This window comes from Beta vulgaris, chromosome 4, assembly GCF_026745355.1.
Source record: "Beta vulgaris subsp. vulgaris cultivar EL10 chromosome 4, EL10.2, whole genome shotgun sequence".
Taxonomy (NCBI): Eukaryota; Viridiplantae; Streptophyta; class Magnoliopsida; order Caryophyllales; family Amaranthaceae; genus Beta; species Beta vulgaris.
In genome coordinates this window covers 2,201,188-2,305,220 of record NC_079205.1, presented here as the reverse complement: position 1 = coordinate 2,305,220, position 104,033 = coordinate 2,201,188, and the positions used below count along the sequence as shown (strand labels likewise).

Genomic DNA, 104,033 nt, shown 5'->3' with positions numbered 1-104,033 from the left:
ATGAATATTAATTTAATATACTCTTCTTTTTAGACAAAAAAATATTTATCAAGAAAAATACCATCAATTTTTTTCTGGATATTTTCAAATTCAATCTAATCAATGGACAAGATGAGTTCATAATGGCCAAAATATGATTTGAACAGTTATTTTGACTATAATTCTATTGTAGTAATTAGCTTTGTTTAGCAATATTATCTGAAAATAAACTGAAATTGATAAGGTAATCGATAAGTTTAACTGTTTAACAAAAATAGTTGTTTAAGTTGATAAGCTATTTTGGCAAAATTAGTTGTTTCCAAAATTTCATTCACCTAATTTTTTAAAAGGTAAAAATTTTAATCTATGATTAAGTCATTTTAACTATCTGAAAATGTGTTTCAAATACTCCCCAAACACTACTAATCATTTTAGCACATTATCATTTATGGTTACTAAAATACTTTCCGAAACATATTAAAAATCTTCCAGGTTAAACAACCCACAAAATTGTGAAATAATAGTGTCTTTTGAGTGTAAAAAAAGGAAAGGAAAACTGTGAGTTGATACAAGCTGGTAGAAAGTGGTGAATTTTATATTAAAGGTAAGATGAAGTCCCTTGCAAGGAAGGGGGAAAATTGAGAATCCCGGCCTCCTTGCAAGGGGTGAGACTCGATCCCTTGACCTTTGAGGTCGGAGGTGATGCCACTACCACTAGGCTATCACTTACTACTCCACTATTTCTAGTTGAACAAGTAAAATAATATTACTTACGTTATTTATTTTGTCATTTAGATCAAATTAATTACGTAACAAAAGCAATGCATACTTTTCCAAGATACGCTATAATAGATGTAGATCTATTAATGCGCAAATCAGGATTTTAATTAAACATCTCACCATAATCAATGAACATAATTTCCTCCTTTTTGTGCTCACTTTCTTCCTTTCAAGCTTTTCACCAATCTTTAGAAGCTACTAATTAACTACAAGTCTACAATTACAACTATATATATATGTCATTAGACTCGTAGGTTTAGTTTGTCTTGATTTGAAAAAACTACGTGAACAATGCTAGTTTTATTTATTTATCTATAACCTATTATCTAGGTCAAATTTGTCAAGAATTTTCATGAAGAAGTTTTTTCATAGATTTTAGTTTACTTGACTATATAGTGTTGTTCCCAAAGATAAATGTCTTGTTGCATTAATTTTGGAACTTTTGTCCAAGAACTAAACCAACGTGTTGATTGAGCTTAATTCTTGGACTTATGTCCAATTTCTATCAAGTTGACGATCACAAGCATTTGATTGCTTCAAGATATAGATTGATTACTAACTACTTACTCCGTTCCTATTTGTTTTTACTAATTTGACTTTCTTTCTCTTTTAAAAATATTGTAAATAGAAAGAACAAATAGAAACGAAGGGAATATAATTGAGCTACGTATAGTTGTGTTGAATTTAGAATATTCCATAGCAAATATATACTAATTGTATTTGAGTAGATCAAACAAAAATTTTACTTTTTATTACCTTTGTGTTCTTTTTTAGGATGATCCAAAATGATGCTCTTGGACCAGTGCAGGGATATATGAACATGTATCTTTCACGCGTTGGTATTTTATGGACACGAGCACGTATTGCTCAAAGTAAGATCACCATTCTAGTAGAGCTGATCAACTCAGGCTGACCCGATCCAATTTTTGGGTGGGTTTTGGGCAGAATTTATTGGCCCGCGGTCGGGTCGGGTCCGTTTACTTTTGCTTTGGGCAAGCCGAAAATGAATTTTTAGTCTATTTTTTTGGCCCGATCCGATTTTGGCCCCGCCCGACCCAATCAATAGGCAATTTTTTTAAGGCGCGACCTAGCCCATGTTCACCTCTACATTCTAGACACTTCACATATGAAATTTTTGCTTGTGCAGCCCTTATATGTGTGATAATTATTTTGATCAATCGTCTTATCTTATATATATTGGAGCATATACTTAAGAAAATGCTAAATATTACCTTATAAGCTATTGTATCCTACAAATAGAGATAATTTTCATATCAATAATTATAAGCAAACAATTTAGTTTATTCCTTTAATGTCAAGAATAAGCAATAATGACTTTTAAGTGAATCTCATAAATCTTTTTTTCTTATATATTACTAGGGGTGAAAAATAATTCTACCCACCATTTAGATTTTTATTTTTATAGCCCACTAATTTGAGCTAGTATAATTATATAATATTTATTGTTTTTAACTTTTATGCTTTATCTCAACAAGTTTTAGATCCACAATAATTTCTAAGAATAAGCTTAAGTACATTTTCAACAATAACTTTTCAACCATCCTTCAAAAAATAGAACAAGTCAACATTCTACCATATTATTCATTCTCACTTCCCCTAATGTGAAAGTGATCTCTTACACAACATTGATATAACTAGTAGTCTTCTACATGATCAATTAACTTTACCATAATCCAAATATTTTGTCAATACATTCAAATGAAAAAAGCAAAATCAAACTCATGATATGATCTACTCGACCAACAAGCCAACCATTGCAGCCTTTGAATGGTCGCTCGTCTATTATTGTATTGCATGTTCATTATATATTCTTTGGTTTGTGAATTCTTTTTTAAAGTTAAAGAAGATGAAGGACCCTACTAAACTGGTACCGCACATAGGTAAATCTAGTAAGATTTCTTGAAGGGAGGGGGATGGTAAGGAAAACCTCACCCCTAATGAGATTTGATCTCATGACCTCGAAGACTGAAATCATAAGACTAAATCTTTACCACTAGGCCAAGTCTTGCTTGATTTTGGTTTGCGACTTGTGTGAGTGAACTTTTTTAGGCTTTCAGAAAAATAAGTCTTATTTGTGCATGACTATATGTAAATTTATACATATATTAATAGTGTGCTTTATGTAGCCATGAGTATTTCTGTTTTACTATACTTTTTGAGTTTTGATTGGTCTATTTCATTAGGGTTTTATTTTTCCTTTGTTAATTATTTTTGATGTTGCCGATTCATTCTTTTTTAGGGCCCTCACTTTTTGTCTGCCACTGCCAGTCAATGAAAGATGGTATCTTCAAGATATAACCAATTTGTCCATGACAAATTAACGAATAAATTTATCATGCATGCATGTATATTATCTTCATAGATAGATTAGCCACCTCCAACCCTCTTTAATTACCATTTACATTTTTGGGTCAAAGCTTTATGTTAAACTCCATGTATGTTGTGCACATGTGAGTTGTCCCACATTGGAGAAGGAGGAGAGAAAGTACCACAATATAAGCTAGATGAGCTACTCCTACTATTGCCAATTGGTTTTAGTATGGAACCTCCTTTGGACTTGTATGTGGATTGAACTCTCATCCTCCGTATTGAGTTGCCCCATTTTCAGTCGTATCAAATTTACCACTTTATAAATTGTAACTTACACTTTTGGGCCATGAATTCTGCTTTGGTAAGTGACATTGAATCTTTCACGGAAAAGGGAGATTGCTGGGGAATTTTTTTTATTTAAAAAACCAGCGAATAGTAAAATTTTGAGCCCTGTTCTGGAGCTCCGGTTGAGCCGCCTAATAGCTAAGCCTGCCAATTAACATGACATGTGTAGTGAGTATCGGCAAAGCGCGTGGATAGGATCGACATATCCTATAATGCCGATATCATGATGATTTTTCTTAAATCTACTCATGATATCTTGGCAGAGTGATCCTGGTGGATAAGACAGTCTGATGGACCGATATGGAACTTAGAACGTCCCCCTACAATATCACTTCAATTGGATTATATCTTAATCATACAAGTCATTCAACTAGATTTTAGGTCTATTAATTTGAATCGATACACATTAGGGTTTGTTGTCAATAATATTATTATAATAAATTAGATAATTTTAACCTGTTTATTGTCAAGTCGAGTTTGGCTAATACTATCAAATATGCTAGATTTACCTTTAGGCGGATTTCAAATCGGACTTATCTTTTTTTTAGAAAAAAAAGTAATTTCGGTCTTGATTATATTAGTGTGAAATTTACTTTTTATGTAGAAAAAAAGGAATTATATTTGAAAGCCCCACTAGAAGGCTAGAATCCTTCTTCCCACTTTCCGTAGCTTCTCTCCTTAAGAGGAATCCGTTATAGTCGGCCGTTCACGTGACACTAGGCTGTTATAGTGTTATGCTTTATAACTTCTTTAACTACCAACTAACCTCCAATATTAAAGCACTAATTATATTTATATAGCTTAAACAGTTGGAACAAAATCCAATAGTCCTATTACTGTAGCCAGTATTAAAATAAAGAATCCAAAGAAGACAACTCAATTAGATTGCCTCTTAGTTTCCTTAATGATTTATCGGGTCCCATTTTTGAATCATGGGAAAAATTATAGTACTAACAGTTTCAATTATGGTCGAATTCGATTTTTTGAACTTATTTTCAGTTCAATTTATCTTAATCTAAAAGAACGGGACCTTGATTTGTTTTAAATGTCCGAACTTTTTATGATCTCATAGTGTTCACAACTTAGATATAATCTCCTATAACATTATTCAACTTAGATAATTTTCTAAAACAGTTAATTAAAATACATGACATTCATCCAATAACCCTTTATTTGAATTGATTAACTAAAATCAATAAAATATTTTAATGCATCATAATAAACCGATTTAGCAAGTTAATTAAGGCTAAGAACCATTATAGGAAGAGAACTCCCAAAGTTGGAGATGTTGTAAAATAATCAAAAGTTAAAACTATTTAAATTGAACCGGACAGAGTTGGACTCACAACGTCAATTTTTCCTAAAACGCGATTTTGAATAATATAGCCCATCTTTGATAAATTTGATAAAAGGAATTGGGCATGAGATATTCTTAAATGAGGCGAAAATGTTTAATCACGACCAATATCAGGTTCACTTTCAAAATCCATTGATAATGAGCCAGATTAGTTCCTCAAACTAATCATAAGGTTATAATCTTCACAATTCATACGTACACAACAACGAATTTAACAATTTTCATGATTTTCATCTGTTTATAAACACATACTCCAACCAATTTTTTGTTTCAATCTTTCCACGAACTTTGTAGACTACACTTACGTACTTGAAGTAATTGTTTGTACCGAAGAGCATTAAGAGAAATGTCGTTCCATAAGAGATCACTGAGTGAGATGCCACGAGACGTCGTTCCATAAGAGATCACTGAAGTAATATAAGATTTTTTCGTTATTTTAATTTGTTAGAAAAAATTGGTATTTTATACACATACTCTATAATGAAAAAAGCTACATAAAATAATAATTATATGAAAAGGAACGAGTACTTATTTATTTGGCTCAATATTATGCATTGGTGCCAAAAAGGAATTTGAAATATTGGATATGAGAAGGCGGTTATCAAATGGCTAATAAGTGGCGAGGAGTGTGGGCCTGCGTGCAAGTTCGTTGAGGGAAATATAAAAGCGGTTGATGAAGATGCTGATATGGCTTATTTTCTAGGAGAAGTCAACAACGGCTATGGAGGATATTCTTTTAGTTATATATATTTGTGCATTATTGTAACCTAATATAGACTCTAGCTACTACAGGTCATTAGTATACAATAGTTCTCTCTCTAGCTTTCTCTCTCTCCATTAATATTCTACAAAGTTCCTTTGTAACTATTGTACTCAAATACTTGTATTGACGACGACATCTTCATAGTGGATTGGTGATCAAGAGTATCACCCGCGGTTTTTCCCATTCCTTGGGTTTTTCGCGTCAACAATTGTTTGCGTTCTTAATCTTTTATTTATATTCTTGTTAATTATTTGTTATTCATTCATATCAAATAAGGAGTAATATATTGTACGTTCTTGTTGCTGCTCCCCAATACCTTTTGCATACTTGGTACAATATGGGCATAAACAATTTGGCGCCCACTGTGGGCCATCAGCAAGATCTCTATACATTGTTCATCACTTTCTTTTTGTCTACTTGTTAATTCGCTTGTGCATTCTCTTTTTTCTGTGTTTGCAATGGCAAGAGATTTGGTAACCACTCAAGAAGTCATCGACGAACTGAACCGCGTCAAGGTTGTTATGGCCACCCTGAAGGACAGCTACGTCACGTCGTGCATGGAGAATCAAAGCCTAAAATCCGCTCAGCAACAATCCAAGGGATTGGATCTGAGCGTCTCAACATTGGAGACATCTCCAAGATGCATAATCTAGACATATCCATTGAGTCACAACATCCCTATGAATGGCGACGATTCGGACAGAGATGATGACGCCGACGCTAAAGTCGACCTCCAGGGAGAGCAAACCAAACCGCAGTCGTGCTCCGTCACTAACGATCCTATCCAACAGTGCCTTCAACAGTTAGAAGACATGATCGCCAGGATCCCCGCCGTCCCACGCCCTATGAAGAAAGCGACGCTGAACAGCTATGCGGACTCACCTTTTGCTGATCCCGTTGCCATGATCAAGGTTCCAAAGCTGTTCTTCGTCCCAACCGTGAAGTTGTACGACGGGACAACGAATCCAAATGACCACGTCGCTCAATACAAAAAACGAATGATCACCATCTCAATTCCTTGTAGCATGCGCGAGGCATGCATGTGCAAAAGGCTTCGACCAGCCCTACAGTGGTTCATCCACCTTGGCAACGGCACTATCTCTTTCTTTCCTCAATTGATTAATATTTTTAATTTACAGTTTTCTAGCATTCATAAGATGGAAAAACGGGTAAATGACTTACATAAAATCGTGTAGAAATTTGATGAACCTTGAAAGAATTTGTTCACAGGTTAAACAGGAAAAAGGTGTCGATTCCAAATTACGACGTTAAGACGGCGATTGAAACCTTCCGATGGGGACTGGACTTTACAAAGATCTTACAAAATATCTCTGTCCAACGTTCGAGGATGCTCAGGCCAAAGCCTTGGCTCGGATCCTGTTGGAGGAAGACATGCAGTCAAGAAAAGAGTTCCATGATGTCGACGTTAGGAAATCGACGCCAAACAAGGAAAGTTCGTGGTGATCGTCCACATCAAGTTCATAGCTGGGAGATTTTAGATTGATCGATTAGGTAATCCACCCACTACAAACAAAGATCAAATAAAAATTCATTTATATTATTAATTTCTTATATGAGAATCTAACAAGATTAAAAGAGCAACGAATTCATAATAGTAGTTAGGGCCTATTCTCCCCAACTTATTTTCCGTTCAGTTCAGTTCAGCTCTCTTCAGTTCAGTTGAGTTCAGTTCAATTCAGCTGTTTTATGCCGAAGAGAACAGGCATTAGTAGTTAATATAGGAGAATTCTAGATTGACTCATAATCCACCCACTCGCCACTACAAAGAAAGAATAACAAATATTCATTTATTTTATCATCCATTGAGTAGTAAACATGTAGACAAGAAATTCGTACTCGTTTGACGATTATTTAGTACAATAATTAAGGAGGTGGTTAGGTAAACTGGTCAAAAAGGAGGGTAATTATGTTAACATCAAAAAAGTCATCACAAAATTCCAACATAGATCAAAGATGACTTTTGTAATCCTTGGACCTTGGGACCCTCACCTTCCCATTTGTTTAAGATTTGTAATGGACTTTTGGTAGATTTACTTGGGAAAAAGTTCACATTTTGGCAATTTTAAAAGGCATTAAACTCTTCTAAATTATAGGATGATGTTTATAAGAAATGATCCTCTTTTTCTTTAACAAAAAGGGGATGAGGGAGGGACAAAGTAAGCTTTATGGGTTTTATAATTGATGATTGTATTCAAAGCTTACACTGTATCTAAAGGTGGAAGCAATAATTACAAGGTGTCGGGTGAAACCTCAAGAGGAAAGGGGATAGGTGAAGAAGGTGTGGTAAATATTATATCTCTTCCCCTTTACCACTCCTCTTTTTTCTAAATAGATAGAGGTGATAAAAAAACAAAGAGATGAGGTAATAATGAGTCTTGTTGGCTTTTGAGTTAGTTGAGCTTAGGGGTGGTAATGAAGTAAGTCAAGTTCGAATTTAAGCTAGCTCAATTCGATTCGTTAGCATTTGGAGTTGAGTTGGAGTTGAGTCAAGCTCATTTGAGTCGAGTATTGACCGAGTTTTGATCGAGTAGATTTCGAGTAACTTGCAAGTGTCTCATGTTAAAAGCAATAATAAGGTAGAAAAATATTGAATTTAGGTATTTTGCTATTGATAATGGGGTACTGGAGCTTCTCATGAGTTTTGGGGTCAAGTATCGAGTTGCTCAACTTGACTCACCAACAATCTCAAGTTGAGCTCGAGTTCGATTCTACCTCACTCAATCGAGTTTTGACTGAGTTTCGACTGAGTTGATCTCGAGTAGCTCGTCAATTGTCTCGTTTCATTGCCAACCCCAGTTGAGCTCATCATTCTTAGATATAGATTTATAATTCAACACAGCTAAATTGAACTTGGAAAACTTATAATTTGTAAATACTATATTATCTTTATTAAGATTTAATTTTTTAATATTACTAGTAAGATTTTGAACATAACTTATGCATATTCAGAAGCATCAATAAGAACTAACACAAATTATAAAACTAGTGTTTGTGTGCCTACAATCTTTGAACTTTAAGTCGAGTTAACAAGTAAGTTGAATAATAAGTATGTGAGTTCAAAAAGGCTTGAGCTCGATTAGCTTTGATGTTAGTGTTATAGCTTATAATACTCTATCCTTTCATACTTACGTTTCAATTAAAAGGTTCAGTAGCTCAATTCAAGTTCATATATAAGCTCAGCTGAGCAAATTTCAGTAAAAAAAAAAAGAAGAAAAAGCATAAGTCGAATTGAGCAACCTAAAAAGATCGAGCTTAACTCTACTTATTGTCAAAATTTAATAAAGATTATGGTGTTTGGAACTTGGAATATATTATTTGTAACTACCACGTTATATATGATTTGACTAATATATGAACAATAGGTCACCATGCTCAATCATGCATATTAATTAGGTTATCTATTGACAATATCATTCATGCATATTAGTATACTACAAGATATGTTGACTAGATATTTCAGTGACCATAAAGAAAGGAAGGGAGATTGATACTTCCTCCGTTTCTTTTTACTCGCTACACTTTTCATTTCACGGACTCCTAGGCAATTTTTGGAGAAGAGAGAGGTAGAGAGTAAAAAGAAAAGGGACCCATGTGGGAGGAAAGAGATAGAGAGAGTTTATTGCCCAAAAAAGAAGTGTAGCAAGTAATGTAAAACTTCCCATAATAGAAAGTGTAGCGAGTAAAAAGAAACGGAGGAAGTAGATGAAACGAAATTTCAAACAAAAATTGCAAACAAATAGTATTCAATACTTTAGTATATATACTTAAGGTCTCGGGATTAAACCCTATATTATGCGATTTCTAAATTTTTTTGCAATAAATCACTGAATTATCAAAAAAAAAAAAAAAATAGTATTCAATACAATAAGAGCTTATGCTAGAAATTTAATATAACTATGCTTCCTTTTTCACAGGAAATACAAACGTATGATTTTGCTTATATAATAGAAATAAGAGCTAGATTCACTTATAAGCCCAAATGAATTCATTTCTAAAACCGACATAAATCACTTTTCAAACCTGCGACTATAATCACTCTCTTCTTCAATGGAAAAACTCATATACGCTAACAATAACATATTATTTATTCTTAGATGATTCAACTACTCATGAGTTTACCCAACATCCACAAACAACTTTTCTTTATTTTTGGAGGGAACAAACTATAAACGATTGAAAAACAATATTAATGTTAGGCAACATATCTACATCAAGTATTTCTTTAGGACCTTTAAGAGGAACATTCATGCATGCTTGACCATTATTCAGGAGTAAACTCTTGGTATTGGGTACATAAGGCAAATTCTATCACAGGTTAGGACCTATTGCTTTCAACTGAGACAAGGTGAACAAATTTTACTTTAACAGAAGACCATTACTTCATAGTTCATAAAGTCTTTAATGCTTTTTCAGATACATCAGCTGAAATATGACCTATTCTAGAACAACTTTGTGTACGAAGCATATTTTTTTCAATTTTTGGGTATCTCCTTTTTTTTGTTTGGCAACAATTTTTGACTATTTCGAAGCACCATTTGATGAAATGTCTCAAACATGCACAACCATCAAGCCCTAAATCTGGGCTCCTTGCCCATGAGATAGGGAGTGAAGTCTTATAAATAATCTTGATCAAATCAGAAGCAACCACTATAAATGCTACCAAAATTTTCTAAGATTGAAGCTACTAAGCTATTTCCCTTGTATACTCTGTTTTATAATATCTATTTAAGGTTTTTAAAATTTAACTAATATTTGAATTCGGGAGTTGTCCCGGTTGGTATTGTGTTTCTGAACTTGATAATGCATTTTTTTCCATTCTCACTACTAAGGAAAACTCAACATTTAAAAGATACAAATATAATAACATAGACACTTAAAAACATGATTAAAAGTTGGTTGAGATGGTAATTGTGTCATGTTATAATAGCAAGAGGTCACGGGTTCAAATCTTGTTGTAAGCTAATTTTACTTTTGTTAATCGGCATAGCTTAAACTATTCATTGTATTCAAAAAGTCGGTGTTCTCTTCTTAATATTGAACTTGAATAGTTTCCTAATTGAGGTTGAGGTGGTGGAGTAGTGGTATCGTTTTCCATCTGGTATCCTTGAGATATATGGATCAAACCTCATAGGACTCATTTGACTAATTTCCCATATCCCCCCCCCCCTCAAGTGAGTCCCCTTTATCTTACAAAAAAAAATGCCTAATTTTAAATTAAAATTAGATGCTCTCTTATAAGACCAACTCTTTCTGCACATAGGTCACAATTTTTTTGCTCTACCTCTTTGCTTTCTTTAATTTCACAGTCTCCATCAACATCTTACTTATTTTAGAATAGATAATGTATGGTAATATTATATGATAAAGCACTAAAGCTCCTATAACACACAAAAGTTTACATATTATAGATTCGTACATGAGACGAGGTTACAATATACTTCTTCCATTCTTTTTATATTGCAATATTTACTATTTTGGTAGTTTCACATCTATTGCAACAATTTCAATTTTGGTATAAAAAGAACTTTAATTAACAATATTACCCTAAGGAAGATTTTTCTCCCACTCTAGTTAATTAAAGAGTTACTTTTATGCTAAACTACTCATTTGTTCCAAATCCTTAAAAATTGTGTCCAAACACATTATTGTAATAGAAAAAGAACGGAGGTAGTATTAGTTCGGCTAAATTTTAATCGGATTGTGTGACCTTTAGTTTTTATTACTTATAACATTCAGTTTTGGTTGTTTTTGAGGACATTTTTGGACTTCTCCGGGTCTGGTCATATTTTCTCCCGAAACGTTCCTAGGAAGGCCGATGTGACTTGTAACGTTGCACAGGTGCTTGGCACCATTTGTGTTGCCTCGAAAAGCCTCTAAACACCACATTTGTCCAGTTCTCGTGAAACCTAAAATTGCCTCGAAATGAACGTAAATGCATCCATATATACGTTCCAAGTCATATGACTCCTTTCCAATGACCTCCCATGTCTCTAAGAGGCATCCCGTGGCGTTCGGGGGTTGTACTCTGGGAAAGTCTAAAAGCGTGTATTTATAACCACCAATTTTGGCTGTTTTTGGGATATTTTTGGACTTCTCCCGTCCCGATCATATTTTCTCCTGAAACATTCATATGAGTACCGACGTGACTTGTAACGTTGCATGAGTGCTTGGCACCATTTGCATTGCCTCGAAAAGCTTCTGAACACCCCCTTTTTTCATTTCTCGTGAAATCCAAAATTGTCTCGAAATGAACGTAAATGCATCCACATATTGGTTCTAAGCCACATGACTCCTTTTAATTACCTCTAATGTCCCTAGGAGGCATCTCGTGGTGTTCAAAGCTCAGGTCCCGGAAAAGTCCAAAATCGTGTACTATAACATTCAATTTTGGCTATTTTTGCACCATTTTTAGAATTATTCGGGCCTGGTCATATTTTCTCCCCAAATATTCATATGAAACCGACGTGACTTATAACGTTGCACGGGTGCTTGACACCATTTGCATTTGGCTCAAAAAGCTTCTGAACACCCTATTTTTCCATTTCTCGTGAAATCCAAAATTATCTCAAAATGAACGTACATGCATCCACATATTGGTTCCAAGCCACATGAATCCTTTCCAATGACCTCCCATATCCCTAGGAGGAATCATGTGGCGTTAGGAGCTCGGGGCCCGCGAAATTCCGAAATCGTGTATTATAACCTTTAATTTTAGCTGTTTTTGCGACATTTTTGAACTTCTCCGGGCCTGGTCATATTTTCTTCCGAAACATACCTAGGATTGCCCATGTGACTTGTGACGTTGTGCATGTGCTTGGCCCCATTTGTATTGCCTCGAAAAGCCTCTAACATCCCATTTGTTCATTTCTCGTGAAACCCAAATTGCTTCGAAATGAACTTAAGGACATCCACATATTCGTTCCAAAACACATGACTCCTTTCCAATGACCTACCATGTCCCTAGGAGGCATCCCGTGGTGTTTGGAGCTCGGACCCCGGGAAATTCTGGAAGCGTGTATTATAACCTTCAATTTTTTGCTGTATTTGGGACATTTTTGGACTATTGCGGTCCTGGTCTTATTTTCTCCCGAAATGTTCCTAGGAAGACCGACATGACTTGTAACTTTGCACAGGTGCTTGGCATCATTTGTGTTTAATTTCCTCGAAAAGCTTCTAAACACCCCATTTGTTCATTTCTCGTGAAACCTAGAATAACCTCGAAATGAACGTAAATGCATCCATATATATGTTCCAAGTCACATGACTCATTTTACAATGACTTCCCAGGTCCCTCGGAGGCATCCTGTGGCGTTTGGAACTCGGATTCCAAGAAAGTCCGAAAGTGTGTATTATAACCTTCAATTTTGGCTGTTTTTGGGACATTTTTCGACTTCCCCGAGCGTGGTCACATTTTCTCCCGAAACATTCATAGGAGTGCCGACATGACTTGTAACGTTGCGCGTGTGCTTCACACCATTTCAATTGCCTAGAAAAGCCTATGAACACCCCATTTGTTCAATTCTTGTGAAACCTAAAATTGTCTCGAAATGAACATAAATGCATCCATATATCCGTCCCAAACCACATGACTCCTTTCCAATGACCTCCCATGTCCCTAGGAGGCATCCCATGGCGTTCAAAGCTCGGGTCCCGGGAAAGTCCGAAATCGTGTACTATAACCTTCAATTTTGGCTGTTTTTGCGAAATTTTTGGAATTATTCGGGCATGGTCATATTTTCTCCCCAAATATTCATATGAAACCGACGTGACTTGTAACGTTGCACGGGTGTTTGGCACCATTTGCATTGGCTCGAAAAGCTTCTGAACACCCTATTTTTTCATTTCTCATGAAATCCAAAATTATCTCAAAATGAACGTACATGCATCCACATATTGGTTCCAAGCCACATGACTCCTTTCCAATGACCTCCCATAGCCCTAGGAGGAATCCTGTGGCATTTGGAGCTCGGGCCCCGCAAAATTCCGAAATCGTGTATTATAACCTTCAATTTTAGCTGTTTTTGCGACATTTTTGAACTTCTCCAGGCCTGGTCATATTTTCTTCCGAAACATTACTAGGATTGTCCATGTGACTTGTAATGTTGTGCATGTGCTTGGCCTCATTTGCAATGCCTCAAAAAGCATCTAACACCCCATTTGTTCATTTCTCGTGAAACCCAAATTGCCTCGAAATGAACGTAAGGACATCCACATATTCGTTCCAAGACACATGACTCCTTTCCAATGACCTACCATGTCCCTAAGAGGCATCCTGTGGTGTTTGGAGCTCAGACCCCGGGAAATTCCGGAAGCGTGTATTATAACCTTCAATTTTTTGCTGTTTTTGGGACATTTTTGGACTATTGCAGTCCTGGTCTTATTTTCTCCCGAAACGTTCCTAGGAAGGCCGACGTGACTTGTAACTTTGCACAGGTGCTTGGCATCATTTGTGTTTCCTCGAAAAGCTTCTAAACACCCCATTTGTTCATTTCTCGTGAAACCTAGAATCGCCTCGAAATGAACGTAAATGCATCAATATATATGGTCCAAGTCACATGACTCATTTTCCAATGATTTCCCATGTCCCTTGGAGGCATCCCGTGGCGTTTGAAGCTCGGATCCCGAAAAAGTCCGAAAGTGTGTATTATAACCTTTAATTTTGGTTGTTTTTGTGACATTTTTTGACTTATCCGGGCGTGGTCACATTTTCTCCCGAAGCATTATAGGAGTTCCGACATGACTTGTAACGTTGCGCGTGTGCTTCGCACCATTTCAATTGCCTAGAAAAGCCTATGAACACCCCATTTGTTCATTTCTCATGAAACCCAAAATTGCCTCAAAATGAACATAAATGCATCCATATATTCGTCCCAATCCACATGACTCCTTTCCAATGACCTCTCATTGCCCTAGGAGGCATCCCGTGGCGTTCAAAGCTCGGGTCTCGAGAAAGTCCGAAATCGTGTATTATAACCTTCAATTTTTAGAATTATTCCGGCCTTGTCATATTTTCTACCGAAACATTCCTATGCGAACCGACGTGGCTCGTAACGTTGCACGGGTGCTTTGCAGATTTGTGTTGCCTCAAAAAAGCCTCTGAACACCTCCATTTGTTCATTTCTCGTAAAATCCAAAATTCAGGATTAAATAACTATTTTTGTATAGAAATCTGATGTAGTTTTGTTTTATTATCGACAAATTTATATAATAGGGTATAGACTATTGAGTTAGCTAAGAGATTTTCAATTGGGAAAATATCGTTTTGTGACCGAAGATCATTGCGGCAGGAAATTCATTGGTCTTTCAATGTAATTTTGTCCTGATCTCGATCTTCGGAAACGGAAAACATGATCTTCATGAGAGTTTCCATGCTAAATAGAGTTTTAGATTTTTTTTATTGTTTATTGATTTACGCATCCTTATTACTTCCACTTCTGTAGTTCTGTAAGTGATGTTTTCTTTTTTCATAATGGAAAGTGATGGCCTCGAGGTTTATTTTTACCAAGAGGGTTGATTGTCTGGTGGCTTCTTATTGTATTATGTCTTTTAATTTCCTAGATGGTAATTTAAATTTTTATTGTGGACACTTAAAGCATGATTAAAAGTTGGTTGAGATCGTAATTGTGTCATGTTATAATAGCAAGAGGTCACGGGTTCAAATCTTGTTGCAAGCTAATTTTACTTTTGTTAATCGACATAACTCATGTACACATTGGACAATTCTAGTGGAGTAACAAAGGTGACACGTGACGTGTATATATTGTCTCACACGCCTTTTAATATATTTGTATAGATTTTGATATCTCTTTAAATATGTCAAATAAAAATTACTATATTATTAGATTTTTTTTCCTGAGAAAGATACTTTTCTAATGTCATTATATTTCTGATTGGTATTATGTTGAGTATTAACAATTGATGTTCAACCGCTATTATTATTTGTGCCTTGTACTTACTATTGAATGTAAATAGACCCAAATAAGTACATGCACTTTGATAGACCCAAATAAGTACATCTGTACATGCACCCAAGTGCATGTAGAGCATGGTGCACCCTTTTAAACTATATCGTTTTATTACTTTTAGAGTATTATTTTAAAAAATTATTGTTATTTGCTTCCTTAAATTTTGCAACTAAAGATTCCTTTTTCAAATTTAAATTTAAAAAGTATATGTTCTTTTACTTAAGTGTAGTTGTTCTTTTGCTATATGTTCTTTTCATTATAACTTTTGTTCTTTTATAAATATAAATGTACACATTCTTTAATTTTAAGTTGTGTGTTCTTTTTTAAAGTAGAAAAGTTGTTGAAAAAAATTCGTATTCTTTTATATAAATGGTATGTTCTTTTTGGGTGCACAATGAGCATTGTGCACCCTAGTGCATGATCCATGCTTTGGTAAATAAAAGCTATACACACTTTATTTTATCTTCATTCAATATAAGATGATCATAATATTATCTTCGGTTTTCTAAGTCGAAAATACTATCATTCCAAATTTTAAAGTAAATTGAGTCATTTGATAATACTAATGCAAATCATGTTAACCAACATAATATTAAATGCCTAAACACAATATTAACAAAACCAGTACTAAAAATAAAGACAATTTAGGTTAACAAAACATAGTAAGCTCGGTTTAAGTTAAATACCCTACTTATTGCATAATATCAAGACAATTTAGGTTTTCGAATTAAACCACAGCAAAGTCAAAAAAAGGAATTCTCTTTGCCGTTCCCCTCACTATAAGGATCTAAATTCATTAGATTGGACTAAAAAAACATGATGGTTGAAGTCCAAATGAGTGAATAACCCACCAAAAGAATCACAATACCAACCTGTCTCAAAGTCTTAACCAATATTAATACAAACATACAAAAATCTTATATAATATGGGAACAAATTACACATACTTCCTCCGTTCCGAATTAAATGCAACAAAATTATTTTTTTTACTATTTACACTTAACACTTTTTACTTTGACTAAGATTTGTGATTTATACATGATGAAAAATAAAGTCAAGTGGGATGTTGTTAGATTCGTCTTGTGACATACTTTCATAAAATGTAATTTTCATAATTTTTACTTATATATAATTATAGATATTTACAATCAAAATCATGCTTCGACATGCATAAAAGTGAATTTGTTGTATTTAATTCGAAACGGAGAAAATACAAAGCGAAGAAATATGGTGATTAAATCACCATCGAGTTGTAGCAACAAATATTCTGAAAATCTTACGTAAAATAAAAGGCGTCCGCGAAAAAGAAGGGACAAAAAGAACCTCTCCCTTTACATATGCTAATCTATTGAAGATTCATTAATTCATTGATTTTAGCTAACACTACAGGATACTCCATAGACAATCTCAAGATTCGTTGGGAATAGATGTGCATGAAAGTCATGGTTATGTCTTAAAAAAACAAGAATAACATTTATAATCATATTCTCATTTTAGATCTTAAATATGAATAACGTACATATTCAGCATTTACCCACATAGTCCTTAAAATTTCAGCTTCAATGACACATCAAATAGACTAATAAAGGTCCCTTAAAGAAAAAAACTAATAAAGGGAAGGGTCGAGATATGTAATTGTTTATATATATGATTGAGTTTATATATATAATTGAGGAAGGAAGTATATACAGTTTCATTCATCATTAATCACACTCGAGTATATCATGAGCATGGTAGAATTAAAATTGAATGCTCATTTAAAACTCTCCTTTTTTAGTACATTTTGCTTATTTGAATTATTTCCAATGAGAAATAAACAAAAAAAAAAAAGCCTTAGGTACACCCGAATGGATGATAAAATTTGCAGTATATATTACCTCTATTTCTTTTTGGTACTACGTTGACCGGTAACTTGAGATCAGCAATTACAACAATAAATAAATTAGTATGAAAGATGACAATTTATATTTTCAATATAATCGATCTTTGTTAAATATAAAAGAGGACTTTAATAGTCAGAGACATCTAAATGTGGAAATTCCATAATTAAATCAGCAAATATTATTTTAAAAAAAGGCTAAGATATTATTAAGCATTATATATGTTTGGGCACCCAAAAATGAAGGGTAAACCCTGTACAAATTCTATCTAAACAACTACATAAGAAATGTTTTTACAAGGGATACTAACTCACTAATGCTGCATTTGTACAAGAGAGGGGGAGGTGAAGGACTATCTAGAGGCTCCGAACTTCATTTGCTTAACGCCATCGGCTATATAATACCTGAAGAAGGAGACAACTATCATGAGAAAGCCTAACATAACAACATACATACATGTAAGAGAAACGAGAACAATAGAAAGCGCGATAACAACCTTGTTTGCACGTTTCTATAGTACATCTCATGCATCCTAACCTAAAATTTTGATTTCATAACATTTCATTGAGGTCGTGGAAAACAAACCCTACTAAAGACACTTTGGAGTGAGGATTTCCTTACCCGTTTCCCCTACTTTGATGGGACCTGGTCCACTTAAACCTGAGCTGAGGCCCAGTGACGGGCCAAGTCCAACTGGGTCATCATCTGACTACCTCCCCAAAAATTATCTTCATTTAACACAAAATTTCTTGACCGTGGCATCCCACATAGCAGACAACAGGACAGGCCGGGCCTCAAGCAGGCTCGGCCCAGCCCATGCCACCTCTGCAGTCCTACCCCTCTGCACCTGGTCTGGATGATAAACAACTTTGCATTTCTCCAGACTCCGTGAAATGTCCAGCCAGAAACATATGATTAAGCCCTTAACATGTGAAAAACACCAACTTTCGAAGATGCCTAATGTCGATTCAGTTATCTTTGGTGTGAGTATATACGATTTGATTATAATAGATTCAATGCTGCTAGTTGCATATTACACATTATCTGCTATAATCAATGTATCTCCCCTTAATGATTTAACAATATCCATCAATTCAGAATTCAAAGTTGTTGAATGGTTTTTTTTTCCCAAACTTATGATGCTATTTCATGATTATAAACAAACAATAATTTGTTGGTTCTGTAACGTCTCTAACAACATTGCAAAGTAAAAATTACAACTTAGTGCATAGGGGATATTATTTTGACACAAAGCAAAACCAAGGGGAACAAAACTAATGGAACACAAAGACAATAGCGGTTTCAGACACAAAATTGTTTCTCCCCTCCCAGAAATATAACATTAGAAAGATTATAGGCCCTAACTTATAAAAGCTTTAGACATTCTTTCCTCTCTCTCCCTCTCTTCCTGTGCAAAACCCTTAAGCCATCTCTACCACTCCAGACTTTACCTGTCGGGTCACATCTCCCACTGGAAAGCAGTGCCACTACATCTCTGGTTATAGATTAAAAGTCGTACACTCGTACTACCTTAAAAGAGCTTCAGTGGCATGCCAGCAAGGTAAGTGTAAAGAGCAGCTAGATGACTGTTTTGGCCAGATTTTCCCATTGCGCATTGGGAAATAAATGCATTGGGCTTGTTTTTGTGAATTGCAGTGATTCAGTGTTTTATGTCAATTAGTTATTGGCCTCCTGGACTTATAATGCCTTCTTTTCAGTAATTAATAAACGTGTTCTTTATAAGAACAAACGTAGTGATAAAAAATAGAAAAACAATTTATTTAAGTTCTTTTATTTTCGCAACATCCTTTTTTGCATTGCCAACACTTAAAATTTACATTTCCCTACATTCGTGTTTCCATTTCCAATTTTCGTGCAACATAGAAAATAGCATCTCTAACTACATCAATCATATACATCCACAGCCAAAAAGGAACCTCCAAAAAACATACCTATAAACCTGAAGGCATATGAGCTGTAGGCCACAAAAAGGTATGGAAAGCATCATCAATTACAACAATTATCCACATCCCAGATCAGCTAGCATTGGGGCAGAAAGCCCGTCTTGTTTCATCATAAAACCAACTGCAAAGCGTAGTCACGTAATTACATATATAGCTTAGCACTCCAAAATCTCAAATAAACAAATCATCATAAACGGGAAAAAAAATAACAGTTAAACTAGTTTTTTGGGCTTTCTCAAGCTCGGTGGGAACTAGAGAGGCTTAATTGATGCTTTTATCTACTTTTTTTTACTTGTTCTCAGTATTCTTTATACCTTTCTCTTCCTTCTGCATAACTCCTATTTCTTCCCATCAATTTTTTTCCCAGTCTGCCATGGGTAATATGTATGATGCATAAAACTATCATGATAAATTTGATAAGTGTAATCCATGTAGCTCCATACCAACACACTAGGTAAAAACCTGGTTTCATAAGGTTATGTTAATTCTTCGCACCTACTCTTTTTGCCTGATTATAAACTCTCATTCGCAAATTTCTCAGGTGAAGAAAAGACAAATCATTATGCTCATAAATATTAGGGAAAGTTAGATGTCTTGAACCAGAAAGGGTAGCAGCATATTACATGCATCTGACAGCATCATCCAAAAGATGGGTCAAACAAAATCGGTTACAACCAATCTTGGGGCCATTAAATCACATCTAACAAAAACAAGGCATCCCGTGTGATCTCTATCAACCTCTCCCCCTATCTCCTTGTCCCTCATCCTAAGCCCCCAAGCATCATGAAAGTAAAATGTACAAAATCAGACAAAGATTCATCATTTTGTTAAGATACATAGATATAACAAGTTATGCAAGACTAACGTCAAACAGACAGAACACACGTCCAGTATTCTGTCTAAGATTGAATATAGTAGCTAATAAAGAAGAGACACATACTTTCTTATAAAAATTGGCTGTCTTGTCTCTTTCTCTAGAGAGCCTTGATCGCTTCCCTCAGATTCTTCCCCAAATTTCCTGAATGGAAGGACTTCACACCGGCCTTGAACAAAACCCGCCAACACGTTGCTATCATGAGTAGACTCATAGACCTACAGAAATCAACAGGACTAATCCCCAGTCACAATCCAGTACTTCACTTAACATACAATGGCTAGCATCATATATTTGTTGTATAATATTTGTATCCACATCTATTCTATAACTAAGAATGTTAATGTGCCAGGTTGGGCTCGAACATATCTCGACTTACACCAACTCAAACTTGAGCTCGAGCTGAGCTCAAGCTCCCTAAGCTGATAATTTCGGCTCAGCTCGTTACTCAATTTGAACTTGAGACAAGCTTAAGTATGTTGAGCCTGAGTAGCAAGCTCATATTAAGAAGTTACAAGTTATGCGTTTGATATTAATAAAATTGATTTTTGCTCATTTTTACAGAGATTAACAAGTACAATAGTTTAAATTTCTAATCATAAACCATTATTAATTATTATATTTGCCTCTTTGGTTTATAAAGTCAAGCTTCCTCATGAGCCTTACAAGTTGGTCTCTTGTCTTCTTGCCTCAACTCGTTTAAGTCTCAAGACCAGCACACTCGAGCTGAGCTTCGACTGAGCCAAGCTTGAGTAGTTTGGAAGCAAGTTACCAGGCAAGTTAGGCTTGCCTCGACTAAAGTATCAAGTTGGGTTCAAAATTCAGTCGAGCTCACTCACACCAAGCTTGAGTAGCTCGTAAGCAAGTTAGGCTTGTTGGCACCCTAAGTCTAACCATCATCCAATAAACAGTAAAGAAAGAAACATGATGACAACAAAAGTTTATAGCTTAAATGTGTGAAAAAGCACCTCGTTGCTTTGAGGAGCACCTGGTCGTCCAACCTCCTCTGGCAAGTCATCAGGAAAATAACACTTGTGGACAATAAGCCATTTCAAATTAGTTTCACTATCCTCCCACATGGCCTGAAGCATAGAAGAAAAACATGATATCATAAGGCAGATCAAGAATACACATCGCTGAAACATAGAGATAGTTATAGACGTGTACAAAATTTGTCTATTCACATATAAACAGTTATTCATAAGATATGTGACATTCTACAAGAATTTAGGAAAAGATTAATATATTATCTGGAAGGACAGTTACCTGGAGCTTTGAAGGTATTAATTTGCCACTTTTCAATCGGAGAAGGGCATAATCCTGCACTTCGTATACCATTCCATTGATGCGACAAGACCGGAAAAAATTCTTTTTGTCCACAACTCTATCTAAATCACCAATCCAATCAACATTATACAAGTCACTATGTGAAGCCTCAGCAAGCTCCCCGGCCTGGTCATGGACTCTCTCACTCTCAACTATATTTTCCTGCACAGAATTTTTTTCATCATTTTCATCATTGTGACATTGATTAGATTCCATCACTCCATTGCTATCACTGTGTTGATGCACTGGAATTATAGCACCATCTACCGCCTTCTGGTCAACATCGGTTTGATTGCTTGATGCCGACAAGTCACCAAGTTTGTCATTTGCTTGAGATAGAACTGCAGTTCTTGGCGCTGTCTCAGATATCAACCTATCTTCAGAAGGAAGATTTTCACATTTTACTTGCTGAACAGGTTTATCACAAGGTTCAGTTGGTGTTGATAAAGAGACTGCAGTTTCTGTTGCATTGTTTGGGATTTGTTCCAACTTAGGTCCATCTTCCTTCACACCTATGGATATGTCATTTCTATATATATCACTTCCATGTCGAGGGAATGACTCAGACGATGGTTCAGCAACTTTAACAGCCTGAGAATGTGTTCTGGAATCTTGGCTTCCATTTGTTGTTGCATTTGGCTGATTCACCTGAAAGTGTGTTTTATAATCTTGGATTCTATCTATTGTTGCATTTGACTGATTCACCTTCTCATCCATGATTCCCCCCTTTCTGTCTGAAGGCATCTGAACTCCAGTTGTAATGGAAAGGACTTTTGGAATATTCATATTTCTTGTAACACGACCATACTTTGGAGGAAATGGTTTCCCGTGGCTCATTGTCACACACCTAGGACAATGCCACTCACCTCTCGGAATGCTTTTTGCATTGTGTGACTGAAGACATCCTAAATGAAAAGCCTTCTCACAAGCATCACAAATAACCATATTTTCCACCTCACTAATAATGAGCTTGCAGAACTGACATGGTAGTGCTCTATTCATATAATCCCTTGAAGGAGGAGTCCACGCAGAACGCGGAGGAAGCTTTGGGGTTAACAGCTTCTGCACTAACCTAGATACCTCAAGATGGTGATTGACAGCTGGAGTGTGGACAAATGGCATACCCTGAACAGGATGATGCATATTAGGCAGAGCTCCAGGAGCGGTTTGACTGGCAACAAGCCCTGGCATTTGAGCAACTGCTGATTGTGATTTCATTTGTGGAGCAGTTAAACTAACATTACTGTCAGTTTTCATTGGAAGTTGATCTGATAACATATTATTTGTTCTGACATTAGCCTGAATTGGAGCTTGAGGTCGTAGGTGTACAGGAGTAGTCCTCACAGTATGTTGATTTGCTGCAGAGCTAACTGAAAAACAGAAGGAAAATTTTTGTAGCTCTTCAACGAGTAAGGTACCAAAATGAAATTGATGAGATTCAAATAATTTACAACCATGCTATTTGAACAATGAGAAGACTAATGAGAGCCCAGAGAAAGTAGAACTAAGAAGATGTCTGTAATGCAAGCTTTAAACACCGCATTATTTAATTTACACTACGATGGTGTTCTCCCTCATGTCCAGAATCAAAACACTTTCAAACAGTAGTTCATCGTACATGCACATAACAGCAAAGCAACCACAAGCCACTCACAAGGTTTCAACTTAAATGGCAGTTGGTACTCAAAAAGATGTACACCTCATTACTGCAATAGGAAGAGGAAAATGCACATTTCCTTTACTTTCACACTAATTTTCAAGATTTAGATGTCCTTTTGATTCATCATAAGCTCTTCTGAACTATAAAATATGGAATACAAACTCTGTTTCCCCTCAAAAAAAAATTGGAATACAAACTCTGAAGTGGTTCGGAACTCTGGTATATCCTGAAAATTATAAGCCCAAAACTATTGCAACACCCACGAGTCATGAAGCATGCAATGCCTTAATGTATAGCTCACGTTCATCGAGTACCGAACAAAGAGCAGCTTCATATCTTGAAAAGTTGGCCTTATTTGTATAATCAATACTATGACTAATAGCAAAACAGACGAATTATGAAGGTTAGAGATATATTCACAACATATAACTATAACATCACTCACCCAGAAAAATGGAACTTAAGCTAAAATGGGCACTCCACCTCTATATGATTTCTTCTTGTGAACTCAACTTTATCAAGTTCAAACCCTAAGCCCACCCTATTTCCCAATTCTTATGGATTTCTATTTGGTTGACAATTATCACTCAACTTTCCTGTGCACTTCTGCTCTAGTTATTGTTTCGCGTCTCAGCACTTTGATTATATTCTTGTATTGTACCTGTACCATAAGCTTTTGAAACATTCTTGGGCTCTGATCAGATCAGCCAAAGTACAAGGAAGAGCCTCGGCAGAGAATGATTGAGCAAGAGAAGTAAAACAGAGCACTTGGAGTGAGATAGCTCTCAGCACGTTCATGCACAATTCTGCATGCTCATGCGCACCCTTGCACTGTTGTGAGGAACCACCATGTTCCGACAAACACATCGAATATGATCACGTCATATGTATTCATAAACTATATGAGCACTTAATATATAATGAGAACATGTGACTGATGCTTCAGGCAAAATTAATTGTTAATTACATTATACATTCCAATAACTATGCATTAAGATTCATATATGCAATTTCCAGAAAAGGAATAATTTAAAATATATTCAAAAACATCAGTATGACCAGCTCATCATGTCCTCAACAAAATGAACGAAACAGGAAACATGCTAACTATGGCTAAATGCATCTTGATAATTTGCATACAAGATATACAAACCTGGAACATGTGGCAAGGATTGCCCATTCAGTCTTCCATCAGGTCTTATATGTGCTCTATCAAGTCTAGGAGGTACCACGGAGGTAGAATCCCTTCCTGTATTAGTAAGTGCAACAGGAGAAACAACTGGTGCGCGGACTTCAGTGCCAGGAGTTTGAAACCGAATAGGTGTAGAAGTTGCTGAAGAAACATTAGCAACAGGAGTTGGAGGTTGAAACGTTCCTACACTTACAGGCACATGACCCACTTTATCAGATGACACGCGGACAGTGGGAGGTGTCCCACGGTTCTCACCAGCAGTTTGCACTTTCTGAGATGGATATGAAGCAGGCTGCACAGCAAACACCTTGGATTCTTCCATCTACAATACGTATCATCAAAGAAATAGAAGGTAGTTCACATCAAAATTGATGAGTTTGATCCTAAAATTCTTGCAATTTGAATTTATATATACTTCAATGAGGAGTCCAAAGACCAAGCCAACCAAACAAACAAGTAAAGACCTCTCTAGACTAACAAGAACTAGCTCTCAAAGCCAAATGCTCAGCAGCCCTTAATCCAAACGAAACATAGTAATCTGAATGTAACTTAGATCAACCAACTACTCCAAACATGCATGGATGCCTTTAAAATAATCAATAATTCCCACACATCATCTCTTAATGAGTATCCACTGGTGGCCCAATAAGTACAGCCATACCAGTGACAACCATGAGTTGTGTGTAACTTCGCAACGAAATGCATTCTAAATTCAATCTATTCTTAAAAAATAATAATCATTTGCATTGATCAACAATGTCCACTAGAAACCTACCAGCTCAAATCAAGCACAAAACAGCAATCAACAAACACAACTTCAATTGCTAACCCAACTAAAACTCTAGCAACTAAGAACACAACGAATGAAACTGAATTCAAACAAATTACCATAAAAACACTAATGGCCAAATACATGGAGGTTAAAACCATGAGTTGAGTGTAATTTTGCAATTGCAAATTCGATTTTCTAAACCAAAGAATCATAATCACTTGCATTGATCAACAACATAAGTAGAAACCTCCAAGCTCATATTAAGCATACAAACAGCAATTAACATACACAATTCAATGTCAAACTCAACTAAAAATCTACCAACTAAGAACAAATCGAAAATAACTAATTTCAAACAAATGACAATAAAAACACTAATGGCCAAATAAATAAACATAACAACCATGAGTTGAGTGTAATTTTGCAATTGCAAATTCAATTTTCTAAAACAAATAATCATAATCACTTGCATTGATCAACAACATACTATAAACCTCCAAGCTCAAATTAAGCATAAAAAACAGCAATTAAATTCAAACAAATGAAAATAAGAACACTTATAGCCAAACAAATAAACGTAACAACAATGAGTTGAGTGTAATTTCGCAATCGCAAGTTTGATTTTCTAAAACAAAGAATCATAATCACTTGAATTAATCAACAACAACGTAAGTATAAACCTCCAAGCCCAAATTAATCATGAAAAGCAGCAACTAAATTCAAAAAAATGACAATAAAAACACTAATGACCAGATAAATAAACGTAAACATCCATGAGTTGAGTGTAATTTCGCAACCGCATATTCAATTTTCTAAAATAAAGAATCATAATCACTTGAATTAATCAACAACAATGTAAGTATAAACCTTCAAGCTCAAATTAAGCATAAAAAACAGCAATTAAATTCAAACAATTGACAATAAAAACACTAATGGCCAGATAAATAAACGTAACAACCATGAGTTGAGTGTAATTTCGCAACCGTATATTCAATTATCTAAAACAAAGAATCATAATCACTTGAATTAATCAACAATGTAAGTATAAACCTTTAAACTCAAATTAAGCCTAAAAAACAACAATTAACACACAAATTCAACGTCAAACTCAACTAAATCTCTAAAAACCGAAAAATTTGAATTCAAACAAACAAAAAACAACAAAAAAAAACTTCACCTGACGTTTAGCGAGAGCAATCTTCTCCGAAATCGAATTCTTAATAGGTCGAAACCCTACACGATCCTTCAAACGATTAAGCCCTAAATCTTCAATCACAACATCAAATGATTCCGTCGGAAGTATATCTTTCGGAGCCAATTCTTCACATAACGCCACAACTTTTGCCCTTGCTTCCGCCATCATCGTCTTCTCCGCAACAGTTGGATCTCTTCCAGCTCTCATCTTTCCCATGGCTGACAAAACTAGCACAATTTCTGCAATTCTTTTCATCTCATCTTCTTCATTCTCTCTCCTCTTTACCTCCGTCTTCCTCCTCTTCACCATCGTCATATCAGCACTGTCAATTTCCATTGGAGAGAGAAAACCAAGCTTCTTTTTTTGTTGTGTTTTTTTCCTCTTAATTTCTTCGATTTTTTTTACCCCTTTCTTTTTTTTCGTCTTTCGTGGATTTGATGGCTTTAAGTTTTTTCTCTTTTATGTTTTTGGTCCGTTATGTCAACCCAACTTTGAAAGCCCATTTAGTCTTTGGGGATGGTTTATGTTGGTCTCTATGTTACACGTAAGCGTGCGTGACAATGTATATATGTCATGTATTACCTCTGTTATTCTACTAAAATTGTTCAATGTGTACATAAATTATGTCAATTAACAAAAGTAAAAATATTATTCTTGAAATTTTCAACAACTAACAATGTATATAAGTCATGTACTCATATGGGACCTTTTATTGGGAGTTTTTCAAAAAGTACTTGATAAGATAAATTTTAGTGGCTTATCAAATGTTAGTAGCTAAAAATATTATTCTTGAAATTTTCAATATCAATTTTATTTAGTTGGCTTTTTGTAATAATTATAGCTAACTTATTATGTATAGTTTCTTTTGTTCACCATTATCATATTACAAAATACTTATTTTAATCTCTATATATTTCAACCATTTTAAAAATTAAAATTTCCAAATAACTTGATATGTTCAGTTTAGCAATTTTAATTTTAGATAGCCTTTTGAATTTCAACCTTAATTCAGATTTAAATAATTGTTAAGAAACTAAATTTGAAACAAAAACAGTTCTTCATTTACTCAAAAAGCATCTTATAAAATCACTTATTGCCAAAAATTGCCTTTTACAAAAAAAAAAAACAAGGCCGAACTATTTTTGAATTTTTTTTAAAAAAAGAAAGATAGTACTCTATGCCAAATTCCGACTTTTGCCACATTTTTTTAAAGGATTATTTTTGGCACATTGACCATCAAGGATGCTTTCTCTTCAACTTATTGGCCCTGAACTTATCTGAACTGAACTTATTGAACCTGAACTGAACTTATTAAAACTTATTAAACATGATTGGACCCGATTCAACTTATCTCTATTATATAAGGGAAGGGGGGAGCAATGGCGTCCTCTTTTGAAACGCCTATTTTGCCCCCTTTCCCTTTCTAAATTACAAAAGGAATGTCAAAATCAAAATCGACACTCAAAGAAAACTACCGAAAATAAATTTACAACACTCACTCACAAATCACTTAAAAGAAGAAACTTTACAAATCACCCATACAATTGAGAAAATCACGTTATAAAAATCATGCAAATCACGCAAATAATCAGAAAACTTTACACAAATTATTATAATAGACGGTCTAATTTTAATATAAAATTAGACAATGCAAACTTACGTTCTCCTAAGAAGCTCATTCAATTTCTCTCTAACCTAACACTATTTTTAGGTATCTTGCACCATCCTAGTCGTCCATTCTCTTCTCCTTCTTTTATTTCCCTTCTAAATTTCGAATCAGAACAAACAATTTTTAAAAATAGTCCGTCAGTCTTACAAAATGGATTAAGCTAGTCACTAAATGGATTAAATCAGTCACTAAATGAATTAAAGAATGTTATTAATTAATAGATTAAACTGGTCACTAAATAGATTAAAATGGTCACTAAATAGATTAAAGTAGTCACTATATTAAGAAATATGATCTATTCTCTTCTTAATATTGGGCTTGGGCCGCGCCTACTTTTAAATTAAAAGTAGACGGTCTCTTACAAGACCAACTGAAAACTTTATTAAAACTTAAAATTGACATACAAACTAAAACTAGCTAATAACCTAGAACGTCAATACATACAAAAACATTTAAAAAAATTTACTTACAAATCACTATTCTCAAGAACCATTCACAATTAATGGTGGGTCATGATAAAAAAAAAATAGAGGTGTATTTGTAGTGAAATCAGAATTTAGAAGTTAGACAAGGAAAAAAATTATTTACTTTCAATTTTTATAGTGTTTCTATATATAATGAAACTTTTACATATATTTGGATTTATTTTTTTCTATTATATATAATAGCGATTAATTATCAAGGTAAAAAGGTTTATGTAAAATATCATTCAAGAATTAAAGTATAACATATCTCTATTATATAATGGAAGGGGGGAGCTATGGTATCCCCGAATGAAGAGACTATGTTACCCCCTTCCCATTCTAAATTACAAATTCACTTACAAATCAAAGGGGGCTTCAAACAAAAATATCAAAAATATAATTATAACAATCACTCACAAGTCAACTAAAATCATAAAATTGCATAATTTATGTTATGCAAATCACTAAAATGAGGAAACTTTACAAAAACTTAAAAATTCACTTACAAACTACAACCTATGAAAAAATTGACTTGAAATCAAAGTGTCTAATTTCTTTACAATTTATGAAGTATTGTACTTAATACAAAAATCAACTAAAAAATTATAATATTAGAAATTATAAATAAATTCAATAAAATTTCTATTTTGTTCATAGAATTTAACTTTGAAAAGTAAAAAAAAATAAAACAAGAAGAATGGTGAGAGACTTAAGTAACAGAAACTAAACCAATCAAATTTCCAACTAAAAATAATTATACTTCGCATGTCTAATATTCAAATTTTGACTCTTATGTCGAGTAAAATCGAGTTTTTGTTTCGAAAAAAAATTCAAGCACGCATCGCGTGCAAAAAATTCTAGTTTGACCTAATTGAACCTGATTGGAACTTATTAGACCTTATTGGCCCTGATTGAAACTTATTAGACCTTATTGGACCTGATTGAAACTTATTATACCTTATTGGACCTGATTAAAACTTATTTGACCTTATTAGACAAAAAAATTGACCATTAGTAACATAAATATTACCCCTAACGTAAATACTACCCCTCAAAATTTATTATGAAGTAATAATTATTAAAATTCGTCCTTTAAAAAATAATAATTATTAATTATCTCTTATAATAATTAATTTAACAAAAAAAATTACTATTTATATCTTTCACCACTAATATAGCTAATAGCCTTGTTCTGATTTTATAAAGCACTAGTAGAAAATCAAAAGTTGATTAACATTTATTGCTAACAAGTTAAAATTGGCACATATGAAAAATTCTCACTCCACTTTCATTTACTTGAAGGTAGTAGAATGCATTAACTCCTTATTTAAAGACGAATTGCAAAATATTGTAATTATAATGATTATTATTGTTAACCTTAATTACTTGACCATGATTATAATATTATTTAATAATAATATAATCAGCTAATAGTAATAAGAGACCAATAAGTTAAACAAGAGACCAAGTGAGGAAAACTTCAGTGTTTAGCTGAAAATCCAGTCCAAGTTGATATCAAAGTAGGAGATCTAATTACTATGTGGAATGTATTTTCTAAAAGACTTCACTTTATCTATACAAATTCATCCATACATTGAGGAAATAAAATAGTGGTCTTATATTACCTAGGAGAATTAAAATTTCTACTATTAGAGAGATATAGACACTATTCATGTTATTCCTTGCTAAAAATAAGAGTATCAAGACAAACTCTAATTTAGAGTGTATTTTACCTACAAATTGTTTCCAGGCTACACGTCTTATACAGGGCGACTCTTATCTCTATGATGCTTGTACAAATATCATTAATGAATAAGCAGCAGGTGATAGCCTAACAGTGTTGACATCACCTCTGATCTCAGAGATCATGAGATTGAGTCTCACCCCTTGTAAGGAGGGATCTCCAATCCTCCCCCTCCTTGCAATGGACTTCATCTTACCTTAAAAAATATCATCAATGAATGCACGGAGCAGTGCCACAAGTTCAGAGTGATTTAAATCGCCTACATCAATCAGAGGAAGAATCTAGTGGCGGATGTTTTAGCCAAGGAGGATAGGAAGTTAGAGGATTGCATGAATGTCACTAGGAGGTTTCCAACCCTCCCTCCTTATTTTTGTATGATTGCATATCTCTGGAATTGTAATAACGTTAACTAATTTTATCTAGTTTCGTCTCGTTCACCCAAAAAAAAGACAAACTCCAATGCAAAATATTGTATGGACTTACTACTTCCTCTGTTCTGAAATAAGTGAGACACTTCTTCACGTATTAAGAACGTAGGAAGTATAATTTATCCGAAAGCAAAGATGACTCGATTCTCCTTTAGAAGGGACTCTATTCTCCTTTAGGATAATCTATAAAATAATATTTGCAAGTCCATATTACCTTAAAGTTGGGTGAGCTCCAACACCACAACTTCATTCCAAGGAGTTCACCCTCATGTTTATTCCTTCAAAAAGGCAGATACAGATGCAAAACGTTACAGTACATACAGGCTACAGCACCACAATGGATAACGAAGTGCATTTTACATGATTACATGAACAAACGAAAAGGGAATATATCACTAATGCTATACTTTGCTGGAAGCTTATAATCTTCAGCAAATGCCACGTCGCTGCAAACAGTAATTACAGAATCAGAGTACACAATCTCAGCATCTTCAACAGTAAAGCCATGAATCAAGGGCAAAGGAAATCCTTGTACGAGTAATTGATTCAACCGCGGCAACAGGACATCATCTAGAACCTCCGAAATTACTGGCTGCAAAGTTTTAACCATAATTATTAATAAGATGACATAATTAGTTTCTTAGACACAAAGAAGTCAGTGGCAAATTAAAACTTGGTGTCAATCCTCTCTTAAATCAGTAAATGCATAACCAGTGCATAGCATGTTAGTCATTTCGAGTAAGAAAGAACATAAGAGTTGAAGAAAAAACTAGGCTTTGATTAGCTTTCAATAGATGAAAGATTAGAGGTTGGGACAACATTATAAAGATGACATTAATAATGGAAAAATGAAGGCTACAAAAGAGGTGGAGGGCTATTTATAAGGGTAATCATGTCAAGATATCTTACTTTTCATTTCTTCTTTTAGGTCTGTAGTGTACTTACTGATAATGATTTACATCCGATTTTATCATTTCATCAATTGACTTGGTGGTTAAATCACTTTAGAGTCGCCGGCTCATTCTTCAACAGGCACGCGATCAGAGGCACACCCCTCCCACTGTTTGAGAGCTTACGGTTTCGCGTTCTATTTCACTCCCCGACGGGGGTTCTTTTCAGCCTTCCCTCACGGTACTACTTACGGTCACCCAGAAGTATTTAGCCTTGCAAGGTGGTCATAGGAACTTAGAGGTTCAGGGTTACATGATTGATTGATCCATTTCTTTTCCGAATGATAAGTAAACATGCGAACACAGATTGTCAAGCCATGACGTAGCATGATATCAGCAAAATGTCATTGCCAAGGCGCTTCTCACCAAGAATCATATTATTTCGCCATCATTTTGCCAAAAAAAAAAAGAAACATATATTGTTTCCTCCTGACTTAACTAACCCATTCACTAATTATCATCGCTATCACATGCAAGCAATTGGAGCAGAAAGCATTACCTTAATATCATCAATTTGCAGATCACCAATTTTACTCCATTTAGCTGATAAATTAAACTTATCCAGTTCAATGCCACCAGTCAGGTTATTCCCCGCGATATCGACAGAACCTGAAGCGCTGATCACCTGCATTAACAAATAACAAATGAGCCCAAGAAATATGTTTTATGAGGATCATGCCTGGCTATCAAATTCAGATATAAAGAATTCAAGGTAGGTTAAAACCTAGTTAAGGGTGGAGGACAAGTAGTGTATAGAGGCAGCATAACTATTTCCATATTGAGTTCTATATGGGGTGTCCCTGTATTAGCATCATATCAGCGACATACGGGACGCTCCTTGGAAGAATCCATAATTCATATCTTAGTTGGCAGTTAATAAATAAATAAAACTGATATTCTCAGGCACCAAGTTGACTCTAAAGACTTACCACAGATCCGCAAGCAACTGGTATCACTTCCGCATCACTCACAACATCAATTGTTACATCTGTATTGATAGTTGCTTCCATTTCACCATCAAAAACATGCACAAATGGAGGAGAGGTCACCAATATGTCCAAAACCATTCCAGCATTAGGAAAGTGCTCGTAAAGTTGGGGTACAACTTCTTTCCACTCAGTCGTATTCAGGAGAGACTGATCTGGAATCCTGTCAACTCTCCACTGCATAAGCCCTGCCTAACTACAGAAGGAAGAAGTTAATTTCTGCCCTTTATCCCATGATGCAAGGGAGATGAGCAAGTTGGTTTATGACAGAGAGAACTCTGCAACATTAAAGCTTAATCATATTTCTCCATAGCTAAAGGTGATTGAATCTTTGTGTATTGTTCTAACTAACTAATTTCGACTTATTTCAGATAATCTAAACTTAAGTTATTTGAACTTTAAGAACTTATTTTTCCTGAAATAAGTCGTAATAAGATAAAAACACTAACTTTACTTGGAAGTTGACATCTAATATTGCTTTGCCTTCCAAATGTGTTCAATAAACATGAAGGATATGAGTAGTTGCTACATAAAGTACTTGATTCGATACACCTTTCACTCATGGTTTTGTATCCAGGAAAGTAGGGAAAATGGTCAAGATTATTGATGAACAACTATTTTGGAGACCTAAATTTACAACTAGTATTTTTTTGCTTTGGGTATTTTCATTCCTTCAAGAAGAACAGCATGTGCAATGCCATGCACTGCCAAGAACAGGATATCAAGATTAAACCAAAAATAGGAGGTTAGGAGCCAGAAAAAAGATTAGTGATGAGCAGGAGAAAATTATTAAGAATTAAGCCAAAATACTTACATTGAAATAAACTAAAGATGCAGAGTTAAATACATCTTCATGCAATGACATTGCTATCATCCTAGCAGGAGTGTAGCACGGAACTGAAGCTTGTGATATTTGGTGCCGATATGGGGTGGTCAGAGCTCCATTCATTGGAACAAATAATCCATTTATAATGAAACCAACTGAAGAATCGCTAAAGATGGGATCACTAACAAAGGTAACATTCAGTGCAGAAGTATCATCCACTTTAATTTCTGTAGGAAGAGATTGCAACAATGAACCAATCTTCGAGATCCCTTCTGTAAGTTTCTTTAAAATACCATTTTCAACTGCAGATTCGATATGGTCACTGAAGGCATCCACCACCCTGCCAGTTAAGAATTACATGCAAACTAGTAAAAAGTAATCTATAACAGGTAACCAGCTTAATAGCTTTGAGGCTACAAATCTGTAAAAACATCTTATTTGAGAATAGCTTATGATTAAAGTGAAAAATGACAAAATCAACTGAATTTAGGTCTTAAGCACAACAGGAAGCTAAAATGGCTTGTGCAAAATTAAATCTTTTAAAACCATACCCCTGATAAAGCCATGATGCTCCACCATCCATCTTTATATCAACGTCTTCTATGTCACATTTACTGTCCTCGAGGGACAACTTAAGAGCACCACCTTGATTCTTCAAGCTTACCTTCATACCCACTTTCATATCTTCAACCTTTTGGACAGGAATCATTGATCAGCTTTTTCATGAGTGATAAAAGAGCGTATAATGTCAGAAGTTTACAACTCTTCTAAGGAGTCTGTCAATGGAACTAATATATTCTAGTAAATAGCAACAACTAATAGAGGCAGGTAAGAAATGATCATTGTTCTCTGTCTTTTTTCCTAGTATAGCAAACCTGAATATGGCTTCTACTAAACCAACCCTTCCTCCACCTCGTACACATGTAATCCAGCTAAATCAATTGCTCTTCACTAATCCATACAACGCCGTTTCAACAAAGATTCATGCATGCTTTTGGAGTTTCTCATAATACATCTATTGCCAACTCCACAAGTCCCTCCCTAAACAGGAAGGTAAAGATGGGGCTTGAACTTTTACTTAATTTCTGGGGTAACATTAATGTTATGTACTCCTCCAAATCAAGATTCAAACTAGAAAAAGAAAAACCTTAATACACATATTCCTTCTATGTTTTTTCTCTTAAAGGTAAGATGAAGTTCCCTCGCAAGTTGGGGGAGCTTAGCGATTCCACTTTGCAAGGGGCAAGAATCGAACCCTGTCGGGAAGGAGGCCTCCAACCAACTAGGTCAACCTTGATTCTTATAAATTATAATCCAATTATGTTACTAGCACTCGGCCACTCGGGTCCTTCGCCGGACATAGCCATGTGTCCAAGTATCCGACTCAGCTATATAATAAATTAACCTATATATACCCATGGCACCCAACACGGGTACTTCAGGTAAATCAAAGTAACATAGTATTTTTCAGGACTCAGTCAAATCAAAAAACTCTTGTAATCTAAAACATGTAAACTCTTGTAATCTAAAACATGTAAACTCTTGATAATGCATAAAATTCTATGAATTGAGCTAGAAACTGCCAAAATATAAAAGAGCAATTACTGAGTGATTAGTACCTCAACAGAAGCTTTTCCTTGATCAGAAACTTCAACAAACCAATTTTGGTAAGTATACTTCCAATCCATACTTAAATTAGCAGTTGCTTTTAAAGCACTGATAGTAATTTCATCATCACCCACTTCAACATTTGAGTAAGGAACATCAATATGATAAATTATGATATTAGAAAGAACAATTTTAACTCTTCCAATAAGAAGAATTCTCACAGTTTTTTCAATTGGAGAAAGTTCAAGTGGGGTGAGAGAAGATACTGCCTTTTCTGTCAACAAATCTTTGAGAAATTCAAGACCTTTTTCAGAAATTGATACAGAAATGAATCCATCTTCTTTAGATTGTAAATGGGCATTTGAAATTATGCAAATTAATGACAAAAAGATCATTAATTTGCTCAAAATACAAGCTGCCATTGAAGTAGTAAGGATAATTAAAGAAACTTAGAATTAAACTGAACTTTTAGATTGAGTTGAGGTGATGAAGGTGGTTTTGTTTTTGGGGAGTTGTTAGTAAAGAGAGAAACTTTGGATTTATCAGCAAGTACTAGTAGGAATCTGAACTTGTTCTGTGCAAACCGTAATCAATACGTCTTTTGAGTGTGAATTTTTTTTTAAATAGGGGAAGGAGAAACCTTCTAATAGAGGGGATTGCAACTTGTTAAGGGTGGGCGAGAATCGATTTCAGGACTTTTTGAAATCAAAAGGGAAACTCTAATTACTGGGCTATTTCTCATTCTTTTTGAGTTTAAACTAGTATTTAGGCCCGGACGTTGCCTCGAGTTGGTATTATTTTCCGAACTTTATATGCATTTTTTTCCATTTTCATTAAAGTATATTTAAAAAAATCTCAATATTTAAAAGGTATAAATATAATAATGTGGATACTTAAAGCATGATTAAAAGTTGGTTGAGACTTGAGATGATAATTGTGTCATGTATATACATTTTACAGTTGATAAACTAGTTATTAGGCCCGGGCTATGCCCCGGGTAAAAAAAATTTCATTTATTATTAATATTGTACTTTGATATGATATCACTAAATACAACTTGGTCTAGTGGTTAAAACTTTAGTACATGAACTTAAGGTCACGGGATCAAAACCTATACTATGCAATTTCTAATTTTTTTCATTGTACATGGATTACATGAACTAAAACTCCTTAGGGAGAGCGCCACGTGGCACAATTCCTGATTTACGCACGCCTTTTAATATATTAGTATAGATTATGTAAAAAATATCATTATATCTTGTATTGCAATAAAAGTATAAAATACTACGTCTATGTTATTATCTTTTTGAACTAAAGGTGACCGATTTTTTACTGTTAGAAAATTTTGGTCAATATTTAATAATTCTTTGTCAGCGGCTTTAGTATAGTTCTTTAACGATTGTAGATGTTAATAAACCATAAAGATTGTCTTGTAAGAGACCGCCTACTTTTAAGTTAAAATTAGGCAATGCTAAGCCCAATATTAAAGCCCTATATTGACTAGGTTAATTTATTTCGGTCACTAGTTTAATCCATTTAGTTACTAGGTCTACTTTTATATTAAAATTAGACCGTCTCTTTTAATAATTTTTGTAAACCATATTGTTTAAACTTTGTAAATATGAAATATTAAGTTGTCAGGATATATCACTAACTTTTTTAAAATTGAAGATTCTAATTAATTTCGTGAATTGATTGTGTCAATCTAGTCAAGTTATTAAGGGTGATTACATATTCCATTTTTAACTTATTCCATATGCCAAGTTGCATTGATTTTCATTTTTAAATTTGTTATAACGAAAAACATAGTCAAGTGGGATCTTGTTAGATTCGTCTCGATGCACACTATCAAATTATAACTTTTTTAGGTTTTTTACGTGTGCACAACTAAAGATATTAATGATTGAAAAAACGAGTTGGATTGCGTGACAAAGCAAACGTTTCATTTAAAACAGAATGGAGGAAGTATTCAAGTTGTACGATACTTATGTTTGTAAATTGTATAACAGAACTTACCTTATATCTCAAATGGATTAAGCCATTCAATTTCTAGGATATTAGGGTTAAGATAAATGTAAAAAAATTCTTTTTCTTTTTACACTTTCACTGTTGTACTCTTGAGATTGAATCATAGTCCACTCTCTTGAAGGTGAACTGATATTATCTACAATGATATGTCTATTATTCTTTTTCATACAGTGATAGAAGATATATACACATACACCAAAATAATTCTTGATGAAAATCTGCAATCCTCTAAAATTATGCAATCGAGCATTAAAAAAAATCATACTATTTTTCGTAATTTTGTGTAATGGACAGAAAATCTTTGTGACCATACAAATGATTGAATACTCTATAAATTAACAGAAATAACAAAATAATGTTATTACTCTAAAATTCTTACCCCGAAGAAAAGGGATGTCTACGATAGAGTCTAGCTGAATCGCAAACTATTTCTCTCGCTAACAAACAGTGTAATGACATCGATACCGCTACTAAACCCAATATGGATTACATGCACATAGTTGTGTCAATACACAGCATGTTCAATAGTTAGCCAAATGTGCTTATCCTCTATGATACATGCACAGAAAGAGACTAACTATGACGACTTTTTTGCTCATTGCAAAAAGATCTGTACAACCAAAACTGGCAAGTGTAAGTGTGGGACTAAACTACTTCGCAAAGTATAACAAGTTAATCGACTGCTTCTTTGTAAGCTTCACCTTTGGGAGCTTGTCTGTGCTGAAAATCTTTCCTTTAGTAAGATTCGCCTTTGCGAGCTTTACACCACTGAAATTCTTTGTCCCGACCGCGATAAGGGTGTCGAACTCTGATATCAAACACCAAAGAGTGGCATGAAAGTTTTTATAAAGGAGTACGAGAGTGCCCCAGTAAACATGTAACTGTCTACCCTGTCGAGTATTCCACCTGCAGGTTAAATCCCAATGCATAAACTCAAATTAGAAAATCGATAATTTTTTGTATTATATTCATTAAGTAATTGCAAGGATATTAAGGTAAAGTAATAGAAGTATATCATTTATAATATCAGCAATCGCAAATACTTCCACAATGCTTCCTGTTTTAGGTGTATATAGGATGCTTTGCTTATACATGGGATATTAAAGAGATCCCAGAGTAGATCAACGGCGTGAAAAAAAATCAGTAACTTAACTTTGTCTCCCGTCTCCTCCCCGCACAACAAAAAAGAGAACAGCAACTAAAAAATTAAGCCATACCATGTCCAGGTATTAGAGAACCAGAATCCTTAACACCTGCATCACGTTTTATCATCGACTCTGTCAGGTCACCGAACAGAGACCCAAAGAATATCAGGAACCCTAGTGCGACCGCACTGCAGAAAGAGAATAAGAGATCTTAGAATACACCTCAGATGGTTACAATTGTATAATTAATTTAGAACAACTTAACAACTACAATAAGGAGTAATAACTAACAAGAGCGCGCGCACGCCTGCACACATGTTCAAGTATGGCAAGGAGAAGAACCCCAATGGACCGGAGCCTCTCACAAGTAAACTCAATCCAGCTTTTATACCCTTGGGGGTGGGGTACGTGGGGGAAATAAAGGGAAATTCCAACACCTAAGAACTCGAGCTGGTAGGGATCGACCTTTGACCTTAAGGTCACCAGGTGAAACTCCTACCAGGTACCCCTATAAGACTACTTTGTACCAATAAGAGCATATAGTGAACATGGAATATAATCTACATACATCCTAATTAAAACAAAGACAATTGAATGGAAAACTTATAAACATTCCTAAGCTTTTAACAGTCTTCTTAACTAGATCAAGTCTAGGGAAGAGTATAACTGTTCAATTACTGTTTTATATTAGATTAAACTGAGATTTTTACTGAATAAAACTGATTTTAAGCGATCATCGTTTTTTCAAGTCGAAGCCATCAGGGTTAAGTGGAGGCACGACATTCAGAAATCACAAATTTGATTATCTTATAGTAAAAAATATTTGTAAAAAGAAATATAGAAAAAAAATTGTAATTAGAAAAATGTAAAATCTTGAATGATGAGCTAACTCCTTTATGAGTAAAATATACTAAGCTAACTCTCTTTGTATTCTTTCTACACACGTTGTACTCATTTCTAGCACCTTGCTACCCCCTTTTACAGTACAAACTACTTCCTCCAGGACGGCAACAGCCGTTGACTCCAAAAAAGGATTGCCACCTTTGCAACAGCAAAGATCAAAAGCCCCAAAGTCCCAGTTCCTTCTTGTTGATTGACTGCTCAGAATTTAGAACCTATATATATGGTCTTCCAATGCAGACCCTCGATCTTAGTTTTTGGTCAGCCACAGAGATTGATGGATAGGCAGCGAGGTTGTTTCAAGTTAGAAGAAGATAAATCTAATATTTGATCAATTGATGTGTCCGTCTTTCTCCTTACGAGTCATATCCATCTCCATATATGGGTCATATACGGGGTAGGGTAAAGTAATCAGGCAGAGCATCATAGCTAGTAGTACATATGGCAATTCTAACAGGGATCTCCCACCACTATAACAAAGTACAAGTCCAGTCCGAAGATGTGACCCACAAAAAGAACTTCGATTACAACCTCAAATGAAAAAAGTCAGCCAGCACTAACTGGACTTATCTCAGCTCAATTACTTGGAAGAAAGAAAAAAAAGATTAGGATGCAATAAAATATTAAAATCACAGCCTAATACTTGATGCTCCCACTAAAAGCAGGGATATCCGATTCATAGGCATAACCACATATTAACTCCAGTGGAGACACTGTTCATACTTCACATAATTTGAAACTGTAACCTCCAGAATGAAACAAGTTCACTCTTGACTACTGTTTGAAGAATGCAAGATTACTCCTCTAAGCTCTTTTGGGCTTGAAATCTATGTTAAGATAATTAGGTAGCTAAGAAAATCATTAAATCCTGACACATTCTTAGGGGAGTGGTAAGACAAGAAGATTTACCTCAGTAAAGATTTTGGCCAGGAAAGTAGCTTTGCTAATATGACTGCAGTAGCTACGCAGCCAGCCAACCCCACCAAAGCCCCTTCCCACGTTTTTTTGGGGCTAACAATAATTAGTGGAGTGCGGCCAAATGCCTGCAAAAGATATTAAGGAATTAGACAAAGTACAAGCATGAATAAATATATGTCATCAATTGCGAAGGATGTGATGATCTTGAGAAACAAAAATACGTCAACATCTACCAATCAATCACAGAAAAATGAGAGCCTCATATTCATTTTCATACAGGGCATAATTTGTGCCTAAAGCAATTTCTTTTTTAAAAAAAAAACACAATTAGCATCAAGCTGAAAGTAGTATCTACCTTGCCTCCAAGAAAAGCATATGTATCCGCGGCAATAATGCTGCTGACAGTTAATAAGGTTGCCACAAGACCCACAGTCCAATGTGTTGGGCCACCAAGAAGAACAGGCCAGAGATGTCCTATTTCTGCCAATCAGCAAAAAGTTATGAACTGGTTTACATTGCTATAGCCTGATACTACAACAAATTGGAGTGCATATTAATATTAAACAAGTAAATTCAACATCGCCTCTCGTAATAAATAATCATCACCCGTAAGCATATACTTCCTCCGTTTTTTATTACTTGTATTGCTTCCCATTTTTGGCAATTCTCTATTACTTGCATCATTTCTATTTTTGGCAACATATTTTCTCTTTCTCTCTCCTAGCACATGAGGTTCCTTTTTTTTTATCTCTCTCCACACCTTGGTTGTTGTGCAAAAAGAAAAGATGCAAGTAATAAAAAAACGGAGGATGTATTGGGTAATCACAATATGAATAACACATGAAAGATAGTACATCATTTGTAAGATCAAGGTTAACTTGCACTGGACGATAAAAAGAATTGAGGAACAATGAAGAAAGGGTAAAAGCACAAAGTTTCTAGCACTTCCTGCCCATCCTCCTTCAATTCTTCCTAATTAATTCAGAATAAGGATGCTTTAAATGCAATACCAATGGAAATTGAAAATGCCTAAAGCTTGACATTTCACCTCGATGTCCGTCATAAGCTTGATTTAGTATTTATAATGTACACAGTATTAACAACTTTATCAAATTTTAACTCAGGAAATGTTAATATTTTCATTCAAATAACAAAATGCATTTAGGGAGGTTCATGCACAGCAATTTATATATCTGCTTTTCTGTTTCTAGATATAGTTCAGAACTGTACTTGTGTTCAGGGATGGAACTGATAAACCACATCGAAGCTTGACCCAGAAACAAGGTAGATAACCACAATAAAACAACCCAAACATGGCACTGCTAAGCTGCGCAAAGCGAGGATTTCCTCTCTGTACAAGCAATGCTATTGCAACGATAAAAGCTGCAGATGTTACTGAGATATCAATGTGACCAACATATCTGGCAACAAGAGAAACCAAAAAAGGTAAGCGATTACATAACACTCCTTAGCCCCCCAACCCAGTCCACCTGCCCGAATAAAGAAGAAGAAAGAAATCAGTAAAAGAAGAGAAAATGTACAAAAGAAAATAAAAAGTTTATCATCCGATCAATTAACCAAAGGAAAAAAATGTAAAATATCACAACCCGCCCATCCGTCATATTTATTTCCCCAAGAAAAAAGACAGCAACCTACAAGATGAATACACAAGCAAGCAGAGCAGGAACTGACTGGCACATATTCATATTTCAAAGGAATCTCATCAATCAAAATAAGAGGGAGGATCTCATGCACTCCGCCAATAAAAATAAAGTCACCTAGCTTTCAACTCAATCTATTGCAGAAATTCAGCCTACCAGAAGCATACTTGTTTGCCAAATACAAAAGTGTAGTACGAATCATATTTTGAAAATCTGTGTGCCCAAGACTTTCAAGTGCCGTAAGAGTCTTATATACGAACATCCATGGGTTGGACACGAGTATTCATATGTAATGACCTAGAGGAAAGTTACAAAATTGTGCAATGACTATAAATTAGATACCTGATTTGAGCACCATGAATCTCATCAGTGCTAGGTAATACCTGAGTCATGATTCCATTGATATATATTATGGAAATGTTTGGACAATTATAATTTAATTTCAATTTTGAATGCAATTATAATTTAATTTCATTTAAATTCTGCATGCTAATAGTAAATTCCTTTTTAAAAAAAATTTGAGTGCAACCATTTATTAAGTTTGATATGTTTAGGAAGGAAAACCTAATTATAGTGGCTTCCACAAAGACACCAGGGGGCGTTTGGTTTACACAAGGGAAAGAGAAGGGAATAAAATGAGGGGAAAGGAAACAAGAAAGGGAACTTAATAAAATTGTTTGGTTTAAGCGGGGAATCAAAACCAATTTCCTTTATATGTTGTTTGCTGTTTAAAGTAAAATAGAGAGTGACTCTGAGACCCTCTATTCACCTGAAAATGAAACATTCTTTATCATTTTCAATAAATATGCATCATCTTCTCCATTGCATATTCTATTTGAGGTCTATCATCTCCAGCCACCAACAATTCTCGTATCTTGAAGTTTTTTATTCTTCTTTCTCTCTCTCCATCTCTCACCGGTCCTAAACACCAGATATGATTTTGAATTCCAAGGTCTTTTTTTATCTCATCAGATTTGAAATTTTTTTCTTCTAGCTTGCTTTCTCATGGATGGCTGTGTGGATTTTGGTAGTTTGAGAAGGGCGAGGGACTGGCTGGGTAGGAAAGGTGTTGCTCATCGCTTGTGGTGGGGTTTTGTGTTGCTGGTGTTAGTGGGTTAGTGGATAAATGCGGTCAGATTGTTGGCGTGCTTGAAGATGAATTATGGTCGGGTTGGAAGTCTGGTGGTGGCGACAGTGGAGGGGTGCAACTCTGGTGTTGGTGGTGGAGGGGTGGTGTTGTGACTGGGAGTTGGGCTAAAATCAAGTTGGGTGCAATGCAACTTGCAAGTAGGGTTTTGATGGGGTTGAGCTGTGTAAACCCCAAGTTGCAAAATTCAAGTCCGAAGGTGGTGTGGAAAATGATAATAGAACCATGTGAGGGGATTCTAAAACCAAAAGTGGAGAAAATTCCAATAAATACTAACCAAACAGTCACTAAAGGAGTTGAGGACTTGAGGGTCTAAGTTCCCTTTCCGTTTCCGGGATCCCTCCAACCAAACACCCACTAAGTTCCGTGTCCCAAATGTTAAATCCACTATATGAGCAAGCATACTGCCACAAATGGCACAAACACAAAGCACTGAGTGATTATTATGGTTCACTTGGTACATCTGTTTCATCAACACATATCCCACAACTGTGGCTGGCATAAACAGCATGAATGAAGTATTAATCACATGCAAATAAAGTAAAAACAAAGGTGATACAGCAGATCTTACAAGGTCCAAATAGGCAGAAGAGCACAGATAACAGAACAAACTCTCGACACATATCGAGGTGGCGGTGTCATTCCCATGGAAATTCCATCACTCCTTACCAGTCCGAAGTACTCTCTCGCAGACATAAAACCCGCAGCAGCAATACCAATGGTAAACACCCAACCTCCTGCGAGTATAATGCCACCTACTGAAATGCCAATCACAAGTCCAAATATAACCCTGTCCTTCAACTGACTAGCTTTATGTTGCTCTTCTGAATGCTTGTCCTCTTCCTCCGATAAATCGCAGCCAACTACCTACAGCATACCCTTTCAATACTAGCAACACACAAGAACTTTAATCAAATAAAAAGAGAACATATCCTATCTATAATAAAACCCCCTGGGTGAATCACTCTACCAAAAGACAACTTTACTTTTTAAAGAATTATTATCTTACTTTTTACATCTAGGGGTGGCAGAATATTCTACAAGCACCATTACTTCGTCAAATAATTTGCAAAAATTGTCACTAAAAAGAGGCACCCTATAGGGTAGCTTCATAAAGAACTAATATGTGACCACATATGGAGTATTACTATCATAATTGAATCTCTGGTGAACCCCCCCCCCCCCCCCGCCTCTCCCTCGTGGAAAGAAAAGAGTAAAATAAAACAAAAACCTCTTCCCTTTGAATACCTCATCTTCAATCTCCTCATGCTATTCAGCACACAAATTTCAAACTAAGGGGCCTCAATCTTTAGACTACTGGTCACTGCTATACCTCATCTTCTGATACATAATAATGAAATGTTCGAGTATTTGAAGTTATATAAAGCCCATGAATATGTAGCACAAATCATATAAAGCCCATGAATAAAACAAAAACCTCTTCCCTTTGAATACCTCATCTTCAATCTCCTCATGCTATTCAGCACACAATTTTCAAACTAAGGGGCCTCAATCTTTAGACTACTGGTCACTGCTATACCTCATCTTCTGATACATAATAATGAAATGTTCGAGTATTTGAAGACTTGAAGTTATATAAAGCCCATGAATATGTAGCACAAATCATACAGCCATCAAGTGACTAGAAAGCCCAGCACATTCACCTCCAGTCACCAGATAACCACTCTTTTCAAACCCCAGCACGCTGTGATAGACCGTGGCCTATTTGGGTCGAACTCAGGGCTTTCGGGTAATTAATGCCAGTAATTTGTGATAAATGCAAGGAATGATTGAAGAGCAATAAATGACTGTTGAAAGTTTAATACTGGAATTAATGAACAAAAGCTTACAAGGATAACTAATGGCTTTAGGCCATAAATCTCTCAGTATGGCTTAAGGCCATAACTCTCAAAATACTCTCTCAATATTTCTGAATACCCTTCCCCTTACAAGGCTCCTTAGATTAAAAGACTACCAAAAGCTATTCTAAGTAATTCCCAACAACTAACCAAAAAGCGCCACTTGCTAAATTAGTGAAAGGACTAATCTTGCCTCTCCTTTACCCTCTGACCGTGGCTTGGACATTGTGCAATGCTAAAAAAAGAAGCTGACTTTCACTTGTTCAAAAGGTGTTCCTTCCTCTTCCTTCTTGTGTAAACTTGGATCACCCTACTGTTTTGTTGATCTATAACATTACCCGCCGGCTCAAGATTCACCTTGTCCTCAAGGTGGAAGGCCGGAAAACGCTCGGCGATGAGGTGACCGTCCTCCCAAGTGGCTTCGAAATCCGGTAAACCCTTCCATTTAATAAGAACCTCCATGTGTGAAGTGTTCCCCGTGACAACAGTGCGAGTATCCAGCAAGGCTTCGGGTTCCACCACTAATTCTAATTCGGCCGTGATCTGTTCCGGAACCGTGGGATTGACCGGAGTCGTTCCAATTGCCTTCTTCAGTTGGGATATGTGAAAAACCGGGTGGATTTTGCAAGTTGATGGTAATACCAATCGGTAAGCCACCTTGCCAATTCGTTGCACCACCGTGAAAGGTCCATAAAAGCGGGCACTCAACTTCTCGTACGGACGAGTAGCCAACGACTTTTGTCGATATGGCTGTAATTTGAGGTAGACTTGCGTACCTATTTCAAACTCCTCATCTCGACGCTTCCGATCTGCATATTCTTTCATCAATTGTTGTGCCTTCAGTAAGTTTACCCGAAGTTCATCCAACATAAAGTCTCGTTCCTGCAACCATTCTTCCAATTGGTCGACCGGAGTTTGCCCACTGCCCACCCTCCACAGCTTCGGTGGGGCCCGCCCATAAACTACTTGAAAAGGTGAGAGTTTTGTGGAGGTGTGGATGGAGGTATTATAGGAATATTCAGCCCATGGTAACCACCGGGCCCATTTCTTGGGTTCTCCCATGGCGAAACTTCGGAGATACGATTCGAGGCACTTGTTGACGATCTCGGTCTGGCCATCGGATTGTGGATGGTATGCGGTACTTCGGTTTAGTTGGGATCCTTGCAGCCGGAACAATTCTTGCCAAAAAACACTCATGAAAACTCGATCGCGGTCCGTCACAATCGTTTTTGGGAACCCATGGAGCCTCACCACTTCCTTAACGAACACATCAGCAATTTTAAGAGCATTGTAGGGGTGTTTAATCCCAATGAAATGGCTGTACTTGGACAGCCGGTCAACTACCACCAACACCGAGTCAATTCCCGCCGATGCCGGCAGCCCGACCACAAAATCCATCGATATATCCTCCCACACCGCTGTCGGAATCGGTAGTGGCTGAAGCAACCCTCGGGGGTGGCGTTGCTCCGCCTTGCTCCTTTGACACACGTCACACCGCCGGACATACTCGCCCACCTCCCGGCGCATCCCTGCCCAGAACCAATCCGCTGCTAACCTAGTGTAGGTTTTAACCTCCCCTTCGTGGCCGCCGGTGGGAGCATTATGATACTCATGGAGGAGCTTCAACTTGAATGTCGATCTTTTTGGTAGGACCACCCTCCCTTTAAATCTGACGCTATCTCCTTCTAAGTGAAAACCCAGATTCTCTCCCTTGCCCTCTTTTAAGTCTGCTTTGATTTGGGCCAACCAAGTATCTTTTAGGACTTCTTCTTCCAACTCGGCCCAATCCACGAGTTGGGAGTGGACCATTGCACTAAGTTGGACCCGTGTTTGATCTCTCCTTGAAAGGGCATCAGCCACCCTATTGGAGGCCCCGGGCCTGTATTGGACTTCAAAATCAAAGCCCACCAATTTTCTCATCCACTTCTGATATTCCCCATTCAGCTCCCTTTGTTGAGTGATGAACCTTAGGCTCTGTTGGTCGGTCCTAACCAAAAAATGGCGGCCCAAAAGGTAGTGCTTCCATCTCAAGATGGCCAAACAAATGGCCATAAGCTCCTTTTCATATATGGACTTCTCCCTAGCCCTCACCCCCAAGAGCTTGCTAAAATAGGCTATCGGCCTACCCTCCTGCATCATAACGGCACCGACCCCGAATCCAGACGCATCCGTTTCCACCACAAATTTCTTCGCAAAGTCAGGCATGGCTAAAACGGGAGCCGAAACCATGGCCTTCTTTAGGGCCTCAAAGGCTTTGGTTGCCTCGGTTGACCACCCGAAGCAATCCTTCTTGAGTTGGGAAGTGAGTGGGCCCGCCATCTGAGCATAATTGGCCACGAACTTCCGGTAATACCCGGTCAGCCCAAGGAACCCGCGGAGTTCCCTCAAGTTCGTGGGTGTTTCCCACTTCACGACGGCCTCTACTTTTTCGGGGTCCATGGCCACCCCTCGGTTTGAGATTACGTGGCCGAGATACGCCACCTCTTTCCTCCCAAACTCACATTTTTTGAGGTTGGCATAGAGCTCGTTATCCGCCAACTTTTCCAACACCATCCGCACATGCCCCACATGTTCTTCCTCACTCGAACTATATATCAATATGTCATCAAAAAATACTAACACAAACTTCCTCAAGAAGGGCCGAAACACATCATTCATCAAGGCTTGGAAAGTAGCCGGGGCATTGGTCAACCCGAACGGCATCACTAGGAACTCATAATGCCCCTCGTGAGTCCTAAATGCCGTTTTGTGTGTGTCCTCGGGTTTGACCCGAATTTGATGATACCCGGACTTTAGGTCCAACTTCGAGAATGTAGTGGCCCCATGGAGCTCATCCAATAGCTCATCAATTACCGGAATTGGGTACTTATCCGGCACGGTTTCTTTATTAAGGGCCCGGTAATCAACACAAAATCTCCATGACCCGTCCTTCTTCTTGACCAAAAGCACGGGACTGCTAAATGGACTAGTGGAGGGGCGGACAATTTCGGCCTCAAGCATCTCCCTAATGAGTTTCTCAATCTCATCCTTTTGGGCTTGTGGGTAGCGGTACGGCCGAACACTAACCGGATTGCTTCCCTCCTTGAGTATGATACCGTGCTCATGGCCCCGGTTTGGTGGCAGACCCGTCGGCATGGTGAAAACCCCCTGAAACTCGCTCACGGTATCCTCCAAAAATCTGGGAACCACACTCTGCCTCCCTTCGTGGGTCTGACCCACCTGCCCCATGTAATTTACTTCTACTAGCAGCCCCCCTTTACTCTTGCAAAGGGTCCGAATCATGGCCTTGAGGGATATTTGGGTCTTCTCGAGGGTCGGATCTCCGACCAAGGTCACCGGAGTATCACCCACTTTAAATCGCATGACGTGAGTTTTCCAGTTTGTCGTAACCGCTCCCAATTTCTCGAGCCATTGCACTCCTAATATAATGTCTGCGTTTCCCAATCCCAGAGGTAAGAAATCCTCCACCAATGTTATTCCCCGGAGCTCTAGTTGCACCCCTCGGCACAGCCCCCTGCCACGCACCGACTCACCGTTCCCCAAAGAGACTTCGAACTCTCCTCCCTCCTCAACTACCAGTCCCGCCCCCTCTATCACTCTTTGAGACAGGAAATTATGAGTAGCCCCCGGATCTATCATAACCACCACATCGCAACCGTGTATTTTTCCCTTCATCTTCATCGTTTTGGGGTTTGTCAATCCTACCACCGAACATAAGGACACCTCCGCCACTTCGTCTTCCGGTTCCCCCTCTTCTCCTTCACCCTCGTCATTAACGCCATCTCCGGCCATTATCAGCACACTCAACTCCTTCCGCTTACACCGATGCCCCACACCCCATCTCTCGTCACAACGAAAACAGAGCCCTTTTGCCCTCCTCTCTTGCAACTCGGTCTCAGTGAGTCTTCTTGTTTCAGAATGGGTCTTAGAAGTGTTACTATGACTAAACTGACTGGGCTTATTAAAACTTACCGAAGCTTGGGATTCTGGTGGTTTGGGCCATGATTTGTTGGGCCCAACTTGCTGTGGTAGGCCATAAGTTGAAATTAATCCTCCTCCCCCTTTTAGGCTGGACCCGCTAGTATTGTTGCCAGAAGTACTGGGCCCAGTCCTCCAATGTCCAATTCCCTTCTTTCCCCCGTTTATCCGGTTCCTTTCCTCGATCCGGCCCGCCAGCTCCATGGCCCGTTCTAAGGTGACCGGATCCAACAACCTAATTTCGGCCTTTATATCCTCATTCAAGCCATTGATAAACTGACCCTTCATCAAACTTTCCGGAACGTCTTCTAATGGGAAAGCGAGCTCAATGAACTTCCGTCGATATTCCTCCACTGTTCCGGTTTGAGTCACGGCGAGCCACTGCTCTTGAAGAGTTCCGGCATGGGTTGGTCGGAATTCTTTCAAGACCCTTCGTCTCAGGTCGTCCCATGTGGCTATCGGTCGCCGCCGATTTTCCCAGTGAAACCATTGAAGTGCCGGTCCATCCATTGCCACCACTGCCGCCGTCACCATTTCCTCCTCCGACAATCGGTGAAATTCTAGGCACATTTTTGCCCTCATCACCCAGTTATCGGGATCCTTCCCTTCGAAGGTTGGCATCTCCAATTTCCTATACTTCCACCTTCCTTCCTCATTCCCCTTTCTTTCGTCACGCCTCCGCCAGTCATCTTCTCCCCTGACGTCGCTGTTCACCTCCTCTTCTCGTCCGATCGACGGCGGTCCCCTCCTTTCCTCCGTCAGCAGTAGCCGGAGTTGTTCCTTCATGGCGAACTGGGCCTCCTCCATCGCCTTCCCCACTGCGTCGGTTACTACTCGACTGATGGTGGCTTCTTGTGAGGACAACTTCCCATCTATGGCACTCAACCGGGATTCCACCTCGGCGACCTTCTCCTCGAGGCCATCCATCCTCTGCGTGTTGGTCAGCACCATGATCGTGCTCTGACACCAGATGTGATAGACCGTGGCCTATTTGGGTCGAACTCAGGGCTTTCGGGTAATTAATGCCAGTAATTTGTGATAAATGCAAGGAATGATTGAAGAGCAATAAATGACTGTTGAAAGTTTAATACTGGAATTAATGAACAAAAGCTTACAAGGATAACTAATGGCTTTAGGCCATAAATCTCTCAGTATGGCTTAAGGCCATAACTCTCCAAAATACTCTCTCAATATTTCTGAATACCCTTCCCCTTACAAGGCTCCTTAGATTAAAAGACTACCAAAAGCTATTCTAAGTAATTCCCAACAACTAACCAAAAAGCGCCACTTGCTAAATTAGTGAAAGGACTAATCTTGCCTCTCCTTTACCCTCTGACCGTGGCTTGGACATTGTGCAATGCTAAAAAAAGAAGCTGACTTTCACTTGTTCAAAAGGTGTTCCTTCCTCTTCCTTCTTGTGTAAACTTGGATCACCCTACTGTTTTGTTGATCTATAACACACGCCTCTGATCACCATTGGCAAATATTTGTTCTTCTATTCTATGGAAACAAAAATATTAAAACAAGTTCTAACTCGAGAATGGGAGGACTGCATTAAACTTAGGCAGTAGCACTGTATGTTCATTTAATTTTCAAGTGGTTATGGGGGCTTTGCAAACAGATTTTCTTCCCTTTTTATATATAAGCCTAGTCATTCTCCTGTCTCCAGTATGCAGGATGGCAGTCCTACAAGAGTAAATTTTCAACTCCTCATTTTGCAAAGATAAAGATGACTCCATGCAAGTGGCATAAGTAGTGAGGTGAAAGTTTTCCCAAAAATTGGCATCAAAAAGATATATTGTCAAGCCTTATGGTAACAGAAAGTAAATCAATTTTGGCACCTTGTTTTGTACATTTCGAATCAAATTCTATCTTCTAAAGTTCTAATCACTTCAGTAGTTCCTATTTTCTGTTTAAATTCAACTCACCTAAACCCAACCACATTAACATCCCAATTTAGAATCTCTGCCACAAAATAATAATCCATTCATGACAGCATCTAGACAGTTTGATAATGCAATGGTTAGTTCAAACAACTACATTTTGGCCAACAACCATTGAAGGCACTGAATCTATATTGTGACTGCGGCAATGACATAGGAAAGCACAACTGTCTTCTGAAGCTAAAATACAAAATCAGAATCGCTTTTGAATTCAGAGTAAGAGACACAGACAAAAGCAATCTCAAATTACATATAGAGAAAAACAAATGACAAATAACTGCAAAAAGTAGGTTTCTTCCATTGCTTTGTGACCATTTTGTTATCCATTTGTTCGCCCATAAATTTCTGTTGTTCTTATAGGATTACACACAACTTAATAGACTGTGCACAGATTGTCATGGAACAGCAGATATAAAGCAACCTAGATGAAGTGTCAAGTTTCTATTGCCGCTAGAGATGTTTGAGATAAATCTATGTAAAGACTGCACAGGCATACAGTAAAGCATCAGTACAAATAAAGTCAAAATATGCCAACCTCTTTCGCTTCTCCTTCATCAAGTCGATCTGGTTCAGCTCTTGCCACAGCCATAGCAATCCGATGCCTAGGCATTCTCATCACTGGAATCCCATAAATACCATCTGAACTCACACCAGTTAATCTAAATTTGGCTGATCCAAACGAAAGCTCAAGGGGTTTGAAGAACGATGGAGACCGTGAACACGGACACAAGGAGGCTGAAGAAACAGAGACAACATTGCTGCGTCCTAAGCCAGCGTGCACAGCCATCGAAACTAGTACGTTCAGCTCTAAGATCTCCTATTCTCCTCAATTTACAAATTTATACAAGACATAAATTTCATGTGGCTTATAACCTCTCCAGGATTCACATACATTATACCCAACATTCATTTCACCTTCATTGCTGCCTGAAACCGGGATAATGTAATCCATAAGAAACACCCAACAAATAAAGTAAATATGTGGAAAGGGTCTTCTTTTGGCATCAAACTGTAATCAAACTATAATTTTTAAGTGCTGCAACAAGCTTATTACTTAACCTTCAAAACTTCAAAGATAAGTAAAAAAAAATCATCTACTGCTACAAAACCCAAAATCATCCAACAACAACAAAATCAAACAACTTCCATATTAGAATTTCCAATCTTTTGTTGGCAGAAAATTTCACCCCAGAATATTATAAATTGAAATAAACAACAAAATATGAAAAAACCCAAATATGCAACAATGTCAGTTTTTATCTTTTCTGAAAGCAAATTAGCAACCTTTTACCAGAAACCCAAATTTTAAAAAACCCATTACTCCATTGGAGCTTCAAAATTGACCCACAATACAAAATTTATGCTATGAGTACTTCATACTTTCAAATTGTAGCAGAATTTAACAACCTAAATAAAATTTTCATGACCCAGTTCGCTTATAAGATAGAAAATTCTTCTTCTCCTACATTTTAACAAGAATTCAATAATGAATTCAAAAAAAATTATTTGTAAGAATATGAAATTGAAATAGAAAGATACCTGCAAATATAACTATGGGAATAATTGGTAGCACACCGGTGGAAAAAGAAAGAAAGAGTGAATGTGTGGGGAGAAGTGAGAACAAGTTTAGTTTGATATTATCACCCACCAAAAATCCAAACCCTCCAAATTGCAAAGTGTTTTTTTTGGGTGCTATCCAAATTGCAAATTGTGATGGAAATTGGAAATAGTATCTAAATTTAATAAGCCAACTTTGAAGGGGTTAAAGATTAAAAAAATTCCACTTATATAGAAATAAAATTAAATTACTTTATAATAGATGTCAAAATTTTCATTATAAAATTTTGTAAACAATTTTCTTACCTATTATCTATCTATACTAATATATTAAAGAGAAGGTATTGGGTCGGACGACTTTTAGTTGGTTTCAATTTTTTTTCAGTTGGTTTCAAAAAAAATTCAGTTGGTTTCACTTTTTGTTCAGTTGGTTCCAATTTTTTTTCAGTTGGTTTCAATTTTTTTTCAGTTGGTTTCAATTTTTGTTCAGTTGGTTTCAACTGAAAGAATACAATAATCAACTGAAAATATCAAAAAATCAAAGAAAAACAAAAATCAAAAATACCAAATGAAAGGTAGAACTGTCTAAATGAAAGAAAAACAACATCAAATGAAAGGATAAACCAACCAACTGAAATAATAGACCAATGAACTGAAATAATAAATCAATTAACTGAAACTGTAAAAAACAAGTGAAAGACATCAACTGAAATAAAGACATCAACTGAAACATTATAAGCATTAACTGAAAGAATAATTGGACTAACTGAAAAGAAAAATTCGACTAAATGAAAGAAAAATAAAACCAACTGAAAACATTCAACTCAAACAATAAACAAAAGAAATGAAAGAAACAACACCACCACAACCTATGTCGACATCGTCCTCTATAGTAACTAATAAATTTTTGATAGTGTTGTCAAAACCTTTCTTTGACATTCATGAAAAAACCCAACATTCGTAGATCCAACCACAGCACTATCAAGTATGTAATTATGTATCCTAACCTTTAAATTTCTCCAGTTTCTGCATGTTTGGATCTTGAGGGAGTATTTGGAGCTCGAAATGCAGATAGTTGATCCATCGGAAAAATTTGAGTTTGATGTTAAGCGCATCACTGAGAGAGAGGAGTGGTCATCCGACCAAATGTACTGTGTCGGACGGTCTGACACAATACTTTCACTATATTAAAAGGCGTTATAAGCAAGGAACGATGTCACGTGGCGTCTTCTCTTGGAATATTTTATGCTATGTAATTCACATACACTAAAGAAATAGAAAATGCATTATGTAAGATTCGATCCCAATATCACAAGTATATATACTAATGTCTTAACCGTTAATCCAAGTGATACTTGATGTTATTGTTTCAAAGTAAAATATTAATAAATAAAATATATAATTACCCAGAACGTAGTCCGGGCCTAAAAACTAGTTTAAGGTTAGTAGATGTGATGATACAACTTTACTTTTTATTTACTTTTAGATGCATAACGTGCATACAAGATTAGTGTTACAATGACTATAATATCGATTGGACTTTGAAGCAGCATATTATTAAAAAAAAAACTAGTATATTTAACTATAAGTGTAGTATATTAAATAAAAATTAGAATATTAAGCCCACCGTATAAGGAAAAAATTTGTGTCATGAGATTGATCCACAAATCAAATATGTATGTACATACCAACTACTGGAGAGTATATTGTAAACACAAAATTTAGATCTGCAAAATACTGTTAAAAGATGTAAAACAAATATAGATTTTATTGATATAAATATTTGAACACAATCTCTAATATGTGTCCACGCACTAATCCGATCTCCAAAAATGGCTCGACTTTGATCTTGAATGAGGGCCTCCAGACTTAATCTCCTTCAAGTTTGGTCGTCTAGAATAAGGCTTTGATGCTTGTTGTTCTTCTTCTAGGTTGAGTGTTTGATTTGGATGTGCATATTTATATAGTATCTGAATTCTAGAGCAGCTCTCTCTTTCTCATCTTCTCTTTTTCTCTTTACATGACTATAGAATATGACTTCTTCCCCTTTCTCTCAAAATGAAAAGCATGAGCCCTTTATTTATAGAGAAAGTATGCACTCAAAATTTTGGGTTTTGCTATTACTGGGATTTTGAAGTCACGACCCATTTAAAATAACTTAACCCATTTTATTGGGCCTACACGATTAAATAAGTAGGAATTAATAATTAAAATGGGTTATAATTTGTCAACCCAATTTATTAAATTTAATGTACACTCAAATTTATTACTCATGAGTCAAAATTTTGGCTTTAACCCAAATAACATGACATGGCACAACAATAAATTTTATGTGCCTACATATGCAATGAAGTATACTGGAACGGTACAAGCCGTACAACATAAAAGGTTGTACTTCAATAAGTACTCTTTCCAATTTTTATTAGTTTACCTATTTTCTTTTTTGGATTGCCATTTATTGATAATTTACTCATTTCTTTTTTCTGTTTTTGAAATGGCCCTTTCAATTTTATATTATTATCTTCATAATAAAGATTCTCCTTTAATTCTATAAATTTACAACAATTACTCCCTCATATGACCTACATACCAAATTATGAAAAAACTATGTGCCCAACGAAGTGGACAAATTAATAATGATTAATTAAAAACGACTGAAGGGAGTATATAAAATGTATAGTGAAGAACATAACACAAGGCTTAGAGAAAAAAGTCATGTTTCGTCGATCGATTAGCGCGTTTAAGGAAATCAAAGGGGACTCTATCATGGAAGGTTTGCTCTCGTTCCTATATACTTCATCCGTTTAGAAATAGTTACATTTACTATTTACATCTTGCACTTTGATTGTCTTTGATGATTTATATTTTAGAAAAAACACAGTCATATGAGATCTTGTTAGATTCATATCAATGTATATTATTTTAATATCAACTTTTATAATTTTTACTTTTTGATAATTAGAGATATCAATGTTTGAAATAATGTATTGACAAACGTAAAAACATGAAATGATGCAACTATTTCTAAACGGAGGAAGTATGGAGTAAATTGGTTCACAATTACACCCTATAGCAAAGTTAAAAGAAAGGACATAATAAGCTAAGAAAGAAAAGTAGCTACTTTCACAAAGACAAACCATAAATAACATACATTCACTTAAGTTTATGATTACGTAAATCACACATAAGAGGCCACTCGCATATTGGCTTATTGGTAGAATACACACATGTAAAAGAGAAAGCGATAACACTATATATTAAGGCACACTGATCAGCATTAAGCCATTAACACACATGAACGCTCCCATATAGCTAGCTGAATTTGACCAGCTTCAATCTTCTTCAACATCTTAATAAGGTGAGATTTCCGGAAACTGACATGAGATATATGGGTTAGCAACTAACATATAGTAACATGAACTTCTTGCATGTTGGCTTAATTGTTTCAAAGTACACATGTATGTTTAAGATATGATGATTATTGAATCATTATGCTATTAATATTTATATGCATATATATATAGGGGCGTGCACTGGTCCAGGACCGGACCAGTCCGGAACCGGCTGGACCGGTGGACCGGAATCTAGGATTTTCTTGGACCGGGACCGAACCTGAAAAATTTCTATCCGTTCCGGCCTAGTCCGGCAATGGACCTCTTGGACCGGAATTTTTTTTCCAAAAAAAAAAAATCTGTTTTATTTTATTTAAATATATTTATAAATTATATACATTAAAAATTAATAATTCTAATAACAATAATCCTAAAAGAAGAAATAGCAGGTTTTTAAGTTTCTAACTTTCTACCTTGTAATTTTTTTTTAATATATAAACTTTTTTTTTACTAAAATAATAGAAATTCCGATTCCACCCGTCCGAATCAAAAATTTTCGGGTTTGGACCTGACCAGACCGGTGGACCGGAATCCTGATATTTGGCGTACCGGGGACCAGAATCTCCAGTCCGGTCCACATTACGGTCCGGTCCAAAATATATATATATTCTAGACAACATATCTATTATGCCTAATAATTTAAAGATATTATACGTACCCCAATTAAGATGCTCCGCTAAATGTTACATCTTTTATAAGAAAAATGACGGTTAAAGATGTAGGAAAATTAAGCAAAGTAAATTACTAGAAGTAGAAATCCTTTCTTACCCTTTTCTTCATGTAAATTCCAATGGAATCAAGAAACTTTCCTTGCCTTCCAAAAAATCCAACAATAGGATCACATGATGCTAGTGGAGTTGAAAAGCTACAAACATGTTGCACATTCTTTGCCAACCCATAAGGTCCATATCCTCCTGGGCATAAGTTGGTGTGAATCCTCAACGAGGTGATTCGACGTTCATAGCCACTACCCTTGTGCTCTCCATGTGTCCCGCTTACTTGGATTATGTACTCGTTATGCTTGAGTACAATCTGCATATGTATAAGGTGGTCGATATAACATTATTCAAAGTAGTGTTCGCTCGATTACGTATCAATCAATATTCGATTGATTAATTGGTCTTAGGTTATTATTAATAAAAAGTATATATGGAGGTTATTATTTGATCAATTCTCGACTATTTAACTTGATATTTTAGGTCGAACTTATCCATATTATTACCACATAAATTCTTAGGAATATAAAATTTCAAAATATGATGATTATGTTCGAAAAAGCCAAAAAATAACTCTAAAGTCACATATATATTTCCTACAAACAACGAGAGATATCACAATATATAATATATTTTCCTATTAATATCTAACGATATTATTTTCGTTGTATCTCTATTATTTAGTGAAGGGAATAAAAAAATTACAATAGTTTCTTCACCTTTATTTGATAATTCAATTAATATTATGAATTTTTTTCAAGTATATGATCTTATAAGCATGATCATGAAGATGATAGAGGTTGATACCCTGGAACATTTTCCACCTTGGCCACCAACTGACTTAGTGGTGTTACACCCACTTGCATCAACTATGACGAATCCAATTCCATCAACAATATTTGCGTGCCTTATTATCACTTCTCTGATGCTATCACATTCATCAAGCATCATGCACCAGTTTGTTGCACATTGAGAACCATATGGTCCGTATTTTTCGATAACATGGTTCTGTAAATATAGAATAAAATAAGTATAATAATTGAAACAAGGTAAAAAGAATACATAAATTCTTGGGTGTAACGGTTACGCCATAACTTATGATATAAAAACCCATTTATTTATATCGTCATTTGTAAGAAAAACTCAAATGACGACATAAATGAATTAAAAATGACATCAAATTCATGTCATTATTTATATAGTCGATGTCGTTTTTGTTGGAGTTTGTGTCATTATATACGTGTGAGATTTTATTACACAGTATGTTGTGGTGTATCAGGTTACACTACCCAAGATGCACTAGAATAACTCTATGGGTAATAAAGAAAATTTTCAATGATTTGATAATTAATTAGAAATAAATATGTCAAAAAATTGGATAATATATAGTAAAAGACTAGATATAAGGAGCATGTTCATACCGATGCCATTGCTTGAGCCATTTTCTGGTATAATTTGTGAGGTTACAGTTGATTACAAGTTTATATGGTGTATTGGTGTTGCACAAGATAGTGTAGTAGTTAACTGGTTATTAGGAAGACATATAAATACTAACTTTGAGATTCGGGAGGGTATCGAAACCTTTGTGATGGGGAGATTGATTCTAAATTAGTGTGTGTGTCCCACACTTTACTATCCCTGAAAAGTTGTATAAATTATTGTAAGAGCATATCATCTCCAATACCATCACTACTTACTCTCTTGGCTTGGTGGGATGCTTTTAATCTTACTCGTATTTTGGGTCAGTTCATTTATGTATTTTGTTGTACACTTCGCTCATAACCTAATAGAAAATATTTATACATGATAATCGAATAAAACAACTTTCCTCTCGCTGAAACTTAACAACTACCCACCCGACCCAAACCCTAAACAAACAACAACCACCACAGGTAACCCTAGGGGCTTGATAGCCGCGTGAGCCATCTCGGGCTCCTCACAACGACTGTCGGCCCCCTCCCCTTCCCTCCCCTGCTCCGGTTAGATTTCGGGGCTCACACACATCACTATCCCATCCCCTGTTCGTCGGTTTGTCGGACTCATCCACATCTCCCCCTACTCCGGTTACCTTTCGTGGCTCGGCCACGTTACTGTGCCGTAGGTCTACCCTTCCCCTTCCCCCTGTTTGTTGTGTCATTCCTCCCTCTTCCCCTGCTCCGGTTAGCTTCGTGGCTCAACTACGTTACTGCCGGCGTTGGTCTCACCTTCCCCCAGACCCCCACCCTCTGTTTCGTTGGTCCCCTCTCCACATCCCCCATTTCTCTGCTTCGTGTATTCCCCGAGTCGATTCCCTCCCCCTTCCCCTCCCTTGTGAGTCTACTTGTGCTTTTCGTCTCTGGTTTTGTGTGTTGGTAAGTCACCTTACCTTCCCCGTCGTTGTCTTGTGTTTCGTGTCCATGGTCCCTGTCCTCGCGTCAAGTAGGCATTGTCCCGTTTTTAGTGTTGTGGTTGCTTTGGGCTCCCCTTTCCCCTCCCTCTTGTTAGTGTTGTCGGGCTCCCCTTTCCCCTCCCCTTTGTTAGTGTCGGATTCCCCTTTCCCCTTCCCCCTTGTTTGTGTCGAGCTTCCCCTTCCCCTCCCCCTAGTTGTTGGGCTCTCCAACTAGTTATGTTGGATGTCAGTATGTATTATTTTTTCTTAAAATGTGTGTTCAATCTCTTTATAATAGGAGTGCGTCGTTTGTTACGAGTTGTCAAAGATGTTGTCAGTGGTTGGTTGTGGCCATCGACAAGAGTTTGTCAGTTGGGTCAAGTTTGGTGGTTCAAGGTTGTAACAGAAGGACCTGTTGTTTTTGAAAATATGTGATAAGGGACAAGGTGACTCAAGAAGTTCGTGAACATGGACGAAGCGATGATAGTTTTTCATGGTTGGGACGTATGTTTTCTGGTTTTTGCAAACCGAAGGTGTTATCGAGAGCTTAACTTGTTTGACTCTCTTTTTAGCTCGACATTGATTTTAATGATCCTTGCCTTGAAAACTTCAAATCTGAAGGTGGCACTTCAGTTGCATTTGGGGGTTTTCAGCACACCAACTCATATGTGTTTCTCCTACCTCATGGAGAAACCTGAAATATTATAGAGCGAGAGTAATGAGTCACAACAGAATGTGACTCTTCAAAAGATCATGAGACCAGAATCCCAAGCGATAGCAGATTGTAAGGATTGCTCATGCGGCGAGAAGCGACGCTCGCCGTTGGTTGTTCGTTGTCTGTATTGTGAATGTCATTCCCTTCTTCTACCACTTCCAGTAGCATTCCGAGATTCGAATCTACCATCACAAGCACTGACCAGTGACGCCTCCCTTCAACAGCGTCTTTGTATCACTTTTATTAATTTGTGTTTTAGATGGAATGTACGAAAGCTCGTTTAGGTTTGTTTTAGTTCTGGTTGTATTAGCATTAGGTCGTACTTCCTCTTTTAATTAATGCACGATTTCTCGTTGTCAAAAAAAATTCCTTTTTCTTGCCTCTGAACTCGTCAACACATTGTTCATGAACTAAGTAAATGTGTGTCATTTTGTTGTACTTATTGTGTTCGTTGCAATCATCATTCCGTCTACATCACTATCTACTCCCAAAACATTGATACCATTAAAAAAAGAGTTAACTTTTTCTGGGACCCTTTTCGGAAATTCGTGGTAAGATGAATTTCCTCTGAGCTGCCCTCCACAAGGCCATTCACCTAGAAATACCTTCCAATTACGTCTCTTCTTGTATATAAGTTACCCTACACTAAGGGAAAAAACATAAAGGGCTGCGCAGGAAGGGCTGTGCTTTTCGTAAAAGCGCAGCCCTACTAAGTGAAGGGCTGCGCTTTTTAAAAAAGCGCAGCCCTTCTGCTTAGTAGGGCTGCGCTTTTTTAAAAAAGCGCAGCCCTTCTTGAAAAATTTTGAAATTTCGGAATCGCGCGCTTTGAAATATTGAGCGGGGATTCGTCAAATATATTATCCCTCATTCTCTCTCCTCTCTCACGTCCCTCATTATTCCTTTCCTCCTTATCTCTCACCCTCTCTTCTCTCTCATCCTCTCTTCTCTCTCAAAAACTCCCATAAACATTTGTCTCAAAAACCCATTTTAAGTTTTTCCGATTTGCACTAAACATGACGACGGTGTCCGATTGCCTATTGTGATATCTTTTCGGAAGCGGAACGAGCCAACGAGTCACACTCACCGCTATGCTGTGACGTTTAGGCTTTTTAAGCCATCCGAGTTCGTTTAAGCCTCCAAATAGCCATTTTAAGTTTTTCCGAAATTTTTTTTCCTTTAAATTATGTATTTTGGGTTTTGTTTTATGTATTTAAACATTATTAGGTTGTAGTTCTTGTATTTTTTCAGATCTATAATGTTCTTGTATACTTCTCTTTGTTTATATATTTTGATTAATGTTCTTGTATACTTCTCTTTGTTTTGAATGATGTTCTTGCTTGTATACTTCTCTTTGTTTTGATTAATGTTCTTGTATACTTCTCTTTGTTTTGAATGTTATTCTTGTATACTTCTCTTTGTTTATTTTGATTAATGTTATTCTTGTATACTTCTCTTTGTTTATTTTGATTAATGTTATTTTTTTTTTTTTTTTGAGGGGATGATTAATGTTATTCTTGTATACTTCTCTTTGTTTATTTTGATTAATGTTCTTGTATACTTCTTGTATACTTCTCTTTGTATATTAGTTTTTGTTCCTTTTTTTCATTTTCGTTTCATTCTTTTTATTGTTTTGGGTTTAGTATTTTCGTTTCGTTTCTCTTCTCTTCTGTTTAATTTCAGAAAATGTGAGATTATGAGTAAAAAAAATGACAAAAAAAAAATTTTTTTTTTTATTTTTTTTTTGGTAGGATGGGCTGCGCTAGTTAGGAAAAAACGCAGCCCTTCTAGCCCATAAGGGCTGCGCTTTTTCCTAACTAGCGCAGCCCTTCTAGGCTAGAAGGGCTGCGCTTTTTCCTAACTAGCGCGGCCCTTCTAGCTTAAGGGCTGCGCTTTTCTAGCGCAGCCCTACTTAAAAAGTGAAGGGCTGCTACTGAAAGGGCTGCTGTCAAAAAGCGCAGCCCTACATGCCTTTTTTAGCGCAGCCCTTCTTCATTTTTCCACTAGTGCTAGGTGGTTGAATTTCTTTATAATAAAAAAGCTCATTTGACTTTTAAATGAGCAAGTGAGTAACAATTACCTTTTTTTTAAAGGGAAAAAAAAGGTGAGTAACAGTACCTAGGAACATGAAAGAAGTGTGGATGTCAACTAACATAGTTGATTATAGTATTGAGAGGTGGTTTAGTTGGGATTAGATGAAAAATCTTTTTTGTTAAAGTTCGACGATCTTTTTATAGTCTTGAAAAATCCTTTCACACAAGCTCGACCATCCTTTCCGTGTTAAAGTTCGTATTATTTTTAGTCATTCTTTTCTTTGTTAAATTGTAAATTTTTTCGTAAGTTGACACATATGATTATCTCTAAATAAATTTAACTTTTAAATAGATTAACATGAATACTTAGAAATTCGAATATATGCCGTATGCGAGCTTCATTTTTATTGTCAACAGTTGGTCTTATAAATATTTAAGTTAAAATTAGGTAATGGCCTAAGTCCAAGCCCAAAATTAAGAAGATTGAACGGACTACCTTTCTCAATATAGTGGCTAGTTTAATTTATATAGTGATCGTTTAACCTATTCAGTGACTAAATTTAATCCATTCAGTTTTCACATTCTTTAATTTATTTAGTGACTAGTTAAATCCTTTCGATAAGACTGCCAGGTTAATTTTTTAAAGTTTTTATTTGTTGTTGTTCGGGATTCAAAGGGAGACAAAGGAAGGAGAAGGGAAGAGATAATAACTACGTTGGTGCGAGATATCTAGTGATAATTAGGTTAGTTAGAGTGAGATGAAATAAACTTGTTAGGAGAGTGTTGGCTTAGGTTTGTCTAATTTATGTTAAAATTAAACCGCCTATTCTAAAAAACTCTTGTATTGCAAAGTTTGCATTGTTTAGATCAAGTTATAAAATCAGTTTGTATTATTTGGTCTATATTGGTGAAAGTTTCACTTATTTTTAGACAATTTTTTTTATAAAGATGTACTCTCTCCGTCTCGTAACATATAGTCTTTCATTTTCGTTTTGGTGTCCCTAAATATAGTGCTTGGTTCTATATTTTTTCGTGATTTGCCTAGAAATTAAAAACCGTATCATCATCATTTATTTGCTTCTTGAAATTAGTTTTTTGCTTTGTTTATTTAACTCGAACTCCAAAGGTTACATATAATGCTCTTTCACCAATTATTCTCCATTCTCTTTCCTAAAATCACATTTTGCCGTACAACATTTATTTTATTAAATAAAAAATCTTTGCTTTCCTCTTGGATTCTATTTATCTTAATTCCCGTGAAAAAATGAAATCAAACACTATATTATAAGACAGAAGACGTAATAGTAAATAGATTAAGGGGTCTTTACTCTTTACTCTCTAAATACAATTAATAAGTACAACTTTCCAGTAATAATTTTTTTCAATTTAAAGAGACCGCCTACTTTTAAATTAAAATTAGGCAATGGTAAGCCCAATATTAAAAAGAAAATTAGCCCAATAGTAAGTAGGTTAATTTCATTTGGTAACTAGTTTAATTCATTTAGTAACTAGGTCTACTTTTATATTAAAATTAGACCGTCTCTTTTAATAATTTTTGTCAATTTAAACACTCAATTAATATCTAACGAGCTATAAATTGGTGAAAGTATTGATGAGGATTGAGGAGTCGTTTGATTTTGTGACTGGTCCCATTTGGATTTGATAGATTCTCTTAGATCATAATGTTATTCACTTGGTCCTCTGCGTGAAGTGAAGGCAGAATCCGATCCCCACTAATAAGCGTGTTCCCTCTAATTTTTAGTATTCCACTGATTGGCCATTGAAGAAGTGCTTGCCAATGTCAAAACTCAAAAGTCTCATTATGTCCAACCTTCAAATTATACAATACTATGTTAATGATAGGACGAAGAGAGAGATAAAAATGTTGCTTTTATCTAGAATAACTAAAAATGACAAGTTTGAAATCTAATCTCTATTATATAAGGGAAGGGGGGAGCGATGGTGTCCTCTTTTGAAATGTCTATTTTGTCCCCCTTCTTTTTCTAAATTACAAAAGGAATGTCAAAATCAAAATCGACACTCAATAAAGAAAACTATCATAAATTAATTTGCAACACTCACTCACAAATCACTTAAAAGAAGAAACTTTACAAATCACTCATACAATTGAGAAAATCACGCAAATCACTCAAATAATCAAGATACTTTATTAAAACTTAAAATTAATATATAAATTAAAACTAATAACCTAGAACGTCAATACATACAAAACATTTACAAAAATTTACTTACAAATCACTATTCTCAAGAACCATTCACAATTAATGGGGGTCATGATAAAAAAATAGAGATGTATTTATAGTGAAATCAGAATTTAGAAGTTAGACAAGGAAAAAAATTATTTACTTTTTTATAGTGTTTCCTATATATAATAAAACTTTTACATATATTTGGACCTATCATTTTCTATTATATAATAGCGATTAATTATCAAGGTAAAAAATTTTATTTTAAAATATCATTCAACAATTAAAGTACAACATATCTCTATTATATAAGGGAAGGGGGAAGCTATGGTGTCTCCGAATGAAGAGACTATGTTACCCCCTTCCCATTCTAAATTACAAATTCACTTACAAATCAAAGGGGGCTTCAAACAAAAATACAAAATATAATTATAACAATCACTCACAAGTCAACTAAAATCACAAAATTGCATAATTTACGTTATGCAAATCACTAAAATGAGAAAACTTTACAAAAACTTAAAAATTCACTTACAAACTACAACCTACGAAAAAATTGATTTGATATCAAAGTGTTCACTTTCTTTTCTTTACAATTTATGAAGTACTGTACTTAATTCAAAAATCAACTAAAAAATTATAATATTAGAAATCATAAATAAATTCAATAAAATTTCTATTTTATTCATAGAATTTAACTTTGAAAAGTTTAAAAAAAAAACAAAAAGAATGGTGAGAGACTTAAGTGACAGAAACTAAACCAATCAAATTTTGCAACTAAAAACAATTATACTTCGTATGTCTAATTTTCAAATTTTGACTCTTATGCCGAAGAAAATCGAGTTTATGTTTCGAAAAAAAATCAAGCACGCATCGCGTGCAAAAAGTTCTAGTATAGACAAAATTGGTCTTAACACCTTGAACTATAAAGCGGGTGCACCAAAACAACCTCAACTACGACTTATAGTCAGAATATCCCAAAGTACGGACTTGGGTGTAGTATGTACCGCTGAACTACCTTGCTGTCCTTGCACGCCATCCAAACAAAGTTCTTGAATTTATTTGGGCCATCAATCCCCCAAACACACCTCCATGACTCCGTTTCATGCATGTTGCCCAGGGCCGGCTCAATACCGGCGCAACCTGTTCAGGGGAACAGAGCCTCAAAATTTTGAGGGCCCAATTTTGGTTGGCAAATGGAAAGGGAAAAAAAAATAGAAATCAGTAAATCTCATGGCAACTCACCCGCAAGACTTTCCATTTTCTTCAGTTTTCAGGCCAGAATTCTGTCACTCTCTCCTCTTCATAAATTAAAATCCCAAAAAATCATGATATTATTCAACTTCCCATATTAATTTTAATAATCACTCTCTTTATTCAAGAAAATGTATCTCATTTCCAATCTTAATTTTAGCCAAAAAAAAACTCAATTTCATTACTCCTTCCATATTTTCACTTCTCCTCATGAACACCAAAGATTAGGGCCGGCAAAAACTGACCCAACCTGATAACCCGACCTAAAATTGATCTGAAAATTCTAGGTTTGGGTTGAGATTTTCGACCTAAAAAAAAAGGGTCGACCCAACCCGACCTGAAAATATAATGGGTTAGGTTCAGGTTGACCTTTTGAACCTGAAAATAACTCGAAATGACCTGATTTAAAAATAACTTATATTATGTTGGGTTAACCCTTAGCCGGTTAGGTTATAATATTGGACCAAGCCCAACTCACTTCAACCTGAAAATTCCAACTTTGAATGTTGAAACTTAAACATGTTATTATATGTACAATACCTTTCCGAATTAAGTTGGCAGTTTTTTTTATCATTGGTTAATTAGATTTTTATTTTAGGTCATTTGGGTTGGTTTCGGGTCAACCCGAAAAATATAAGGTCGGGTTTGGGTTGAGGTTTTTGACCTGAAATATAAATCAGGTCGGGTTTGGGTCAGGGGTAAGTGACCTGAAATATAAATCAGGTCAACCTGAAACTGACCCAACCCGACTTGATTGCCAGCCCTACCAAAGATGGAGATTTCTAACGGGGAAAATTTTATTTTGCTATTTATTTGCGATTAAAATTCAAATCCTCTCAACTCATATCCAAGAATTCGATTTCTTTTATTATCCAAAAAAAAAAATCAAACCTTGGAAGAACAAAGTTTTCAATTTTGATTGTGGGAGGTCCGGAGATGAAAAATCAAGAATTGGTGCGTTGATTTGTTATCAAAGTCTTCAATTTTAATTTCACTTTCTTTTATGAATTTTTCTAGTAGAGATACACTTTAATTTGAAATTAAAATTAATAATATGTAATTTTGCCTATTTGATGGCTTGATTCCTATTTTTCGATTTCATGCTCTGGTCTGCCATGAGCCGTCTACAATTTCGCCTAATTATTTTTCTACAATTTTATGCCTATTGTATGTTTTTTTTACGGGAAAAATTATTAGATTCATTGATAATTTATTTGTTATTTGGAAAGGTATCTATGAACTTTTATAGTTTGAATTAGAACAATTGAACAGATCATGATTCATGATGATTTTGTCATTTTTAGATCATGATTATACTGTGATAGTAGTTACAGTTTTAAATATGGTCAACTATTTTTATATTGTGTTGTTCACTTGTTCAGTTTTTACTATTAAGCTCTGTTTATTGTTTGAATAGTTTTCGTGAAGAACTTTGCGTTTGTTATTAAGATTAAACTTCATTATTTTATCTATTTAGTCATATTTGGTGGACGATTTTGCTTTAAAGAATGCTAGAAGGATGGTTTTGTTTAAATAAAAGATCCTACTATTTTTTTTTTTAATTTTTCTTTATTTATCAAATTATAAGGAACCATTTATGACACATAATAACAATAATAATAAATTATAATTTCTTTTATAAAATTATTTTTTAAGGGCCTCATTTTGATGGATAGCACAGGGCCTCCATATTTCATGAGACGGCCCTGATTGTTGCCCGCACCCAACTGCGAGTCTGCCATGCTCTTGTCTTATCCAAATACCCAGCCAATACCACACCTTTACAGAGTACAATAGTACACCCCGTCTTTATTATAAGATCACAAAAACTTGAAATCTCGCGGCTAAAAATGTGATCAAAAATTATTAAAAGAAACGATCTAATTACAATATAAAAGTAGACCTAGTCACTAAATAGATTAAACTAGTCACCGAAACAAATTAACCTACTCATCATTGGACTAATTCTCTTTTTGATATTGGGCTTACCATTGCCTAAGTCTGTGATAGAGGAATATCCAGAATTTTTACAGCACCATCCCTTTGAAAATAACGTGCTAATCTTGTGCTCATTTTACCACCCAGCCTCATAATCAATCAAATTAGCATCACATGTCCTCCCATACATTGATATTCAAACCATTTCCAACGCGCCATCTCAACCCCTCCAACAGCAATGACTTGACTCCCCAATTACTTCTCCATGAATAACTAGGATCAAATCTCCTGTAAGCACCTAAAAACTCAGAGTTTTTGAAATACCGAGCTTTACGTACCATTCTTGACACATTTTTAAGAAAGCCATATAAAAAGGAGACATATAGATATTGATAAAAAGTAGATATCATGTGATAAGAGAGAGATAAAGAGAAGTTATTACCAAATAAAGAAATATTACGATTTTTTTTTTTGATAAGTAAGAAATATTACGATTAATATGAACCTTCCAAATGGAAAATCTTACAATAAAAAAAAAACACAATTATTTCTTTTGATTGTAATTTGTGTTTTTTGTTTTTTTGTTTTTTTTTGTTTTTGATTTTTGGATAATGTTTCATGGTGTTGCAGAAGAGTCAAATTCATAGGTGTAATGTATTGTAATCTATGCAGCTCAAACATGTATTGCGGTTTAATGGTGAGGGTCTCCTCTCAATTGGGTATGCTCATGCACTATTAAAATGTCGCCCACCTAGTGGGGGAATACCTGATTTTGAGTTGAGATCTTCTCCATTTTGAGTTGATTAATAAAATGAGGATTGCAATTTATCAAAAAAAAAAAAAAACAGATAACTAAGGGTAAAAAAAATCAAACTCTCATTTTTAGTCGATCATATACCTCAACCCGACCACCATACACATGAAAAATCTCTGGAGATATGAGAGCATATTATACTTCTATCCAAACCACAATCGTACTTGGTCTAAGGAGATTTAGACAAGTGTGGTACTTTACTGGTCTCTCACCCTATAATTACTTTCTTTGTCTATATACTCTCTTCATCTCTTATTAGTTTAAGATTACTAGAAGTGACTATAGATGGTTTTTTATAGTTGATTGATGTATAGTTGTTCTCCCTGGTTTGCTTAACCAGTTGTTTTGGTTGTAAAGTTTGGTGTTTGCCCAAGTATATATACATATCTACTTAGCAAAAAAAAAAAGGGAAATTCTATATGGTAACCTTTAATTTTATACTTTTCTATGTGGTGACAAGGCAAAAATAATATTATACAAAGTGACATTGTACTATGACTAATTACATTTAGTGACCTTAATCCACATAAAATTGATTAATCCATTACTAGAACCTAATTTACTAGCCTACCTTCCTAGTTAATTACCCTGTTTTCAAAACCCCTAACTCCTCAACTTCCCCAATCACATCTCCTTCCGGTCATCATATCTGAAAATTTTCGCTCCATTGTCCACAATTTTTCTCTGCAATTTATTCGAATATTTGAGGGCTTGAAGGTTATAATCATAGCTTTCATGGAGTATGCTTTATCTATTAAACTTGTCATTTTCTCATCTTTTATTATGTTATGCAGATTCAAGCAGCATTTCGTACTGATGAAATTCGAAGGACACAACCCTTCATTATGCTGCTGAACTGACAAGAGTTATGCACTTATGCAAATTCCTGCGCTTTTTTAATTGTAGCTAAAGTTGTGCTTTTGAACTAATGAATCAGGTCTGGGATAGTGGAGTTTGATTATAATACTTTTGATCTATTTTTGTTATAATACTCGCACAAAGACTGCATCTGCGGGAATAACAAACAAGAACAAGTGAGAAAGGGAGAAAAGAAAAATGGGAGAATTTTAATCAGGGATGGGTTTTTTTTTTAAGAGATTAGGGTAATTAACTAGGGAGGTGGGTTAGTAAATTAAGTTTTAGTAAGAGTTAGTCAGTTTTAAGTTGATTAAGGTCACTAAATGTAATTAGTCATAATATAGTGTCACTTTGTATAATATTATTTTTGTCTTGCCACCACATAGAAAAGTCTAAACTTGAAGGCTACCATGTAGAATTTCCCAAAAAAAAATCTCTTATTAGTTTACGCTCTTCTCTTTTTGAGTCTGTTACTAGTTTATCCACTTTTATCACTGTTTTTGGAATGATCAATATTTCAGATGACCGAAATATTACTTTTGATCAAGATTGGTTAAAAGATGAAGTGGTAAAGAATATCACTACTTGGTTAAAGATGGAATGAAAAATGCAACCGAAACTGAGATAATCGAAGCAGCAAAAGTTCATATCAACCATGTTGAATGCTATCAGATAGGGGTGATCCAATCCAAATTAGTAATTCGCATTAGATTTAAAATGTCTTTGGATTAGATTCGGATCGAATTGGATTGAGGGTAATTGGATCCAAAAATACAATATAACTCAATAGTAATATGCCTTGTATTATCTATTTGGATTCGGCTTAAGTGCTTAACTGAATTTTTTTTAAAAAAAGCCTAGTCCATAGCTCAATAGGCGTAGCACTTCAAGCTTTTCCCTAAAACCCTAACATCACTTAATTCCTCATTTCCTAAACCTACTAGGTTGTTGTTGTACTTAATTATGCGTACTAAACTACTCGAATTATGCATGTTGACAAAGAATACTTTGAGATTTATACATCAAAATTCAAATGCACTAACGCATATGTATAGCTATATTGTGGGTTGATTTGTCTTGTAAGAGACCGCTTATTTTTAAATTAAAATTAGGTGATGGTAAGGCCAACATTAAAAAGAGAATAATCCCAATAGTGACAAGCTTATTTTCTTTAATTCAGTGACTATGTTAATCCATTTAGTGACTAGGTCTACTTTTATATTAAAATTAGACCATCTCTTTTAATAATTTGTGTACAATAATTCAATTCATTTGGATAATAGAGTGCGTCTTCGGTGTAACATGTTACACCATAGTATTGTGTATAATATACATAATGGCATATACTCCAACAAGATCACATGAATTATACAAATAATGACATGAATTTCATGTCATTTATTTCATTTCATTTGAGTTCTTTTTACAAATGAAGATGTGATGTGTGAATTGCTACACTATAATACACCAAGAATAATATATACTAATTAAACCCTAAAAATAAAAATAAAAAAGGAAAGAAATAAACAGGTAAGTTGACTTAAGTTTTCACCATCATTAACGTAACAAAATATAAAATACATTTTGACATGGTTAATAGAGGTTAACAGGTATGTCGATTTTAAGATTTACTCATTTTTAAAGCAATAGAAAATGAGAAATTTTTAGGTGTAATTGTTACACCATATAACAACCCTAAACTATAGCTTCTTTTGTATTTAAAATTCAATGCCATGAAACAAATGACAAAATGATATCAAAATCATGTCATTATCTATGTGATACATGTCATTTTTGTTGAAATATATGTCATGTTTTGTTACACCATAAGATTAGCAGGAAATTCGCAAGTTTAATCTCTCTTAAGCCATCAGATAATTTACCACAAGGTTCTTTTTAACTTGCGGGTCAAAGATTCCTTTAGCATCATAATAAATGCATATTAGTGGCCGGAGTTTGTCTAGGCAACCAACCGTTTGAGTCATTTAGGAGACTCAAACAGGGGCAATTTGGTCATTTCAAGTCTTGGAAATTTCACTCGCGTGTTGTTTAGTACTAATGCTAGGTTAGATTGGTACCATTGTCCGAAAATTTTGATACCAAAGTAAGGTTGCTTGGTACCAATCCTGATAACAATGTGATACCAATACCAGGTTATAGTGGTACCAATGTGTAACTTTTTGAGTGTTTGAGTCTTTTTTGGACTCAAACAGTTGGTTACCAAGGCTTTCTAGTGGCCGCGATAGGTAAAGGTGTAGTAGAGAATCAGATCCTATTGAAATGGATTTTAGAACAGAATCTATACTATTATATATAAAAAAATGTTCCTGAACAAGGAACTGTGTTACGTTTCGCTATTGCTTAGAGTGTTTACTTTATGTACTCTACTTACATTAAAAAATTTAAAAGTGTATGGTATAAGATTTCATCCCATGATTAATATTTTAGGATTACAATCTCTTATATAACACAATTAATTGTGCCTCAGATCAAATCTCTTTATTTACTCAAATATAGTTTTTTTGAAGAAAAGATACTAAAAGGGGAAAATTAAATTATTTCGTTATTTTTCAATTAACCAATTCAATTTTTTTGGTCAGAAAACTTAATAAACAAAAAGTTTTCTAATTTTAGTACAATTCATTGTGCAAATAAATTTGTAACAGTGAATAAAATAAATCGAGCTTATAAAAGCTAATCAATTAAATGACTTTAGAATTGTTTTTTTATTTAAAAAAAATAGATTTTAGTTTATCTAATTCTTGATTAACCAGTTTTATGCTCAATTTCAAAAAAGAAAAATCAAGTTTATTAATTATACTTGACGTAAAATTGCAATTATAAACTACAAACAACTATATGAAATATAAAACTATGTAAAATAAATTTATATTTCCTGTGATCTAATATAATATCACATACATTAACTAGTGTCATTGTCTAGATCAAAAAACTAGTAGATCAATGTATACAACTATACAAGACAAAAAAGAGTAGATTACTTCAACCCTATTCCCCCAACATTCAAGATGATTTCTAAATAATCCAATATTTCAAATTATTTTGACAAATGAATATGTCCATTTTTTCTACTAACTTGTGCCGATGGTGGACCTCAAAGTCACATCAGCTTACACTCACTTCTTCTCAAACCCAAAAGGCAATCTTGCTCTCCAAGTAAAATTTCTTACAGGCCCACGACCCACGTAGCGAATAATGGATCGACCCCGCCCACCCCCACCTCTAGGGGACCGACGAGGATGATGGAAACTGGTTTTATCAACTAGTTGAATGATGCAATTAGGAGTTTTGTTGTTTTGTAGGTGTTGTGTTCTTGTTACAACATCTTTGGTGTTTGCTTTGTATGTTGGTGGTTTCGCTGGCTTTTTAGTAATAATATCTCTTACATTTTACCCAGCTACAACTTTGTGAAGATGCCTATCAGAATCCCTAATGATGATAACTGCTGCAGCGGAAGTACCACGAATCGAGCCGTTGAAGTTGAGTTTGAAGAAGGGGGTGGGAAGTGGCTCCCAAGCTAGCAATAAGGATGGAAGAAGGGCACACCAAGGTTGGAAGGAGGAAGAGAGGAGTGAGAAAAGAGGGAGACAAAGGAGATGCAGATGTCAACTGCATTCCTACGACTCCATTTTGAAAATAAAAATTTTAATTTATGTAGAATCCCGCAAATATCAAGAGAATCATTCTGAAAGGTAATATAATTTCTTTCTTTCCAGATAAAGAAAGACAAATTTAATTGTGAAGAACCTAGCTATCATATTTGATTTTAAAACAGTATCTGATAAATCTAAAATAAAAATAAGAAGAAAGATCGACGGTAAATTAATTATATATTATAGTAATAACACCACATAGGACAAATATTAAAGATAAGTACATCACTCGGGTTTATGATTATAAATCATACTTGAGAGTTGAGAGGCCACTTATAGAATACATTTGTGGCTTATTGAAGGCGTTTTAAAAGTGATGGTCCACACCATGGTTTATTCATTGCATTTTGGCAGACAGTTGGAGTACGTCGTATCTATTATAGCAGTTGTCTTCAAGACCTAGACCTTTTGAATTGCGAACTTTGACATGAAACGAATAAAAGCATTAGCCACGAATCAAGATATGTGTTGTAGGTAGGGAAATTTTCAAAGTAGAATATCAAATCTTACCTTCGTGAATAAAATTCCCAAAGACTCGAGAAATTCACCACTCCTTCCAAAAAATCCCACTACAAAACCATCATCTCTCCAAGGAGAATAAAAAGGTTGTCCATTTGAAAGACCTCCATAACTTCCATATCCATCCGGGTTTAAATTAGTGTGTATCTTGAGTGTGCCTATAACGGGACCATCCTTATGGTACTCATAGTTTCCGTACGTCCCAGTAATTCTTGTCACGTATTCGCCAGCTCTGAGAGTAGCCTATACATATATTCAAGAAAGCTACATTATTCCGACCTTTTTATTTACCTAAAAAATCAGATGTCGCGTCTTCTCAGGTCCAACACGATATAATTCATTTTAAACTAAAAACTTGACCTTTTCTACAAAATATCCCAGATGGAAGCTTAGATACCCGTATCCGTGTAGATACTTAATCCGTGTTTGAGTAACATAACAAGAAAGTAAGATGCATGGGGGATAACATAATGTTATATAGAGGAACGGAATGCAAAATCAACCTAGTAGATTTTTTGGAATCATAAATTTTTAGGAGTGTCGCGTCGTATCATGTCCGACATTATAAATTAAACTAAAAACATTACAAAATAGCCCAGATGGACGCTTAGATACCCGTATCTGAGTAGACACTGAGTAACATACCTTTGATTCGTTTCCGCCATTACCACCGAACTTTTCAGTGTAGGTACTTCCGTCGCTCTTAGTCACCACGAAACGGATTGCATCGATAATGTATTCGTGCCTTACCGAGAATGCTGAGATACGTTCACCTTCTGCAAGTTGGAAGTGATAGGTTTGTGGCAACTGAGAACCATAAGGCCCGTATGGCTCGATCACTTGTGCCTGCGAAAATAAACAACATATATATTATAGAACAAATTAAATGCATTAGAATATCATGTATATGCATAGAGAATGAGAGAGATTAGAAAAGCAAGTGATGATATATTGCACACCTTGGAATCTTCTTCATCCATTTCCTTAATTAGTTAAGAAAGATGCAAAGATAAACAAGCAAGCTAATAAGTTTGTTCTACTTAAATAGTAAGAAATTATATTCTGATCTGTGTGATTGATTGAGGAGGATATGTCTATTTAGGGGTGAAAGTTATTCGGATAAAATCCAAAATCTAATCCAATTCAAATTAGTAATTCGGATCGGATTCGAACTGTGTTCGGATTGGATTCGGATTGAGAATTTTTGAAAAATTGGATTTTCGGATCGGATTGGATTGAGGGTAATTGGATCCAAAAATCCAATATAACCGAATAGTAATATGCCTTGTATTATGTATCTGGATTGGGCTTAAGTTCTTAATTGATTTTTTATTATAAAAAAACGTACTCCATAGTCCAATACACATAGCACTTCAATCCTTCCCCTAAAACACCAACTGCACTTAAGTCCTCATTTCCTAAATCTACTAGGCTGCTGTTGTGCTTAATTTATTTCATCGAAAAATTAAAGTTTTAAAAAAATCGGATTTTCAGATCGGATCCAATCTAGAGTATGAAATTTCGGATTGGATTGGATCGGATTCAAACCCTAATTGGTTTGGATTCGGATTGAAAAATTGAAATCCAAATTTTATTCGGATCGGATTGGATTAGGCCCTAATCCAAACCGCACACCGAACTTTCAGCCCTATGTCTATTTATATACATCAAGATTCAAGAGGGTATGGTTTCAGCGGAGTTTTGCATTTTTTGGATCACTAATTCATTAAGAACATATTCTCATTATCCATCATGTCTGCCACTCACTTATTCCTTTTCAAAATTGCCATATAGAAGTACTACGTACTAAACTACTCGAATTATGCATGTAGACAAAGAATACATTTGAGATTTATACATTAAAATTCAAATGCACAAACGCATATGTATCACTATATTGCGGGTCTACTTAAGTTTTCACTCCATCATTAACGTAACAAAATATAAAATACATTTTGACACGGTTAATAGAGCTTAACAGGTAAGTCGAGTTTAGGATTTACTCATTATTAAGGAAATAAAAAATTAAAAATTCTTAGGCATAATTGTTACACAATATAACAACCCAAAACTACTGCTTTTTTTGTATTAAAAACTCAATGACATGAAACAAATGACAAAATGATATCAAAATTATGTGGTTAATAGAGTTTATTATAGTACATATACTTCACTAGTGTTTAATAAAATACTCGAATGATATGTAAGTAGTGTGTATTGTCATGGTGCGATGCAACAAGCAAGTGTCAATGAGTATTATCTAATATATACTTCCTTTTTTTAGTTGCACAATTTGCTTTTTCGCACTTACCGATACGCTTCTTTAATTTGAACGTTAATATCTCTAATTGAGTGTAAGTATAAAATTATAAAATAAAAGTTGATAGGAATCCTCCCACTGAAATGAATCTAAGATCATCCCACTCTCTTTCTAACTTTCTCTCTCTAAAAAATAATATCCTACAATATTTTCCCACCTGTCCTCTTAATCATGAACGACAAAAATGACCATCCCAACTAACTTTTTCTCTCTTTCTTACTTTTTAACTCCACCCAACAACTTTTCTCTCTCTTACTCTTTACATTTTATTTGATTGAAGTGTAAAAAGGAGCAATACTACTATGAGTTTGTCTTGTAAGAGACCGCCTACTTTTAAATTAAAATTAGGCAATGCTAAGCCCAATATTGAAGCCCAATAGTTACTAGGTTAATTTATTTCGGTCACTAGTTTAATCCATTTAGTTACTAGGTCTACTTTTATATTAAAATTAGACCGTCTCTTTTAATAATTTTTGTACTACTATAGCCATGCTTTATCAATTATTCTAAATCTTCATATTGCTCAATTTATTTTATTTCAAGATTTCAATCTCTTATATAACACAATTGTGCCTCAGATCAAATCTCTTTATTTACTCAAATATAGTTTTTTGAAGAAAAGATAATAAAAAAGGGAAGATTAAATTATTTCGCTATTTTTCAATTAACCAATTCAATTTTTTTGGTCACGAAACTTAATAAACAAAGAATTCATTTTGCAAATATATTTGTAATAGTGAAGAAAAATATATCGACCTTATAAGAGCTAACTAATTAAATGACTTTAGGATTATTTAAAAAAAAAAGATTTTAGTTTATCTAATTGTTGATTAACCAGTTTTAGGCACAATTTCAAAAAAGAAAAATCAAGTTTATCAATTATACTTGAGGTAAAATTGCAATCATAAACTACAAATAACTATATGCAATCTAAAACTATGTAAGATAAATTTATATCTCATGTGATTTGATATAATATCAAATACAATAACTCGTGCCATTTTATTGTCTAGACCAACAAACTAGTAGATCAATGTATACAAGACAAAAAAAGAGTAAATTACTTCAACCCTATTCCCCCAACATTCAAGATGATTTCTAAATAATCCAAAATTTAAATTATTTTGACAAAACGAATATGTCAATTTTTTCTACTAACTTGTGCTGATGGTGGACCTTCAAAGCCAAATCAGCTTACACTCACTTCTTCTCCAACCCAAAAGGAAATCTTGCACTCCAAGTAAAATTTGTTGACTGTGGCATGCCCATGACTCGCGTAGCGGACAACGGCCCGGCCTGGCCCATGCCCACCTCTAGAGGAAAGGATGATGGAAACTGGTTTTATCAACTAGTTGAAGAAGGATGCAATTAGGAGTTTTGTTGTTTTGTAGGTGTTGTGTTCTTGTTACAACATCTTTGGTGTTTGCTTTGTATGTTGGTGCTTTCGCTGGCTTTTTAGTATTAATATCTCTTACATTTTACCCAAAAAAAAAGTTGAAAGCTGCAACTTTGTGAAGATGCCTATCAGAATACCTAATGATCATACATGCTGCAGCGGAAGTACCACGAACCAAGCCGTTGAAATTGAGTTTGAAAAAGCGGGTGGGAGGTGGCTCCCAAGCTAGCAATGAGGATGGAAGAAGGACACACCAAGGTTGAAAGGAGGAAGAGAGGAGTGAGAAAAGGGGAGCAAAAGGAGATGCAGATGTCAACTGCATTCCTATGCCTCCATTCTGAAAATGAAAATTTTGTTTTATGTAGAATCCCTTAAATATTAAGAGAAGCATTCTGAAAGATAATAAAATTTCTTTCTTTTCAGATACTCCAAATACTCCCTCCGCTTTGATTTATTTCCTACATTTTGGTTTACACAAGAATTTAGGAGATGTCATTTTCATTCTTTTTTAGTGTATTTTTGACTCCTTTAGCATTAAATATATAGGTGGGGAAAAGGGAAAAAAGTAGTACTTTTGGTGGAAAAAGAGGAGAAACAAATATTATACTATTACTTTTTGGTGGACCAAGTCTCCTAATAAGAAAATGTAGCAAATAAAAAAAAGCAATCCTTTTTGGAAAATGTAGCAAATAAATAAAAGCAAGGGCGTAAGAAAAGCAAATTTGATAGTGAAGAACCTGTCATATCTGATTTTAAAACTGTATACCATAAAGAAGAAAGATCGACGGTAGATTAATGGTATATTATAGTATAACACCACATAGCCACATAGGGCAAACATTAAAGATAGTACATCACTCAGAGTTTATGATTACAAATCATACTTGAGATCGAGGCCACTTATAGAATACATTCGTGGCTTATTGAAAGCGTTTTAAAAGTCCTGGTGCACACCATGGTTTATTCATTGCATTTTTGCAGACTGTCTTCAAGAGCTAGACTTTTTGAATTCCTAAATTTGACATGAAACGAATAAAAGCATGCATTAGCCAAGATTCAAGATATTTGTAGTAGGTATGGAAATTTTCAAACTAGAATATAAAATCTTACCTTCCTGATTAAAATTCCCAAAGACTCGAGAAATTCACCACTCCTTCCAAAAGTTCCGACTACAGGACCATCAGTTTTCGCAGGAGATTCAAAAGCTTGTCCATTTGGAAAACCTCCATAAGTTCCATATCCAGCCGGGTTTAAATTAGTGCATATCTTGAGTGTGGCTATAACGGGACCACCCTTATTATACTCATAGTTTCCGTACGTCCCAGTAATTCTTGTCACGTATTCGCCAGCTTTGAGAGTAACCTATACATATATACAATCAGAAAGCTATATATATTACTCTGATCCACCTCTTTATTTACCTAAAAAATCGAGTGTCGCGTCGTATCATGTCCGACATTATAAACTAAAAAACTTTACAAAATAGCCTAGATGGACGCTTAAATACCCGTATCCGAGTAGACAGAGTAACTGTTGGATTATGCTCCAAAATTAGTCAAATAGTTTTCCTAATATTTAGGATTAATTGCTAATAATCAGTTAGTGGGTTAACAAGTAGTGGTCTAGATAATGGTCTATTTAGTGGGATAAAAGTAGTGGGTTAAGTAGTGGACATGTTATTAATTAGTAGTGTTTTGTAAGCCTATAAAAGACACTTATTGTATTGAGATTAATTGAGCAAGTTTAATGCAAAACTTCTCCATATTTTATTCAATCTCCTCTCTACTCTAAAAACTATCAGTAACATACCTTTGATTCGCTTCCGCCATTGCCACCAAACTTCTCAGTGTAGGTACTTCCGTCTTTCTTAGTCACCACGAAACTGATTGCATCGATAATGTATCCATGCCTTACCGAGAATGCTGAGATACGTTCACCTTCTGCAAGTTGGAAGCGATAGGTTTGTGGCAACTGAGAACCATAAGGCCCGTATGGCTCGATCACTTGTGCCTGCGAAAATAAACAACATATATATTATAGAACAAATTAGAGAATTAATGATCGAGAGAGATTAGAAAAGCAAAGTGATGATATATATATTGCGCACCTTGGCAACTTCTTGAGCCATTTCCTTAATTAGTTAAGAAAGGTGCAAAAGATAAACAAAGCAAGCTAATAAGTTTGTTTTACTTAAATAGTAAGAAATTCTATTGTGATTTGTGTGAATGATCGAGGAGGATATGTCTATTTATATACATCAAGATTCAAGAGGGTATGGTACGATTTCAGCGGAGTTTTGCATTTTTTGGATCACCAATTCATTAAGAACATATTCTGATTATCCATCATGTTTGCCACTTACTTATTCCTTCTCATAATTTCCATATAGAAGTACTACGTACTAAACAAATCGAATTATGCATGCATGTACACAAAGAATACATTTATTTGAGATTTATACATCAAAATTCAAATGCAATAATGTATATGTATCGCTAGTTATATTGTAGGTCAATTTATCTTATAAGAGACCGCCTACTTTTAGATTAAAATTAGGTAATGGTAAGTCCAATATTAATTAAAAAGAGAATAAGTCCAACAGTGACTAGGTTAATTTCTTTCGGTGACTACGTACTTTAATTCATTTAATGAGTAGGTTTACTTTTATATTAAAATTAGAACGTCTATTTTAATAATTTTTGTACAATAATTCAATTCATTTGGATAATAAAGTGCGTCTTGGGTGTGACAGGTTACACCATAATATTGTACATAATATACATAATGACATATGCTCCAACAAGATCACATGAAATACACAAATAATGACATGGATTTCATATCATTTTGTCATTTAATTTAAATTCTTTTTACAAATGAAGATGTGATTTGTGAGTTGCTAGCTAAACCATAATACACCAAGAATATGTACTAATTAAACCCTAAAAATAAAAATTAAGAAAGAAAGAAATAAACCGCTAAGTCGACTTAAGTTTTCACTTCATCATTAATGTAACAAGATAAAATACATTTTGACATGGTTAGTAGAACTTAACAGGTACGTCGATTTTAGGATTCACTCATTATTAAGGAAATAAAAGAAAAGCTATTCTTAGGAATTCAACTCTTTTTCATCATCCCTCGCCAACACAAGGAGCGGATCTACTCAGTAATAACAAGGGGTAGCATATGCTACCCCTAAAAAAAAATTACGTCGTGGACAAAAAAAAAGGAACAGATTTACACAATAATATCGAGCAATATATTATTGTATAAATGAGGTTGCCGCAGTGGTAAGAGTATGTTTCTCAGAACTTGGAGGTCTCTGGTTTGGGAACTACTTGTCATTTTTTTTGTTGTTTTTAATTTTCTTTTTTCCTTTTCCTTTTGCATTTTTTCGTTTTTTTCCTTTTTCTTTAATTTTCCCTATGTCCCTAATTTCTCATCTTCCACAATTACAATTGTAAATTTAAACAATATAATACTTCACATGCAACAAACTCTATTCTAGCTAATTACAATTGTCTTTCATTAATTATATTATTAATACATCACAGTTTCCTAATTTCGAATAAAAAGGTTCAACTTTTTATAAATCACATATTATAAAGAGAATTTTTTTTTATTTTTTTTTTGATATAGTACCCATGTATATTTACATTTTCTACACTATATTCTGAATATTTTTTCCTTCTCGAATTGTACCTTTGAATTTTTTTTATTCTATATTGTACCTCTCTATTAAATCTACTTTAAATTTTTCATTAGTTTCTTATTTTTAGTTCTTCAAACTTACATTATACGGGAGAGAAAATTCTCCGGCTCAATTGGGATACGATAGAGTAGTAGGGTACATAGAGTTTTTACAATAATATAGTATTATGAACCATATAATAATATGGTGTCGTATTTTTAAAAGGGTTATAGTGTAGGTTAAGTAAATTATGTTTTATATTATGAACTATTTTTCGTTAGTTATACTATGCTACTCCTGAGTGAAAATCCTGGCTCCGCCACTGACTATAATTTGTAGTGTAACATCCAGGAAATTTGCACGTTGGGAATCTCTCTTGAGCCATCAGATAATTTACCATCAAATTCATCATTCATGTTACTGCTTCATAATTTTTTTCCTCCACAAAGATTCCTTTAGCATCATAATAAACGCATATTAGTGACCGCGATAGGTAAAGGTGTACAGTGTACTAGAGAATCAGATCCTTTTGAAACGAATCTTAGGATAGAATCTATAGTAATATATATATTAAAAAAAACGTTTCTAAATAAGGAATTGTGTCACGTCGCGCTATTCCCAGAGTATTTTGTTATGTATTCTACTTATATTAAAAAAAATTAGAAAATGCATGTTATAAGATTTCATCCAATGATTTCAAGTTAGTATGTTAATGTTTTATCCACTAAACCAAGTACTATTTAGTGTTATAATTTCAAAGTAAGATATTTATAAATAAAAATTATAATTAGCATAGTCCGGACCTAAAAGCTAGTTCTAAATGGAAATAAGGAAGGAATTTGTTACATTATTGTGCACTTCGGCTTTTTGCGACTCAAATGTATGAAATTTTTAAGAAAACATACTTCATCCATTCTTTTTAAATTGTAACATCACCTCTTGACACATTTTTTAAGAAAGTGACCATATAAAAAGGAGAGAGATAGAGATTGATTAAAAGTAGGTCTCCTGTGATAATAGGAGAGAGATGGAGAGAAGCTATTGCCAAATAAAGAAATATTTCAATTAATATGAACTTTCCAAATGAAAAATGTTACAATTAAAAAAGAATAGAATTATTTCTTTTTCCAAAAGTTGGTAACTGATAACTAAGAATAAAAAAAACCAAACTCTCATTTTTAGTCGATCATATACCTCGGCCTAACCCCCATAAATACACGTGAAAACATCTCTAGATTTATGAGAGCATATCGTACTTCTATTCCAAAAAAGAAAGATCAAGTTTATTAATTATACTTGAAGTAAAATTGCAATCATAAATTACAAACAACTATATACAATAACTATGTAAAATAAACTTATATTTCATGTGATCTAATATCATATCACATCGACACATACAATAATTCGGGTTATTATCTAGACCTACAAACTAATAGATCAATGGATACGAGACAAACAAAAAATAGCTTAAATTATTTCAACTATATTCCCTCAACATTCAAGATGATTTCTTAATAATCCAAAATTTGAAATTATTTTGACAAAAATGAATAAAATTCCAACAATAGACCCTCAAAGCCAAGTCAACTTACACACACTTCTTCTCCAACCAAAAAGACAAAACCAATAATATATTTCTTGCTCTCCACGAAATCTTGCTCTCCAAGTAAAAAAAAATTCATCAAAGTCAAATCTCAACATCATTTCCCCTCCATTATATAAAACAAACAAACAACCCCTTACAAAAATACTGAGCTTCAAAGATCACATCTTTATTTTTCATATCAATTCTTTTTTCTCTCTTCTTAACAAAAACCAAAGAAAAAAGAAAAACCCATCAAAAAAAACAATGAGGAGAGAAGGTCGTCAACATGGCATGGTAAGAACATACCATGTATTACCATCACCATTAAACCCAATATCCACATCTAGAATTCTCAACAAGATTGATTCACCTACAACTGCCGGTCTTTTTATCAAAGTTTCTAAAAAACCAACCAATCATTCTAAATTTACCGGTAAATGTGAGAAAGTCAAATGTTTAGATTGTCATCTTCATCCTTCTTGTAAGTCAAAAGACAAATCTAAAGGTACACAAAAACTTAAATCTTCTAATGATGCTTTAAATTATCAGCAACTTACGTGGCGTGTTGTGGGTCCCAATAAATTGCGCTATTCTGGGTATTCTGCTTCTGGTATTCTTGATGAATTAGACATCCATCATCATCATCTACATGATCATCATGATGATGAGTATGATGATGAGGAGGAGGATCATCATGGGTCATGTGCTGAACAAGAAAAGAGCGAGACTTTAGTGAAAACTTCTAGTGATGATGATGATAATGATGATGATATTATTGTTCATGTTGGTGTAACTGATGATGGTGATGATGGGTATATGGGTTATTATGATGTTGCTTATGTTGTGGATGCTATGGATGATGATGATGAAGGTTGGTCTATTGTTGGAGGAGATCAAATATGATTTGTTAAATTTTTTTTTTTTAACTGATTGTAATTACTCCTCTAGATTTATTTTTCTTACTTGAATTTTGTATTTTTTTTCTATGAATAAGTGTATAACTTGAAGATTGGACATATATTTGTTTAATCTTGTGTTAATGTTGAGATTATGTTGTGTAAAGTATTTTGTTCATTCTTTCTTTTTCATTATATTAGTTGTATCGAATGGGAGAAATAGTCAACGCTTGAGAATATGCTTGTGGAATTTAAGATAGAGATAGTTATGACATACTTACATGTCTTGTAATTGGTTGGAAGATCAATTCATGCTAGACTACTAGCTTGCAAGACATATCAGTTTAGAAGCTCGATAAGAAGCTAAAGAGTCCAAAATTAAATGTCCAACATATTATTGGAATGAGAATTCGAACCTTGCGTAATCCTGAAATTTGGGATGGTACTCCATTGAGCTATCATCTCTCCTTCTACGTGTCTTATTACATACATGACAAATTTTTTTGAGAAGATAAAAAATTATAATCTGACAACTTCCAATTTGTTCACTACAGCTCTACAATTGGATTAACAAATCAACGGGAATTAGTGTGATTAAGCAGAATAAATACAATATCAATCGATTTTGGATCATGGATTTTGTCAACATAATCTTGACCCTCTAATGAATTAAAACAATATTTTTGTTTCTGAAATTTGGAAATTTTATTTGCAGAGTATTTGTCAATTTCTCATTTTTTAGGATTGTGTAGATTAATGACTCTGTTCGGCAATACTAGCTGATAATAATGATTAGTCATTCATGTTGGATTTGGTTAGTTTTTCATATCAAATAATGATTTAGTCATAAGATCTGGTTTTCGTATGGTTTGATGCATTTCAAATTTATCCTTTTCTAAGTTTATGTCAATCAGTTTATGCCAGTCATTCATGGTGTGATGTTCTTCTAAATTACAGGTGCTGGTCATTATTACAATACAAAGATACGTATTTATTGCTCCCTCTATATATTTTTGGTAGCTAATCTTTCATAAGCTGATGTTTCTTTTTACTTGGTACGTTTTCTTATTTGGTAAATGTAACCCACATAAGGCTAACAAAAGTATCAATCCCCTTTATTATCATCCTCCAACTACCTTTAATTCTCAAATATTTGTCATTTTTTTCCAACATACTTTTCCTCCCTTTCTAAATTTTTGTGCCATTTTGTACTACAATAACCCTATGACCTATTACTTTTTTTCTTTTGAATTTTGTAGGTTTCCTTGAGGTCAAAAAAGAATTCTTTTGCAAAAACAAATATAGCAAGTAAATGGAAACATGAGTATTATAAAACCTAAAGGAAATTAAAACACAAAGCAGACATTAGATATGGTATGGTTCTATGCACATGAACCATGTATGGCGGGAATTTCATGAGAGGCCTTGATTGAGGATTTAGAGAGCTCCAGTTAAAAGCAACATTCCTTTATTTTTAAGGGAAAAGCAATATTTCTTTAATATACTTTCTCCGTTATTTTTACTTGGCCAAAGAGAGGAGAAAGTCAGAAAGATACAAAGAGAGTCCCATGTGCTAGGAGAGAAAAGAGAAAACATATTGCAAAAAGAAAAACGATATTCCTCCCTAAAGTGGGAGGCATTATTACACCGCACACATATGGATACATTATTAAGCAACCAAACGAAGACATTTCGATTACCAGAAAAGTGGTGGTTGGCTGCGAATAGGAACTATGTTTTCCGATCAATCATCAGAGATCCGACCTTTCCATGCTACGGTCACTCGAACAAGACCGTACTTTCCCTTGATATCTTTCACGGTTTTGCCATCCAACTGAGGAGGAAACTCTGCTGTCCCCTTCGCAATTTCTTTTCCAGAACTAACAGAAAGGTTTGCTTCAGTTATTAAGGACCCCGTAGTAGGCACAGCGATTACAGATCTAGACAATGGTATGGGGCTCCCAGGTTTTACCTTCACAATCTCTTTGTTCGGCTTGTTAAAAAGTGTAGTTTGGTAATATTTAGCTTTGTCACTGCCAGTGGGATAATCGTAGTTGCTATAACGAGCAACCAGGCTTCCATAAACTTCAGCGGGGTCTTTACCATCTCCGTTGATGAGCACAACTTCCACATTAGCCTGCACTGCATCATGAAACGGGGTGTAGTACACTGTTGCAGACCCACCTTTGCCACTCACAACATAGCTTAGGCGCTTGTCATAGTAATCATTGTTGCTGAGTTGACAAAGATCCCATGAGAAACTCCCGCTGCTGATTTCAGCATCAGAAGAAGCGGTACTGCCCAGCTTTTTGAGATCGAGACTCACTTCAAAGTATTGACTTGCTGATGTACCACGATAGGGCCCAGTAAGGGTCAGAGTCTCGGTAATGGATTCGTAATAAGTCCTCTGTCGGTTGTAGAGATGGAAGGTACCCAAGCCATCATCGACTTGAATCTTTCCGTAAATTTGACCAGCAGTGTTGTTTATACGAACTGAAAACACCTGGAGGAGAGGTAATCCTTTACCTTGAATCGAGGTACCTGAATCAGCAGAGGCAGAAAGACCAGTGACCTTCAATCTTGGTGTTGGATAGTTTCCTTTTAACACTGCAATACACTTGGCTGCATCTGCTGAAGTGACTATTCCTAGCTCCTTTGTCCTTGTGAGGATGTTGGGCAGATTCAGCTCTTTATCCCGAGGTAGGCGGAAGTAAATGGCAAATTGATCCTCACGTAGTAACATGTCAGAAAGACCACCCCAATTCTTAATTAGAGGTTCCATCCAAGTCTCATCAAATTTGATATCTTTTAGCTCCTGCATCACTGGGGCGTAAGTATCAGATAGTTTCTGAAATCTAACCGTCTCTGATATCATAACAGCTAAAGCACGCAACGAGGACTTCCTGGTGTTGCTGTCTGTGGTTACAGCAAGGTCAGCAATGGTCTGTTTGAGTGTCGTGTAGCCCACCTTCTCAAGATTTTCTAGCTTACCTAGGTTATCATAGTTCTCACCAAACCCAAGAGAATCAGACTTGGGAATTAACTTCAGCTTAGGATCATCCCACTTAAACTCAAGCCAGTTGTTGGCTCCATCCATCCGATAGCCAATAACGTAGAGGTCATGCCGCCTTAATTTCACAGTCAAAACTCGTTCTATTTGTTTCGCATCTTTTGCTCGTAACTCAATGTCCATATACTGTGCTTCTTGAATAGTCCGAGGTGGATGCGGAAGGACAGGGCGGCCATGGGAAAACCTATTTGGATCCTTTGCCCAATCTCGGACTTGTTGGATAAATACCATGTAATTATCAGTTGATATGTTGAATCTGATCATCTTAGTCACACACGCAAACCCCTGTGAGCAGATAGTTTATGGAGATTCAACAACAGCAGAAAGCTTTTTGTCATTAATAAAACATACTAATAGGGGCCTTCAACAAAATCACTTAGAATGAAAGGAAAACAGTCGTTTTTTATCCCATATTTGTGTCAGATAAATGTTAGGAAGTGGAAAGTAAAGATGAGAATGGAGGAAAACACATTTTTCAATAATCAGTAAATTTAACAGTGCCACAAACTTCGTAGTGTCCAGACAGAATGAGAAACCTGAAGCTACAAAGTTTGCAGAATATTCTGGCATATGCTTTCTTATTAACTCGTACCAAACAAGCTATACATAAAAATTAAAAGAATACTCCTATGTTTAAGTAGGTCATCTAGTTACTTGATACTTGATAGGTTAATCATGTTATGTCACAAGCATGCATGAGCTGTTTCACCAGGTTAACAGCACAAATGGGTGTTGAAATTGCCAACAAAGTGAACTGAATAGACGAGCGTTAACCCACCTGTGTTTTCCCCTCATCTTTTCATACAAAATTCTCTTAGCTGTTCTAAGGTGACTTAGAACTTAGAAGCTTTGGTTTTCCAGTCATGATCTGCCATTGTTCAAAGCTAAACAAAAAAGCTCACTACTATATATCAGCCCTGAAATTTACCATCTACCAGCACCACCCTACTTTCACACCTCCTTTTGGCTATCCCTCATTGGGATGATTCTTATTAGTGGTCATACTAACTACGCTTTTGAAACTCTGGCGGTCAAAACGATTTGAGACCCGCAATCGTAATCTTAAAATCATTTTTGGACCATTAGGTTTCCCATGAGTATGGCCACCTACAAATTTTCAAAAACAAAATGCCAATTTCAAATACTGGAGTTAACTAGATTGGATTGGGACGCAAGACCATTTGTTTGATTAGGGACTTGCAAAAACTTTGGACTATATTTGACTCAAAATATCGAAATAAAATTACCTTGGACGGGACGATGGCAATTCCAATCTAGTCCATTCAATATACACCCAGATAATTCTAGAGCAAATAAAATTCTACCAGTAGTCAATTACACAATGAAGAAAGCAAACAAAAAGCCAGTGTTTATTAATGAGCACAAGCTGCACAACAATCATACACACATAAATGTCACCAAATTTTGGATCAGCCAATCTCCCAAAGCCACTACGGCACTACCTATAAATATGATGATGGCAACTCGTAATTCAAGTGCCTAATTAAAATTCTCATCGTCCTAAAATTTTATTTTCACAACAATGAAGATGCATAACATACAAAAATTACTTACCTTAAGTAGAATCGAAGCCCAGTAAGTTGGTTTTCCTCTAGTCTCTGGCTCAGGTAAACTTGCCACATGTGTGCAATACCCCCTGCCCTCTTTATATAGTCCAGCTTTGAATTCTATCCCAAAGTATGAATATTCCCTCCACCTCCCCCTTCTTTTAGAGAAAGAGTAGATACCTGAATGTTAGTAACATGAGTTTGTAGGGGTAATTATGTAACTTCACTTTACGTGGATTCCCACTATCCTATTTCACATTTGAATACCTAAGATTTAGATATCAGTTGGTTTTTCTTTCTTCTATACGTATAAGGATCATAAGCAAGTATGATCAATTCACAAGGAAATTAGCCCTTCGGTCTCACATTGTCTACAAGATCTGGATTATATGACTTCATAAGTTACAACATTCTAAGTCACAGCTTGAATATTTTCAAACTGTTTTAAACAATGTAGAAAAAGGGAATAAATTATTACATTTATGCCTTAAACAATTAGTTAAACACTTATCAACAACCCTAAAAGTTTCATGAAAGAACATAATTTTCAAATCTTATTGTTTCTAGAATGATGATTATTTATCAAATGAAATAGCATTAGTCTTAGATAAGATAAATAAAGTGTATTATCATTAAAAACAAAAATGATACTCCTATATGGTATCCTTAAGGGTTAAGTATAAGAAGCTAGAAATGTAAACACTGATACCGATCGACACGTGATTTTGACATAAATCCCAGCATAATAATATTTTTATATTTAATGCACGCAGTTTTGATAACTATGTGTACAAAATATTTGATATACTTCCTCCGTTTTTTTTTAGATGTTACACTTTCTATTTTAGGAAGTTTTAAATTAGATGTTACACTTTTATTTTGAGTAATAAATTCTCTCTATCTCTCTCCTATCACATGTTCACATGGGACCCTTTTGTATTTCATTCTCTCTATCTCTCTCCTCTCCAAAAATTACCTAGGAGTCCGTGATTTGAAAAGTGTAACATCTAATAAAAAACGGAGGAAGTATATTTAAATATATTCGCAGCTTGCATACAACGCAGATCTGAACATTCGTATATGTCATATGCTTTTCTTTATCAAAATAGATGTCCCTTTCTTGCTTTGTGTATTTGCACTAATCTATTAATCACTTAATAAAATAAACATATGTAACAGTGACAGTAAGGGAGAAGGGATGGTACTAAATAAACAAATAAAAGAAAAGATACAATTGTAACTCAAATACTAAAGTGACAGCTAGCATTTCCACACCAAAAACCTGCCCTCACTCTCAGATCTTTGTTACTAAGAATATCACGTTTTAAGTTTTCTTGCAAAGAGATAGAAAACTTATTCCAAACACTTTAAAACCAAATAAAGATCAAAGAATCCACCTTTTTGTCTTCTTTCCATATCATTCAAAAAAAAAATTCTTGTTCTTTGGGAATGATAAGAAAGAAACATTAGGATGCTCTCCTATCCAGAATCAATCCTCCAAGTGCATGAAATGCATGTCAACTCATAAAATACGCTTTTCATTCTAGAGTCATTTTGGCATAAGCAAGCTCTTTAAGCTTGAGGGAGGCTTCCTCCTTCCAAGCAAAAGTAATTGCTATAGCAGCAGCAGAAGTCAGATTACCATCCAAATTGCACAGAACTAGTAGAGCCTAAAATTGAAGTGGTTTAGATGGATGGGCTACACTGTAAGTTCATGTAGATGGTATGTAAAAATATTCTCAGTGTTTTCAATCTAAGCATGTAAAACAGTAAGGTAAAAGCTTATCTGGATACAGGACACTCCCGCAGAGCCAAGTCACCATACCAAAGGCTTTTCCTCCACCATGCAAATACTATTCCAGCTGACTGCTCTCCAGGATTAACAGGGAAATAATATCGAGTATACACAAAATCAGTTGGAGTCGAGTGATGGAAACAAAACCCAATTCTGAAAGCCTGTAGACAACAAAATCAAAATAAGCTAATGATGGCTCTCAAGGAAAATCATGTTCTTGAAGCCAGTACAACAAAAGCAAATGAATGCAGTTATACAGTAATGAAAGTTCAATCGTAAGCAATAGAAATATGATACCTCAGTGATACTGAATTACAACTTTGCTCATAGCATGAGCAACACCATCTGCTACTGATGATCAATTACAAATGTAATGATATCAGAGTCATTGTTAAGCGATCTGTGAGCTTGTTCAGTTGGCTTGTTTGACCATCTGATAGTGATAGCTATATACATTGGTTGTATGCTGGTAGTTTTAGCTAGTACAGAAAAGTCAGGTAACATCAGCTGGTAGCCATTCGTAACTTTTTGGCTACCCAAAAGCCAGTGAGAGTTTAAAAACCAGCAGCACCATCTAGAAGTCCTAGATCAGCCTCAGCCACCAGCAGGGGGAGAGTTCATCTGTACACCGACTCCACCCTTAACCAATCAATCTAGTACAGAGTTGATCATATTGAAAAAAGCAAAAACTCCACAAAAAACCAGCTTGACGATTTTCTTTAGACCGCCACAAATAAATTAAGATGAGATTGCAAATTCCTATGTAATCCAAAAAAAAACTATTTTTCTTTGGGGTGGAGGGGGGAGGGTGAGGAGTATCGAGTATGTATAAGAAACGACGCTAGACTTCTTCTTTAGCATGATCATTTGCAGTTTAATAATAATATACCTGATTGAAAAAGTACAGTAGAACGGATAGACTCCGAAGTCAGCACACCAAAGAGCTGCAGAAATCTCAATATAGTTATTCCATTCATTTCTTCTCATCTTCAATGGTTCTTCCCAATGCATTTCATTCAAACGTCCCTACGGCAACGAAGCTCTATGTTCTAGACAAATGAATTGTTCTAGCTTCTAAGACAACAGAGACCACTTCCACAACTTTTCATACCATACAAGGAGAAAAATCGTTGCTTTGGACATGACGTTTAATATGTCACGGCATAACATTATCACCGAGATTTTTTCACCATACAACAAGTAATGTGTTTTCAAGAGATGGGATACACACCTAAAGCCATGAAGTTTGAGGTTCAAGCCCCATGTAATTAATCTTAAAATTTCGTACCTACTTATTACGTAATTCTATGAGCCCTTGCTTCACCAACCTCTTGGCTTAGCAACCTCTAGTAGAGGACCTACTTTAAGATTAATTAGAGTCTAAACTCTAAAGGGCCTCTCTACCTTTGTAAAATCTAAAAGTTAAAAACAAAATGAAAAATTGACAATGTTAGTTAGAAAGGGGCCATGAAATTTACCTCCGAACCATATCCAAATACCCTTGCTAAAAAGATGAAGTCTCAAACCAATGGATGACATGCCTAATATTAAAATATTACTGAGATTGACCAACCTACTCTAAATTCAATACAATAGCAAAACTATATAGAGACTTCAGTAAAACTCTCTATTCCAGAAAGGATTCATTCTAGGCCACCATAGCAAGTGTACCAAGAGGGGGGTGAAACCAAAAAAAATAATGACAATGAATCAATAAAACAAAGAAATAATATTCAATATGCAACAACCTGAAAACTATAATACTGAACAGTTTTTGACGGGAGGAACATTGAAGATCGAGCCCTTAATAAATAAACAAGCATCAATGCTTAAATGCAGATTAGCAACGATTTCTCTTATAATCTCATAACAGAATGCCAGTATAAGTAAAGTATACAGGATATACAGAGGAAAATATTTCAATTTCTAGTTACATCTTGTGATATAAAAAATTATATAATAAAAAAACAGCATCAAAAAATGGAAAAGCAACAAAATAAGGCATCTAATCTCAAAGATAGACCTGTAAATTCCCTGAAGCCAGGACAAGGGTTCCTTTGCTGAGCTCAGATACAAGATAGCATTAATTTATACTCTCAGATTATCTCATACTTCCCATAACAATCAAATCGTGATTCCAATCATATCAGCCGCCACTGTACCAAAACTTTTATGCAAAAAAACATGGAAAGTCTGCTTATGAACAGTGTGGTAAGACATTCAACATGTAACATGGTTGGAGCCATAGCTAATAGCTTGAAGGCTTGTGTCTGACATATTTGTCAGCCACTTTCTTGGACCACCAAAATCCCCCATTATATTGTAGGCATATGAAGGCCACCTCATGCTGTTGTTACAAGAACTTGAAACGCCCATCCGATTCATCTTTTGTGTCCTCTCAAGTACTATGAGACTAGAGAATGTAGAAAAGCTGTTCCCAACAAAAACATCTGCTCTTAAGCATACTTCATAGTCAATTGCTGACTTGATAAGATACGGGTATTTGTCATATATATGAGCAACGCCTAGTTTCTTTTTCTCGAAAGGAAGTAACCCTTGTTGCCAACCACTCAATATTGTCTTATCTTCCAACAGATTATCTGCAACAGCTAGGTATAAAACTGTTGGCTTGTTCACCTCCTTAATGTTCCCTACTCGTTGGGTAATTTCTTCCTTGCTGCTACAAATTTCACTTATATTAGATCTTTGCTCTAGCTTCTTGCAATGAATCATCCAATCTTTCTCTATCCTCATATGTACAGCCATATATGGCACATAATCCAACTTGGCACTGTCCCCATTACGACCCCCATTACGACCCTCACCCTGCTCAACCGACATTGCTTCTCTCCCTATAGCTCTGATTTTAGAAATAACCCTATCTGCTTCTTTAGCAAACTGATCCACTAAAACTAAGCACTCAAATACCCTAGCATAGTCCTTGACAGGCCAATGATCATGCCAGAGAAAAGGGTTCTTCCCTATAACGCGTATAACTTGATAGCGATCACTAGAGTCTCCACTAAATTCCTTCAATTGATCAAAGTCTCTCACAGATGTCCACTTTCGTCCACTCCCTTTTTGCAGCTCCAGAACATTAGTCTGATTCAAGACTTGTGAGTATCGTCCCAATCGAACAAACCCACTGCAAAGTGAATTAAACTTCCTAAACTGGAACACCTTATCAAATCCAATGCTCTGCAATTGATCTAATTCCTTATAAAACAACGAAGCACTCAACCGGGGCATCAGAAGGGTCCGGTTCAGCATTCGAGCAGTGAGGCACGCCCGAGCAAATGCTATCTTCTGATTGTTTAACCCCCAAACAATCTGAGGCACCTCCAGAAACCTATCTCCACGAATTCCATAATCCGAATACATCCCACCATTCACATCAACCCTGGATAAACCATCTTGCAACAGTATACCCCTCAACACCACCAAAGCAACAACAAAAACTACTGCAACACACTTACAACCCAACGAATTTAAAGGGAAATGCAATAATTTCCAAACCTTAAAACTCCAAAAACTCATGGGAATTCCAAACTTTCACACTCAAATTCAATACAAATACTCAAACAAAACAATGTTGGGATTTCTTCAACAATACCGCTAAAACCTACAAGATTTTATCAACAACAATGCAAATATTGGGATTTCTTCAACAATACCGCTAAAACCCACAAGATTTTATCAACAACAATGCTAAAAATTAACCAAATTCACTTCAATTTGTGCAAGAAATCATCAATAGTAAAAACCCAGATCAAACTAATTAATCAAAATAAAAGGAGGAGATTAATGAAGTGTTAACCTTGAAAATGAAGTGGAGTAAAGAGGAGCTATAAAGTACAAACATTCTACTGGGAAAATATTCGACTCAAATTTCCAGATCTCCGGCTTCTCGTGAAGCTTCTAATAATCGTGGCCAGAACAGCTTTCACGTGCATTTCCTTTTATTTTAAGTGCTGCAACTTCTCTTCTTTTTCCTACTTTCTAATTTGCTAACTATTCCCTCCTTTTCCTAAAATATAAGACGGTTCGCGCTTTATGAAAACGTGCTACAAAACTCATTAAAGATATCGAAGGCTCTTATTTTTTGAGGGAAATCAATGGGTGTGAGAGAGAGGAAAAATGAGTAGAAGAAATATTTATTGACGGCCACGATTTGCACCAAGAATCGACTGATCTTGTTACAAGGCATTGAACACGTAACCTTTGAAATGAAAAAGTGAGAAAATAACCATTGATCCAACATAACATCATTGTTTAGTATTTCAAAATATAATATAATAAGGTCTTGTAGTTATATATCATGAAAAGACTACCCAAGTAATTAGATATATAACACATTAATGGTAATAATAATAGACTATTGTAGACATAAACTCTTACTCCAATTTTTGTATTCTTCAAATTATGACGTCATTTTCTCCTCACAAGACAAAAATTTACGAAAAGAAACAACTCGGACCATTGCCCGAGACACTCACTAGTTCTTTTCTTATATTAGGAATAATATATAAACTTTTTTAACCCTCATTTTGTGAGGGGTGGTCAATTTTTTTTTCCACTATTAGTATTAAACACTATTATCTCGAGCGCAAGCTAAATTATAATTGTAACGATGGTATGTGAATCGTATTATATTGTAGAAGTATTTGTACTTGTGGTCGGGCACCTACTTTAGATGCATAGCGTTTTTTCGACAGTTTCAAGTCATTTTAGTCCATTTTATTATTTAAATGAATATAAAATTTATTAATATTAATACTGCAACAATGAGGTCGAAAAAGTTGCACAAAATGTGACCGGAAAGGTTGCCAAAGGAATGGCAGTGTGATGATGTCGTTCAACCTCCTTTAACGTATGATGAGAGAGAGTGGCCGGATCACTGACCAGAGAAGTGGTCCTTGGATGATGAGAGAGAGTGAGAGTGTTTGAGGAAGTATGAGAGTGGGAGAATAAAAGAAAATGAGGAGGTATGAGAGTGGGAGAGAGTGAGGGAATGCGTGCGAGAGTAAATACATAGGGGTTGGGACAAGTATGTATACAAGGCGTTAATAAGTAAAAACAGGACGTCATTTGACAATCCAGATGGTGAAAATCTCAATGATACAGTATGATAGTTACCAACCCAAAGGTTAATGAATCAATCAAAAAGATAGATAACTGGTTGAAGACAAGTAAAATGGTAATAAACAATGCATTTCGTTGTACACCCAATTGCCTCAAATAAAATACCCCAACAAGATCAAAACTGAACCACCTAGTGTCTCAATGAAGCCCAAATCAAACTATAAACCATTCACACACCATAACCACCCTTCCTCCTTTCCCAGTTGTGGATTGCCATAAATTGGGCAGCTCCATATTTAATTCCGCCATCGTAGGAAATTTCACAGTACACAACTACAAGTACAAGCAATAACTGACAGGACGGACAGTAATTTTGCAGAAGAGGCTCCGAGTATTGCCTAAAAATTCACAAGTGACACAGGTTGAGAGCTCAACTCCTTCAAAGCATTGTTTGATTCTCTATCATATGTACCAACTTCACCACCCAATCACAACATAACAATCGCTGATTGACCAGAGTATACCATGACCCTGTAAAATTTTCAGAGAAAGTAATCCGGTGCTGGCTTTTTAGCAGGAGTTCCTCTTGCTTCCTGTATTGTGGAAAATTGATGAAAGCATAACAGTGAGATATCCATTCTTTCAACAAGAAATAGCAAAAATAAGCAGTTTATACACTTTGTTTTGATAAAGAGTTCAAAGCTGTTTTAATCAGATCTAAAATGAAGGGTTGTGCACTGTTATGGATCTACTTAGTCAGACAAATAAGGAAGCTGAACAAAAGGCACAGTCTACGCATTTTATATTCTATGTTAGGACTCAATTTTACATCAACTACTCCTGATGGATGTCACAGGTCATCAACTCTAATAGAGAACTAAAGTTCCTTCACAAGCAACTATAAAAAGATCTAAAGTTCAAATTATTAGAGAAGGTAGTTTTAGTTCCTTTTTCCATTATGACTTTTAACTCTAATAGAGAGAAGACTTCATGTATGCTGGAGACCCAGTAATTATAGCTAGCTAAGGCAGAAAGTAAAGAACAGAACAAAGGGGAGAGATATTGTATTGAAAACTCGGATAAAGCTAGCAGTTACAATCCTTACCCAAGAGCTAAGATTACTATCAAAATATTTCCTGCCCCTCTTCTCTTGGCTGATTATCTATAGGCTATTACAACTTCCTTCACAAGCAACATAACAGACATATTCCTTCTAACAGATTTTTCCAATTCCAGCTGACATAATGCCAGGAATAACAGAAATTAATCCTAATTCCCCTTTTTTTACCCTTCCTAAGATATTGACTAGTGGCCTTGTAGAGGTAGAATGATTTTCAGCAATGTAATCTACTAGTGAGGTTAATAAAAATCTATATATCTTGATGATTTGCACCCGCTTATATCTTAGTGACTTGCACCTCATTTTCTCTATCAAGTCTGTCTTGGTAACGGGTAAATTCAGGTGAGATTGCTAATGATTTTTGTATAACAAAAGCCCTTACAGTTGTGCTCTTTAAAGTTTAAACCCAATATCTTCACTTGGCCAATTCTTGTTAAGTTCTAGGCTTCTAGCAATCCAGCCACCCTAAAGACATACAGTGTCTTATAATGTGCCCAGCATGCCCGTAAAGCATCCCAAACCCATATAGTTTCAGGGATCTTAGTCTCATTTTAGTAAACTTCGAAGAGTTCAAATACAAATTCTACTTTGACAAGGAACAAATTCGACTAACTAAAGAACAAAGCCAAAAGAATGGTAGATTATAATTCTTATAGCTATAACATTATCATCAAGGGGTTTGTCGAATTTATCAGTACAGCTCTACCATTCACTAATTACCATTTAACAGGGCATTACCTGCCACCAATAACTTAAGTAGCTACCTTAAGTAGCTTTCCAGAAAGGGCATTAATAGAAATGAAACATGAGAAGTGACTTTAAGAGTTCCACAAGATAACTTCTCATAATTGGTTTCCATAAGTGCTCTTCCTCATGAGAACCAGAAACTATAGCTCTTTCATGCTGAAGCCAAACACAGCCTCAATGTCCAACTAGAGTCCCTGGTTCACTGACAGAAATAAACAGTGGCAAGTACCATTTCCCAAAATACATAAGCTGGTCAGGTATACAAACCTGTGGAGCAGCTTGAAAAACACGGAACTCTTTGTTAAGATTCTCATCAAGCTCAAGTATTGCAGCAACATTACCACATCTAGAATGTCCCCAAAAATTGAACAAACTGTCAGTTCTTATATCATGGCCTGAATGGTTCATTGATCAATGTAAATTTGATGATAATTACCAAAATTACCTATAACAGTAATTTGGAGCTGACCATACTGTGACGATCTGATGATTGAACATCCATTTGTAACCTTCCATTACCAATTGGTGTGCACGACAAATATAATCAATGCTATTTGTGTGGTTGAATGTGGTAACTACGGTGCCACCAAAAAGATAGCCAGCACCACGAGGACTCATTCCCCAACCATCAACCGCATCTTCAGGGTCCGACCATAGGAGGTCGCACATGGCACCATCATGTGGTACTTCTTGCTTTCTGTCTATTGTTCGTATCTGGCACATAGGCAGCATTAATGTCAAGATCCAAATAAGAGACAGAATATGAAAAGAAAAATGGATATGTCTATCGAACCTGGTCCAATGTTGTTATGGATGGAGAAAGACCACCATGAACACTGAAGATCTTATTCTCAATGAGAGCTGATAGACTGCAATACAGACTAGCATTACTCAGAAAAATATTAAAATGCTTAAAAGAATAGCTTTGCAGATAACAGAAGAAGTGGTCTACGGACTACTGAGTCTACCACAAAACTCTTAGTTTGATACATTAACATATTTTGCATTCTTATTAGCAATAAATAGCATCAGCAATCTGACCCTAACATCATTTTGCATTTTCAATTTTGCATTCTTATTAACAAAAAAATTAATCTAACCCAGCTGTGTCAGCCAGAACTTAAGAATTATCAAGAAAGATATGCAAACCTCAAGTAATCAAATATATCAGTGCAATATCTCCAAACATTCACAGAGCCATATTTGCGGAGGCACTCATCATAGAAGCCATAAACCTGGAAGGCAGAGTAAAATCAGTACCTGACACAGAGGTTTCTGAAGTCAACCTGAAATAAGATATGCACAAGGATAACCTGAGTAATTTGACGACTTTCATGGTTCCCTCTAATAAGTGTTATCCGATCTGGATATCTCACCTACAATTGCACACATGATTAATTTCGGTCTTTCGGAACTAAATCATTAAACATATGGGAGGAGATGCGGTGCTTCGTTAACAATTAGAACTTTAAGACAACATATGAAGGAACAATTCAGACGACCCATGATCATTCCTATTTTCCCTTGCTTCGACTAGATAAGTATGCCCAAAAGACTTCATTGAAACAACCAAGTTTAGCGCAAATGAGCAATTGAAGCATCCAGAGATTAGAGTATCCAATATCCGTTAGCGGAGAAGCCTTACTTCTCCCTCAAAAGTACGTCATATCGATTGAGAATCCTTCAGTGTTTCTTCCCACATTCATATTCAAAATTCCTTCTTCATTAGACAACAATTCTGTATTAGTCAGAAAGTCCTGCTCCTAGCAATATCAAATGAACAAAGAACTGGCCATCACCATATTGACCTATCATCAATTTAACATCAACATCACTCTAAAGCCTCTAGAGATAGGGGAAGGTCCCTTACGGCCTTACACGATACTTTAAAAAACATCTTGCGATCTCACAAGAAGAGGCCTAAGCAATCTAATGTGCCATTCCAAATTAGCAATTTAACTTTCCTTTCGAAGTCCTTTCTACAAGGGGGCCAAATCATTGACCTATCTCGAAATTCAGAGAAAGGAAAAAAAATCATAGATATAAACAGGATTTTAACCAGTAATCTTTCAGGAGTCCTGGAGTTGCAGAGAAATCCTTTGGGTAGTTGATTTTACAACCACATGACAAACACCTTTGCCAGCTTAAACTCAGCTTGCAGGTCTAGGCAAAAGTAGCTTCGGATTCTAGGACATGTTTACGGTTTTAGAAATATGATATTATAGGATCCTGAAGTCTGAGTCAATCAGACAACAACAATAAAACATGAGGCCCTGGAGATCATTGGCCATTAAACAATTTCTTTAACAGCCGGCTTCATCACATAATCCCAAATGAAATACATCAGAGGTTTTTCAACTATTACGCCATACAAAACGCTCCCTTTCAATTAGAACTACAGGTTACTGCTGATAAGACAACATGCAAAATGCTCTTCCGTAAAAGGTTAGTGCATGTTTGGTTGTAATCTGTTCAACCAACATCTTGCAGTTCTTCTGGAGTCAGCGTTTCCTCCATAAATTCTCCAATCCAAGCCAAAATATATAATTCCAAATCTAAAAAGAAGGTTACAGTCTGACTTGAGTCTCAAGACCCTGTTAGTTTCTTGCTCTTCCAACGAACATGCGTGGAAAGCAGATTCTTCTAGGCTGCTTCCTGAATCCTGATATGCAATTTTTTTCAGGACTTGACCCATTAAGAAAGCCTCACTCGTTTTGAACATGTACTCCATTTTGTAATGAGGATGTTTTCTGAAGCTAAAGGATCCAATAAAAATGTTGCTGGCTACTTAGAAGGGAACCCAAGAAAGAACGTGCCTATAAAACCATGTCAAGTTTCAGATGAAACATGATGCACTAGCCATTCGTTTTCAATTGTTCCTGCAGCCTCATATATATAATCATTGCTCTCGAAGAGAATTGAGGAGAAGCAATCAGTCTTCCAAAACATTACAGACACGAGCAATCGACCATCCTGAATTGTCTCACCAAGAGCAAGAAGCTAAACGTACTTCCAGCAGTAAGAAGAAGCAACTTAAGTATTTCCCCACGCAAAACTGGACTATTTGGAATGTTGATTTACATTTACTATGAAAATCAAATAATCAACTGGAAACATCATGATGTACATTCACATAAAGATCTAACATCTCACTGAAATTTGCTAAGAGCAATAATATGCATTGACTACTCAGCTTGCAAACAGCTTGAGCCAAGAGGAAGTAAACTAGAAAAATACCTTAAGTGCAAGAAGAAGTAGAAAAGTCTCAACAGAGTAAAATCCTCTGTCCACAAAATCTCCAAGAAATAGGTAGTTTGTCTTTGGACAATCACCACCCACTTTAAAGAGCTCTTTCATATCATAAAACTGCCCGTGAATGTCACCACATATCTGTGAAAAGATTAAGGGAGATATCAGCAATTTTTTCATGTACTACTCATACTAAATTACTCACAAGTCATACAAAACTGGAGTACTAAAAACAGGAAGACACTGACAAGTAAGCAAAGACATTACAATTCAATATTTTCCAGATTTCACGCCCCTACAAAATCATAGAATAAAGCAGCAGCATAATTGCCTTGCTGCAGCCCACAGGAAACCTCATTACCCTCGATAAACTTATTTGGACTGTCATCATACATCAAGATAATTGCGGCCTACTATCATAAAACATAATAAAATTGCAAAGTGTGAGCTACGGAAAAAATTATGTTGTTAACTAGACAACAATACCATACTATAACCTAATGCTTGAAATTCTTTTTGTAGACTATGGGGGTCCATTAGAAGTCTGACAGATCCATGAAGAGACAATAAAAGGACATGAAAATGGGTATTCACCTTATCAATATCTCAAATCAATAATGGGTTCTACTTGGACACTAAATGGACACTTAAATAGTAGAACAAATTGTCAAGCTATTGTTCTCTTGTTTCCTCAAAGTCATAGAGTAAGACATATATTTATCAAAAAGATGAATTAGCCACCAATGCATATTTAGTAAAGAACCCAGAACCCTAATTTGCATCATGATAGGATTTGAGATACTGACCAGACAATCGAACATAGGGATTGAACCAATTTGCAAAAGTACTCTCTACTAATCTCAAACTAAAGGTGGATTCTAAAGCGAAGGTACAAGATGACATAGTGCACCAAACTCGTAAATTTACCTCCATCATTTGGAGACTGCTGACAACACGTCACGAGATCAAATTCTTAATTCTTTGCAAAATAAAAAATGACAGAGAATTCTTTGTAAACTATACTGCCTTGTATGATGGTATTATAGCTTTTTAGGCAGAGTTCTAAAGACATCTGCAAGAACAAATGAGGGGGTTGACTTCATACATTTAAGGGTCTTATATAGTATAAGTTTAATGTCTGGGTATATAAGGTTTAGTTTAATCATTAATGAGCTTGGAGATTGCAAGAAAGACTGCCATTGATGAGGATCGGTTATCATCTAATGAGAAGTCATATAACCTCACAGAGTGCACCATAGCATTAGGCATTAGGTTTCCTCTTCTTTGCATGACAAAGCACTGAAGATATCAGCATCAACCTTCATGGGTGCTGCCTTCAGAGAGACTGGGTAGCTAAAGCCTAGACATCAAGCGTCTAGCACCGGTCCAGTTGACTTGGCAGTTGTTCACATGCGATTGGCTCGTGGTAGAAGGGCAATATTGCTGAGCATCCAGGCCTTGAACGTCGAACATGAGAGCTGGGCATGCTTCATTAGCAGAAACATGGGCTTGGCTTACAATATTGAAAGTGACAAAGCATAGATGACAGACTTTAAATCTTCCTGTCACAAAGTTCTGCTAGCATTTGCATTAGGCGTGCTAGTTGCTAAGGGCAGGCCTTACTGGTGACGGCACTTACTAGCCTCACCAAGAGTCATGACATGAAACTATTGCTATGCCTACTCGCCTTAGCTCATCTTGACGCTAGCCACAAACTACTATAGTGAGGACGTTCGGCCATTCAAGGCTGGTACCTAAGCAAGCTAGACTGCGTTAATCTCAATGATGGCCACGTGTTACTCAGCACATGCAAGCAACATCCACTAGAAGCTAACTTTATTTGGGTTACTCCAAAGTTCTCAAGCTACAAGTCCTAAACATTAAACTTGTTTCAACCAACATGGACTACCTACAAGTGTTTATTACTAGAAACCACATTTTGCGGCTTTTGGCTAAAAGGAACCATAAAATGAACACGGGTTGTGAGTCTTCTGAGATGACATCTATGACACATATTTCTCGGACTTAGAGCCTGTATACAACATCTGAATTGTGATCATTGTGTTCATTAACTGTGTCATTGGGTGCAGAGAGGCCTAATTCACTCAAACCTCAATCCAAACACCACGCTCATAACTTTATACTTAGTTCATCCACAAAGATCTGGCGTCAATCTAACCGAGATCCATCCTCTTAAGAATCCTAAAAGATACATGTAGGAACATCAACAGTCCAAAATCCCTAAACACCAAAAACTTCATTAATAAAACACAGCTTGAGCAAACTCCATTGAAGATAAACTTAACACTTCCCCTCATTCCTCCCTCTCCCCCACCCCCCGCCCCGATAAAACACAATATGGGCAACTTAATTGACCTCATTTTCCACCAAATTAAACCTCCATAGCTTGCAAAATCACTTCATTTTTCTCTATTCCACACTACTAAAATAGGGTAACTTCACACATTAATGTTTCATAGATTACTTCCATTAATATTTCCTCAAACCAATAGTAACCCAACAACAGAAATTACAACCATACTAAATTACAACCACAATTTCAATTACCCACCAAAAAAAACAAATAAAAAAACAACCCATAAATCTACACACCATAACCAGCACAAAAACAAGCAAATATAAGCAAAAATCAAACCTCAAAAAAAAAAATTTACAGTAACTTAACATATTAATGTTTCACAGATTTCTTCCATTAATGTTTCCTCAAAACCAATAGTAACCCAACAACAGAAATTACAACCACAACTTCAATTACCCACCAAAAAAGAAAACAAAAAAAAACCCATAAATCTACACACCATAACAAGCAAATATAAGTAAAAATTAAGGGAAAAAAAAAAAGCAAAACTTACAGTAACAGGAGCATCAACTCTTTGAACATTACTCTCTTCGACTAAAATTTCAATAGCTTTGAGACAAAGTGCTTTCACTTCAGATTCTTTCAAGGGTTCGCACCTTTTAAGTTGCTCTATTTGCCTATCTAAATCCGACATCTTCCCATAAATCTACCCTAACACACCCACCTCACTGTAAATATTGCACTATCTTCTCTCTCCTCTTTCTCTCTCTTCTGTGTTAGATTGATTGAAGATGGTGAAATACCCAGAAGAGAAGAGAAGAAGAAGATTTGAGGAGAGAGAAAGAGTTGTTTTACTGGCTTTTTTTACTGAGGAGCCACTGCGCTGCTTTCAACACAGGAGCTTTTCTTTTTTTGGGTGGTTTTTTTTTGGACTATTTTTTCTTGGATTTTTTTAGAAAAATTATTGGGAGGTGGGGGTGTTTTTGGATTTTTGTATGGAACAACTTTCAATTGTGTTATGAAAGAATGTTAAAATGGAAGTATTATTTTGCCTATGTTATGAATGATGATTCATGAGTGACTCAGGGTGAGAAGGAGAGTGGAATGTTAGGTATTAATTCTTCACATGCGTCAAAAGTTTAAATTAATTTCATTGGTATCGTTTATGTAAGACAGTTTATGAGAATTTTTTTTTTGTTTTCGTCCAAATAAATTGTCATTCAAAGTAGCGGTTAAGTAGAGTAAAACTGCTACCTAGAGTACCAGTTTATGAGAATAAACCGCTACTCCAGGTAGTGGTTCCCTATGGGCAGCAACTGAAATTCTGGTTTATATGAACCGCTATTCAAAGTAGCGGGTTATATGCACAAAATCCCCCAGTCAGTGTTGCTTTCCTATGACTGGCCAAAATGCCGGAAACAGTACAAAATAAGCTCTCCAACCTGCAATTTCCAGCACCAAATCTCTCCAATCATCCAACAACACCAAGTTTATATCCACACATCAATCATCAAACACCAAGTTCATGCAAATTTATATTTATCGAAAATTTTCTTAATGATGAATTGAAGAGAGGTTAAGAAAATGACATATAACGATAGATCAATCACAACATAGTTTAAAATGTAACATAGCGTTAACTAACTAACTATACAAACGATGAATGAAAGTGTTAAGCTCCCCCTCTTCTTCTTTTGTGTAGGTCTAGATGAACTAGGTGTGGACTCATTAGACTTTGCAATGGCATCAAGAGAAGACAGAGTGGTGACAGAACATCGTCGGTAGGTCCTCTGACAGACTAGGGGGTGAAAGCAAAGGTGTTGTGGTAGATGGGCATCGGGCGTAGAAGATGTAAAAGTCGATGTATGTGTAGTAGAAGTAAGCACACTCTGTAAGATGTTGTCATGTCCAGCTCGGCCAACAACATCAATACGCAGGCCCCTCATGGTTTGCAATGTGTGCGCATACGATTGGTGCCCCATATCTTGAGGCAATGACTCATAGGGAGAAAAAATTTTAAGAGAAGGAAATCGTGAAATGTGAGGGATTGCGAAAATTAGGTTGAATTTGGGGATTATAGTAAACCGCTATTTGGAGTAGCGATCTTCATTAATGAACCGCAACTTTAAGTAGTGGTTTACATCTATAGGGGCGAAAGGTTTGAGGGAGGCCCAACTAAATCGCGACTACGAGTAGCGATCAGCAGTATTTGACCGCTACTTAAAGCAATGGTTCATGTTCCGTATAACCGCTACTTGAAGTAGCGGCTTCTCCAAGTAAATCGCTACAAAACAAAATTCTCGCGTGTGTCCTACGTGGATGGTACTCATGGAATTAATATCAATTTTGGCGCATGTGAGGAATTAATACTCATTTTAACATTATTCATGGAAAAAATTCCAAGATACAGTGTTAAAAGAGGTTGGTTTACCATAATACTTCCTCTGTTTTTTTTTCTTAGTTACACCGGTTTGACTTTTACATATTT

At 35.5% G+C, this 104,033-nt stretch overlaps 10 protein-coding genes across 10 annotated transcripts; 1 reads left to right on the top strand and 9 right to left on the bottom strand.

The window, feature by feature from the left end:
* Positions 1 to 17,602: 17,602 nt before the first annotated feature.
* Positions 17,603 to 26,885, bottom strand: LOC104891755 (hypothetical protein). The gene is made up of 7 exons (XM_010677507.4): positions 26,387 to 26,885; positions 24,399 to 24,759; positions 21,526 to 22,955; positions 21,228 to 21,341; positions 20,326 to 20,477; positions 19,374 to 19,506; positions 17,603 to 17,825 (listed from the first exon to the last, which is right to left on the bottom strand). The coding sequence occupies exons 1-6, from the start codon at positions 26,738 to 26,740 to the stop codon at positions 19,458 to 19,460; spliced, it is 2,460 nt and encodes an 819-aa protein (XP_010675809.1). The 5' UTR covers positions 26,741 to 26,885; the 3' UTR covers positions 17,603 to 17,825; positions 19,374 to 19,457.
* A 4,003-nt stretch (positions 26,886 to 30,888) lies between these two features.
* Positions 30,889 to 35,686, bottom strand: LOC104891756 (putative BPI/LBP family protein At1g04970). Its single transcript, XM_010677508.4, has 6 exons — positions 35,091 to 35,686; positions 34,023 to 34,162; positions 33,460 to 33,811; positions 32,589 to 32,837; positions 32,159 to 32,284; positions 30,889 to 31,301 (listed from the first exon to the last, which is right to left on the bottom strand). Exons 1-6 carry the CDS (start codon positions 35,499 to 35,501, stop codon positions 31,074 to 31,076), a joined length of 1,506 nt encoding a protein of 501 aa, XP_010675810.1. The 5' UTR covers positions 35,502 to 35,686; the 3' UTR covers positions 30,889 to 31,073.
* A 1,708-nt stretch (positions 35,687 to 37,394) lies between these two features.
* LOC104891757 (hypothetical protein) lies at positions 37,395 to 52,381 on the bottom strand. Its single transcript, XM_010677509.4, has 8 exons — positions 52,198 to 52,381; positions 51,194 to 51,585; positions 43,450 to 43,745; positions 41,301 to 41,491; positions 40,426 to 40,550; positions 40,062 to 40,195; positions 38,325 to 38,440; positions 37,395 to 38,013 (listed from the first exon to the last, which is right to left on the bottom strand). The coding sequence occupies exons 2-8, from the start codon at positions 51,443 to 51,445 to the stop codon at positions 37,922 to 37,924; spliced, it is 1,206 nt and encodes a 401-aa protein (XP_010675811.1). The 5' UTR covers positions 51,446 to 51,585; positions 52,198 to 52,381; the 3' UTR covers positions 37,395 to 37,921.
* A 2,935-nt stretch (positions 52,382 to 55,316) lies between these two features.
* LOC104891758 (protein GOS9) lies at positions 55,317 to 57,903 on the bottom strand. Its single transcript, XM_010677510.3, has 4 exons — positions 57,745 to 57,903; positions 57,131 to 57,331; positions 56,376 to 56,639; positions 55,317 to 55,589 (listed from the first exon to the last, which is right to left on the bottom strand). The coding sequence occupies exons 1-4, from the start codon at positions 57,763 to 57,765 to the stop codon at positions 55,566 to 55,568; spliced, it is 510 nt and encodes a 169-aa protein (XP_010675812.1). The 5' UTR covers positions 57,766 to 57,903; the 3' UTR covers positions 55,317 to 55,565.
* A 14,436-nt stretch (positions 57,904 to 72,339) lies between these two features.
* Positions 72,340 to 73,795, bottom strand: LOC104891759 (protein GOS9). The gene is made up of 4 exons (XM_010677512.3): positions 73,660 to 73,795; positions 73,346 to 73,546; positions 72,692 to 72,943; positions 72,340 to 72,601 (listed from the first exon to the last, which is right to left on the bottom strand). Exons 1-4 carry the CDS (start codon positions 73,678 to 73,680, stop codon positions 72,581 to 72,583), a joined length of 495 nt encoding a protein of 164 aa, XP_010675814.1. The 5' UTR covers positions 73,681 to 73,795; the 3' UTR covers positions 72,340 to 72,580.
* A 3,389-nt stretch (positions 73,796 to 77,184) lies between these two features.
* Positions 77,185 to 78,682, bottom strand: LOC104891760 (protein GOS9). Its single transcript, XM_010677513.4, has 4 exons — positions 78,524 to 78,682; positions 78,226 to 78,426; positions 77,527 to 77,778; positions 77,185 to 77,428 (listed from the first exon to the last, which is right to left on the bottom strand). The coding sequence occupies exons 1-4, from the start codon at positions 78,542 to 78,544 to the stop codon at positions 77,405 to 77,407; spliced, it is 498 nt and encodes a 165-aa protein (XP_010675815.1). The 5' UTR covers positions 78,545 to 78,682; the 3' UTR covers positions 77,185 to 77,404.
* A 3,147-nt stretch (positions 78,683 to 81,829) lies between these two features.
* LOC104891761 (hypothetical protein) lies at positions 81,830 to 82,760 on the top strand. Its single transcript, XM_010677514.4, has one exon. It carries the CDS (start codon positions 81,963 to 81,965, stop codon positions 82,599 to 82,601), a length of 639 nt encoding a protein of 212 aa, XP_010675816.1. The 5' UTR covers positions 81,830 to 81,962; the 3' UTR covers positions 82,602 to 82,760.
* Positions 82,761 to 84,045: 1,285 nt separating this feature from the next.
* On the bottom strand, positions 84,046 to 88,123 carry LOC104891762 (60 kDa jasmonate-induced protein). The gene is made up of 2 exons (XM_010677516.4): positions 87,240 to 88,123; positions 84,046 to 85,949 (listed from the first exon to the last, which is right to left on the bottom strand). Exon 2 carries the CDS (start codon positions 85,926 to 85,928, stop codon positions 84,339 to 84,341), a length of 1,590 nt encoding a protein of 529 aa, XP_010675818.1. The 5' UTR covers positions 85,929 to 85,949; positions 87,240 to 88,123; the 3' UTR covers positions 84,046 to 84,338.
* Positions 88,124 to 90,861: 2,738 nt separating this feature from the next.
* On the bottom strand, positions 90,862 to 93,026 carry LOC104891763 (hypothetical protein). The gene is made up of 2 exons (XM_010677517.4): positions 92,845 to 93,026; positions 90,862 to 92,649 (listed from the first exon to the last, which is right to left on the bottom strand). The coding sequence occupies exon 2, from the start codon at positions 92,562 to 92,564 to the stop codon at positions 91,248 to 91,250; it is 1,317 nt and encodes a 438-aa protein (XP_010675819.1). The 5' UTR covers positions 92,565 to 92,649; positions 92,845 to 93,026; the 3' UTR covers positions 90,862 to 91,247.
* Positions 93,027 to 94,178: 1,152 nt separating this feature from the next.
* On the bottom strand, positions 94,179 to 102,461 carry LOC104891764 (serine/threonine-protein phosphatase PP-X isozyme 2). The gene is made up of 8 exons (XM_010677518.4): positions 102,099 to 102,461; positions 99,214 to 99,366; positions 97,290 to 97,352; positions 97,126 to 97,211; positions 96,770 to 96,845; positions 96,422 to 96,690; positions 96,244 to 96,322; positions 94,179 to 94,702 (listed from the first exon to the last, which is right to left on the bottom strand). The coding sequence occupies exons 1-8, from the start codon at positions 102,237 to 102,239 to the stop codon at positions 94,652 to 94,654; spliced, it is 918 nt and encodes a 305-aa protein (XP_010675820.1). The 5' UTR covers positions 102,240 to 102,461; the 3' UTR covers positions 94,179 to 94,651.
* Between the last annotated feature and the right edge of the window lie 1,572 nt (positions 102,462 to 104,033).

Bases quoted from the DNA above. Each gene is read 5' to 3' on its own strand.
- LOC104891755 (XM_010677507.4), bottom strand. From the start codon at position 26,740: ATGGAAATTGACAGTGCTGATATGACGATGGTGAAGAGGAGGAAGACG. The intron at 24,760-26,386 runs GTGAAGTTTTTT...TACGTATTGTAG, and splicing joins TTGCTCTCGCTAAACGTCAG to ATGGAAGAATCCAAGGTGTT. The intron at 19,507-20,325 runs GTATGTGTCTCT...TACGCTTTGCAG, and splicing joins CAGCCAATTTTTATAAGAAA to TTGGTTTTATGATGAAACAA.
- LOC104891756 (XM_010677508.4), bottom strand. From the start codon at position 35,501: ATGGCAGCTTGTATTTTGAGCAAATTAATGATCTTTTTGTCATTAATT. The intron at 34,163-35,090 runs GTACTAATCACT...CCTGTCCAAAAG, and splicing joins AAGGAAAAGCTTCTGTTGAG to GTTGAAGATATGAAAGTGGG. The intron at 33,812-34,022 runs GTATGGTTTTAA...CTTAACTGGCAG, and splicing joins GCATCATGGCTTTATCAGGG to GGTGGTGGATGCCTTCAGTG.
- LOC104891757 (XM_010677509.4), bottom strand. From the start codon at position 51,445: ATGGCTGTGCACGCTGGCTTAGGACGCAGCAATGTTGTCTCTGTTTCT. The intron at 41,492-43,449 runs GTAAGATCTGCT...TCTTGTTGCCAG, and splicing joins CTTCTGCCTATTTGGACCTT to ATATGTTGGTCACATTGATA. The intron at 38,014-38,324 runs GTATGGCTTAAT...TTTAACCTGCAG, and splicing joins TTCTCTAATACCTGGACATG to GTGGAATACTCGACAGGGTA.
- LOC104891758 (XM_010677510.3), bottom strand. From the start codon at position 57,765: ATGGCTCAAGCAATGGCATCG. The intron at 56,640-57,130 runs GTATCAACCTCT...ATACATATGCAG, and splicing joins AAGGTGGAAAATGTTCCAGG to ATTGTACTCAAGCATAACGA. The intron at 55,590-56,375 runs GTAAGAAAGGAT...ATCTCATGTCAG, and splicing joins GAATTTACATGAAGAAAAGG to TTTCCGGAAATCTCACCTTA.
- LOC104891759 (XM_010677512.3), bottom strand. From the start codon at position 73,680: ATGGATGAAGAAGATTCCAAG. The intron at 73,547-73,659 runs GTGTGCAATATA...TTATTTTCGCAG, and splicing joins TGGATGAAGAAGATTCCAAG to GCACAAGTGATCGAGCCATA. The intron at 72,944-73,345 runs GTATGTTACTCA...ATATATGTATAG, and splicing joins ATGGCGGAAACGAATCAAAG to GCTACTCTCAGAGCTGGCGA.
- LOC104891760 (XM_010677513.4), bottom strand. From the start codon at position 78,544: ATGGCTCAAGAAGTTGCCAAG. The intron at 78,427-78,523 runs GTGCGCAATATA...TTATTTTCGCAG, and splicing joins TGGCTCAAGAAGTTGCCAAG to GCACAAGTGATCGAGCCATA. The intron at 77,429-77,526 runs GTAAGATTTTAT...TGTCAAATTTAG, and splicing joins TGGGAATTTTAATCAGGAAG to GAATTCAAAAAGTCTAGCTC.
- LOC104891761 (XM_010677514.4), top strand. From the start codon at position 81,963: ATGAGGAGAGAAGGTCGTCAACATGGCATGGTAAGAACATACCATGTA.
- LOC104891762 (XM_010677516.4), bottom strand. From the start codon at position 85,928: ATGATCAGATTCAACATATCAACTGATAATTACATGGTATTTATCCAA.
- LOC104891763 (XM_010677517.4), bottom strand. From the start codon at position 92,564: ATGAGTTTTTGGAGTTTTAAGGTTTGGAAATTATTGCATTTCCCTTTA.
- LOC104891764 (XM_010677518.4), bottom strand. From the start codon at position 102,239: ATGTCGGATTTAGATAGGCAAATAGAGCAACTTAAAAGGTGCGAACCC. The intron at 97,353-99,213 runs GTATTTTTCTAG...GTGCAATTGTAG, and splicing joins TACTTCTTCTTGCACTTAAG to GTGAGATATCCAGATCGGAT. The intron at 96,323-96,421 runs GTAATTTTGGTA...GGGACATTCTAG, and splicing joins GCTCCAAATTACTGTTATAG to ATGTGGTAATGTTGCTGCAA.